We start from the raw sequence: 120,696 nt of genomic DNA, 5'->3' as shown, positions 1-120,696 counted from the left end.
TGGTGGACATGCAAATAATTCCGTCTTGTCATCCCAAATTTTGCGAGTGTCTAAAGACGGATGTTGTGACAAAGAAATCGATTTATTTTTTGTAATTTTGATGTCTTCTGTGACAGCAACAAATCCAAAAACAGACGGGTATTTCCAAAAGGTTACGAGAGGAACCGGGGACAGTAATTTTTTTCTCCCTTCTATTTCCGACAGTTCTAAAGAAACAGATTGAGCCCTAAATGTAAGCTGTGTGTTTGACAGGAACTTGTGTCTGCTGACTGTTTATTTGCATTTACTTCATTTCCTTTGAGAAATAGTATAAAAGGAGCTCCAACAACTCTGCCACAGTCCACTTAAATCCAATTCTAATTTTTCATTTGGGAGGGGGATGCATCTACAATGCTTTATTGACTTTGACACAGAGCTTTAGTCATGGAAATATCCATGCTCTGCAGTCTATTAAATTATATCTGTGCCAGAGAGAATCTTTGAGGAGTGTGAGGAGTGAGGGATTGGATTTTTTTTTAATACCATTCTTCCCTTGAAGACTTCCATCTGTGCTAACATTACATGTCTGTCAGGTACAGAAGTTTGAGCTGAAATGAACGATAACGGCTAAGCCATGGGGAAACGATTAAAATGCAGTCTGAACTAAAGCAGCAAGCTGTTACGGTTTGAGGTGGAGCAAAAGGTCCAGGATTGTGTTGCCTAGTGGATAAATGTTTATGGGTTTTTTTTTTTTTTTGGAGGTCAACAGGATTGTCCTATGAGGAAAATACTAGAAATAAATATGCCCAGACACAGTTCCCTTGCATATTTAAAAAATAATTTTTTATTTTTTTTTACTTTTTTTTTTATTGCCACTTTCAAATTTTATGGTAGAGAATTATTTTCTTTTTGTTTTTAAATCAGAATCTTCTTGATGTTTACAAGCAGTTGCATCTCATCCATATTGGCACTATATGCAACATATTAACCACTTAATAGATATTAATGCCTGTAAAGTTTCTTTATACATTTTGAATGCTGTTAAATTTTGAATTTAGTTTTTTAGTTTTAAATACTAATGAAGTACTAAGAGAAGCTCATTGGGGCAGAAATCATGCTGCCCCATACGCAGAGGAGGTTTACATGTTACAAGCTAATTTACACATTTTCAGTAGCCACTAAGCCCCTTCTTGAACCCCAACAATTGAGTTGTATAGCAAATAATCATAATTTGTCTCACTTGTGTCTCTATTTTACAGTGTTTGAAGGAATTTAGGCTTTGAGATAGAATTGGGTTATTAACAATGGAAGGTCCTCACAAGAATAATAATACAAATGCACTCTCATATTGTTCCAGTTATATCCCTGCTTTCAGCTAGAGTTCGAAGGAAGGCTTTGGATTTACTGTCAACTCTGATAAAGCAATTAATGAAAATGAGTGAGTGATTAAATGAATGAATGCATTGGATTGTGGAAGTGTGCCAGCAAATGTGAACTGAACATGCACTAAATTTTCTATCCATTTCTTTAATAATTATCTTAGAGACTTCAGTTACAACGAGATCAAATTGTTCCTTCCAATTTTACCTACATTCTCGGAAATGCTGCAGTTTATTTGGGTCTGTCATGCATAATTGGCAAGTTTTTTTTTTTTTACGAGTTACAGTTGCTCCAAAACCTATACGAGTAATGGCAAGTGGATAAGAGTCTCCTAGCAATCTTTACATTAGAGGCCCTGTAGTAGATTAAAGGCATGCATTCTGTTTGAGTTAAAAGCCACACTTTTGATGTCCTTGCATTGCTGGATCAGTCGTAAATTTTTGTTTATTTGAATATTTTTTTCACAATGTATAGCACAATCAACAGCAGTTATCCACATAAAACTTTTGCAATTAAATAGCAAAATAAAATTAAAGTTCAAAATAAAAAACTGGGATTATGCCATGGTATTTCATATTCCCATAAGGTCAAGCTTAATTTCAAGTGAACTTCATTGTTTTTTCGCCATATGTGGAGACATACAAAGGAACAAAATGTCGTGCCTCACAGGACTACGGTGCACATATGCAATCTGTGGTCCTGTGAGGAAACTGCACCTTCATGTTTCATATTAAATGGCTGTCTGCACCTGAATCACACTGCCTGTTAATTAACAATTGTATGGAGATTTATTTTGTGCCACTGTCTTTCCATTGTTGTCATTGTTGTTCATTGCCTGTCATGATCAAGGTTGTGGTTATTGTTTCTTTGTCTCCTTGCCTTGTGTTTTGTGTGTTTTGTATTCCCACCTTTGCACTGTAAATACATTTGCACATGTTTCTACTTTCATATTTACCAGATAACAAAGCCTGGGACAACAATCTTAAAAAGATGTAGTGTTTCATTATAAAAATATCCAAGTTTTTGTAACCATAATCTGTAGGAAAACAGGAATCCAAACAGGAATGCAATATGAATTGGGACGCTGGCTCATCACAAGGCAATAATTTGCAATGCAACATGAAGAATCAACATATAGAAAATAATCAAAGCTTAGAAACCAGAGAGGTGGGAGACATCCTTTTTTTTTTTTTTTTTTTTATAATTTCTTTTGTTCAAAATGGGTACAGATTTTGAAGCCAAAAAACAAAATAAAAAAACCCAAGCTCAACTAAATATCTAATAGTGGTATCTAAAATCTTCTTAATCTTCTTCTTCATTCGGCTGCTCCCATTAGGAGTTGCCACAGCAAATCACCCGTTTAATACCACCCTGTCCTCTACATCTGCCTCTTTCACACCAACTACCTGCATGTCTTCCCTCACCACATCAATGAACCTCCTCTTGTTCTTCCTCTTTTCCTCCTTCCTGGTGGCTCCATCCTCAGCATTCTTCTACCAATATAACTCATGTCCCTCCTCTGCACATGTCCAACCCATCTCAATCTCACCTCCCTCACCTTGTCACCAAAACATCCTACATGGGCTGTCCCTCTAATAAACTCATTTCTAATCTTGTCCATCCTGGTCACTCCCAACGAAAACCTTAACATCTTCAGCTCTGCTACCTCCAGCTCCACTTCCTGTCTTTTACTCAATGCCACTGTCTCTAATCCATACAACATTGCAGGTCTCACCACAGTCCTATAAACTTTCCTTTTCACTCTTGCAGATACCCTACTATCACAAATCACTCCTGCCACTCTTCTCCACCCTGCCTGCACTCTTTTCTTTACTTCCCTAACACACTCCATTATTTTGCACTGTTTAACCCAGGTACCTGCACTTCTCCACCTTCTCCACCTCTTCTCCCTGTAACCGCACCACTCCACTGCCCTCCCTCTCATTCACACACATGTACTCTGTCTTACCCCTACTGACTTTCATTCCCCTTCTCTCCAGCGCATATCTTCACCTCTCAAGGCTCTTCTCAACCTGTTTACTACTCTCACCACAAATCACAATATCATCCGCAAACATCATAGTCCAGGGAGACTCCTGTCTGACCTCGTCTGTCAACCTGTCCATCACCACTGCAAACAGGAAAGGGCTCAGGGCCGATCCATGATGCAGTCCAACCTCCACCTTGAACCAGTCCGTCTTTCCTACTGCACACTTCACTGCTGTCACACTGTCCTCATGCATGTCCTGCACCACCCTCACATACTTCTCTGACACACCTGACTTCCTCATACAATACCACAACTCCTCTCTCGGCACCCTGTCATACGCCTCCGCTAAATCCACAAACACACAATGCAATTCCTTCTGTCCTTCTCTATACTTCTCTATCGACATTCTCAAAGCAAATAAGGCATCTGTGGTGCCCTTCCTCGGCATGAAACCATACTGTTGCTTACAGATGGTCACCTCTTTTCTCAGCCTGGCTTCCACTACTCTTTCCTATATTTTCATGGTGTGACTGATCAACTTAATTCCCCTGTAGTTACTGCAGGTCTGCACATCTCCCTTATGCTTAAAGATCGGTACCAGCACACTCCTTCTCCGATCCTCAGGCATCCTCTCCCCTTCCAGAATCCTGTTAAACAATCTGGTTAAAAACTCCACTGCCATCTCTCTTAAACATCTCCATGCTTCTACAGGTATGTCATTTGTTCCAACCGACTTTCCACTCTTCATCCTCTCAATCGCTGCTCTCACTTCCTCCTTTGTATCCCATCCACATCCTGCTTCACCAACTCCACATCATCCAACCTTCTCTCTCTCTGATTTTCCTCATTCATCACCACCTTCTCAACACACTCTCCTCACTAGTCAACACATTTCCATCTCCATCCTTTAATGCTCTAACTTGCAGCACATCCTTCCCAGCTCGGTCTCTCTGCCTGGCCAATCGGTACAAATCCTTTTCTCCTTCCTTAGTGTCCAACCTCTTATACAGCTCCTCACATGCCTTTTCCTTGGCCTTGGCCACGTCTCTCTTTACCTGCTGCTGCATCTCCTTGTACTCCTGCCTACTTTTCTCATCACTCTGTCGATCCCACTTCTGTTTTGCCAACCTCTTTCCCCTTATGCTCTCCTGCACTTCCTTATTCCACCACCACGTCTCTTTATCTTCCTTTCTATTTCCAGATGTCACACCAAATACTTTTTTATCTGCCACCCTCATCACTTCTGCAGTAGTTTCCCAATCATCCAACAAATCATCCTATCTGACCTCTTCCCTGAAACTCACACTACACTCTTCCTCCTCCACCATCTATTTCTTCTTCCAGTCCTCACTCTCCTCCTCTTCTTCTTCACCTCCAAAACCATCCTACAGACCACCATCCGATGCTGTCTAGCTACACTGTCCCCTGCCAACACCTTACAGTCTCCAATCTCCTTCAGGTTGCATCTCCTGCATAGCACATAGTCCACCTGTGTGCACCTTCCTCCACTCTTATACGTCACCCAATGATCCTCCTTCTTCTTAAAATAAGTGTTCACCACTGCCATTTCAATCCTTTTAGCAAAATCTACCACCATCTGCCCTTCCACATTCCTCTCCTTAAAACCATACCTACCCATCACCTCCTCATCACCTCTGTTCCCTTCACCTACATGCCCATTAAAGTCTGCCCCAATCACCAGTCGTTCTTTCCTAGGTACACCATCTACCACTTCATCTAATTCACTCCAGAATCTTTCCTTCTCCTCCATCTCACAGCCAACTTGTGGAGCATAGGCACTGATGACATTTATCATCATCCCTTCAACTTCCACCTTCACGATCATCACCCTATCAGAAACTCTCTTCACCTCCACTACACTCTTACTGTACTCTTCCTTCAGAATCACCCCTACACTATTTCTCTTTCCATCCACACCATGATAGAACAGTTTAAACCCACCTCCAATCTTTCTGGCCTTACTTCTTTCCACTTGGTCTCCTGAACACACAACATATCTACCTTTCTCCTCTCCATCATGTCAGCTCCCTCTCTCCCTTTACCAGTAATAGTGCCAACATTTAAAGTACCAACCCGAACCTCCACTCTCCTCCACTTCTTTTCCTGCTGTCTCTGTAGACTTCTTCCTCCTTTCCTTCTCTCCTTCGGCCAACAGTAGCACAATTTCCACCGGTACCCTGTCGGCTAACGATACCTGTGGCGGTTGTTGTTAACCCGGGCCTCGACCGATCTGGTATAAAATTCTTATTTGTGATCCGCATATTCGATTTGGCACATGTTTTATGCTGGATGCTCTTCCTAACGCAACCCTCCCCATTTATCCGAGCTTGGGACCGGCACTAAGAGTGCACTGGCTTGTGCATCCATAATGGCTGGGTTTAATAGTGGTATCTAAAATAAAGTACTTAAAATTATACAAATCTTTTCCCTGAAGAAATAAATCCAAGGCCAGTCGAATATACTTATAAGTAAAAAGAGATATAAATGTCATTCATTCAGACAAACATTAATTTATTCATGTAATACTAACAGTAATGGATTATAAATTATGCTCCTAATGACATCTCTGGTGATTTCTAAATTATTTAAGAGGCATACAAAACCATTTCCCCAGTAGCACAATACATGAAACACAGGGCCTCCCTATGTTTTTTTTTTAGCCTTTTATTGAAGAATAACAAGGGTTTTAAAATACAAACAGTGACAAAAGTAATTGAGCGTTTTATTAACTGAGCCTTATTCTATTTAGAGACTTGGCCACTTTTCTCTTTAACTAACAAAGCTAATGACTTTGCACATGAACATATTCTTTCTTTTCAAGATTACAGGGTGGGAGTGGGATTTCAGCACATAAGGCTCAACAATGCTACTTCCATTTTCACTGTGATTTCCACAGATATGATATGAATTTAATCTGCCACAGCGGCCAAAAGACTTTCTATCATTACTATTGTTTTTGTTATGAGTTCATCAGAGAATATATTCCTCTATACAGCAGCAAGATCTTGCTTGTGTGTGTGTGTGTGTGTGTGTGTGTGTGTGTGTGTGTGTGTGTGTGTGTGTGTGTGTGTGTGCGTGTGCGTGTGGGTGAGTGTGGAAGTGATATTCACAACACACAGAATTGGGGGAAAATGCTGGTTTTCAGAAACAGCTGATCTCCAGGGATTTTTACTCACAATTGAAGTAGAGTAGTGTTTTAGAAATACAAAAACTTGCCAGCATTTCTGTAGCTGGAAACACATCGTGGATGAAAGAGGCCAGAGGCAAATGGCCAAGCTATGAGGATGGCTCAGTATCTAAAATAATCACTCTTTACAACCGTATTGAGCTGAAAAGCATCTCAAAATACACAAGTTAAAACATGAGGTGGATGGGCTACAATAGCAGAAGAAAACACTGTGTTCCAGTTCTGTCAGCCAACAATAGAAATCTGAGGCTACAGTAACACAGCAATAACTGGATATTTAAAAATGGGAGCTTTTACAACCTTAACTATACAGTTCTGTAAACCTGTGCCCATTTTTTTTTATCACTATCCTGATCAATATTATATGGAAGCACATTTCTGACACTGAATTAAAAATAAAAAAAAAAGGTTATTGCAATTTTCTCTCAGAATTGAGAGTTTCTTTCGAGTTTCTTTTGAGAACTCATAAAAAAGTCAGAATTGTGAGATATAAAGATAGAATTCTGACATTTTACTCACAATCACAATATCTTATTTGTGACACTTTCTGGCAAAGCACATGGTAGGCTTCAATATCTATTATAACATACACAAATCATAAAGAGTTAATACGGCATTACCTTGCCAGGAAAATAGCATACAAAACTGTTTACAATAAATAGGTAACTTTTAATAAATTCTGTATGAATCATATTTATTTTCCTATGGTGCTTTGCCAGAAAGTGTCACAAATGAGTTATAAACTCGCAATTGCGATAAAAACTTTCGTATTTTATGTTCATAGTTTTTCTCGCGAGTTTGTATCGCACAATTCTGACTTTATATCTCGCAATTCTGACTTCTTTTCCCGCAATTCTGACTTTATATCTCGCAATTCTGACTTTTTTATGAGTTCTCAAAAGAAACTCAAAAGAAACTCAGAAATTAGTAAGTTTTAAAATAAAAAAAAAAATTGCAATAACCTTTTTTTATTTTTAATTCAGTGTCAGAAATAACATATAATAACGATCAGGATAGTAATAAAATCACACGATTGTGAGTTTATATCCCAACCTTTGTCAAAAGCTATCCTAGAAGATCACATTTCTGACCAAAACCCTCAATTTGCCACTCTTGTATGGTACTCTGAGTAAATTTCACTTTAAACAGAGGATTTCACTGCAATCAAATAACAATATGTTTAGACATTTAATAAGTGTAAGGGTTAAGTGGTTATGCAATGCAGGAATGTTTATCAGTAATTATATATAGTGTCTAGCTAGTAGTTTTAAACAGAAACCAGAACAATGTTTCATGATTATTTTTACAATAGCTGGTATCCACAGAATTGTGATTAAACTAAGAAAAGCATTCATAAAACTACTATCTAATCAATACAATAAATAGACTGTAATATTAGCCCTTTTTTCCCCTAGAAATGTCCTCTTCTAATTTCAATTCAGTTATGGCCCTCCAGGGTTACACAAAAATGCTGCAGTGGCCTCTTTTAAAGACCTCTAGGAGGCCATAACTGTGTTCAGGGCCCTTGAGAAGAGGTTGGATTGAAGGGATCCTCACAGTGACCAAGAACTCCTTGGACTCTTTGTTGCTTTTCCTCTTGTTGAAGCTGAATGAAGGCAGTTGTATGAGGTCAGGAAAGATTTTGAGAAACTGTGGCATGTCATCTAAACAAGATGCCAGAGTGGATTTGTCCACATACTGCCATTCTCGTAAGAGTTTGTCTAGCCAGATAGACAAATCATTAATTGTCTTGATGTCACAACATGCCAACTTAGTGGTGAGTGCAGCAAATGTCCAGAATGCCCATAGTTTACTCTTCAGCAAAATGAGGATTTAATAATGATAATAATAATAATAATAATAATAATAATAATTATTATTATTATTATTATTATTATTATTATTATTATTATTATCACTATATTAAAATAATATTTATAATAAATAAGAAAAATGTTCACAAAATATAAAGTAGATTATAACTTGAGAAACCGTTCTTTTTTAGAAAGAGATTCATGACTCATTCCTGAAACAGAGCCCATGACAAGACTTTTTTCATGTTTTTATCCAAGACTTGAGAAAGAGCAGAACATTAAAAGACTAATATAAGACATATTGTAATATAAACATTAAATTCTTCACTAAAGTTTATAATACTTGTCTTCTCTGTTCTAGTCATGTGAGCAATTGAGGAAAATATTTTGTTCTTTGATACTCAACCAATATTGGGATTTGATACATCAGATTTTAAATGTGCCTTATCAAGTCCCTTATTTTATGCTGATTAAAAAAACTTTTTTTTTCTTGAAAAAAAAAGGGAAAATACCGATAGATTTTTTAAATCAATATTATGTATTTTGCCTCTCTGAGAGTCATTCATATTATTGCACAGCTAACACAAGCAATCCAGCGCTAACTTTGTGAGAATATTCAGCTCAATTCACCACAAATGTTTGGTGAAAGACAGCCTGTGGCAAACCCTGCCGTGCTTATTTTCCCTGTCTGGTTGTCATCTCTTTGACAAAGCTGGATTTTTTTTTTCAGGGTCAAACCTGCAACAGAAGTGAAAAGTTCAAATATTAGACTTTCCTATGTGGCTGGGGCCCTGTGACAGCTTACGAATGCCAATGCTAACAGAGCAGGCCTGTGGCAGGGGGCACCTCTGTCTTGTCTGTGGCGAGTTGCTGGGTTGGCGTTATAGTATGCACAGATGGACCACCGACATACTTGATGATGATAGATATCAAATCTAATAACCCTTCACTATATTATGTACTGACAATTACAGAACTATTATGGTGTTATCATGATTGCATAGCTTCTTTCCCAGTTAAAAGAATGCCATATGCCGTCAGATTTCTGAACCTCCCATGTGACTTGGCTCAAAACGAATTCGACTCAGCTTCAGTAACTGTACTGGTGAATCACTGATGTTATGACTCATGTAATTTGTATTTATAAAGCAAGGAAAGGTGGTTCCTCATTGTAAAAGTCTTGATGAATCACTGTTATGCAAGAGCAGAGACCAATTCATTGATTATACAGGGAAAAAAACACAACAGGGCACACACCTCTAAGAAAAACATCTGCTCTTGCATAGTGTGATACTGCTTGACAGATTGGCGCACCATTATGACAAATTCCACTGTCTTTTTTTCTCTTATAACACAATAGTTGTTAAAGAATACAAATCCTACATGCACATTTGATGTTGTGACATAAAAACAATGTTCTCATGCTATATGTTATAAAGTGGCATTAATATGACAAAAAAATTGTTTGCCATTTTACAACTGATCCCAAAGTCCACCAACCTGGAGAGTTCCCCATGTCCAAAAATATCAAGTTACTTCAGCATTGACACTGAAAACTCCTATAATTCACCATGTTCTCACAGAAATCATAACAATTTACACACCGTTCTGGACACTGTGCCAAATGTTAAAACCGATTGTGTATTAAAAATGAGTGCATTAATTTTGTGATTTACTTTGCAGCTAGAACTGATTTCAATAATAATCAATAATTCAACTGCTATATTCCCTAATCCCAAATAAGGCCTAGTGTTGGTCACTCAGCAGTCTGATAATGGTTATTGTATGAAACATCAATAAATGCTGATAAGTCTTTGCATTAGAAGTGAACAGCTTTCATTGAAATTCAATGCTTTTTCCTCTTTAAAAAACATGGGTGGATTACATGTGGCTTTTTTATCCAAGTGATTTCTTTGCAAGATTTTGAATAAAAGCAATGAGACACTAGCAGGCTATTTAACTAAGTAAGCAAATAGAAATAGACTCATTGAGTTAAATAGGCAATAATGCTACTTTGGTACAGACTAAGACTTAGTTTACAAACTAAGACATCCGTCGTATCGACAAGAAACGGGGACTTCAACAAGATATAGCTTTCCTTCCCCTTCATGCCCCCTTGCTTGTATCGTTTTCTCAACACAAAAAGTTGGCAGGTGAAGCAAGATTGTGAACGCCCTCTACTGGCCTTTGTGTGTCACTTTGACTTAATTACATTAGAATAGAATTTAATTACATTAGAATAGCAAATCCCTGAACGCATTAACATGTACCAGCAGCGGCTTTTTACACTGTCTTTTCTGTTCAGACATGCACAGGTGTTGAGGATGCCTTGTTATTTGACCCATAAATAAGGATTAATGTTTTATGCATTAAAGGCCTCACTGTCTGTGACCGTTTGCTATATTATACTAATGCAATTTGCAACACGCAAATTGAAAAGGCTCTGCTTCATCCAGATCTGCATGACCTATTTTTTCACATTTTTTATGTAAATTTCACCAATCCTGTAAGCCTGTTTTTATAATTATATTAAAACAGACTATCACAGGAGAACATATGCAGCCAAAATACAGGCAGTTTTATCCCAAATTAAAATTAATTTTAAACATTATTATCATTATCGCTGCTGAATATTGTCATATTTTTTTTTATATGCAACTGATATTTTGTCTCTATATTAATAAACTAAGCATAGATTAAGTGAAATTTATTTGTGTAGCAAATCCCTTACAGAAAGTGAGCACAGCCATTCTTGACAGCAAAAAATGAATTTGTTCTCTGATTTTGTAAAAGTACATAATTAACAACTGCTACTAAATTTAATGGATGCAAACATCAACCATCAGGTCACCTTGTTGGTTTTCTACACTATATGAACAAAAGTTTATGGACATCTGAAAATAAGATTCATTTTTGTTTTTTGTACATCCTGTTCTACATTTATTCCCCATTTGCTGTTATAATAATCTCCAATCTTCTGGGATGATGTTTCACTAGATTTTAGTGTGTGCTTTTGGAGATTTGTGCTTCATTCAAAAGTGTTAGTAAAATCAATTGCTGCTGTAGAGTGAGGAGACCTACGGAGCAGCCACTGTTCCAATTCATCCCAATGGTGTTCAATAGGGTTGAAGTCAGAGCTCTTGAGCAGGTCCAAAGTCTTGCACTTCAACCCATGCAAACCATATCTTAATGGAGCACGCTTTGTGCACAGGGGCATGCTAGAAGAGGTTTGGGTCTTCTAGCTCAAGTGAAGTTGAAATTTAATGATAAATTTCAATTATGTGCCTCCAATTTTGTGATACAGTTTACCATATATAACCAAAAAAAAAAAAAAAAAAATCAGGTGTCCCAATACTTTTGCCCTTTTGCTGGAATGTGTGCAGGTCTGCTTAAAGTGAAGTGGTTATTTAGGAATAAATTCATCTTCAGTAACTGTCTTGGTACAGGGGTGCAGATCTGAATCAGTGGTCAATCCTGGCAACACTGTACCAGACGTGGAAGAATATATCACAGAGCACCAGGTATGCACACATATTCACATCTAGGGGTAATTTGACATAGTCAGACCACCTAACTGCATGTCTTTGGATAGTGAGTGGAAACTGGAGGACCCACAGGAAACCCACATGCACACAAGTCGAGCACAGACAGAAACTGAGAACTGTTTTACTCTTTGAGCTTTGAGATGTGGCATTGCCTGCTGAGCCGGCATGCTGCCCAAATCTAATAAACTATAATCACTATAATAAAAGTTCAAAAGAAACAACTAATGAATACCTCTTTATTGCACCTACATTGTATTACAAGAGTAAAAACCATCTTAAGAGTATACACCATGTCCAGAAAAATTGTAAATGTTGTATTGCCCCATTTTGTGGTGTAGATGCCCCCTATAACACCCCCCCCACACACACACACACAGACACACACACAAGTTCACATCCACCCACATACACACAGATCCAACAAGAGCAAAAATATTACTAGGAAATTGTGAAATAGGGGGAAAAATTGTCAGCTCACACCAAATAATTTTAATCATGACATTTGTTGAAAGTAGTAACCTATTTTATTATTATTTTTTTTAAATACGTGGAGTAAAGCGTGGCTTGTGTCCAGTGGAATTCCATTTAAGTAGGTCACTTTCTCCTCTTTACCTTATTCCACTTCACTGTTTCCTTTGGCCTGCATGAAGCAGAAGGAAAATACATGACCCTAGTCTCCCTTTGCCATTTGTAGAGCACCAAAATGAGTTCCTGGGTGGCTAAAAAGCATGTCCTGTTACCACATCAGAGGAAAAGCGGCTCTGGTTTTGGTCTTCTTCCAAACGTGCCACAAAAATAGCGTTCTCGCAGACTCCCCAGGGTCTCATCAGTCAGAGCAGAGCAGTTTCAATTAAAACAGTCTCATTTAACTGTGTAGCTTTTTTGTGTAATATAAATACTTTCTAGCAAAGGCTTTTTTTGAGTAACACCATTTGTGAGTTGTCGAGTAGAGTGAGTTGTGAGTAGAACTCTTCTATGACTAATCAAGAGGATTTGTCAAGGATCAAGCAGACAACGACATGCTCATTCTGTCGCGCCATGTTGCTCCTCTCGCTCTCACTGTGTTCCACTGCTCGCTGAAGATTTCCCTAATGCTGTACAACTTTTCTCCTATAGTTGACGTCTGCAGACAAACCCATTCAGCCCCTGGGTGGATGGGTCACGCCACCAGCAAGATGCACCATTGTGATTTTGGCATGCCTTTGGTTGCTACTGTTGGCCTTGTTTCTTTGTTCTGAGAGAATGGTTTGAGCATAGCAAATGAGAAACATGACATTTATCCGCCTAATTTGCCTCCATAATTGCCCGTACTGAAGTCAGCAAGGTCAAGGGGTTTACAAATTGCCAATGAGGTGTGGCCTGGCTTTGTACTCAACAAGACAGGAATGAAAGAAATGCACATGTTCTATCCACAAAATTCTTGTTTAAAACAAATAACATTTATAACATGCGAAAAATCATTTATCAGTTTTAGCCAATTTTCCTTCTTTTAAAATTCTGAAAGCATTCATGGTCTTGAATTTTTTTTTTTTATTTCAAAAAAATTTAATTAAATTAGAAAAAGTAGCATCCCACCAACTATAAAATGCACTGAGTTGTTCTTAATGTCAACATCGTCACAGATGCGTCATGCTTTTGTCGGCCGTTTTACAGCTGTGTTAAATGCCTCTTAAGTAAAAAGTTGAGGGGGGGTTGCATTTGGAAGGAATCGCAGACAAGAAACAAAGGAGGTGCTGACAATCAGTTTTACCCCTCCATAAAAACCTTCAAGCTCACTCTGACCTGAATTGAGACAGATTCTCAGGACCCCCAAGTGCCCTCTTTAGAATCAACATTAACAATGCTGCTGGAATTTCATGCATTTCATGGAGTTTCAGCAAAACAACGAAACGGTTCAGAGAGCAACCTGAGACAAGATTCAGAAGATCGTCCAGTCCTGTTCAAATTAGCGTACTGTGTTTACTGCAAAGGCCTGGAATTGAGTATTTGTGTGACAGTAGTCCCAGGAGATAGAAGACAGTATTTATACATCAACAGACCAAAATTCATTAAAAACTAAAACCAAATGAAACAACATATGTTAACAATATTTTTAAACATGACTACTCATCTCTGGGGTTTTGCTCGAATCATATGGCATCTGAGACTAATAATGCTAGCAGCTGTGATTTTTATGGTATAATTCGACATATCTTTAAATTATATTGTGTTGCAATTGTGTAAATGTGCAAACACCGTTCACATTTCTGTTATTACTGCTGTTATTTGATTTAGGATCTCCTTGATTGAGGTAGGGATCAAGTAGGGACTCAGGTGTAAGTGTATATAAGAAATTAGATGACAGCCAATAATTCTCTAGGGTTTGTTTTAGATCATGGATTTGCCTGTTCTTGATCTCTTCAAGAAAAACCCAATAAAATGTCTTAGTAAGTTGCTGGGTCAACACAAACTGCCACAAATGACCTTGGTATAGATTGTGCAAGACTCTGGAACTGAACTAGAGTGTTGAAAGGGCACTTTTCCAAAAGAATTTTTTGCTCGAGTTGTGTTTTCTATAAAGGTGATGTAGAGTGGTGTCTAACATGTGAAGCAAAAATAAGTGATTCTTTTTTTTTCCCTCTGTAAAATCAGTCCTCAAAGTCTGATTATGTTCAAACCCTGCACTGACATTCTCTGCCAACTTATATGATGCAGTAATGCATCAGAATCACAGTTATTGTTATTCTCAAAAAGCTGCACTCAGATGTCACTTTAGTCACTGTTCTTTTATACATTCTTTTATATTTTTCTCTTGAAATTTTTTTATGAATATCACAGAGCCTGGAAGGATCACATGATTTTAGCTGTTTTATATATATATATATATATATATATATATATATATATATATATATATATATATATATATATATATATATATATATATATTCATTCAAAAAGTAACTCAGTTAATTTGTTGATTACTTCCCCCAAAAAGTAATGCGTTACTGTTAAAAGTAACTTTTTAAGTAACTTTTTAAAAAAACGTTCTTTAATGTTCACATTAATGCCCTTTTATGCGTTATGGTCTACACAAACACAAAACTGACTTTAACACAAAGTAATTTTTAAACACTATTTTATTTAAGTCAGACCTGCACAAACTGAATATATCACAAGGATTTCTAAATAAATAATAATAATAATAATAAAACAAGCTGAATAATATATTCAGAATCAAAAACTAAATTGGCTTCTGGTTACACCGGGTTAGCTTCTAGCTTATAGCTTTGTCGAGGTGTGGAGTTTCTGGAGGTGCTGCTATCGCAGTAGATACGACCTTCGAACCAGAAAGACACAGCTTACATTAAACTAAAAAGTTTTTGTCTTTATACTCAACTAAAGTGAAATAATGAGCATATTTGAGAAACTCGTCTTGCTCTCGCCTCGACTCGCCATTACTGCTGCACAGACCTGAATAAACGGATAAATCTTGAATAAATCTTGTTTACAGTGGTTTATCCTCCAATCCTACAATGCGTTGCTGCTGTAAGCAGGTTAGACTGTAGGCTACACTTTAGCTGAAATTCATTCATTTTATAAAAGTAACGGGTAACGCACCATACGGTAACGGTAACGGAGTTACATTATTTAAAAAAGTAACGCGTTACAGTATTATTTGCTGTCAAAAGTAACTAATACTTCGTTACAGTAACGCGTTACTGCCATTATAGCTCAGATGATTCACACAGAATTAGTTTTATATTAATGTGCAGATATTATTGTTTTCTATATTAGCAAAACTTCCTGTCTATCTGTCCTTTTACAGTGCATCTGGAAAGTATTCACAGCGTTTCACTTCTTCCACATTTTGTTATGTTATAGCCTTATTCCAAAAGGGATTAAATTCATTATTTTCTTTGAAATTATACAAACAATACCCCATAATGACAACATCAAGAAGTTTGTTTGAAATCTTCGCAAATTTATACAAAAAGAAATACAAAAAAAGAAATGAACCCCATGTACATATTATTCACATTTTCAGGAAAATTATTCACATTTTGAGGAAAATAATGAATTTAATCTTTTTTTTTCCAATAAAGCTGTAACATAACAAAAGGTAAAAAAAAGTGAAGCACTGTAAATACTTCCCTGATGCACTGTATGTCCAAGAGACAGAGAAATTACAACTACATATATCTGGCATCAGTTAAATACATCTCACCTAAGTAGAAGTACAGATACTACTATTTTAAAATACTCTGGTAAAAGTTGAAGTACTGACTACACTGTTAAATTTAAGTTAAAGTAAAGAAGGTTGGGCTCTGACATGTACTTAAGTAAAAAGTAGCCTTGACTACTACCTGTTTTAGTGTCACGCTGGTAACCCGACGTCACATCATATTAATATTAGGGCTGTAAATCGATTAAAATATTTATTCACGATTAATCGCACATTTTTATCTGTTCTAAATGTACCTAAAATACTTTCCAATTTTTTAATACTCTAATCAACATGGGCAGGGACAAATATTGATGCTTAATGCAAATGTACGTTTATTATTCATGAAACCAATCTTAACATAAAGCATGAAGACAAAATATTCTTGCAAATGTTTTAAAGTAATTATGGTGTTTTAAATTACGTAAATGATCAGGACGGTTAATGAGGTGATACCGGAAAAACTGTACCACTTATACCTTTCATAAGGATAACATAACCACCGAATATTTGTATTCGACGTAAATTTGTTTATACAAAAGTAGACTTTTCGAGCTTTTGTACAGGTTGTTTTATTTGTGTCTGTGAAGAGAGATGACAGAGAGGGCAGAAAGTGCACCCTGTCTGTTTTCTTTATTTTACAAAAGAACAGCATTTTGTTGTTATTATGAGTGTGTACAAACAAAGATTTACAGATTCAAATTATATATTGCTCTCATCTGTACGATCAAAAAATGTAATAATAATAATAATGATAATTTATTTTAATTTCTGCGTTATGAGAAAAAATACCACAAAACGCATCGACGCGTTTGCTGGTTAATTGTAAGATGTATGAGTCATGGCCGATTTTGGTGCTGATTTGACACTTGGCGCGTCAGTAAAACAAATGTTTACTGATCAAAAATGATTTTTGCGGTGGAGTTCATCTATTTAATATATCTGAGGAAAGAAAGAAAGAACGTCGTAAATGTACACGTGTTGTGCTGAAGGTTTTAAATTCGCCTCTTTTATATTTGTTCATTTATATTTTTAATAAAAATGGTCAAACAGAAATGCACAGTGCATCAATCACGCATTAATAAAACCAGCGTGGTTAAAATTAATTTACATTTTGACAGCCATAATGAATATATTAATACAAAACAAATTGTCTCTGAATATATGAAGACTGAACATCCACCATATAGAACACAAGCAGAGAAAAGATGATGATGATCAGGTGATCAGGAATGTCTCTGTTCTCAGTCATCATCGCCGACTCCCTCTGTCTCATCCATGTCTTGCATTGTAAGTGTCATAAACAATTCTACGTCAATGGTGAGTGAGAGCCAGGAAATGATACACCAGTGAATTGAAAAAGCTGCACAATGACAGGAAATAGGTAGATGGGCTGAAAAAAACGGTACGCAATGAGTAGCAGAAATATTGACATTTCACCAAATAGATTCAAACTAAATTAAAAAGTCTGGTTTGAAAATGTAAGAAGTAGAAAGTACAGATATTTGTGTAAAAATGTAATGAGTAAAAGTCAAAAGTTGGCAAAAAAATAAATAGTAAAGTACTGATACCAGAAAAATCTACTTAAGTACAGTAACAAAGTATTTCTACTTACTTTCATCCTCTGGTTAAATATCATGTGAATGAACTTGTCTAGCAGATGCACAATGTGAACTGTAAATATATAAATAATAAATAATAATAATAACTGTAAATAATATAATTGTATAAATATATTCAAATAAATCAATAAATAAATGTTTTTTTATATAAAGCAAAAACATAAAAAAACCTCCTTGTGGGCTAATTGCTTTGGTATAAGAGCAACAAAACACTAAACTATTCAGGAATATAATCTACTTTTAATTATTTTACTATTATATTACTATTTATTTACACAATCAGTTTGCTATTGGAAAATATCCAGTCATTCAACTGCTTGTTTTGATCATAGAGATGAAGATGCTTTTTACTTTTTTTTTTTATGTCATGTCAAGAGTGATAAATGAATCCAATAAATTACTTTTGCAGATCATTAATGAATAAATCAGTTCCATCTCTATTAGGTCTAGCTCCACTCACACTTCAAATCAAATCAAATCAAATCAAATTTTATTCGTCACATACACATACATACAGAGTACGACATGCAGTGAAATGCTTTTTACGTCTGTCCGGCATTTAAGCATAAAAAGGAATAGAATTAAGGATACAAATAAATAAATAAATAAATAAATATATAAATAAATAAAAGATAGAATTAAGGGTAAAAAAGATAAATAAAAAGTATAAATGATATAAAATATATGAAAACATCAAGTTTACATCAAGAAGTGAAGTTTTTATTATTATTATTATAATTTTTTTATGTTTAAAAGTAGCCAGACCTTGTCATTTATCTAGTTGCACCTCTTGCTCTCTGCCATTTACATTTTTTTTTAAATATGAATCCAATCAAGTGATTTGTTTTGGCAAAGAACATGGAGGAATGCATCTGTTCATCGGTGAGGAATGTATCTGTAAATCGTATTTTATGTGCATGTCTTCTTAACAAATAGAAAATGACCTGCTTTAGTTAAGAGAATATTTTATTTATGAGTATTGTGGAGATTTTATTCACATCTGGCGTTTCCACGCATAATTTTTTTATGCTTTATCCCAAAATATTTACAAAAATGATGTAAACAGGATATAAACGTAGCTAGCGTTAGCATGCACAGAGAGCATTCTAGGAAAGGCTAGTCTTTCAAATGCTGTGAATAGCTTTTACCTCAGGTGATTAGACAGAGACCGATGTGGATGTGACTCTTAATCTAAGGCCCTGTCTACAACTGGTATTCACATCCATCTCAAGTGATTCGATCACAAGAGGACAGCTAAGACACATAGCCGTTTACTCCTGGCATTATAATGAATGTGTCCCCTGTGATCACTTCCACTGGAGGAAACGTGTCACGCACAGTCACCATGACAGCCTTTTTATGTGCATTTCGCAGGCTATTTCAAAGGTTTTGCTCGCACTTGAATGAGAGATAAGATAAAGAAAGAAGCAATGAGGCAGCTGCTTTCATTTCTGGTATTTTAGTCACAAGACCTTGGAGAATGCTATGGACATGCACATTAGAAGTAAAGCAGAGAGTTATTAGAAGGTCACTGTGAATTTCGAACAGTTTTTACATATTACATAGTTTCCGGCTAAAGCAATGATGCAGTTCATCAAACACTCTTTGGTTCGCTGTCCAGGACATTTTGAGAACAGTGTTCACACTACATATGTGACGTACCCACATGCTTCCCAGACCACCTTTGAATGCAGTGCGCATGATCAGATAATGATCTCATATTGTCTTTCGGACTCATTTGACCCTGTACACACGTGTACTTAGTGCTGTTCAATTGTAAATAAATCACATAGGATCCACATGAGATCAGCACATGGACCAAGTGATAATTGATTTCATATTGTAAACTTGGATAGTGTTGTTTTTACATCAGTATAATTAGCTAAAATGTAAGAAGAGTTAAGCAAGGTGTCTATCAATGGAACTGTAATTACACTGTTTTTTAATGCAAACATTTTATTATTAGAAGCATCCAAGGTGATATATACAGTACAGTGTATATATATATATATATATATATATATATATATATATATATATATATATATATATATATATACATGCAAGATGTGTATAAGGCATGCAAATATATGTAAGACGTGTAAATTGTATCTACACTCGTGCCCAAATAGTATGCAGATAAATAATACAAAAATACAAAAATAAATAAATAAGATATGCCTTGAATCTACAGTTATTTACAGGTATTTCAATTCAATTCCATTTTTTAAAATCCTGTTTTCAACAATGGATGTTAGAATTATAATAGTTATAAATATATATAGAGATAATACACTGGAGGAAGAACTGCATTATGATTACAGGCAGTAAAAAATGTAAAATATGAGACTTTAGTGTCCTAGTGGTGTAGAGTACAGTTGAGTAGGGTGACAGTTGTGGCGTGAATGGACTTGTACCTGTATATGACATTACTTCAGGGTGGGTTACACACAGAAGAAATTAGTTTTTTATCCTTACTATAGTATTCATTTAGAAAAATTTCCAAATCTGTGTGTGAAAGGTGTTTTGTTCAGGTCGCCGATCAGGTACAAATGACTTTAAGGCACAAAAGTGATAGCTTGACTATAGCATTAGCAGAAATAAGGTCTCTGACCAGGAACTCTGAGTCTTCACTGTTCACTTTGGCAAAAGTGCTACCATGTGTTCTCCATGTTCCTCCTCCTCCTCCTCCTCCCAGCGCGCGCTTCACTACTAAAGGACAGAGTGTGACGTAACGACTTGGGCTGCTCTGGAGTTTATTAGCCAGGTCGCGCGAGCCGCCCCCCTCCCTCTCTCTCTCTCTCTATCTCTCTCACACACACACACACACACACACACACACTGTTGCATACACGCGCGCGCGCCTACACACACATATACACACACGCACACACACGAGCACACTCAAACACACACACAAACTCACGCGCGCGCGCGACTCTGTCCGGCCAGCACACGGCTCGGACTCGCAGCTCACGGGCTTTTTTTATTTCTAAAAAAGTAACAAAACAAAAAAACAAAAAAAAAAAACGAAACAGACACCAATCCGAGTGCTGCAAACTTTTTTCCTGCCGCAACCATTCCAACTTTTTAAATCTCGTTGTATTTGTTATATAATAAATATTGTGGCCAAGTGGTAGTCTACAGTTGTTTTATTTTTTTAGTATTTTTTTTTGCTTTCATTTTTTTTCTTTTGGAAACTTTTTTTTCTACAGACTGAAAAACTGAAAGGGAAAAAGACCCACTCGTGATGGACGCGCTGTCATTTAGGTTACTCGTTCTAGTGGCTTTGACCTCAGTCACTTTGGTAAGTCAAAACTTTACAGTTTTCTGGTTGGAGAAAGAAAAAGGGGAACGTTTGATGAAAAGAAAACGGTTTGAGAACTCGTGTGAACGGCCTGAAGCGCGTTTATAGCCTGACAGCAGCCAGCGTGTAGTTTAGCGGACGAATCGGTAATATCGTGTAAACGATAATATCGCCGGTACTTAAAATACTATAATGTCATATTCCTGATTGCTGATCGATATAAAAAAAAATTAAGCAGACATAAATGCGGTCCTGTGGACACTGGTCAGCCAGGATAGTGGTGAATTTCAATTTTCATGTCCTTCAGATAGACAGATAGACAGATAGATAGATAGATAGATAGATAGATAGATAGATAGATAGATAGATAGATAGATAGATAGATAGATAGATAGACAGACAGACAGAAAGTCATTCATTTATTCACTCATTCATTCATTCATTCATTCATTCATTCATTCATTCATTCATTTATCCCAATGAGAAATGTACAATTACAAATAGTCATTATCTGTCGACTTTCTCACTGTGGTCTTCTATTCAAGTCTTAACCATTATTTTATGTTATATACACTTTTCACGTGAAAATGTACACGTTCCAAATGTTTACATTAAAAGTCTAAAGCCATAATACATTTTCAGTGTGAAGTACACTATAGGTACATTTGTAGGTGAAGGGTTCACATTACAAGGTACTAAAGGTGTACATGTGAGTATAATGCAGAAGAGAAAAGGGAAAGGAAACCCTTCTGGTTTAAGGTAGACAGTCAGAGTGTATAGTCGGTAAAAAAATGTTAAACCTAAACTACTCTAAAGAATGTAAATCTTGCCTTCAAATGCATTTCGATCTCTTTAAAACTTTTCCTTTTTTGTTTCAGGCTGGCGAAATGAATAAAGAAGGTAAGTCACAGCGCTTTGATCACTACGATTTAGAAACCTGCACATGCTTTAGTTTGGTCTTTAAGTAATTATGTGAACAGCAACACTGTTGTTGAGAAGTTTAAGCAGCATATAGTTAATCACTCTCAGGAAACTCCTGAGAAAAAAATGGTGGAGTGTAAATGGGTTTATTTGGTTCTATGAGAGCAGGCCGCTGAGAACGAGAACATTTGTGAAAAGAATATAATTTCTAAATGCAATACATTTAAACACTTAAACATTAAGTTTGTAATTTCTAAGATGTATTTATATGAAAGAATAGTATGATATCAGGCAGTTTGGTTTTATCTTTGTAAACTGTGTAAAAGTTAAATGATAACTAAGATTACGTGTCATTAGAACAGCTTAGTAACACAAACTTGGGTTTTATTGGTGGTGGTATATATATATATATATATATATATATATATATATATATATATATATATATATATATATATATATATATATATATATATATATATATATATATATATTATATTTATATACAACATTAACATGTTAGATGTGATACTTCATCTGTATATCATATTTATAGTACATACATATCTGTAAATTACTGTTTATATTCCTATAATACATTTTATTTAATTTATATAAATTATGTAAACACTATATATCCTGCACATGCTGCTATTGCACTTGGTTTGACCCAAACTGCATTTCGTTGCCTTGTACTTGTACATGTATATTGACAATAACGTTGAATCGAATCGAATCGAATCGAATCTAATCTAATCTAATCTTATTGAATTTAATTAAAGCCGCCACATAAGCCGCCACATAAAAAAAAATGGGAGAGTAGCTGAAAGATTAGTTTTTATAATATAAGTGGACTAAAATCAGACATTTAAAGGCATTTAGAAGTCTAAAAAAGGTCCTGCAGGTTAAAACTTAGTCTACTTCATTCAGTTCAGACATGCAAATTCATTATCAAGACAATAAAACTCCTTGACCCAATGCAGCTCAGGTGGGACTCTAGTACATTTTCTAGTACATTTCTCATTAGACATGTTTGTACTAAACAGTAAACAAGACTGCTTTTGTATAAAAACAATAATACATTCACTATTGTAAATATTGAGCACGTTAGTAAACATTACAGGCCTTTTTTGGGTTTATCTGGGAAAGTTGAGTAGGTTGCACACTACCTAATCCTCACACAGAGAGGGACAGAGTTAAAGAGCTAAACAATTCAGTGAGCTTTATAGGCAAGCTATCACTCGTATACCACTCAGATAGATTTTTTATAGACTTTAAAATGCCATTAAATACACCATTTTAAACAATGCTCCATGGAGCTTACTGACCCATATATAGTTTTGGAAATAGACAGCAAGTACAGATGAGCGTGGATTAATAAATAAAAGGTGGCTCTGTTATGCTATGGAAACTTTACCTGGGGTGGTTCTGGCTCACTTGTTTCTTTTATTAGAAATAAATTATTTTTATATATTATTATGCCTTTTTTCTAATAATAAAACTTTTCTATCCTGATGGGAGTGGTCTCTTCCAAGATGGCCCCTCTCTATCAATAGTGCTCACAGAATGGTTAGATGAGTAGGTCAATGATGGAAATGTGCCAGATCTGTGTCCAACTAAGCACCTGCAGAAGATGTGTTTGACCATGCTGAACACTAAGCAGGAGATGAAGCACTATCCGCTTCCTTCCGATTAGCCTAACTGGATTATTAATGAAGCATTCTTCGAAGCACTTTGGTTCCCACTTGGAAGTTTGTGCTCCGTGTGCCAATACCACTAGTACTAATGCCGAGTGTGGAAAAAAAGATAGATCTGATAATAAATGGTAGACAGGGGCTTTGCTATGTATGAGATGAACAGCAAATATTTGTTTTATATCACGATTTAAAAAAAATTAACTTGAAGAATCTTTTAGAGAATACGCATCCAGTGTTGTGTTAGAGATTTGCAGGATTGATGTTGAGGTGTGTTGAAGGGGTTTTGGTGGCTCATTGTGACTTTACACAGTTTAGAATGGGGTTTCATTCATTTGTCTTTTAAATGTCCCACTATAGATTTACTCAGAATTTGACAGCTTTTTTTTTTCTTTGCAAACGTTCCTAAAACCAGACGATGCAGGGAGGCAAAGCATGCAATTAGGTCAAACTTGCACCATGTGCTCGACAATAACATCTGCTTTTATATCCCACATTGCTAAAGGCAAATTAAAAGGCACTCCAACAGTAGGTATTTTTTTGTAGTTTTTTTTTTTTTCTTTTTTTACCTATTTCAGATGCTTACCTGTATTCGAGCCATTGTTTATACATGTGGCAGACCAAGTGTGGTGGAAAATTACTTTGGAATTAGACTGTTTGAGAGCATTAAACATCCTTTGCCTATTAAGTTAACCACAAATGCGTGTCCGATGGAGTACTGCCATATAAATGAAACAGCCAAGCAGTTCAGATAAATTATATAATTACAGACAGCGTTATAGTTATCTTATGTATGTGTTTTTTTCTCTGTTAGAAGGAAATAGGGCCTAGTTAGAGTAATTCCTAAAATGTTTGAGAGTTTTCTCTCTTTAGATTGTAGCCGAATTCAATTTCAGAATTGAAGAGCCGTAAACAAGCGGCAGCCTTTTAATGAATAATGATTTCTGTAGAATGTCCACCTACTGACCTAATGCTTTCTTTCCCTCTCTATGGCATTTCATTAGACTCCTTGAAGAGCCGACTGAAGGAGTATGGTCTGGTCACGCCTATCAGCACTGACTCAGGTGGCCATTTCTTATCGCACCTCCTGTCAGCAAATCACAAGCAGCGTGTCAAGCGCAATGTACCCCATGCCACTGAGCCAGCAGGTGAGAAACTCTTCTTCAACGTCACTGCTTTTGGCAAGGAGTTTCACCTGCGGCTCTGGCCCAACAGAAGGCTAGTGGCACCTGGCGCCATGGTAGAGTGGCATGATGAGATTTTGGTGCCTGGCAATGGCACAGAGAATGACACCCATACAAATAGGATTCTGAGGAGAGAGTTGCTTAAGACGGACTGCAATTTTATTGGGGACATCACCGACATACCTGGAGCATCGGTTGCTATTAACAACTGTGATGGTTTGGTAAGTTTTGACCCAGAGCTATTACTTATATATTATTTGTATATTCATACAGTATAGTCTGCTTATATCTTTATTATTTAATGTGATATAATTTAAAGATAAAATTAAAAGCCAAAACATCCAGATAATTTAAATGCTTAAATGCTGATGTTCTAGTTTCCTACAGTTTCACAAACAATAAGAAGAGTGCGAACAAAAGAAGAAAGAAAGCTCTCAAGAAATATGTTTTTCATTATTGCAAGAGTAGCAAATTTTCTGGCAGGAATAACGCACGAGTCTTTATTTGCAAGCTTGAACATTTGCTAATTCAAGACTATTCATGACATTGATTTATTTATTTTCCTAAGAGTTTTACTCTAGCTCCAGAATATTTCGCAGCGATTACAGAAAACCACACTTTGAGATAAATAATTCCTGTGATAATGCAGTTTATGCGTTTTCGATTTGGTTGTGGATTGCAGAGCTCACGCTCAGTAAGGAGGCTACCTCACTGTTAGACACCCTCTACTACACAAAATATGCTGTCTGCAGACTTAAATTCCACTTTACGCAACATATATCCTCCTTGTAATCTTTATTTTCGCCGCATATGGGGGCAGCATGGTGTTCCACTCACTCAGGCATGCCCAAGGCCTCAAGAGCTTAAACATTATAATTTTTACTGTCTTAGTGACACTAATGATTAACATAGTGGAAAGGCGATCACTGTGCATCTTTGGTTCAACTACATCTGTGGTTGTAGATTATGCGATAATACAATGATGGAAACTCAAATGTTGCCAGCTCCAAAGTGACATTACCCTTTGCTTCTTGTAGGCTGTCAATTACAACCATAATTGTGGAAGATGTATTAAATATAATGATGCTGACATCCAAATCCTAGAAAGAATAGCTCTTTCACTCCACTGTAGTTGAAGTTTAAGTCAAAGCTTACAGAAATTTCCTTGATGTTAATAAAGTACACAGGGCTCCCATTGTGCAGCACTTCATGCCCAGCAACCCCCCATAACAGACACTGGTGCCTTGGGCGGGTGTCCAAATTGATAGCAGAGTTGACTAAACCTCAGGCCATCCAGAATGCTGACAAATGATCTGCTGCTTCCAATCCTCAGGGGTTCAACTAACACCGGGGCAACAGCTCCTTTGCAAAAGTCAAAGGGGCTTTTAGAGGAAAGGAAAAACATGTGTTTATTAGAAACCTTATTTATGTAAGATCAATAATGATCTTTTATTGATCTTTTTTTTTTTTTTTACTATTTTCATAAAATTCCTTGCCATAAATCATAGGTGGTGTGTGATCATCTAATAAGTTCTGGCTCCCTTTATAAAGATTATTCCAATGAATTATTGGTTAATTAGCTTAACCTTATGGTGAAAATATGTGGGAAAGCTTTACCTAAAGAAAATTTGGAACATGGCAAAATCTCAAGCAAAATCTCTAACATGGTATTAAAATTCTCAGACAATTTCGCACACAATCAATTGGATATTTATTAAAATGAGAAAGAATATAATGAAGGAGCTGTACTTTCTTTCTGTGTCCTTTTGAATTCTGCCTTATTTAAGAAAAAAATACTGGTGTATATAAAAAGGTGTAAAAGCCTTTAATTAACGATTTTATGCAATTCTAACTGAAAAGGCAGCATATCGTTGTAGATTTAAGTATTGTTTTTAGTGTATCTTTATCTCTTTATGTTGTTCATAAAATGATGCATCAAATATGTGTTCTTTCTGGCTTCTTGAGAGCAGCATAGCAATAATAAAACATGTGTTTCTTATTGAGTATCTTTAACAGCAAGGGTTTTCTATGACCTTACCAGAATTGATCAGCTTTAAGAAAAGCCACAGCCATCCCTGAGCCTCAAGATGTAATTATCAGAAATGTAACCATACTAGAAAATCCTCTAAAGCCCAAATAGTCTGTTAATGTTTTACCACCCCAAGCACATCCTAAGAAACTGGATCGAACAGTGAACATTGTCGGACAGCCTTTGATGTTAAGTGGCCCTCTATTTTTACTAGGTGTGTGTTTCAATGGTCTTAATTAGAGCTGCTGCAGGTCTGGAAGTCTTTATGCGTAGTCTCGGTTCTAGGGCCTGTGAAGTCTGTGGGAGCATGGTGGAATGACCTGATCCCCTGTGGAGGAAAGGCAGAAGGAGGAGTGGACTTGCTCACATGAGATAAGCATGACTTTGGCCTGTGAACATTCCTTCCAACAAGGGAGGAAAGATGAATCTTTAGAATGATCACGTTTGGCAATGCTATGCAAGTTCACGGTACTGTAGATAACCCTGGTAGTCGATATGCACAAATGTCTGACGAATGAATGCAAGAATCAAACTTTTAGACACTAAAACTTTTGTCTAGTAATAAATCAACATGTCTAGACTGTGGTACATTATGGTGAAAAGTATGTGGATTCCTAAGCATATAACCTATAAAGTTGTTACCAGCTGTTGTCACAAAGTCTAAAAAGCATCTTTTTGGGACGGATTGGAACAGCAACAAAAATACCAGGCATTCTTGCTCCCCAGCATCTTGCATACTTACCTCTAAATAGAGATAAATACCAGATAACCATGGTTAATTTTTTTTGTGTGAAAACTTTCATAGAAAAGTGTAGCCTGTTGTAGCAGTAAATTGGGAGCAACTCAAAATCAATTTCCATGTTTTTTTTGATGGGATGTTTAATATTCTTGTGTACTAGTCCAAGACACAAATGAAATTCAGTCACCCTGATTTATTTGAAAAAGACATTACAAAAACAGTGAAAAACTAAAAAGCATCATAGACGGTGCCAGTTATACTTTAATTGGCATGTTCGTGATTTCTATGGAAATGGTCATGCTTATATTACTCAGTCTTGCGCAGAATATCTAATATGAATACTGGTCTTTTGGCAGAGCTTCACACAGGCTGCTGGCCTCATGCCACAATTCTTGTCCTCACACACAATTTTGCTTTACTAATGAGTGGAGCCAAAGCTCTTTAGCACAATGTCTTTTTACATGTCTGCAGCATTTGGTGTGTTTCAGATCCATGCACCAATGGAACAAGCCCTTTGAACTCTTTTTTGCTTCTTAGCCCGGTTCATACCTAGCATTCCTCTCAAGGTGGACAAAGAATACTGTGTTAAAAATCATTACTGATTTAATATCTTTTTTTTTTTTTTTTTGGAGTGCATCTGCCGGTTCATGAAGTTATTATTTCGAAAATTTTACCTTGCTCAGGTGGATTGTGAATGGAGAACACTGCTAGTTACTCTGACATGTTATGCTAAACAGCTTGCAAAATCCTCATAGGTGTGCTACTACAGCTTATGTCAAACTACACAACTTTTAAAGTAAGTTTTCCTTGCTGCCTGACTGTTCATTTAATGATGTGTGTCCAGGATGCTGTCAAGTGCATGAGTCATTGAAGTGTGTTTTTTGTAATAACACACTTAAATTTGTGCCTTTTGAACTTGATTCAATGGACAATACATTGCAAATGAAATGATTGAGTTTGAATGCAGAGGAGTAATATCTGTCTGCATGAAGCTAAAAAAAAAACAACTGATAAGAAAATCTACGATTTCAATGAGGCTTCATTAAGACTGAGCAGTGGGCATAGAATTCTGTGGATAAAATTCATAGACTCCTACTGTCTATATCTTTGCTGCATGGCACTACTGATGATTGGCTGTGATTTGATGGCCTTACTGACCTACATTATCTTTAACCAGAAAATGCTGCCTCAACTACAATTTTCATTGTTATATTACAATATACATAATATTCACCTAGTATGAGGAGTGCTGGTTGTAAGATTCAAAAGGCAGTCTCTAAAGGGTGGAAAAAGGAAATTAGGACTTTTGATTGAAAGGTCATGAGATCAAATCCTAGCACCCAGAAGCAGCAAAGCCCTTAATCTTAAAAGTGCTCAGTTTTATAAATTAAATAATCGTAGGTCGCTCAGAATAAAGGTGTCTGCTTTCAGTGACTGGATTTTCAAATATTCTTTGTATTCATTTGCCTGCTTTAGTTTCTTGAATGAGCAACATACAGTACACAAGGTATCTAAGAATTTAATTTTGCTTTCTTGTGTGCAGTTTCAATGCAATAGAATGTTGACATTATAGACCAACTGATAACGTGTGGTTGGGGCTGTAATGCCAAATAGACCCCGGAGTTTAGGAACCCTGACTTTCGTTTCATTTTGTTTTTGACAAATTTTAAATCTGTTGGTCTGAAACGTTTGTTTTCGCCGGATTCTAATTATGTTTTCTATCTTTATGAGATAAGCTAATATGAAGCTCAATAAGATTTTAATAGCTTAAATCAACTAGTAAAGCCCCCATGCTCAGTGATTACCATGGGAAGAGAAGTTTATACAAATAAGCAGGTTTTCTGTCTAGTGTGTCAAATTATGATTATGGAAGTATTTTCATATTTGATGGCCTATCCACCTATTTGTCAAATTCTTAGTTGTTTTTCATAATTTTTTGTAAGTTTTATATGGTGGCATTATAGTTGATAATACATTACACCACTCAGCACTGTATATGGCACTGACCCATCAGTTTTAAACACTTCCAAGCTCTAGTTCTAAGCTGTGTGGTACACCTTATTTTACACTTTGATAAAGTGCTGTACCTGAGGTTATGGAACATTGGGTAGTGTGTATATATATATATATATATATATATATATATATATATATATATATATATATATATATATATATATATATATATATATATATATATATATTTATTTCTTTTCTTTTTGTTTTTTTTCCACCTGTCTCGCATCTACAACTCGTACCAGTGTATGAACTTTATGAACTTTTTAGGTTTTATGTAAAGGTGTTCCAAAGTGAACTCGAAAAACCCAGCCATCTGGAACGAACACATTTTCCCCTGCAAATTTTGGCTCAGTTCAATGGCTCTTTTCAAGGACTAAAGCAGGTAAAGTTTTGGATCATAGGAGATTGTATTCGTACCTGTAGCAAAAAAGAATATCTGATCTGAATTAGTTTTGGATGTATGCCACAGTGAATGTTACCTGTTATCTCACTCAAGGGATGAGTGCTCTTCGAGTTCCTCAGTGTGAATTTATAACAGTGAGAATCGATTCACTCTTTGTATTTTCTAAAAGGCAGCTGCACTTTGATCCAGCGCTTCAAAATGCTCTATAGAGAATTATGATATTACAGTACTAGGTTACTGATTTCTTTTCTAAATTTCACATATTTGAACATTTCCATCCTTTGGCTTAGGGTCAGCTTCCTACCTCACATCTGATAGGATATTTTGTGTTTCTTTAAGCTCACATATACAGAATGTTGAGATGTAGCAAAAAGGTTTTCTTTAAAGGAACGAACTGGAGCCAGTTACTTCCCCCATCCAAGCACGACCGGGCACAAAAGTCGTATTCACTAATAGTTACTGATGTAGCCTGTTGATTCAGCCAAGAAGCTTGCGTGTTGCAGAAGCCTGACCTCTGAGCTGTTTTGGTATATGGTTTGAGGTCCAGGAAAGGAGATGCCTGAGGATATGCGGTGGCAAGCTACTTCTTTAATTTAGCTTCAGCATAAACCAAGCAGAAGTAGGTCTAGCCGTGTACTTTGGCCATCTTTATTGATATATTTTTGTTTCAACAGAAATGACCTTTCCAAACTTTAGAAGAGCCCACATTTTCTGTTGTCATTGCCCTGGACATTGGGGCCCATTCACCCAATGAGTCAGTTTTATTTTCAGTTAACCAGTGAGGGTCAGACACCTCTCAGAGCGCTGGGTAAATGTTTGCTCTTTTTTTTTTCCCTTGACAACACAAAAAGACATGAATGCGCCAGACTTGATTTGATGTTGTCTTTTCAAATGGGAATTAAATGAAGTTACAGTTAAAGTTTACACTGCTATTTGGTTGTTTAGTTAAAGTATGTTTTCTGGCCAATGATATGTTTTTGGTGTTGAACACTAGGAATGTGGAAGATTCTCAATAACCCTTTTAAAACAATGCGCCTGCAACATGTAGTTAAATGCATGAATGATGGGATCTTAAGTATTTTACTACAACTTGCTTATTATGAAATAAAATTCCCACCTTTTTTGTAGAGAGAAACAACTTCTTTCTCTCTCCGTGGGGTTGGACATCTTTTTGAAAGAAATTAGTCCGTAATTTTTTTATTTCTTTTGCTTAAAGTTCCTTTTTAAGGAAGGATGAAAAGGGCAGGTAATGATGACGAAGGTTTGCACACTTTTCTAAACTAAATACGCCTTTAAACGCGGCGGGTGAAAGGTAGCAGTGTCTTAGGCTGAATCCACGCTTTTTTTCCGAAGGTGGTAGCGTCTTTTTTTAAAATTGCGTTCATACCGGCTCCTTAAAAGTTTAGACTGGAGGGCTGTCTTAGAAAACTGGACCCCTTCAGCTGAATCCCATATGTTTGTCTTGGCTACAGTTGGCTGTCTGCTTGGCTAGCCCTGATGCTGGGGATATTAAACTGATGGAACACAGGACTCTTGATCTCTTTTTTTAAAGACTGCTATTTAGGCAATGCAAAGTTTTGTTAAGCCACCTGCTTTTGTCTGCTACATGAGCCAAACACCTTTTTATGCCACCTGAGTTGACAACAGGGATATCCACCTGGTGGAATGCATCTGTCAGTGGATTTATTCCTGATAAGATCCATTTTAGTTGGATTAGGAAGTGCTCAACACTATGCATGGTTTATCAATTAATTGCAATGCTTGTATTACAGTCATTTCTGCAGCATGTGCACTCACTAAGCAGTATATGGTATGCTAGGCATGTGTGTCTTGCTCTGCGCTCATCCCTGTTTTAAAGTGGTTGCAAATGCTAAGCAGATTGCATATAGTATCTTTGCGGTCTTGTAGATATGACTGGAAGCTGCCTTTTTATATTATAATGGTAGGTGGATGTAAAATCCAGAAGGGAGTCGAGTATTAAGCAGCAAGTCGACTCATTTTACCTGACATGACCAGGCTGAAAATGGTTCGGTTATCAATAACGGGTTGCATGAAAGGAACAATCACTTTCTTATCTTGTTCTTTTAGCAGCTCTTTTCCAAAATCACATGACAAATTCATCCTTAGCCCTCTACTAATCAAACTATTAGACATACCTGCTGAGAGAATAATAAGAACAATTTAGAACAAGAATATTCGAGGCAGTTACACTCCCAACATCACAGTTATGCAGCGACCAAGAAAAGTGCATACCAAGTAGTCTTGATTCATCTTTGCAAACCATTAGCACGAGCTTTATGACGGAGTATCCCCGAGGAGGTATTCCCAAGTAGGCCAAGCTCATCACGGCATCTCTTAAATGAAATCTACTTATCTGTCGAATTCATTTAAAAGGATACACAAAATATAATTCAGTCTAACGCGCTGAAACGTGCGACTGGTAGTGTATAAGCTTCTGAAAGCATTAATCTAATTTGGACGTCTTTCGGGTTAAAAATAAACCAGACATTAATTACACTGTTTGCTTTTCCAAAACCACGCGAACAGTAGCTGCAGACACTCTGGTCAAATCAGTGTGTTATTACATAAATGGTGAAAATGTCTGTCTTGGATCTTATTGGCGGAATGTCTCCTGGATAGACTGCCATAGTGAAAGACAAATTACTTATAATGTCTTTTATAACATTTATTATAAATGAGACAACATTTAAAGATTATTCTTACAGCCTGGACAATCCCAAACTGAACTGGCCTTGTTCTCCTAAAAATCATAATATATACCCAAGCACAAGACAGTTTAGATACACATTTTCATGTTCACCGGTACACAACCCTACAAGTACAACTCTATAATATTACGGTCATAATATATATATATATATATATATATATATATATATATATATATATATATATATATATATATAGATATATATTACATGTACATATAATGTACATAATGTATTATATATACTATGGTAGCATAAAGTATGTGCCTTGAATTGTAATACGTGCCAGTGGGAAGTTCTAAATCTCTACATAGACATCAGCAGAGGAATATCTCGCTTACTGACCGTCCTTTCATACAAATACCTGATAACAAATTTGAAAACAACAAAACAAAACTTGTTTTCTTTTGCATGTCCACAGCCAAAAAAAATTAACATTTACTTCATATTGTTGTACTCGGATAATAAACTGTGATACTACTTTATTTTGACTTATTTTATATTGTATGCATTTATATTCAGAGCAAGCAGAAGTTACCATCCCAATAATATAAAGCTAATAACTGATGCTTAATATTTATTCTTATATTTGTTTCATACTAATGCCAAGATAGTAATTATTTAATACTTTTTTTTTTATTTCACATGCTAATGGCATTTTTGCAGTGAAAGGGTTGGATTGAGGATTTCAGATAATTGAATACTGCTTTGAAATTTATTTGTCTCTGAATATTTTTGTATATAGAGTTTGGAATTTTTGCTGGAATATACAGTAACAAGTAATAAGTTACAAACGGTATACAAATATACAACTCCAGGTGAGACTTTATTGTCACCTACATCCTTCAGTATTTTGGTATGGATTTAACTTAGTGCTATACAAGCTCCAAACTTTTGCATGGGGTCATTTATCTATGACCTTTATATAATTTGCAGAATATCATAAGTAGGTGTAAGAGAAAGCCACAAGCCTGTTGCTTTTTTGTCGCGCTTTAGGAATTGAGTACATGGATATCTGCGGCACAGAAAAAGCTTTTAAATGTCAAGGCTAAAGGTAGCTCATGTCTGCCATGTTATGAAATGCATTGTCCTGCTGTTAAAGCCAGTATTTTCAGCTTTAGATTGACTGTTTCACTTTTGTTTCAAGAATTTGCTGATATTTACTGGAATTCATTCTTTCACCTACCCAGGGAATGATTCAGATGCCAATGTCACACAACCCTTAAGCTTAATTAATCCACTCGAGAGTGTTCTCTCTATTTTAATTATTTTTTTGTATCAAAAAATACCGTAGGTGATTGAAACCAAAGAATAAAGATTTTAATTCCACAGGCTACAGGACTTATGTTCAAAATGCCTGTTGCTTATGCAGATTAGTGAAATGATGGTTTTTTTTTTGTAACTTTCTTTTCCGAAGCCATTTTCAGCTTTGGCACGTTTGACAGATGATAGATTGATAGATGCCCCTAATGTAAGTATTTTGTTAGCAAAATGCAAAGCAGCTTACTCAGAGAAAAGAAGTATATACTTCCTCTTAATCCTTACAATGTACAGTACAATCAGTGTTTTAGAGTAAACAGGCTTTTTTTCTTTCTAATGCTGTGCCCAGCCATGTTGACTTGACTACACTCTGTAAACAGGGAAGGAACTTCGATCTGAAAAGAAGACCTCAAGTTGATCTTCCTTAGTTATAGTTGTATTTCATATCATTAGAGATGTGGACCCGATTTACTCTGTCACACTGTAACACGACAAGCTACATCAAATAGTCATAACAGTTTTATTCTTTATTTTTATTTTTACTCTGTATTTTTCATTTTTTAACTGCATTATGGAAAAACTACAAATTGAATTATAATTGGTCCTAAAAATTTATTTGTTTATCTAACAAAATTGCAAGCTTTAATCTAGATATCGTTTTGCACACACAAGATTTAACTTTTGTGCTGAAGTCACACACAACGTGTGTCCACAGCGTGACTAAAAATTTTCTTGTTTTTCCAAGTTGCACTTGCACTGACTTCCACAGCGCCCCTTGCACCCAATTTTTTTTTTAAAATACAATACAAACAGGTCTAGTGGTTAAGATGCAGCGCTCCCACCGCTGCGACCCGGGTTCGATTCCCGGTCAGGGAACCATCCCCAGCCACTCTTAGTGCCGGTCCCAAGCCCGGATAAATTGGGGAGGGTTGCGTTAGGAAGGGCATCCAGCGTAAAACATGTGCCAAATCAAACGTGCGGAGGATCCGCTGTGGCGACCCCTAACGGGAGAAGCCGAAAAGAAACTTACTTACTTTTTACAAACAGTAAAAATTCTGTGCTGGAAACACTTAGAGATCTTTTTTTTGCCTTTCAAATTCATGCCTTTTTCTGCATTGTAGGCATGAATTAGATGAATTAGAATCACTTTCAGATGCCCAGTTCTTGAACTGCCTGACTTCCAGTGAGTCAATTAAGGTCTAACGTGTTTTTTTTTAAATTAAATTCTCAAACTCTGTGACTAGAAGCGTGTTGAAATTTTTGGATATGACACAGTTATTATTTAGAATTTTAGTAAAAAAATAAATAATAAATAACATTAAAAAATACCGTTCATTAATATGCACAAATAGCTAAAAAAAATCTAATTTAAAAATAGAAATAAAATTGCTGCAGAGCTTCTTTTCACTGATGAATCAATAAAATATGCCCAACTGTTGCATCCATGATTTTGAAGAACACACATGTTAGCACTAAGAAGGCCAAGCCTCTGATGAGGAGAAAGCTGGAATCTGAAGAAGAGAGAGAGTGAGAGAGAGAGCGAGAGAGAGAGAGAGAGAGTCAGAGTCTTCTAGCACATTCCAGAGCACAGCTCTGAGAGGCTGGACTGTGTACATGAGTACATGAGGCCGGTTGTGGGGTTTGAGGCTCTGGCTAAAAGAGCTGCTTTAAAAGTGCAAAGAGGTCAGTGCATGCACACACACATTCTTACACACACACTTTGACACATACATACTTACTTTCCAGGCTGGAAACACACCCAATGACATTGAGATACTCACCTGAGGGGAACATTTGCATGACCATACTGTCCTTTCAATATTAGCATTATGATGCAAGCATGTTGACACGAATGAACAAAAATAGAATCAGTAATAATTTTATTACCACTGCAAAAAGAGCCATTGGAAACAGTCTATTATCTGTAACATTTGTGTGTAAAAAAATGAAACATTAATAATAATCTCATATATACACATATTTGGGAGTGTCTACAGAAAGGCTGACCATATGGTGGAAAAGTGAGAAAAGCTGGAAAGAAAGAGAGAGAGAGAGAGAGAGAGAGAGAGAGAGAGAGAGAGAGAGAGAGAGAAGAAAAAATAATTCTCACACTTCTCACTTTCACAAACACGTGAAAACAGTTCTGAGTAAAAATAAAATAAAAAAAAAGAAAACTGTCCCTTTCTAAAACTTTAATACACCCTGATAAATGCTACTGACCATATTATTGCTTATAAAGTTCAACTCTGCTTCAATGGGAAAGGGTTTAACTGCACCTCATTTTTTCAAAGATTAATGTAAGTTGTTGGAGTAAAAGTTTCCATTGTTTAAACTTGAACTTGCTCATCAGGAGTGAGAGTTATCTGTCCAAACCTCTGTATGCAGTGCATCCCTGTAGCAAAGCTGAATGCCATGTTTATGTTTTTGTTCCCTAAAGGCTGGCATGATCCGTGCGGACTCTGATGAATACTTCATTGAGCCCCTGGAGCGTGGCACGCAGAAGTATGAGGAAAATGGGCGAGTGCACGTAGTGTATAGAAGATCCGCTCTTCTGCAAACGCCTTCGGACATCTCAGTGGACTACGAACCTCCTGGTGGGTGCCCACAATTTTATCAAATACATGCTTTTTTGTTTGTTTGTTTGTTTATTTTCTCAAAGAAAAAAAGGTAAAGGACATTTACATTTATGGCATTTGGCAGACGCTCTTATCCAGACCGATTTACAATTGATCTCATTCATACAACCGAGCAGCTATGGGGTTAAGGGCCTTGCTCAGGGGCCCAGGGATGGCAGCTTGTTGTGGCTGGGATTTGAACTCACGACATTCAGATCCAAAGTCCAATGCCTTAAACATTAAGCTACCACCTCCCACAATGGGGGATCATCTTGTGTTTTATTTTGCAACAAGTTTTTTAGCCTTGATTTTCGAATAAGGTTTTTTCGTTTTTTGTTTTCACAAAAGGACTGGTGAGCTCTATATATCATTACATATGTTTAGATTTTGCCACTGGCTCTCAGAGCTTTTGGAATTGATGGCTGAGTTTCAGCTCATACTCACAATCAGGTGCAATCAAAATGTGCGATACCCCCTGGTACGCCAACTTCTTGGGTCATATCAATCTGAAGCCTTTTGTGCTTAAGACTTATTGCCAAGCAAACTATTTTATCGAATTCTCGCACTTCATTCCATCACGCAAATGGTTCCACTGCACTACTTCAGGCTCCTTTATTAGCAGTCTAAAAGCATTATATTTTGAGTGCATGAAGGAATTGTTATATTGAACGCGGAATTTGGACTTGCGTGGAATGCAGAAAACATGACTATAACATGAAAAACTAGCTATAAATTAGGAATCATTCTATAAACTGTTTAAAAAAATATTCAGTGTTTGCAGGCCAACGCTTTATAGCTAAAAGAATCTTTGGTTTGACTGTATACAGAATAATCTGGACTCTAGTACTATTGAGTATAGTATTTAAAGTATTTCTGTGAAAAGGTTTATGATTCTAGTGAACATGTGGGAAGCTCACTCTCCACCCCTTTACATTCACTAAGGGGTGAACGCTTGTCTGCTGGTTGGGGTTGCTATAGCAAAGAGGTGGAGTGCCATTGTGCCATTATTAGAAGCATCCAGGAATGGGAAATGATTACCCACTCTGTTCTGGTTGCTTGGAAATTCTGTTCCTTTTATTTTTTTTACAGTCTGACAACAGGGGTCTTTCTCTCGGCTTTGCCAACGTTGTGCACTCCCACTGTCATCAACCGTCATAGGATATACTTTAAGGTCCACCAGCCCTGAGCAGTTCATCCATTTTTTATGTGAATTTTGTAAAAAAAAAAAAAAAAACAGCCGTTTTTCCCCTACATTTAGTTCCTAATTAAAGTCAAAGTCAAACAAAGGAATTAAACTCCATCTTGTAGTTAATAAGTAATGATTCAATACACTCCAGTTTACTACTGATCCAATAAGTTTCAGTTCATCACTGATACGGTCTAGTTCAATCCCGATTCACTGTAAATCAGCGTTAAAATTCTTCACCAACAAGCGATTCTTCACAGCAGACCGCCTTCACAGATTTTGCAAAAGACACCATTTCTGGTAACTTGCATTTTTTGACATCCCTAGTGCTTTGTAGTTATTTGTGATCAATAGTTCATTGACAGATAGTTCTATTGAAACAAGACACTGCCTACTGTACGTTCTACAGCAACTGCAGCAAGATCTCTCTTGAACAACTCAAGCCTGTTTAAAAGTGGTATAGAATATGTCCATTGAGTATTTTGCAACACTGATCTGGCTTTGGCCCGGGGAACATGTCGGCTGAGTACAGTAAGTCAGTAGACTTTAAAAAAAGGAAACTTTTAGATGTGCGTTGTTCGAAAGCTTGCCATGGAGGTTAAGCCATTGCCTTTTTTTGACCTCATGCTGTTTAAAGAAGCCCCCCCCAAACATGCTAACAAAGGAAGGAATGCCATAAGCACCAGTTAGCCAATTTCTCATTTGCATAATGTAAACTAAATTTTTTTGGCATTTGTGTTATCCATAATTAAAATGTTTTTTCTTCACAGAATATATTTCATGAAATGAAAGGTTAAAATGTAATATTTTAGAGGATGTCAAAATTATTTTCTGTGCATTAGGATGAATGCGTTAGTCTACTTCACTTCCCACGTCATTAACAGCAGCATTTTTATTTACGTCTGCAGACTGTAGACACTGTGTGAGACTCGGTAATGCATCTGCTGAATGGGTAGTGAATGAGTGCGCTTATGTGTTATGACCTTCGCTGTATATTTCAAAAAGTAGTGGTGGGTCAGTGATTAAGGTGTTGAGCGAGCGATCTGAAAATCGTGAGTTCAGATCCCAGCACCTCTAGATACTGGGGCGTGATCCCTGTACTGATGTACCAATTGTATGTTGCTTGGGATAGAAATAAGTCTGTCAAATGAGTAAGGTGTATATTCATGCACAGAAATGCCCTTCTGGAGAGTAAGGTTGCTGAGTTAAACTATAAATCTAGAGCTTTTTATATGATTTTCTGAACTGTGTGCATAAACAATATATATTTACCATTTATTTACTAATAATATGCACCAGGGTTTTCTTAGTAATGGCAATCATTCTTCCTGCATGAGATATCTGTCTGTGATGCGACGCTCTGTTATAATGAGTTTCTGCATAATACTCACATATCATAACGTCATAATGATGGCATTAAGAGATAAATTGATTTACGTAGGACACCACTGAAGGAGTATTTGAGAAACGCATAGTCCGCCACTGCTATCTGGATTAATATGGACGTACGCTCAGCCCCTCTCTCAGATACTTCAATAAACCCATTGCAGGGCAAATGAATAATAATCAAACAAACACTGCTCTTGTCTGAATCTGGTTTGGCATTTTCTTCATCCACAAAACCCCTCAGAGATCAAGAGCGAATATTATCAGCAGTGTAACAGTTCCCGTTTGGTATAAATTGCAGCCTTATAGTGGAATAAGTGCCTCATCTTGTCTCAACATGCCTGGTCTGTTCACAGTTCACTGGACATGCCTTAAGTAGACGTGCTTAACAAGAAGAAGCAACAATTACCAAGAATGACAGCATAGAATCAGCTACACAGCACTGGAAATTGCACATTTAACATGCTGCAGTCACCAAAGGCTTTTAGCAGGGGTCAATTTAAGATGTTAGATTAACAGCGAGCATAAGGAATAGTGCGGATAGTTCAAGAAACCCTTGAGAATTCCTGTCCGGTGTATCCAGCAAAGCATACAGCTGTAGTGATCGAGCGGATTTGTTCTCAGCCACAAAGTGCCCTCGGAAGGGAAGATCTGGATTTGGCCCAGAAAAAAAATAAAGTGATTTATATTTGTCACACATCTGTGTTAGACTGAGCCAGGGCTGCCGAGCTGGGAGGAATTTGGTGAGCTAACAGAGTTGAAGAAGCAGAGAACTATACAAATTGTTGACAAGTGAAGAAAATCTAAACAGATTTATACCAAATGAATCCTATTTATTATGGTGAACATCTTTCGAAATAGCAGGTTCATCGGGGCACCCTGGGGAGTTATAATGAACTGTGGACAAAGAGGACTTAAGACTGTGACTGACATTAAGCTACTTATCTGTGCACACATTACACCTGCACTTTTATCTGGCTTCACAGCTGAAATAGGCTCAAACAGCCGCATGCAGAGCAGATTCTCACGGCAGCTCCTCAGCTTTTAAATTCAGTTCATTTTCATTTGCATTTTACAACTGATATCGGCACATGGCAGCCGGTAGGTCGGTTATTAGTTTGTAAAAAAAAAAAAAAAAAAAAAAGTGTGTACGGTTATTGCAATTATTGGATAATTGTTTATCCCTGATAAGTTCCCTGGTGGTCTAGTGGTTAGGATGCGGCGCTCTCAACGCTGTGGAACCAACCCCAGCCATTAGGGTTGCACAAGTCTTAGTGCTGGTCCCAAGCCCGGATAAATGAGGAGGGTTGCGTTAGGAAGCGCATCCAGCATAAAAACATGTGCCAAATCAAACATGCGGATGGTCCGCTGTGGCGACCCCTAACGGGAGAAGCCGAAAGAAAGTGTATCCCTGATAAGCGAGCTAGTAGCGACTGTGGCAAGGAAAAACTCCCTGAGAAGACATGAGGTAGAAACCTTAAAAGGGACCAGATTTAAAAGGGAACCAGTCCTCATCTAGGATTAACCGAATGTCTATTCATTGCAGTTCTATTGTTGAGCTGTGCGGTAATAAGTGCTTAAATGCAGAACGGTTCATGCAACCCATGGTCCTTAGAACTTGTAGTAGACTGGGGATATTCATTACAGTCCAAATGTATCAACAAGTTCTTGAGTCTGAATCTGTAATCCTAAGAATCTGAAAGGTCGTGTGTTGTAGCTGTTGTAGGGGTTATTAAAAAATTGCTGTGTCGATGGAAAGTTGGTGTTTAGCCATAGCATTGCAACATCGAGCCTGATTTATTGAAATGGAGAGGTCCATATTTATTCATAAATCATTCACACAATAAGTATTTGATCATGTAAATCCATAACTTTGTTTGTTTCCATTCTGTAAATTCTCAGAATTGTATATTGTATAAGCATTGTATACTTTTGATAGTATAATTAGACAAACTCAGTTTGAGGTCTTACCTCAACTTATTGATGCAAATTGATGTTGTTGTGCACTGTCTAGCTTGTTTATTTGAATTGCACATACAAATGTAGTGACAATTTTGTACAGCCCGAGAGTTTCATATCATTGACACAAAATAAAGCGGTTCAGAAAAACTCTTATAAATTATTAGAGAAAGCAAGCGCTTTTTCGGTGAAATAAGTAATTGCACTCTTTATGCGGTAGTACTAAGTATTATGCACTTTATGTGGCGAGGACACTTACTAGTCCTTTGCTCTGTGTTTTTTCTGTTATGTAGCTTTATGTTGTTTTATGAGGCACCAGGGTTCTGGAGGAATCATTTTACTGTGTACTGCGTCAGCTATATATGGTTGAAATGACAATAAAAGCTTCTTGACTTGAATAAGCACAAAGAGGTAGGGGACATGCTGAGGTAGGGGACATGCTGTGGTAGGGGACATGCTGAAATGGCCTTGCTGAAATGGCCTTAAGATTTATCACACACCACTTATGAAGGACTTTTTCAGCAAATTTGTGCTGTTAAGGTGGCCAGATTGACTTTTTTACTTTAATTTGTTCCACATAAAGCATTTTCCGAGCAGACATTTATTAAAAGATTGATCAATGAGGCCCATTGCATATTTGTTACTTTTTGAAAGTTATAACTATTTCAGGAACAATGCCGTCAGAAGATTTTATTAGAGTCTAGATCTTATTATGGCTAAATTTGGCTAAATGTCAAACTTAGATTTAATTCACATCAGAAAGCCACAATGGGCGTAAAGCAAAGGTCAAGGGTTAGGGACATCCCGAGGAATGCTACAGCCCTGGAATCCACTTAGTGCCAAGTGAACAACTCAGGACAATCAGGCTTTTTGGAACATTAGGGATCAACCAAGTAATGGCCCGCTCTTAGAAAGTGAACCATTGTGATGGCAAGGGACTTGATTGTGAATAATGGCATCACCTTCAGTCTTTACTATCCCTCATTACCATATTGGAAGCAGCCTCTGACACATGAATCACATTAATGCATGCGAGCCAGAAAGATATGAACGTCTGCTTTTGTTCCATCCAAAAAAAAAGAAGGAAAAAGGTAAGAAAGCAGCACTGGTTTATGAGCGTCATAAAACATTCATCAGCTTGTGCTTCAGTGTTTATTGAAGCGTTCTCAGAGATCCTTCTAAACAAAACAAAAAAAAGAAAGACAGGCTGCTGTCAAGTTCAGTTAATGTTTGTGGTAAATAAGAACCATTCTATCTGCGTTTGATAACGAAAAAAGCTACCAATGACGTGAAAATTGAAAGCTTTCTTGAAGGCCATACAGAAATCTTTGGCAGATTTGTTTAGTTCTTATTGTCGAGAAAGTGGTCCATGTCCTTCTTAATTATTAAGTGTGACATGATGGATTGTATTCTTACTGCGAGTGGACCGTTGGTGGTGATAGCCCCAAAATGACCTGCATCTTGGATGTGTGTTTTGCAGCATCTTCAAAGACAGCCATAAACCAATGTGCTGTTTAACATCATAGGCAAAGACTATTTTTTTTTTTTATACTCTTAAACACGACCTGTGTGGATTATGGAGTCTGTTGAGACAGTGATGTCCCAGCAGTCTGGCTGCCATTATGCTTTTTCAAACACCATGTGTTATGACCTCATGTGTATCCTCAAGTTGGGGAAATAAAGGCCTTCTTTTCTGTCATATCAAAGCCTAGTTTTGTGTTGAAATGTTAATGCCTATAAGTTATTTTAGATTAAGTATGTGCGTATGTGCTGCATATACTCTTTACAGGTCATGAAGACAGATGGTGCCTTGTCCATTTCGATAAACAGCCCAAGATTTTGGTGACACAATATCTGCCTGCTTGTGGTGCTGCAGGAGGAAGACCACGAGGTTGATGCACATATTCTCCGTCTTTTAATTGGAAACATTAGTCAGGCTAGCTTTAGCCAAGCATATGTGCACTGTCTGAATAACAGAGAGTGATTCCAAAGTATGCACTCCTTCTATTTTTTCTGGTTTGTACATAAACCGAAGGCATCAACAAGGGGAAAATTTTGTGCAATGCCTGATATATTGGCACTCATCTAGCCAGAGTGTGTGCTTATGCTCTTAAATTAATATAGTGTGAATCATCAATCATGGATTACACAGTCACTGTGCTTGCCATACTCTCCTTCAAAAATGAGGTGTAATAATTGCCTGATAAATACTTTCCATGGAATATAGTAACCTCTCGAGTCTCTTGCCTAAAAAATAGAGACAACCTGAGTGTTTGACATCACTTCAGTGTATCAGGGCAGGCCAGTTAAGCTATAAGCATTTGTTCCATTGGATCACCTCACAGCCATGCCATCTGGCAGTGAAGCAGGAAGTGCTTTATTACCATCCCACAATGCTTTTCTTCTTTTTCTCTGTTGGTAAATGGACTGCCACTAAAAGATCTGTTGGTCATAAAAAAGAGGCATTTCTAAAATTCCTTGTTACTGTGAATATTGTTGTACTATTGATTATTTAAGTCCTGATACTGTCACTTTCTACTTTACTCCCAGCACGGGTACAACTGCTTATTCATGCAATTATGTGCAATCAGCCAACCAGCAAATTGAGTGCTTCAGTGCATGTTTATATCAAAAGAGAGAAAAAGCACAGATCAGAATTGGATTATGTCTTGCTTTTTAATATTAGATATAGTGCTATATTATCTATGGAGTTTCTGTGAGTCTATTCACTTTTAGTATACTGTCTAGACTTTAAGAATTGGAATTCAATTTGTAAGTATTTCAATTTGGTGCAAGATTTTTTGCTCCCCACTGTTGTAAATAGTGATTATTTGCATGATCATAGTCTTCCTGTAAACTCAAGCCAGCCTGGCCATTCTTCACTGACCTTTCTCATCAATGAAGCCTTTCTGCTCCCAAAATTGATATTCGCCGGATGCACTGCTTTGTATTGACATTAGCGACTGTGAATATGTCAGGGGATCAGCAGTTTAAATAAACCAACATGGTACATAGAGCTATGTCTTAGTGAACATGTTTGATATTTAAAAACTAAAGCACATCACATTTGAATGCATGAATGCACTTCATTGCGCTGCTACTGCATGACTGGACGATTGGATGTACAGCTGTTTCTAATAAAATGGACAGTGCATATTGACATTGATACACTGATGACATATCTTTGTATGTTGTTTTACTGCTTGGATTAGCAATGCTTATGTCAGTACTAGAACATTTTTAGAGCATGAGAATCAGTTTTTTTCTTGCTGATGTGGGAGCTTTAATCTGAAGGTTGAAAGGCTATTGGTGCAGTCTGAAGCAGACAATAATTTCAGGGCATTTGTATGCGGTTTAGATTAGTGGTTTGTATGGTTTAATATAATAGTTGCCAGCATCTTGCAGGATGTGTCCCTGGTTTTCCCAGGCACCGGGATTTCCTCTGCATTTCCTTTAGATGAAGATCTCAACGTCGAATGTGAAGAAATTTCACATCCTCTCTGGATATCAGAACCAGATTTTTCTTAATGTCAAATATCCTAAAGCATTTTTGTTTTGGTTTTTTTCTGGAGTTTGTGGTGATTTTTTATTTTTTATTTTTTTTTTTTTAGTACAGGCTTTTTAAAAAAAACAAAAAAATAACACCTGGTTTGCTTTAGACAAAGCTCAATATTAAGGCTTTGCTGCATTTCCATCAATACAGCCACATCTGTTTTTGTTTTGAGAAGTTGAGGGTCTAGAGAATACCAAGCCTGTGTGTGTGTGTGTGTGTGTGTGTGTGTGTGTGTGTGTGTGTGTGTGTGTGTGTGTGTGTGTGTGTGTGTGTGTGTGTGTGGGAGCGGATATAGCTGGCTGGTTACGGGGTATTACCAACCGTGTGAGCCCTGCAATACCTCAGGGGCAACAAAAAAGAAACCAATGGCCCAAGCTGCAATGTTTTCATCTGTGTTGCTGTCTAGAAATGAGGCAGTCTGTCACCCTCTAGACTCAATAGAACTCACTCACATGATTTTTTTGGGCAGCAAAAATTGCGAAAATCAATTTTCTAAACTTTCCACTGCAGGCCCCAGTGCCTTGTTATTGTGCCGTATACATTAATTATACCTGCTTGTGCTTTTGACTGTCAGTTTGGCTTCAGACAGCTAAATCTAATGACTCCACTTTATAACACATAAACAAAACTGCAGAGGAAAAAGCAGGGTTTACCTTTCTCATATTTCACCTCCACAAACTCATGCTGTCTGGTTTCATGGAGAATCAGCTGTCAGGTTGCTGAAAGCTTGAGTGACATTTGGAAAAAAGACACCAAGTGTCCTGTCAGCACCTGTAAAGGAACTGAGTGGGACAGGTCAGGTGCCCTCAACTGTCAGTATAATTCACAGCACTATTTCAGATATAATTCATCTACATAGCATCCTGTATTTTCTTAATGTTCTTTTGTTTTAAATTTATTATTATTTTTTATATATATATATATATATATATATATATATATATATATATATATATATATATATATATATAAATATAAATATATATATATATATATATATATATATATATATATATATATATATATATATATATATATATATATATATATAAAATATCTGACTTGATGAAAATCTGACTTGATGAAAATAAAAGTTTTATTCCTAATTAACATATTTTTACACTGGAAATTGAAAACAAATCCGACCGTTTAATTAAATGTAAAAACCAAAACAAAACAAAAAAACAAACTCGCATTTGCATCTTATTTTGTCAGCAAAAAAGCATAGAGTCTTGCCTATGCCTAATACTTTAGGAAGATATGAGAATGTAGAGATCACTCCTGAGTTAGTCCAGAGTCTTAGGTTGTCTCTCATGGATTCTCCGCTTCACTTCACACCACTGGTTTTCAGAAGGGGCCTGTCAGACCTTTGCGATTGCCATATCTGAAGATTGATCCTGTGGTAATTGAACCTGTTTTGTGTGGATTTGAATGCCTGTTTTTAGATCATCGTCCTACTGAAAGAAGGATGTAAAATAAATGACACATTGGTAAAAATGGGTAAAGGTCAAGGTTAATTTTATTAACCTCAAACTGAAGATAATAGAGAAATCGAACCTTTAAATAAAGCTAATCAAATATTGAAAAAAATAATAATAATTTTGGGTAACCACATGAAACTTTACCTATTATAAGTATAGTAGTATAGTACGTCTATATAATTCTTGCACACAGTGAGTCAAGTTGACTGATTAATAAATTAATTTGTAAATTTACAGTTTATAACACTACAGTCACTGATGTGCACCTGCCAACCAGCGAATAAATAAATACATAAACAAGCACAGGCATGTCCCTATGACATTGTCCTTGTGGACAAACAGACATCTTTTTCCATAAAAAAATGCAACTATGGCCCCTTGCATTAAAAAAAACAAAACACAAACACAAAACACTTTCTGAATAATGCATAAAGGTTGATTGAACAGCATTAGTGGCTGTTGCCTCAAGGGTGAAGCATTTGACTCTGGCATAAGAAAATATCAGAGCGCGATTAAGCTTTGCGCAATTGGATTTAAAAATACTGACCCTGAGATAATTTGTAGGTCTTTGTGTTGAAACTGGGGTTTGTTGTAAAAAAAAAAAAAAAATGCCACTAAGCTCCGATTGTCTCCCCTGATACCTCTGATATAAAGAGGCAGATCTTTCAGCACATTGTTTAAATACCAGGGTTAAGTGCCATGGGTTTAACTAGATAAGTAGATATAAAATAAGTCTATAAATTATTCTTAAGTGGGTGCTTTCATTTGTTGTAACAGAGGATTCTTGAAAAGATTTGCAAACATACAGAGTTTTGGAGCTCAGCATGTGTGGCTGGGCCTAGTTAATCAGCAACAAGTTAGCAAAAATTTTGATCATATTGAATAAGTGAATTCAGCAGAACCCCACATTGTTTCACTCCAACCTGTGGAGATTACAGTCTGCCAGCTCAGCTCGTTACATTTACAATGATGCTTATAAAGTGTTCCAGCAGTGACTCCTGCTTCAGCTTTTATTTCCCAAGGCCATGTCTAGAGTCAAGAGTGCCACGTAAACTGCCTCATTCAGCATCTTTTATCTCCTGCTTTATGTTGTTAGCATGCTGTTCAATCTTAATTGCTGATTCTAGTAGACAGGAAAAAGAACCAGGTTTTGCCTTCAAAGAGAGGCTTGTTAATCCGAGGTTTTATGTGCGGGAAGCCGATCACCCCCAGTTTCCAAAGGTAAATTAAAAAGCATGAACAACATTAAATCCAGTCCTACACCGTTTAACTTTCTAACATGTAGATTATTATATATAGTGTATACATTCATGGAAATTGCTACAACATGCTGCTGTGCAGTTTAAGCAGCAAACTTTACTTTAAGCTTCATGGTGATGCAAAATTTAAATATCATTATCACTATGATCAATAATGACTAAAAATTGGAGTGTTGAAGAATTATGCCCTGGTGCCATCTGCACAGCAAAGTCAAACATCCCTAGCGCATGTGTGGGAGCATATCGTTTTGATGCACCAGTGAAATCCAACTATTTCCAGCACGTGCGTGGTATATTTCTAACCCCGGGCACTCTGCCCATGCCAGCTGCATTCGATATTCATTTTTAGAAGCCAGCGTTGTCTGGCTGGGCGTCTTTTTCGTCTGTGCACTATCTTTACTCCTCTGTTGCGCCAGCCGAGAAACCCCTTAGGGGAACAAGTTGCTGAACCGGAGCGGGCCAGGTTGCCTGAGGGGGGACGCGTGCACAAAACACACACAGGCTGTGAGTGTGTGTGTGTGGGGGGGGGTGTCGTGTTTCTTTGAAGTGGAACCTTAGAAACGATGTTTACTCTTTTGGGAGGCAGTCAGCGCAAGAATGCTTATGTAATGATGGGACGCACGAGCAGACAAATGCGTTTCACAATCCCCACACTGTAGAGTTCAAACCTAAACCATGTTTTCCTTAGTGCCCACGCTCATGAAGGATAGTGATCTTTAGACTGGTGACTTATGTAAAGCACTCACAAGACTTATACTTGTCATTCTTGGATACGATCCACTTACTTGTATTCCAAGGAGAGGTCATTAATCAGAGTGGGACATTTGCAACATGTTATATGCTAGATTTAGTTTTTGTGACTCATTATTGAGATCATTTTTGAATACTTCTGTTTTACAGAGCCAGAGCTGAACGTCCCGCGGGCTGTAGACAACATCGGCAAACAATTGCACAACACATCCAGGAGACGCAGGCATGCCGGAGACGATGATTACAACATCGAGGTGCTTCTCGGTGTTGACGACTCTGTGGTGCGCTTTCATGGAAAGGAGCATGTACAGAACTACTTGCTCACCCTCATGAACATTGTGAGTATTGTCAAGTATGAAAGGCTTACAGTTTAATAACTCCAGTCCCTCCAGTCCCTTCTTCTACAAACACACACACCCACACGTATAAATAAATAATTGCACTCCATAGACTGTAGACAATAATCTCAAACCCAAGATTAAAGACTCTTCCAAATGTGTAGAAGGTGAGCTACGATAAGTGCTATTTTCCTCCTGATGTGATTTTAGAGTGCTCCTGTTTATAGATTGGATATGTAAAATTCTTGCTTCTCAACCCTGAGGCTTGGTTTGGTTGATTTATGGTATTAAATGTATGGTGTCTATTTCCCAGGCTATTACATGTAGGCATTTTTATTGAAGCAGCAATTCGGCAGCATAACAGAGGACTTGTATTTTCCCCAAAACAAAATAAACCCCTCCATTCATGGAAGTCTGGAAGACTCTTTAAAAATGATGTATAAATTTGCAGTTTCAAGCTTTGTGGTTTTGCCTCCCTCTATGTGAACCATCTTTTTTATTTGCATAGATTCCTGGAAAATAAGCTGATATTGTTAGTGAAGATAATAGACTTTGTTCTTCTTGTATGAAAATGCCTTCTTCCAGTAGATGTCCCTGGTGTACTTTGCACACGTCTGTCTTTAAAACCCAGCGTATCGTGGCGTTTAATGAGCTGTCCACTAACGAGTCGCTAATCGCATGCCAGCATGTCCACTACCCTCACTGTGCCACATCCATATTTTCTAGCACTTATCCTACTATACATTGTTATTCCAATCACAAAGCATAAAAAAATATCCTGTTTGTGTTGTTTATGGCAATAGGGTTCTCCTGCCAACCTCTCCAAACTCTTTGTCATGCAGAGTGGAAACAGATCACTGTCAGGGTTGGATGGTTATAGAAAAAAGAAGCATTTTTAATTGCCTTTCAGAATTTTAATAGTTTTTTAATAAGCCGCAATTAGAACTGATCCTTGTTGTTTGTTATGTATTGCCACCTGAAGCACTCTTTTGAATTGGCTGAACACTCCAACTTCCAACAACCTCTTCCTCCACTTTCAATCCACCTTTCTAACAACATTACTGTTAAAAGTACACACACACACACACACACACACACACACACACACGCATGATGTATTTCAATTACATGTAAGTGCTCTATTTGATTTAGTCACAGAAATTCATACTTAAACTTAGCATTTCTTTAAGCTTCAACATCACGTTCAGTTAACGTGAATAAATTAATTAAACGTTATGTAAACTGATGAACTGTAATGTAAGCTTGCAATACATAGAAATTACTCTTTTTAATAACTTATTACTTACTTTATATAACTATCTTACATTTCCTTAATTCTATTAAATAAATGGTCAATAACATAGCATTTTCGAACATTTATTTTTTGTACTAAATTTCTTCTGGAGTAAAAAAAAAAAAAAAATAAAAAAGCAGCAGGACATAATGCAGTACTTACATTAAAGCAATTGTTGAAAAACCTGTGTGCCAACATGTAACAGGGATCAACAAGGAACCAAATCTAACATTAAACATAATGTGACAAAACTGTAACATTGAAATATGAAACATTATTTTCACATTAACATTGAGATGTCATTGCATGGCACAGTAATCAATTTGCACTTTCTCCTATACTGGAACTGGCATTTGACTGACTGTCACAAATGTTGGAATAATGTCACTCACATATCTCAAAACTCACACATCTAAAAGTAAAAAAAAAAAAAAAAAAAAAAAACAAGACCAACGCTTTTACAAAGAAAATGCAAAAATGTGGAATGATGTAACACAGATGACGTTTTGTTTTGTAATTAGATGAGATTTTTTTGTAACAAAGTTGCAGCTTGAAAATTCGTGTTTTACACAAAGTCTTTAAATGTAGCTTATGTTCATATAAAGTCTATATATATCGATATAAATATGATGCATACACTCAACCATGTATATCTTACAATGAAGTTACACATATTTGTTAATAGATTTGTTTTAATGAGAAACCCTATAAACGTTTACATTTAATGAACAGTCATGTGTTTGATTGAGAGTTAGCATATTAGCAAAGTAAAAGTTTACATTAAGGGGACAAAGCTCTTAAAAAAATCATAAATATGTAATCTGTAAAACATCAAAACCAAGATATTTATTAAATCAAGACGAAGTCAATCATAAAATGTTTAATTGTAAATCCTTTATAAAATGTTATACAAAAATGATAAAATTAATAAAAGATATATCAAATATCTTACCTTGTAAAATCCACACATTTTTTCATCCCAATCCTCCGTGTCGCTGAGTCAGTATTGCCGGAAGTACAATGACTTGCTGCCATTATGTTTCTTTTTCTTTCACACAAATGTAAGGCGCAACAAGTGCAGCGTATTTAATTTTACCAGGTTGGTTTCAGATTTATTCCATATATTTTATGAAAGAGTAATATTTGAAATATATAAATAGCATATTTACACAGGTGTGCCTTAGGCTGGCCACAATAAAAGGCCACTCTAAAATGTGCAGTTTAACTGTATTGGGGGGTGGGGTCCGAAAACCAGTCAGTATCTTGTGTGACCACCATTTGCAGTTGCATTTTAGCCTGTTCAGTGAAAACCGGGATTCATCCGTGAAGAGAACACCTCTCCAAAGTGCCATCGATTGTGACCATTTGCCCACCCAATTCGGTTACGAAGACAAACTGCAGTCAGGTCGAGACCCGGATGAAACATCTGTGGCGTTGTGCTGTGTGATAAAACTGCACATTTTAGAGTGGCCTTTTATTGTGGCCAGCCTGAGGCACACCTGTGCAATAATCATGCTGTCTAATCATCTTGAGCTGCCACACCTGTGAGGTGGATTGATTCTCTAAGCAATGGAGAAGCACTCACTAACACAGATTTACACAGATTTGTGAACAATATAAAAAAAATAAAATAGGCCTTTTGTGTACATAGAAAAGATCTTAGATCTTTAAATTCAGCTCAGGAAAATTGGGGGGAAAACAAAAGTGTTGCGTTTTAAATTTTGTTCAGTATATATATATAAACAGCAAATACTCCCAGAATAATTGTAATGTTTAAGAAAATGTTCATTACAATGACACAACAGAATAAACATAAAAATAAGCGGTTTTCTCAAATGTATTTAATACTAAAAAAGCAAGCAAAAAATGGGTATAATCCTGAGGTATTTCTTTTCCGGCACTCTGCTATTTTGCAGTTTAATGACAAGCACAAAGAAGAGCCTAAATAAGTTAATTCCCCTGCATTTACATTTATGCATTTGAAATTACGGAGTAACACATGAGCTCTCAGGATGGATTTGGACTTTACTTATTGCCAACAGTCAGCTACAATAACAGGTTGCATTTGATCACCATCACCGCACGCCTTAACATCGTTTAGCTGTAATAAATGGACATTCGATGCCCCCCAGATGAGGCTGGGTTCCCCGTTTGAGTCTGGTTGTCAGAGCTCGGGTGACTATATGAGTGAGGACTCAAATGCAGGATGCCACAGGAGAAATGTAAAAACAGGATTTAATATAAAAAGTGGAGCAAAGGGGCAAAGGCAAAAACACAATCCAAAAACAGTCCAGGGTCAAGGCACAGGCAAACAGGGCAATACAGGGAAGACAAAAACAAAAACACTCCAAAAAATCCAAAACCTGCAAACAGAACAATACAGGGCAGAGCAAAACACAAACCAAAAAAACAGTCCAGAGTCCAAACCAGGTAACTAGGGAGGCAGAGCAGAACAGGGATCAGGAACAGGGTCAGAAACAGGGTCAGAAACAGGGTCAGAAACCAGGGCAGGCAGGGTGACAAGAGTAATCTTAGGGGCTAGGGAGCCGTTAGGATAATCTGGCTAAAGTCTTGGTTGTCCTTAAATACCGGATGGCGCGGGAAAAACTTCAAGATGGCCGCCGACCCGGAAGTGCTCGCCGCGGAACCGGATAGGCGTGCAGTGTGCCTCGGAGATCTTGACACTGGTTCCTCTTAAGGTTTTTTTTAATGCCATCTCAGGGAGGTTTTCCTTACCTCGCTCATTGTGGAAAAACCTACACTTCTAATGAACAATCTTATTCATTCTTTCTTACCACATTATCTGTGAAAATCTGGTTTAAGACAATTTGCATTGTTAAAAGCGATATACAAATAGAAATTAATTGAATTTGGCAGACCTTCATATAACAGCAGACATGCCTAATATAAGCATAAGACTAAAATCTCAAATTACTTTCTAGGAGTGTATTAATGTTGAATAATCCCATGAGCAAATTCTACATTAACATCTGTATGACACCAGTTTCACATAGTAACTAATTCCATAACACATCAGGTATCTCATATATTGTGTTGTACTTTAATGTATCATGAATGCTGTTACACAATATATTAAAGTATATGTATCCTGATCATAAACTTTAGGATAGTAAGTTAAAAAAGCTTGTTTTTCATAGGTTTTTACATATATTTAATTATATACAGTATGTTTTAAACATCCAGTAGCCAAATGGTGTTTACACTCATTTTTTTGCAGCAGAGATTTGTTACGTTTATATAGATTTTTGGTAACACAAAGGCTGCAAAATAGTGTCAGGCAGTGATCTTTCCTGTTAGGTCATGCTTAATTGGTTTCTGCTATCCCACACCTCCTTAATCATCTCAGAAAGAGGAGGTGGTGTTAGGGCTTTTTAATGATCTGAGCTATTGTGTGATCAGTTCAGTTTCCTAGAAATGTTACAGTTTCCTAGAGACTCCTACTGATTTGGAAGTCAGACTTGTTTTTGTTTTTTTGTCTTTTCTGACAAGATGTCGATTACTTGTTGTTGCTGATGAAAGTAATTTCCAAGAAGTGTATATACTAGTATATATTTTATTATTTATGAGAAACTATCATGTGGCAGCAGTGCAGTGTATGAAACTCATACAGACCCAGGTGAAGAATTTTCATTCTTATTGATACTATATCAACTTTAAAAAAGCATAAAAATGTGAACTCAGTGGCTTTGACCATGATTATTGGTTGTGTGTTGTAAACTGATAATTATTTTATTATTTCTACATATAACATTACTTTTGAGTTGCATAGAATAGTGTGAAAATATCCAGTGCTGCTATACCAACTCAAATATCCACTATTTACAACCACAGTGAGCAGACAAGCATCTTAAAAATCACAACTCATTAATCCTTGAGGTGGAAAAGCTTCAGCAGCCGAGCACCACATTACGTTCTACTTCTGTCAGCCAAGAATAGGAATCTGATCTTCAGTGTGTGCAAAAACTGGAATCGGAAAAAGGTCACCTCGGGCCTCGTTCGTAAACGGTACACACGCTCAATAATGCGTCTGGAATGTACCTACACAACCTCCCACCTCGAAACTCTGATTTAGAAAGAAATACTTTGAGCATATTTGTACGGAAACTGTGACTCATGAGTAGGTCCTTGCATAACATTTTAAAAGAGTGGGAATTGATAACACCCTGCAAATATTTGTAGAATTGCAGCCAAATGTGCAAATCGCTACACTCACGTTAAAAAACATGATAGAATATTTATTTGTCACATATACATTACAGCATGGTGAAATTTGTTCTTCACATATCCCAGCTTGCTGACCCATGATACAGCACCCCTGGAGCATAGAGTGTTAAGGACCTTGCTAAAGAGCCCAAGAGTGGCTGCTTGGCGATACCGGGGCTTGAACTCCTCACTTTCCGATCAGTAACCCAGCACCTTAACCACCAGCTACCACTCCTATGATATACAATTAGGCTGTATCAGAATAATTGCATATAGACCAATTTTATTTTTATTCTTGAGTTTGCCAAAGAACAAGGCAAAGCATGACATCACTGATGACTAATGATCTGATTTCAATGAAGTGTTATCCAATCAGAACTATGTGCTACGTTATGACCGAAGTTTTAACAACTTCATAACAACATCCCAGCGATTTATAAGTATGCCAGCTATACTACTTTAAACTGTCCAGCTTGCACATCAGATTTTCTTTACATGGAGGGTATAAAGGCCAACATCAAAGGTAAAGTTTAAAGCATCGCTTTCCTCAATGCAATCAGAGCAAGTGATTGTGCTCTTGTCGCTATACGGGTGCACAGTCAGGATGTGTTTGGCAGCCAAAAGCAATTTCGTCATCTCTACCCACCAGATGAGCGTAATCTTCCCGCCATGAGAATGCAAGAGGACAGAGAGCTTTAAACATGAATAGCTTGACTACTCGATTTACAGACACAATCCCTTTTATTTATTTATTTTTTGTCCCAAGTTTTTTTGCAGAGAGAATTCCTTTGTCTCTAAACACAATTTTTTTTTTTCCCCCAAAATCCTTTTTTTTTGTTTTTTTTTTTGTTTTTTTCCTTTTTGATCATCTATGGATATTTGTGATCATTTAAAAATATATTAAAAAAGTGATTTATAAGGCAGAATGGCTATAGATCATCTTGTTTTTCTGCGCATGCCATTTACTAACACGCTCACTGTGGAATCTATGCAAAGTTTTAAAAACAAGGCCCTTGCTCTAATGAATTTTGCAGATGGTAAGGTCAGAATGAATCCATGAACTCATCCTGTCTTGGGTCAACAGTTCAGGGTGGTGGTGGTGCTGGAGGTGTAATAATGAGGGGAATGTTTTCTTGGCAGACATTGGTTTCTTTGATACCAAGCAAGCATTGTTTGAATGCCACAGCCTGTGTAAGTTTTGTTTCTGACCATCTCTTTATAGCCACAAATTACTTTCTACTTCTAACATAGAAAATGTGCCAAGTCACAAAGTCATCTCACACTTCCATGAAAATGGTAATGAGTTCAGTGAACTTCAGGGACCTCCAGACTCACTAGATACGAATCCTTTGGGATAGTTTGGAACAGGAGATCCACAGCATGAATGTGCTGCTGACAAAATCTGGTCCAATTATATGATACTCTAATATAGCCATGGACCATAAAACTGTTTTCGAGACATTCTGAAAGCCACAAGGTGAAGAATTGAGGCTTGTCTGGGCAAAAGGTCATAGAGGTTCTAATAAAGTGGCTTCGGTCTTGTTTTGCCATCTAAAAGATTCAGGCTATAAAACATTGCAGCAAGACCTCTGTGAAAAGCAGCATTCAGCAGGTATATTGTCTTCCTTTGCATGTCTTTTCATTGTATTTCTCAATATTTTAAGTTCTTATCTCTGAGTTTGTCATTAAGGAAACCTGTAGCTCAGATATTAGTACAGTGTAAAAAATGTTCTGTGCTAGATATGAATTCCTAAGAGATCTTTAGTTTTCTCTCCTTTCTGTTAATCATTGCACTATATTTTTTTATACATGTACAATTGAATTTTTGGGCTCTTGTTTTTGATGCGTTTAAAATAATAGCTTATAAGAATTGTGTTTTAATCAGTATTCTGTGCAATGCTGTTCCATGTCACTGTGTAACGGTAAGGCCGGTGTCACATGCACTGTATAGGTGTAATGAAATGGCATATACATGATATTATAAATATACTAAAAAACGACAAAGGCGAAAGATTTTTATCTGAATGGGTTTGATAAATCTGTGTTTCTCAATAAGGCTTGTGTGCAGGAGTTTAATTAGAGCAGAAATGGGATAGACATCTGCTGTCAAACAAGACTACAGCACACCCAGACTGCTTAGCCACCTGGCTATTTAGTAAACACTGAATAATTCTGTGTGTGTATGGATGATCTGGGGGATTTCAGACACAGAGTCTGGCACACATGGCTGCACTTTAATTGTTTAGTGGATTATAAAGTTTGCTCAATAATATAGTGAACATTAGGAACAAAATGGATTTACACGCCCCCAATTGACGCATCATTTAATCTATTTGTGAAGATGCTCTGGGGTTTAATTGAAATGTAACCATATATCTGACAAAAAGTCATTTGATGGTTTAGCTATACAGATATATCACTAGAGTTTGGCTTGTTTTGTCACTTAAAATGTTTACCATATTCTGTGCCTTAGGATAAAAATGAATACTAAACATTATGCCTTTCATAGTTTATAATCGTATATTCTATAAGTCGTTCTCTATATCAGGGGCTGAATAATTTAACAAAATTGTGAGACTTTTGGCTGGGATTATGGAATAGGCATCAAGGGCCTTTGAGACTCTGTGCCTCCCCACTCTGAGCCACACAGCAGCCTCTAAGCTATGTGAGGAAGGAAAAACAGCTGTGTTTAAAGGACCTCTGTATTACCGGCACAACACTGGGGCCCTTTCATCATTCGTCTTGTAGCCACACCTATTAACGCCATCATATTACTCCCCTCACCTCCTACTTGTACTCTTCACCTTATAAGAGCACTGTGAATTAAAATTTGTTTAGCATTCATGCAACTGCTGCTTTGTAGAGACGCTTGCTGGTACTGCGTTATGTAAAAGGATAATGCCACCCCAGTGTAGTTAATTGTAAATCTTTTTTTTTTTTTTTTTTATAACTGCTTCTATGGATAAAAGGGAGACTGTTCTAACTAGCTTTCCATAAGCTTTCACTCATTAACAACACTGAAGGTTAAAGCTAAACATGTCCTTTAAAGCAGAACAGCGCTGGATCTAAAATTAGGTCACGCTATGACAAAATAGCGCCGGGAAATATAGGATTCCTACGATGTCACATCTGCTCGTAGTTAAAAAGGAAATATTTAGTTAGATGCATTAGCCTGCATGGTAGCAGCAATTGTGTTGAATAATCTTTCTAAAGAGGGAGATCAAATGTAGGCTGTAAATGAGCTGCCTACACAAGTGTGACTTTCTATAAACTGATCATTGCATGCAGTTGTTAAAAATGAGAAAAATTCTAATTGTGATTTATTTGTCTTTTGAAAAGAAAATGACCAGAACACATGTATAGACAATTTAGAGTAAAAGCACTCTTTTACATAGTCTGTGTATTCTAAAACTGGAATCTTTTTCTCAACAGGTATGATGAAATTTGGATCGACACATAAAGAAATCAGTTTTGGGCGATTAACATATTACAGCACCCGAACAGCCACGCTGATTTTTTTTTCAGCCACCATGTTATCTCTCTTCACCATCACACACTTGCTATTTTTAAAAAAAAGCACACAGTGATCCTTGTTAGCAGCACATCACGCACGAGAAGTAATCTTTAATTTACCCTCCGCTCATTAGTAGTTACTCAGTAAATGCCGACATACATCCCGTTTATGCAAGGTCCTTTGTTAATTTTACCTGCCAGATGAATCAGAGACAAGCACAGACAAAATACAGAAGCTTTTTGTAATATTTATTAGTAAAACTACCATTTACAACTGTATATACATAAAAAAAAAAGTAGACAAAAATGACCAAACTTAACATCCACCGAACCCTTTACACTGTTACACAAAAAAAAAAATCATCTGTAACCCTGAGCAGGTTAAAACGCTTGCAGAAGAATAAGTGTGATATAACATTGTTTATTATACATTTTTATCACCCAGACCTGAATATCAGTTTCAGTTTCAGCCTTCCAATACATAGTACGTTAGTGTGCAAAATAAATATTCCTATCCACTTCTTGTACTTGCATTTTTGAATACTGTTTTTTGCTTGTGCTCCATTCCAGCACTTTTTTTTTCGTCAGCTTTACCCATGCCTGCCTACGCCATCGGCAGGACTAATAATAGTTACGTTTACAGCTCATAGAAATTCAGCTTCCTAAAAGAAATCTACCTGTATGACTCACATTATTTTCTCATCTACCATGATGGGTGTTGATTGCAACGTTTTTTTGACACCGAAAAATGTGTGACAGACTTCACACACATCAAGAAAAAGCTTTAAAATCATTGTGCAGTTGTAATTGAGGCTAAATAAAGCTGGATAACATTACAACATAACCTACTGAGAAGATATGAGTGAGTCACACTTTCAATATGTTGGCAAATCACACGAAAGCGATGTGTGACCAACTCTAATGTTAACGTTATTTGGATTGTTAATTGTTTTTAAATGGCAAAAAACATTTTATCTACAGTATGTTTCAAACATCTGGAAAAGTGTAATGTTTTGGAAAGTGGTAGCTCAGTGGTTAAGATGCTGGGATTCTGACTGGAAGATTATGAGTTCAAAGCCCAAGCTGCCACTACTAGGCACTTAAGCGAGTCTCTTAACCACCAACTACTCACTTGTATAAACGAGATGATTGTAAGTCGTTCTGGATATGTGTGCCTGTCAAATGCAGTAAATGTAAAACCAGTTACATAAATCTTTTTCTATTTTTACATATGCTCTGTAGACTCAATATCATAAAGATTTTATTTGTGCGCATTAAATAAATAGCTCACAGATATTTAGTTGGAACCAGCATAAAAAACAAAAACAAAAAACAGCTGGCAGGTTTAGTTGTTTAATTATTTACATTAAAACAATCCAGTTCAGATTTTAGGAGTCATGAGTCAGCTCCTAAATTTACTTTGACATTTTACATTTGTGGCATTTGGCAGATGGACTTATGCAGAGTGCCATACAAGAGTGCTTTAAAATCTCCACCAATATATACATAATAATCCTAGATTATTAGAACTCAGACTAAAAATACCATCAGTCTTAAACTGTGAGTGCTGTGAGAGACATATAGTTTCTTCATCCATCATGTAGAGTGCCTGCTTCCAGCATGCAGGTGCATGGAACCATTGCGTTGCCAAACCTGCTGCTTTGGTGCTTCTGGCATGCAGCATTATAAAATGTTCCTGGGTTTTCTTGGATGTTTTGGGATGGAAAACATAGTCAGCTGCATTTGTTCTCACTAAAGTTTATATTTCAGGAACACTGAGTGTAGCTTTAGAAGTCAAACGGAATAACCTCGTTGCTCCATGGAAATAAAAAAGTATACGAAGCGTGTTGTCTTTCCACCAAATATAATTAGAAGGTGTCTTTATTGCGCTACAAATTGAAGCAATATTCTGCAAACACTCGGCTGCAAATTAAATATCAGTGTCAGTCCTGAGGACACATGATTGAACTGAACATGTGATTCTCAAGCCCTGCCTGAGCTGGTTGAAGTTTAAAGCACGTATAATGATATAAATGCTTTAAGCTTGGGGTTTACTAAGTCTGTGTTTTCTCAAAGCAAATATGCAATGCCCATTGGGCTTCATACACCACTTCTATAAATATTTGATTTATATTTGATTAAATTGCCTGCTGAACAGGTATGCAGGGATTTTGTAAAAAAAAAAGCCAGGCTTTTTCCATGGTCATGTAACACTAATATCTTTGTCCAGTTACTATATTGTTTTATTCAAAGATCCTGGCCTTCTTATGCTGGAGGATAATAATTTGGTTGCTAAATACAATGCACAGGGTTAGCAATTTGATTAGTATTTGGAGGAAGTCATCTATGCTCTGTTTTGTTCTGTATATTTATCTGAATCACATATGTTGTTGCAGGTGAATGAGATATACCACGATGAGTCACTGGGTGTGCACATCAATGTAGTTCTTGTGAGGATGATCATGCTCGGCTATGCAAAGGTAGGACTCTCCAAACTTAACCAAGTCTGCATACAATGTGAAAAACACAAACACAAATATCGACCTGAGTTTTTCTGTATGAAACAGTAAGTAATGCTTTGTTTTGGCACCTCTAAATAAATAGAGACACTAATTTTGCCTTCAAATCTTCCCCTCAGTCTATAAGCCTTATCGAACGTGGGAACCCATCCCGGAGCTTGGAGAATGTGTGCCGGTGGGCCTTCGTGCAACAGAAAGAGGATCCCGATCACTCCGAGCACCACGACCATGCCATCTTCCTCACACGCCAGGGCTTCGGCCCTACAGGCATGCAGGGTAGGAAATCTCCCTCGCAGACCTACTTCACTTCATCATCTCTACATTTCACACCTCAACGATTCACACTTGGATGTTTACCTTTACATAAATTTACACCTTTTCACATTTTCAGCTGAAGTAGCATTCAGAACACATATGAACCGAGATTCACTTGAAGATAGAGATGCATAAAAAATGTCCAAAAAATGTTAATATTACCTGCACATTAGGCTATTTATTTACTTTTCTATGTAGGTACAGATAAAACTATTTAATACTTGTTGGAAAGCGTGAAATGTTATAATAACTTCAAGTCTATTTCTATATTGTCTCAAAGCAGCTTTTCAAAATGTAAGAATTATAAAACAAGAATTTTAACAATTGGACTATGTGTATCATCCCTGATGAACATGCCTGGGGTGACTGTGGGATGGAAAAACTCCCTTATATTGCATGAGGAAGAAACCTTGTGAGGAACCAGACTCTCAGTGTGACGCCTGTGGGGAACCCATCCAATAGTGTGAAACCGCAATACAAACACCAGAGAGTGAGAAATATCATGAGCACCAGAGTGTGTGATTATAAGTGATGTCCTTTCTACATTCTAATACAGTCAAAATATACCTCACAAATAAATAGCAGCATATATATATATATATATATATATATAGAGAGAGAGAGAGAGAGAGAGAGAGAGAGAGAGAGATATATAGAGAGATATATAGAGAGATATATAGAGATATATAGATATATACAGTACAGACCAATAGTTTGGACACACCTTCTCATTCAAAGAGTTTTCTTTATTTTCATGACTATGAAAATTGTAGATTCACACTGAAGGCATCAAAACTATGAATTAACACGTGGAATTATATATGGAATTATATACATAACAAAAAAGTGTGAAACAACTGAAAATATGTCATATTGTAGGTTCTTCAAAGTAGCCACCTTTTGCTTAGATCACTGCTTTGCACACTCTTGGCATTCTCTTGATGCCTACTTTGAAGAACCTACAATATGACATATTTTCAGTTCACTTTTTTGTTATGAATATAATTCCACATGTGTTACTTCATAGTTTTGATGCCTTCAGTGTGACTCTACAATTTTCAAAGTCATGAAAATAAAGACAAATAAAGACACACAAGTTGTGTCCAAACTTTTGGTCTGTACTGTATATATATATATATATATATATATATATATATATATATATATATATATATATATATATATATATATATATATATATATATATATATATATATATACAGTATATAAAACCAGAGAGCATGGAGCATGTGGCAGTACAATATGTTTATCAGTAGTTCTCAACACCAAGGCTGTATGCAGTATAACAGATTGCTGTGTTTGGCCTTCAGAAATCTGGTTTTTCAATTAGCAATTTTCCACAGCAGGTGTTGTTTTATTGCATTCGGTAATTTGTAACCATTACATTTTACTTATGCTGAGTACCTTATCATCTTATCAAGTCAAGTCAAGAAGCTTTTATTGTCATTTCAACCATACTGTATATAGCTGACACAGTACAACGTGAAGTAAAACAACATTCCTCCTGAACCCTTGTGCTACATACAACAACAATCACACAAAACACCGGGCTAAGGACTAGTGTCCTCACCACATAAAGTGCATCTTGTGCAACCTGGTGCAGACACATACACAAAACACAAAATACAAAATAGCACTGCCAGTAAACCTGTTGTATATTGCACATTGCGGTGTGTAAAAGACGTAAAGTGAACATTGTAAGTAACAAAAAATGTAAACAAAATGTTGTGCAAAAGAGCAATAGCAGCAATCCCAAAAAAAAGATGTGCAAAAATGGCATGTAAACAGTTTATTGTAATGAAGTAATGTAATATGAGTGGTACTAAAGACATAGTTGTGTGAAGTGAGTACGAGTGTGTGTTGAGTCCGGGTTGTACCGATCAGTCACACAGTTGTGTGTGTGTGTGTGTGTGTGTGTGTGTGTGTGTGTGTGTGTGAGTTTCAGTTCAGTTCTGTGTTGAGTAGCCTGTTCTGTTACACAGTCTGGTTGTGACAGCACGAATGCTTCGGAACCGCTTTCCTGATGGCAGGACGGTAAAGAGTGTGTGTGATGGGTGTGTGTGGTCGTCCACAATGCTGTTGACTTTGTGGATGCAGCATGTGGTGTAAATGTCCATGATAGAGGGGAGAAAGACTCCGATGATCAGCTGTCCTCACTATCCTCTGTAATGCTCTCAATGGTCCCTCTGTAGAACGTGTTCAGGATGGGGGAGGGAGATGGGCTTTTCTCAGACTTCTCAGGAAGTAGAGACGCTGCTGGGCTTTTTTGGTGATGGAGCTGGTCTTGAGTGACCAGGTGAGGTTATCCGCCAAATGAACACCAAGGAATTTGGTGCTCTTGACGATCTCAATGAAGGATCCATCGATGATCAGTGGAGAATGGTCGCTCTGTGCTCTCCTGAAGTCAACAACCATCTCGTTCGTTTTGTCGACGTTCGGAGACAGGTTGTTCGCTCCACACCAGGCTGTTAACAGTTGCACCTCCTCTCTGTATGCTGACTAGACAAGTATTTTGCTTGTTACTGTATAGCAATGAACATCAAAGTCCTCAGTCATGTTAGCATTTCAGTCTTTAGCTTTTACCCATTTTTTTTCTTTCAACTGTTTGAGACCGTTACGTGATTTCCAGCTTTCCTTTTGTGCATGTAAACAGTTTAGAATGATCCATTTTCAAAATGAAAAAATAAACAAATAAAGAGAAGAAGCAGTAGTACACCAAAAATCAGGCAAATGGTACAGGGAAAGTATAATAATATACTTAATTGCCATGGAGACACCTAACCACTTACGATCCTGATATAATGTCGGCCAAACTGTGAGAAGCATCAATTTGTTTTGAATCTCTTTGTACTGTATGCTGTAGCACTATGATTTGTCTTCACTGGAGCTAATGGGCCCAAACCTATCTAATCAAGGCAGTGCCCCTGTGGACAATGTGAGGTCTATGAAGACATGGGTTGTCAATCATTGTCAACAATGTCTCTAGGTTACGTATGTAACCCTAGTTCCCTGAGAGAACGAGACGCTGCGTCCGAACGCTTTGGGAACTCGACTGCGTTGTCCATGCTCTGAGTAATGAGTCCAATCAGTCAAAATTAAAGACAGGCTGTCACCGGCACACAGCCAGGGAGTATAAAGTGCACATGGAGAGAAGAGTGCTTCAGCTTTTGTAACCGTGAAGGAAAGGATGAAGGGGCATAGGAGCTGTGGCACAGGAGACTCCAGAGGACCAAGCCTTAGAGGCTGCCACACTCCGGGTCAGGTGATCTCTGAACCTGAATCGAGTGTGGAGACCACAGGACCCATAAGAAGACACGATAGAGTCAATAACCCACCTGCTGAGCATCTGCTTATGAACAGGAAGGCCTCTCCTCGGAGAACCATAGCAGATGAAAGTTACATAAAATGTACGTAACAGTCCAAATCAGACCTTGCACAGCCGGTTCAACCTTTCCTGTTCTGGGGTCAGGAATGGAGGAGGGTTGAATTCCTGGAGCCTGACAGGTCGTGGGATGACTGAGGGCACCTTTGGGAAGTTTCCACTCTAGGGGGCAGAAAGGCAATGGTCATGCCTGGAGTAAACTCCAAGAAAGAGGGGGGCACAGAGAGGGCCTGTAAATCACCTACTCTCCTCAAAAAGCAGACGGCCAGAAAGAAAGCGGTCTTGATGGACAAGTGCCTCCAAGTAGTCTCAGTCAAGGTTTAAAGGGGGGCTCGGATAGAGCCTCCAACACTATAGCCAGGTCCCAACCAGGCACTCTGGGACGCAGCAGAGACCTCAGCCTCCGGGTGCCACAGAGACAACGTGTCAGGAATGGGTCTCTGCCCAGTGAATGTAAGGACACGGGGTGTTTGCGAACTGCAACTGCAGAAAGTCCAGCACTGAACCAATCGTGCAGTGGACTGGGTACAATCCGAGAGCACCATGCAGTGAACAGATGCCATCTCGCAGCATACGACCTCCTCGTGGAGGGAGCTCTGGATTGAAGAAAGGTCTCTACCACCTCGTTGGAGAGACCCCCGCAGGGATACCAGGAGGAGACAGAGCAAATTCTCTTCAAAACTCCCGAAAGCAGCGTGACGGGGGAAAGGCATCAAGATGCAGTTTCAGCCACAGTTGTGCCACAGCATCCAGTCCCAACGGGGCTGGTGGATATAGGGAGAACCATAGGGCTTTTGCCGAAATCTCAAAAAAACGCTCCACCAACTGGTGGAGTCGCCACTCTACGGGCTTGGACCCCTGTCTCGACAGGGTGTCTGCTACCTCATTAAAGCAGCCGGGGATATAAGCTGCTCTGAAAGAGAGTAGGCCCCTGGGCCTACAGGAGGATCTGGCACGCCAGTCTGTACAGGGGCGCGAACGCAGACCCCCTGGTGGTTGATATACGAGGTGTTGTCCGAGCGGACCAAGACGTGATGGCCTCTGAGGTCCGGGAGGAAGTGTTTTAAAGCCAGAAGCACCGCCAGTATTTCTAGGCAATTGATGTTCCACCTCATATGGACACTGTCCCATAGACCTTGTGCAGAACGGCCACTCGTGACCGCTCCCCATCCCGTAAGGGACGCATTCGTCATAAGCACAATGTGACGACCGGGAACTCCCAACATGGCGCCTTGGAGTAGGAACCTGGGATCTCTCCACACATCTAAAACACATAGGCATCGCTGTGTGACCCAGATTGTGCGGCGAGAACCCCTGGGCTCTGAGCCACCATTGAAGGGGTCTCGTGTACACTAGACACTAGACACTACTGCCAGGACAGGGAGAAGCACACGGCTAAAACGTGTGCTTGGTTTTCTCAGATGCCTTCATTCTTTTGACAAAACAGTCAGACAAACATAAAATTTTACACAGAGCGCTTCATGAACGAATAGAAGCTGAAGCAGTCTTCTTTCCAGGTGCACTTTATACTTTATACCTGGTCGTGATGTCACCCTGCCGATGACAGCCTGTCTTCAATTTTAACTGATTAGACTCATTACTTAGAGCGTTCCCAAAGCGTTCCGATGCAGCTTGAGTTCCTGAAAGGAAACTAATATTTCACATATCTTTACTGAAGAAGAGAAGACATATTTCAACAGGAGACATATCTTTTTGCAAGATCATATTTTATCCACATACTTTTGGAGATTAGACACAAAGAAAGCGGAGGCATCGACAATCATAGAGTAGAGGTCACATCTGACAATTGCCTTGTTATTTTTTTTTTACACTTTTGTTTTGTGCACATTTAGAAAAAGTGTCTGATTAATGATACCTTTATATTAGGCTTTTGTCTGCCTTTGTTATTTAAATGGATTTGGATTATTTTTTGGTGGTTACACACTGTATATCCAATGGTCCCTGCTGGTTTAAGGACCCCACGCTCATAATCTGTAGGACAGGTTTGATTCCCAGGCAGAGACCCAGACCATTTAATGGGGGGTACACAATATGTGGGTTTTGTCAGGAAAGACACGCTGGATGTGCCAAAATAACAACGTACTGCATGACCAATTGGAAGCCATTCGCTGTTTGAGGAAATGTTTAATAGAAAAACACAAAAGAAAGCCAGCAATAAACAAGTTTATCTTTTTAACAAAAGCTGATTATAGAGCTGGTCAATATGGCCAAAAGATTTCCCCAAAAGACCTTTTTTTAAAGAATGAGGTCTTGATGTGCAATCTCAAACAGTGCATACCCATCAGTCTCTCCCACAGCACTGATTATGTGCCTCGCCACTATTTTTTGTGGAATTGTTATTTTATCTGCTCCTCGTCCTACTTTAGATATCCGGAAATGCTGTGGCCTTTACTGGTAAGAATATAATCAAGAGCAGATGACTCACTTTGTCTTCTCTTTGCCTCTCCAGCTTCTCTTTATTCATCTTTTTTTCTGTAGCTCGCTGCTGTTGTTTACATGAGATTCCCTCAAGTGGGTGTGCGCAATTGAGCGTGGTGTGCTGGCTTCGTGCCAACCCTTCGTGCTATTTTAGAAGTTAGACAGGAAGTTTTTAAAGTTATCCATGTAATCGAGAAAAGAGTTGATGCAAATTTAGATAGTTTCATCACCCAGCACTAGCTGATGATACATTATATAAACAAAGGTTTGTGTAAGATTTCCATTTAACGTTTAGTCCAATTTGCTGTTAAAATAATGTTCACTCTTTTGGGAAGAAAGACTTTGGATTGTAGTTGTGAAGATTTGTACTCATTCAGCCACAAGGGCATTATTCAGTCAGGTACTGTTTTTGGGTAAGGAGGAATGTGGTGCAGCCAGCGTTCCATTTCATCCAAAAGGGTTGAGGTTAGAGCTCTATCACAGGCCACTCAATATCTTCTACTCCAAACAATGCAAACCATATCTTCATTAGCTTCCTTTGTGCACATGGGCATTGTTATGCTTGAACAGGTTTGGGTCTCTTAGTTCAAGTAAAGCAAAAATGTAATGCTACATCCAAAGACATCCTATAAAATTGTGTGCCTCCAACCACATATGACTGGAAAGAACAGGGGCCTCAATCCATATAGTGTATGTTTACACTTTTATCATTTTAAATAATCGAAATATTTAGAAAAGTCATTGTTGATAGGTGCAGAAGAATTATAATTTTTTTTGCTTACATGGTTGTGTCAATTGCATTGAAACAATCCTTGCAAGTACTTTAATGTAACCATGAGATTGGTATAGTTGATTTATTTGACTCAAAACATCCCATGAAGATTTAAAGGACTTAACTTTGACATCACATATTAGGCAGTAATTATTTGCTCCGCTACACTTGTACAGTTGAATTATATAGTCAATTTGTGTTCAGTGCTTTCTGCACTGATTGCTGTATTGTAAAGCCGCCACCCTGCAACAAATCGTGTTTCAGTTATTGTTTCATGGTATATTAAACTGGTAAGCTTACAATGATGAAACGCTCCCACTGTGACATGACTCAAAATATACTCATCACCGAGCCAGCAAAGAGCTAAATGTCTGATATTTAGCTCTAAATTGCGGGAGTGATGAGCCAATTGAAAAATAAATTGGTACTTTTTTTGGGCTACGCTTTCAAAATCAAATTTTCTGCTTTTTATTTTTGGAAAGATTCCTTATAAAAATACTCACTGATTTCAGAATACATTTTTATTTGATGAAGCAATTTTTGAATTTACAGCTGCAAATGTTATTTATTTATTGTTTTTGAATATTTTGTAAAATAACAGGACTTTAAATACTGTTCAAGGCTAAGATTTTACAGTAATGATTGGGTGATTTTCTATGCCAAACAAACACTCATTTACTTGTATTGAGGTTTAGACACATTCAAATTTTATCTTGTATTAAAATAATTTAATTATTATTAATATAAATTATTATTATTAAATTATTATTTAACCCGGGTCGCAGCGCTCCCACCGCTGCGACCCGGGTTCGATTCCCGGTCAGGGAACCATCCCCAGCCACTCTTAGTGCCGGTCCCAAGCCCGGATAAATTGGGGAGGGTTGCGTTAGGAAGGGCATCCAGCGTAAAACATGTGCCAAATCAAACGTGCGGAGGATCCGCTGTGGCGACCCCTAACGGGAGAAGCCGAAAAGAAACTTTATTAAAATAATTAAATTATTGTAACTTAACTGATAATGTTTTTGCCAGTGTAAATAATATGTCTGAGACATAGCTAAAAAATAACAGCAGTGTGTACTTCCTATCTGGATATTCCTATAATAACATAGCATAACACATCAAACTTTCAATTTACCTAAACTAGAAGACCCAAACCTGTTTTAGCATGAAAATGCCTCTGTATACAAAGCGAGCTCCACGAAGATATGGTTTACATGGTTTAGAGTTGAAAATCTTTAGTGTCCTTCTATAAAAATCTGCCTATGAAATACCTTTGGTATGAATTGGAAACCTGACTGCACCCCAGGCCTCCTCACCCTACACTAGTACCTGATTTTACTAACACCCTTGTTGAAGAAAATTTTGTGAAAGATTTTTTTAGAAGAATGGAGGTTATTATAACAGCAAATTGGTAAATATGGAAACAGATTTTTCCATAAAGCACACAAGAATATTATGGTCAGATGTCTGCAAACTTTTAACCATATAAAGTATGTGTTCCAGAAAAGATGTTGCAGACTTTAATTAAATGTGTAAATAAAGAATATTAAAAAGGAGCTAGACCCTGTCATAAACTCTGACCAAACATGCTTCTTCTTAATTTATGTTTAGGAGTTGACACTCGAACCATGCCTTAGTAATGAAATTGAAGTACATTGAAGTAAACAGGTTCGCTGTATTTTTCCCAGAGAAACATAACTAAAGCCTGCTCTTGACATACACTTTGAGCCTCAGTTTGACATAAAAACCCTCATCAATCAAAGCCTATTTATAAAATGAGCTGGAGCAGCAGTTGAATCCAAATTTGCTATGATTTGTAAGCATTAACTCTTGTTCATGTTTCTTTCCTCTCATCCCAGGTTATGCCCCTGTCACTGGGATGTGCCATCCAGTTCGCAGCTGCACCCTCAACCATGAGGACGGCTTCTCTTCCGCATTCGTAGTGGCCCATGAGACTGGACACGTGTAGGTTATACTGATTATTAGTATGAATGTGATTATCTACAGCACTTGTCCTACTGGCTTATGCCTACACTGAATCACAGCCTTTATAACATTACCATTATTATTAGTGTTAAACACTACTCAAAAACTGTTTTTTATTTATTTTTTTGCTCTGCTAAAGTGGACTAAATGCCACAAGCAAGTTGGGTTGTTGGATTTAAAGACAATAGTTATAATTAATAAAAAAATATATATATGTTGGCTGCCATTTTAAATTCTTGGTAATATTTTGTACATGTCTGTAGTAATAGTTTTGAAGTAGAAAATAGAATTTTATGTAAAACCAATAAAAGTTTATCTGTTATATCCAGTGCAGTTACACTAAAATAGAAGTATTCATGAAGCCTCCCTTGACCAATCAAATTATTGACTTGGAAATAGCTGTTGTATAATGATTATCATTATGCTGCTGGGGCATTAAAGGTGCTTATGCATACAGTAGGGGGTTCCAAACTTCTGAAAGATCAACACTAGTAGAGCGAGCAAAGCTTTGAACACCAGCTGATGATATAAATCGCATAGTATATTTAAGGTTGCAAATTGGAAACTTTGCTGGAACAGGTGTTGCAATCTACTGTCCTAAACTCTAAGCCACAGCAAGTTGACAACCTAAGCTAAACACACCTACGACACCATTTTGGACTATAAACCATCTATAGCAAACCGCCTCGTTTATACAGTGAGCTGTGATATACTTTGTCTTATTTGAGGATACAACATTGATTTATACTCGCCTCAGAACAATACCAGTCTCTTTAATTATGATACTTTAGACATTTTAGATATTTATGCAAAGGTGTTTTGCAAACCTGCTTTAAAATCCCAGCCGAATAATAATGTCTGTCAGATTACTTTTCTGTATGACGCATTAAAGCCTTTGTGCATACAAGCTTCTCTAATTTTCTTACTACCCACACAGATTAATCACTGTCACCCGTATCGTTTTATCCATTTCTCCAAACTACATGCACTTTATTAGAACTTTATCTTTTTTTATCCTATTTTTCTTTGGGTTGTATGTTTGTTGGCTGGTTTTGTTCTTTATCTCTATCTTATTTCTCTCTCTAGCGTTCATTTTTTTTTTAGTTTTTCGCTTTCATTTTCAATGCACGCAAGACAAAGGCAGATCAATTCCCCAGACACCTACCTGCATTCATCCCCTGAAACTGGTTTTAGCAGAGCTAAAATGGACGATTATGCAATTCTCACAAGAAGAAAATAAACACTTGTTGTTTGTATAAACCAAACACAGAGGGTTCAATAGCAATCCATACTTTTGCATTTTATACCCATTTTAAATAAGGTCTTTTTTTTTTCTTTTCTTGTGCTAATCCACATTCCAACCCTAAACATTTGGGACACAGAGTTTAGTTATTGTTTTGGATGTCATGAATAGATTTTCAGACGTTATTTGCTCTGACAAAAAGAAACAGAAATGAAAAAAAAAAAGGAATTTATATACAGTGAGGAAAATAAGTATTTGTACACCCTGCTATTTTGCAAGTTTCCCCACTTAGAAATCATGGAGGGGTCTGAAATTGTCATCGTAGGTGCATGTCCACTGTGAGAGACATAATCTAAAAAAAAAAAAAAATCCAGAAATCACAATGTATGATTTTTTAACTATTTATTTTTATGATACAGCTGCAAATAAGTATTTGAACACCTGAGAAAGTCAATGTTAATATTTGGTACAGTAGCCTTTGTTTGCAATTACAGAGGTCAAACTATTCCTGTAGTTTTTCACCAGGTTTGCACACACTGCAGCAGGGATTTTGGCCCACTCCTCCACATAGATCTTCTCTAGATCAGTCAGGTTTCTGGCCTGTCGCTAAGAAACACAGAGTTTGAGCTCCCTCCAAAGATTCTTTATTGGGTTTAGGTCTGGAGACTGGCTAGGCCACGCCAGAACCTTGATATGCTTCTTACAAAGCCACCCCTTGGTTATCCTGGCTGTGTGCTTCGGGTCATTGTCATGTTGGAAGAACCAGCCTCGACCCATCTTCAATGCTCTAACTGAGGGAAGGAGGTTGTTCCCCAAAATCTCGCAATACATGGCCCCGGTCATCCTCTCCTTAATACAGTGCAGTCGCCCTGTCCCATGTGCAGAAAAACACCCCAAAGCATGATGATACCACCCCCATGCTTCACAGTAGGGATGGTGTTCTTGGGATGGTACTCATCATTCTTCTTCCTCCAAACACGTTTAGTGGAATTATGACCCAAAAGTTCTATTTTGGTCTCATCTGACCACATGACCTTCTCCCATGACTCCTCTGGATCATCCAAATGGTCATTGGCAAACTTAAGACGTGCCTGGACATGTGCTGGTTTAAGCAGGGGAACCTTCCGTGCCATGCATGATTTCAAACCATGACGTCTTAGTGTATTACCAACAGTAACCTTGGAAACGGTGGTCCCAGCTCTTTTCAAGTCATTGACCAGCTCCTCCCGTGTAGTTCTGGGCTGATTTCTTACCTTCCTTAGGATCATTGAGACCCCACGAGGTGAGATCTTGCATGGAGCCCCAGTCCAAGGGAGATTGACAGTCATGTTTAGCTTCTTCCATTTTCTAATGATTGCTCCAACAGTTGACCTTTTTTCACCAAGCTGCTTGGCAATTTCCCCGTAGCCCTTTCCAGCCTTGTGGAGGTGTACAATTTTGTCTCTAGTGTCTTTGGACAGCTCTTTGGTCTTGGCCATGTTAGTAATTGGATTCTTACTGATTGTATGGGGTGGGCAGGTGTCTTTATGCAGCTAACGACCTCAAACAGGTGCATCTAATTTAGAATAATAAATGTAGTGGAGGTGGACATTTTAAAGGCAGACTAACAGGTCTTTGAGGGTCAGAATTCTAGCTGATAGACAGGTGTTCAAATACTTATTTGCAGCTGTATCATACAAATAAATTGTTTAAAAATCATATATTGTGGTTTCTGGATTATTTTTTTTTTTATTATGTCTCTCACAGTGGACATGCACCTACAATGACAATTTCAGACCCCTCCATGATTTCTAAGTGGGAGAACTTGCAAAATAGCAGGGTGTTCAAATACTTATTTTCCCCACTGTATATATATATATATATATATATATATATATATATATATATATATATATACACACACACACACACACACACACACACACACACACACACACACACACACACACATTTATTCACAAACCTGTAACCAAAATCACAGATTGTAATTTGTCTCTTACTATGCTGTCTTTAGGCTGGGAATGGAACATGATGGACAGGGCAATCGTTGTGGTGATGAGACAGCAATGGGGAGTGTCATGGCTCCTCTGGTGCAAGCCGCTTTTCATCGCTATCACTGGTCCATGTGCAGTGGACAAGAGCTGAAGAGATACATTCAGTGAGTTATCAGCTGCCCTATCTTTCATTTCTTCCTTTATCTCTTGTTATCTGTAATCATGAAATGCATATATAGAGTCACATGCATTTATTAGTATTGTGAAACATAAAAGGTCTGTTTTAAATAATAACAATTCAGTGTACAGATAAGAATCACTGGAGCTCTTTGACCATCATTATTAGCAACTAATTAAAACAATATTTCCAGTAAATCAGTTGCACTTGAAACCATGCAGTACCATCATTGCTGCTTGTTGTGTTTGTGCTCTGTATTTCAGTTTGTGACCTCTCATTAGAAACAATCATTCAGTTGGAAATTCTTACTAATTATCAGTACATCATTTTAAACACTGAATTTGGTAATACCCTCTCATTAAAGCCTTTGAGCAATATACATGTGTCATGGAAATCAGATAATATTGTTGTTGTACTTCTCTCATTATGAGGAATTTAAACCCATAAATAGCTGACTGCAATCTGCAAGAGGAAACTGTACCTCAGGAAAAACCTAAGGAATTATCACTTGCTTGAAGTTTTTGCTTCAGCATTGATTTTTTATTTTTTTATGGGAAAGATTGCTTAAGATTGCATCAAGACACTGTCTGAATGTTCTTTAATGTCAAAAGACCCTACCTTTTTAACATTCACTGTGGGATTTTTTAAGACTAATGAAGGAACATAACCATAAAAGAGCCTTCTTCTTAGTAAAAAAAAAAAAAAAAAAAGGACATGGATAAAAGAGCACCACGGCACTTCTCATTATAAAATAAGTGAAACTATGCTTTTCTACTGTAGTTCCGGTTTTAACATAATTTATAGATTTTAAATTAATCTGTTTTAAGATTTATGCTGTAGCGTGACAGGGCTGGGATTAAAACTCACAACTATTCAAACTGGTGGCCAATGTTTTAACTACTGTGCACCCATCTCACCATTTCCCCATTGTTAACATATACACAGAGATGTCTATGGCAGACACTTCACAGAAGCTAAAGCTAAAAAAAAAAAAAAAAACTAAAATACACTATTTAGGGGTTACATTGCAAAAAAAGAGGGTTATTTAGGGGTTAAATTGCACATTTATATTGTGAAGTGTACCAGCAGTAGAATACGACTCTTCTGGGATGTGACCACCTCAATAGACAATACAGTGATGTTGATGCAAGATAATGAAAATAAATGGTAAAAAAAAATAAAATTAACAACGACAATATTTATTGATACATATTTGAGTTATTTTGACAACAGAAGTTGATTAAATTTGAAGTTCGAATGAAAAATTGTAAGACATGAGCATGTGCAGTACTATTCAACCCCCAGCTTCAGTACCTTGTGGAGCGCCCTTTAGTTTTTATAACTTCCAACAAGCGTTTTCGATAAGTGCTGACAAGCTTCTTACACCGCTTGATCTTTGCCCATTCTTCACGTGCAAAAGCCTCTAACTCAGTGATGTTTGACGGCTTCCATGCTGCAACTGCCTTCTTCAAATCCCACCAAAGATTTTCATTTTTTTCATCATCTTCTCCCGCTTATCCGTAATTCGGGTCGCGGGGGCAGCAGTCCAAGCAGATTCCCCAGACACTTCTCCGTGTCCAGGGATCGGGCTGTCAAGGCCCCCGCCTTCGACTGATGCCCAATCCTCTCAGCACCGGTCCCTTACGGTCCCTCCTGCAGGTGGTGAGCCCACGGGAAGGCGGCCCCACGTCGCTCCGACGTCACAGTCCTTGATTTATTTTTCTCGTAAGGGTCCCCAAAGATTTTCAATTGGATTTAAATCTGGTGACTGAGAAGGCCACTCCAGGACACTCCAGCATCTTTTACCCAACCAAGCTTTGGTTGATTTGAAGGTGTGCTTGGGATCATTGTCTTGCTGGAAAATCCAATGATCACCCAGGTTTAATTTGTCAACAGAAGGCATCATGTTCTTCTTCAAAATGACCTGGTATTTCTGGGAATCCATGATGCCAGGTACACGATCAAGATTGCCAGTTCCTGCTGCAGAAAAACAGCCCCACATTATTGACCCACCTCCGTGCTTGACTGTGGGGATGGTATTCTTCTGGTCATAAGCCTGACCTTTTGCACGCCAGACATACCGCTGGTCTATATGTCCAAAAAGTTCCAGTTTGGTTTCATCAGTCCATAGAACTGTCCCCCAGAACTCTGTAGGTTTTTCTTAGCTATCCTGACTAAGTTGCTAAGGGCCCTTGATGAAATTGTGAGCTTTCTTCCATGGCCCTGGCAAGTTTGCAGCTGTTCCATAAGTTTTAAACTTCCTTATAATGCTCCCAATTGTGTCTCTTGGTATGTTAAATCTTTTGGAAATATTCTTATACCCAAGGCCCCTCAGATGTGATGAAATAATCTCCTCTCTCAGCTTTTGTGGAAGCTCCTTTGTCTTTCCCATGATTGCAACTCAACTTGAACACCTTCATGGTCGGGGTTTATATATGCATCACAGCTGAAGCAAATGAAGGATCGTTATAGAGTTCCCAAAGGCTTATTGATGTTTCAGCTCCACTTCAGGCCATTAAAACTGTCAGAAAGCTTTAAAAACAATAATAATATATAGGGGTTGAATAATTGTGACATGGCGATCTTAACAAAATATACTGTTGCACAAATACTACATCATAAATTTTCTGTGTTGATTAAATGTATCACTAAACTCATTAAGAAGCCATCATATAAATTTATTATTATTTTTTTCTTTTATTGTAATAATTTCAATGAACAGGACAATTAATGAAAAACATTACACATTCCAAGCAATGATTATTTTTTAAATGTTTCAGCAAACACCGTTTTATTGGTGTTTTGGGAAAATAGCTATGGAGAGCTTACTTTCATTATGTAGTGAAAAAGAAAACTTCCAAAGCTGTTTATTTGTTGATTTAACATACCGTTTTATGAATTATGACACATCTGGCAGCTTCCTTCAGTGAGACACAGCTTTAATAGACCCTGGAAATTGAGGTCATCTTTTTAGTGACTCACTCAAGCACTCTTTTGTCAATTTATTAAATGGTTCTGGCACATCTTTTTTTGAATATACATTTTGGAATAATTGTATCTATTGCTTCACAATTAGGCTAATCCCTCATGAAAAACAAGGATGATTGAACTATCGAAATTCTTTATCTTTGCTTATTACAAATGAAGTATGTAATTTAACATCATTTCAAAAAGTATGAAAATTAACATCATTGTCTGCAGAATAAATGCTCCCAACCAATAAAACATGTCAGTGTATAATGTTTTTTTCTTTTCTTGCTAAACAAATGAATTTCTTTCATGGGGCACATGTGGCCCAATTATTGCTGATTTGATTGATGTCATTACAATGTGAAGCAAAAGTTTTTATCAACTCATTTCAAATGGCTAATTGCTTGCTGATAATGACAAACACCCAATGCCTGTCTGAAATATTCAGGTAGCAGTGCAATGCCCACTGGGGAGGAATTAAAAGCACCCAAAACTCTATGCACATAAGAAAACTACTGAATAAAATGTAGATGAAATCCTAAGATTCTCAATTAATAGTTTATGTAAAACCATGTTAAAAAGCACGAAAATACACTTTTCTCTCTGAGTCGCCTTATTTTACTTACTCTTGTCTTTAAGAGCTACTGTTTTCTTTCGTTTAAGTTTTTATCTCTGAATTGATAGGTCATTAAAAACGATTAACATAAAAAATGTTTCGAATTGTGACTTATTATTGGTTCCTCACAGTTCCTATGACTGCTTACTGGATGATCCATTCAAGCATGACTGGCCACAACTCCCCGAACTTCCTGGCATCAATTATTCGATGGATGAGCAGTGTCGATTTGACTTTGGAGTTGGATACAAAATATGCACATCAGTAAGTGTAGATAAAGCGAGCTTCCTACCTCTAGGCATGTTTGCTAAAACACAGTTTGTTTAGAGTTACTTGTCCTATTGTTCTATTGTTCTGCGTCTCTTCTGGTGCAATCATTTGAGCCTCTAGTTCACATACTAGTGTGTGAAATTTGGCTTAATGAACAATGTTGTCTGTGCTATCATGTTATCATATTCACAGTGTCAGTGATGATGACTGATTGTTTGATCAGCTTGTTATTTCCAAATTGCACTGGAATTGAGAAATCCATTAGTCATTTTCTGTGGAATATAATTGACAATTAATTTTCCGTTCCTCTCACATGTATTACATTGCACTCCTTCTCTCCTGTTAGTTCCGTACATTTGACCCTTGCAAACAGCTGTGGTGCAGCCATCCAGACAACCCTTATTTCTGCAAGACTAAAAAGGGTCCACCACTGGACGGCACCGAATGTGCACCCGGCAAGGTAAATCCAACATGCCGTTGTAATATTGATTTTATTTGTTTTTGCTTCCTTAATCAACAATTTTCTTTTCTCTAGTGGTGCTACAAAGGTCACTGCATGTGGAAAAATGCCAACCAGGTTAAGCAGGATGGAGCTTGGGGTTTGTGGACCAAGTATGGTTCATGCTCTCGCTCCTGTGGCACAGGCGTACGCTTCAGGACACGTCAGTGCAACAACCCAGCGTACGTTTCCTTTCACAGAACAATAATATTTCCACATCTGTACAGATTTTTTTCAGCTACAGAACTATTAGCACCCCACCCTTTTAAGATAGCTGGCAAAATAATTATATAAATATATATATAGAAATGGCCAAAGGAACAGTGTTCTTGTTTTGAACCCATTGGAAACCTTTTCCACATGAGCCCATATGAATATCCAAGAGTCCACATGAGCAAACCTGAGAATATTTGGCATAGAGCAGTGCTCACTCTTCAAGTGCCTTTGATTTTTTTTTTTCTTTGATATTTTCTCCTGCCAATATTTGCTTGATATGTACTTCTCAAGAAAATATTATATGTTACACATGTTTAAAATTTCCAGCAGTCCCACATGTTATTTATATATTATCTATTATATATTTCAATGCAACCCTTAGTACACATATTGTATTATCATTTCTGTATGCTAATGTTTATTCACTTTTGGACAGGTATCACTAATTCTGCTTTTGTCTTCTTATTGGTATGATTTTTATGGAAATAAAAACAGACAATTGGGCCCTTAACATAATCAGTCCAAATGTTTTTGTAAAATATCATTATAATTGTGATAAAAGTGTTAATGTTTCTTATCCTTTTTTTGATTCTGTAAAACAGTCCATCTAATGGTGGTCAGGACTGCCCAGGGGTCAACTATGAGTTCCAGCTGTGCAACACAGATGATTGCCCCAAACACTTTGAGGACTTCAGAGCGCAGCAGTGTCAGCTCCGCAACTCCCACTTTGAGTACCAGAACACCAAACACCACTGGCTCCCATATGAGCATCCAGATTGTAAGTGTACATGCCAAGTTACAGTTTGTATTGTGTATCCTGGACTATAGTAGATACTCTATTATTCTGTACCTTTCTTTATAGTAAAAATCACACTTAAGCCCAGGTTTGTAATTATGCATATTATCTAATGGATTATTATTTGTAAAAACCCTGTGGAAAAATGATAAAGGGGAAATTTCATTTTACTTTTTATCCTGTAATTCATCAGGACAGCTGGGAAGTCCATATTTATCCCTTCTTTCGAAGCTATTTGTACATGGGATTATATTTTTTTTGTTTGCTATTACTGTGCAAATATTTACACAAATTCTCATATTTTGCAGTGATGGGAAAAAACTGTTACTATCACAATTTTGAGATTGGGAAGTTTTTTGTGGACTTCCCAAGTGAAAACAGAGAGCTTGATGTACTACATTGTTTGTTGCTGTTTTAGGAATTGTTAGGACACATTTTATGTAGGAAATTGGCATAGAAACCTAATCATGCAGGTAATGCACTGTGCACGTAGCAGCACACTAAATGCACTATTATCTTTCATACATATGAATTAGTGGAAGGATTGGACAAAAGAGGGATGTGAATATAAACAGAGAAATAGGAAGTGGGGTTGATTACCTGTTAATCTTATTGTTTTAAATGTTGGGCATTTACCAGTGGTTATGTGAAATTGTGTGCAAATTAGGTGTTAATTAATGGTGGGTCATTAGCACGTTCTGCTGGGTGGGCTTATTATTATAGGTTATTATATCGGCCAGACGATTAATTGGGCCGATTTTTACCATTCTTTTTTAATTAATCGGCATCGGCTAATTATGCTGCAAATTAGGTCGATTATTCAGGCAGGCGCATCTGAGCCAACAAACCGTACATGCACATTCTGCGCTTGCATAAGAAAACACAACTCTTTCCTACCAGCAGGTGGCAGTAGCCTGTATTCGACTTTCAAACAGGAAAAACGGAAAAGCTAAAACTGTTACTATTAAAAACAGGCAGCGGTTAAACCTATTGGGATCATTACTACCGGATCCGTGTAGCTTTTTTCAATCATTTCGCTAAGCAAGAGCAAGAATGACAACAAGCGGGTCCTGTTTTTTTTTTTTTTTCATGTACTTTTTGCTAAGCTATTTAGCAAATCAGAGACTCTTTCTTACCAACAAGCTCGGCAGCTGATTCGACATACAGAATCAGCTGAGAAACAGTTGACGGCGTCCGACATAAACCAACTGTGCAAAAAAACCCGAAGCCGACCAAAACTCAAAATGCCCAATGCACGAATTTCCCTGACGGCTGACCATCAGCTTGTTGCTTTAAGTTCGTATCATTCGTTTTTAATCCAGCCTTATATATTTCATTGGTTAAATATGATGCTGCTTTTGGAGAGAGAATGAGAATAACATTTGGAGAGAATGAGAGTAACTTTTTGGACTGCACTGATTTGAGAAGCTTGTGTTGTTCAATAAATGTTTCATTTAAGCAATTTTCTGTATAACATCTTAAATATTTTAAGAAATCAGCATCATATATTAAGAAACCTACATCAGGGTCAGATTCTGTAAATTATGCACTTTATTAGACTTCTCTGTGAACCTCACTTGACTGAGCTGCTGCAATACCACTAGTAACTCTTGCTCTTTGTTTTTTCAAAGATGCTTCGATGCTTCGCCTTTTGTCTATTTCATATTCTGCCCTGAAAGTGTGACAAAGAAGCATGACTCAATGCCTGTTGTACAATTTAGACCTTGCTGTGACCAAACAGCATCACAGAGCAGATAATAAAAGTGTATTTTTACAGCCGCCGAGATTCACATTTCTTTTAAGATTATGCTATAGTGTGTGCAAGGCTCTGTAAATGCTTCTCAATGATTCTCAGGTCACAAACAGTTTTTGACATTAATAATTTGTCCGTCATCCAGCTCCGTCATGGCCTTGTAGAACAAACAGCTAGTAGAACAAACAGCTTACAATCCTACCCTGAAATACAGGTGGTTGGGGTATGAAATTTATGAGATGACATAAAATGCTAAAATAACTCCTCAGGTTTTACAGGATCATGCTACAAAAACACTGAAACATAATCTGCTTTGTGTCTGTTTTAAGGACAGCTTTAACTGTGGTAAGCATGGAAATAAGTAAAATACTAGAATTACTGTCACGGAAGGTGTGCGTCACACACGCCAGTGAGGGCACAGATTTAAACAGCAACAAAAGAAAGAAGCAAACACTTAAATGGTTATACTTAGTGTCTTTAATTCACTTCTTTAATTGCTGATAAGATAATAATAGGAAAAAGGACAGATGTGACAAAGCAGGAACCTTTAATTAGCTACCCACAGGGGGCCACAATTTGATGACGACGGTACTGGTACATGGCAAGGAATCAAGCTCACTGGAAATCACCACCAGCTCTAAAGGAAACCGTCCTGGGAATCTAGAGCAAAAAAATTAGCTGTGTTTTAATACTCCATTGGGCTGCTTTTAACGTGCAAACCCTGGCCATCATTTCTTTGTTATCTCCACAGTGATCAAGCACAGGGTAATAAAAAATAAATAAAAAATCAACCAAAAAGACTCCTTGCAGGTGTGCAGTGCATTCTGTGAGTTATGCACCTGCAAAAACTGTGGGATCACTTCCCTGAAGTAAATATTGACATCATTTGTGAAGTAAAATTGCTATAAATCCTGTCTGTGCAAATAACAGATGGAGGCAATATCCCAGGAAATCAAATATCATTTTTATTTCATGATTACAAAGGTGACCTATTTAATATTTCTATTTAATATTGTTTGCTCAACAAGAAAAAGACCTTAACATTCTATCACTCTCATGATGTACAGTGAGGAAAATAAGTATTTGAACACCCTGCTATTTTGCAAGTTCTCCCACTTAGAAATCATGGAAGGGTCTGAAATTGTCATCGTAGGTGCATGTCCACTGTGAGAGACATAATCTAAAAAAAAAAATCCAGGAATCACAATATATGATTTTTAAACTATTTATTTGTATGATGCAGCTGCAAATAAGTATTTGAACACCTGTCTATCAGCTAGAATTTGACCCTCAAAGACCTGTTAGTCTGCCTTTAAAATGTCCACCTCCACTACATTTATTATCCTAAATTAGATGCACCTGTTTGAGGTCGTTAGCTGCATAAAGACACCTGTCCACTCCATACAATCAGTAAGAATCCAACTACTAACATGGCCAAGACCAAAGAGCTGTCCAAAGACACTGGAGACAAAATTGTACACCTCCACAAGGCTGGAAAGGGCTACAGGGAAATTGCCAAGCAGCTTGGTGAAAAAAGGTCCACTGTTGGAGCAATCATTAGAAAATGGAAGAAGCTAAACATGACTGTCAATCTCCCTCGGACTGGGGCTCCAAGCAAGATCTCACCTCGTGGGGTCTCAATGATCCTAAGGAAGGTGAAAAATCAGCCCAGAACTACACGGGAGGAGCTGGTCAATGACCTGAAAAGAGCTGGGACCACCGTTTCCAAGGTTACTGTTGGTCATACACTAAGACGTCATGGTTTGAAATCATGCATGGCACAAAAGGTTCCCCTGCTTAAACCAGCACATGTCCAGGCACGTCTTAAGTTTGCCAATGACCATTTGGATGATCCAGAGGAGTCATGGGAGAAAGTCATGTGGTCAGATGAGACCAAAATAGAACGTTTGGGTCATAATTCTACTAAACGTGTTTGGAGGAAGAAGAATGATGAGTACCATCCCAAGAACACCATCCCTACTGTGAAGCATGGGGGTGGTAGCATCATGCTTTGGGGATGTTTTTCTGCACATGGGACAGGGCGACTGCACTGTAATAAGGAGAGGATGACCGGGGCCATGTATTGCGAGATTTTGGGGAACAACCTAGGGTTAGAGCATTGAAGATGGGTCGAGGCTGGGTCTTTCAACATGACAATGACCCGAAGCACACAGCCAGGATAACCAAGAAGTGGCTCTGTAAGAAGCATATCAAGGTTCTGGCGTGGCCTAGCCAGTCTCCAGACCTAAACCCAATAGAGAATCTTTGGAGGGAGCTCAAACTCCGTGTTTCTCAGCGACAGGCCAGAAACCTGACTGATCTAGAGAAGATCTGTGTGGAGGAGTGGGCCAAAATCCCTCCTGCAGTGAGTGCAAACCTGGTGAAAAACTACAGGAAACGTTCGACCTCTGTAATTGCAAACACAGGCTACTGTACCAAATATTAACATTGACTTTCTGAGGGTGTTCAAATACTTATTTGCAGCTGTATCATACAAATAAATAGTTAAAAAATCATACATTGTGATTTCTGGATTTTTTTTTTTTTTAGATTATGTCTCTTACAGTGGACATGCACCTATGATGACAATTTCAGACCCCTCCATGATTTCTAAGTAGGAGAACTTGCAAAATAGCAGGGTGTTCAAATACTTATTTTCCTCACTGTATATCAGCAAACACTTCCTAATGCATTCAATTTGACACCACAGCTATTTAAATCATCATCATGTTATACATGAAAGCAAAAAATGACCCCAGGTTTTTAGCGCATTTATTTGCGCATTTCCTTGCATTTTTGTGTATTTCTGTGCTTTTTCGTGTATTTTTTCAGTACATTACGGGTTTCATGGGGATTTGAAATTAAAATTGTGTGTTTTTGTAGACAACTGTTTTGAACTGTTTTGACCGTCCTTTTCTCATGATGTTCAGCTTTTCTTGAAATGTCCATTTTGTATATGGCCTTGTAAGCCATATACAAGCCTCTGTCAGCCATTGTGGAATGAAAAAACTGCTATAGATGCGTCTGGGAGCTCTAAATAGTGCCCTCTCTGACTTTCCAGTCAAAGGATGTAATTCTATGCTTTTTAGGGGCCTCAGAGCAAACAAATCACAATCTGACAGGTTAAAACAACAGCTTCAAGCAACTTGGATTTGAAGCTACCATCACTATGTGACGGCTGAAATCTGATTGAATAGAAAATCCAATGTAAAAATTACACTCGGTGGCGCTGCTCCTTGAAGCAGCAGTGCACCCGAGAGAAAACATTTGGCAATTAAGAGAATAGTCTATTGGGAATAATTAAATATATATTCATGGACAAAAATATATTAAAACACAGGTCGATTCAGCGATTCAGCAGAGAATGATGGTCTACCATTGCTAAAACTTTTAATTTGGTCATCTTAATTATCAACCACAAAATGGTTAAGCAGTGCCTTGTACTTTTCTCCAGCCAGCAAGAGATGTCACCTGTACTGCCAGTCGAAGGAGACGAGCGACGTGGCATATATGAAGCAGCTGGTGCACGATGGCACACGGTGCTCCTACAAGGATCCCTACAGCATCTGTGTGCGAGGGGAATGTGTGGTAAGCTTCTGACCGCCTTGCTCTTAAACTTACCATCATAATCTGCAGCAGTGTAGCTTCAGTTTAGAGGCAAACACCAAAAATGACAAAAAAAATTAACGTGAGGCAGTTTACAAATGAGTACTGCTGTAAAGAATAGGCTGATTGAAGTGCAGGTGGTTCAAGCATTTTTTTATTAGACAGTGTACTTGTAGGCTTTTAATCAATGAGAGGCTTTAAAGCAAGTGTCACATGTTAATGTGTGATCTGTTTCTTTGCTCGCATCTTTCTGTCTTTCAGAAAGTGGGCTGTGATAAAGAAATAGGTTCCAACAAGGAGGAAGATAAGTGTGGAGTGTGTGGGGGCGACAACTCCCATTGCAGGACCGTGAAAGGAACCTTTACCCGAACCCCCAAAAAAGCAGGTATTAAGTTTTACTTCTTATTCATGATTTCCCCTGCGTGCACAGTCCCTTGTTCTAGTAATTTGTCCTACATTTTGCGCCAAATTCATCACAAAGTGTGTCACACTTCTATTATATTTAAAAGCTTAATTTGTAACATTTTTTACATATACATAATAATAACAGATTTTCTTAAAATATGGAGAATCTGGGGAAATGAGCAATTTATATATATATATATATATATATATATATATATATATATATATATATATATATATATATATATATATATATATATATATATATTAGGGGTATCAAATAATTAAAATATTTAATTGCGATAAATCGTATGATTGTCATGAGTTAACTTGTGATCGAGCCCAACTTAATCTCTTTTGAAAAGTATTAATTTAAGGTACATTTAGAACAGATAAAAATCTGTTCTAAATGTACCTTAAATTAATACTTTTTAATTTTTAATACTCTAATCAACATGAGCATGGACAAATATGGATGCTGTATGCAATGTATGTTTATTATTAGTGAAACCAAACTTAACATAGAGCATGAATACAAAATTTTCTTGTAAATGTTTTAAAGTAATTATGGTGTTTTAAATTACATAAATCATCAGTACACCAAATGGAACTTTTTAATGTTTCCACTCGGACGGATTTATTTGCCGGTGCGATGTGTACATTGGCGGATTTTGGTGCTTGATTTGAGATTTGGTGCATCATTAAACGAAATGTTTAGTGATTAAAAATAATTTATTGTTAGAGTATATATATTTTTATATCTGACTAAAGAAAGGACGTTATGAATAAATGTGTGTTGCATTGAATGTTAGATTAGTTGAATAGATATATTCATTAGATATATTTATTAATATTTTTCATAAAAATGGTTAAACTGAAATTAATGCATTACTTAATTTATGCTGCATAAACCACGCACTAATAAAATTAGTGGCGTTTAAAATGAATTTGCACTAACGTGTTATTAACACAATAATTTGGACAGCCCTATTTTAGTATTTCTTAAACCATTTATTCAATACTATAGAAATTAAACTTGGATACTGTATATTTTAGAGAAGTCAATATGCAGCTTGTATATAAAATATATATATATATACATATATATATATATATATATATATATATATATATATATATATATATATATATATATATATATATATATATATATATATATATATATATATTTCAATTTCTATTGTTTCCCTAAGAACAAAATAAAATGGTTGCTAAAATGTGTATACATAGGCTTTAACTTTGGGAAGTTTATATTGGGTTCTTTTCTATCAATTTTCTTTAGAATTTATATTTTAGTAAAAAAAAAATAATGTTGTTTCCTTGAATAACTGCTATTTCACAGATACATGTCTGGCAAATACATAATCTTTGTCTAATTATTAAGTGATTTAAAACATTTATTCTCTGGTTTCTCTGTAACATGAAAGAGTTTTATGCATTGTTTAAAAATTACAAGAGAAGTCATTGGAAACTTATTATTCCACCTCATAATGGATTCTTTTCTTATATTATTATTTTCTTATAACAGCACAGTCTATTTAATTGTGTTTTATTTCTAACCTGTTCAATCAAGTGTTTCCAACTTTTGAAATAATGTCTTGATGTTGTAATGATGTTGCTTCTGTGACAGTTAATTACAAATTGCATGCGAAGGCTTGTCTTATTTGACACAATGCTGTATGTCATAGCATGTTTATTTGATTCAAGAGCATGACTTCTGACTAATGAATGATGTGTCTATGATATTAACAGGTAATTAAAGACATCTTGTATGATAATTCAATGTGATATGGCATGGTTGACTGCATGAATGTTTTAATGTGAATGTCTACTCACTTTCTTAACAGGAAAAAAATTAAGCAAGAGATGCCAAAAAGATATGCCTTTTTTGGAAAACAAATTCTGCAAGTATTCTGTGTTCCCTAATCTTCTGCTTTCGCCCATTGTAATGCTTTATTTGCCATTGACTTACTGGGGTAAATGAGGAAATGGTATGCTTATTCAATGCAGTTTCTGTGTGTGCATATTAAATACAGCTAGCATTTTCATGTTTTAGAGTCAATTGCAGCTAAGACATTTTCAGTGCTTTGAAAATGACCCCACAAGCCCCCAAGATTAGAAATGACATGTTATACTGATCTTTTACAAGTTTTTTTTTTTTTTTACCTAGAGTACAATTTTACATTTTGATTCCATTTTATATCTCACCATTGCTGCTGCAGCTTAAAGATCAGCCTACATCGCTTACCATATAAGATCCCTTTATAAGACCCAATATGTTGCTATTGATTTTAAAGCAACATCTGAAGTCAATGGCAAAAGAGTGCAGTACAACACAGAGGTAACAGGTGTATTTTTCCTCAAGGGAAGACAAGAGGAATCTTCTTGCTGCCCAAGAGTGCACGACATGTGTATCTGAATGAAAGTGAAGACTCTAGAAATGTTATTGGTGAGTGGCACAAAGCTTTGAAGAGAAATGGACATCTAAACTCAGGAAAGGTGCTTCAGTGTATAATAGTACAAGTGACCAAAGGTTTTACCTCCTTCTTCTGTTTGACATTCGTCCAACCAATTATAAATCTTTTGGAATAGCTAATTGGATTCTCTTTCATATCCCATATTGATGCACTTTGTAAGTGAGGCACAAATGAAAGATTTGAATAGAAAAGACGGATGTATAGCATGGATGGCAAACCTATAGTCACCTTCTATAGTAGGCTTTGCTGTGAGGGACACAACACGAGCTGTGGTTGTATAGGGCTCTGAACTGTCCCTTCTAGAGCCTAACAGCAAGCAGTACTCCTTCTAACAAATCGATGTCCATCTCTTCAAAGAGAAAAAAAACGTACATGTTCAACTCTGCTCACTAATTGCTTCTACTATCTTTTTCTTCCGAACATCTTTTCTCTGTTGCCGCGTCACTCTGATGCAAAGGTTACCTAAAGATGTTCCTCATCCCCCCTGGGGCTAGACATGTGATCATCCAAGAACATGAGGCTTCCCCTCACATTCTTGGTAAGTGATAGCTTCCTCAAATCTTTTTGCAAATAAAGCGCATGCTTACCTTTTCTCTTCTTTTGCCATGGGCCCAAGAGAGCATGACTGGCACCCATATTCTTTATTAGCTATCAATCATGAGTATATTTTGTCTTTCTAAATAAAAAGTTGAATGGCCAGTGGCAAACCTTTTAAATTCTCCCTAGTTTAACTTATGTGTGCATTCAGTCTAGGGTTTGCAATTATCCTATCTTAAGTTTAATTAGCTAAGAAGACAATTTAATTGTAGGACTTTTACTCAAGTAAAAAGGAAATTATATTTTCATTGCATTCATTTCATTGCATTTATAACTTTTAATCCAATCATTATTTTTAATAAAGAAAAGATTGCTATGAAATTGTTCATTTCACTTACCTGTTCTACTTATTTCAGCAAACCTCAACAAATGTTTGCTTTTAAGGAATGTAAGAAATGTATTTATTGCTTCAATTGATTTATTCATAAATGAATTCATCCTTAATTTATTCATTTTCTCCCTCGGTACACGGAATTGTCAGGTATTTTATCGCTTAAGAAATTTCTTGAAGCTGCACACAAAACGCAAATGAATCCATATTGCTAGACTGTCGTAAAAACGTTATCCTTAACAGGAACTGGCAGCAATTTCACTGCTCTCCAAGTGCGAGGCAGAGACTAAACAAACTTGCAGTCCGACACTTAATATAGTGATGAGGAAACTCAGATTTTAACTATATTCTGCACGTAAAGCAAGGATTGTATTTAGTACACACGTGCACCGTACGTCCTGAAAGTCTTGTACCCGAAACAGTTTGGTACAAATGGGTGTACCATGACACCCCTAATGTGTAGTTTAATATAGTGTTCATGGCAGTGACATTTAATAAATGTCACTAATGGTGATTAATTGACATGCTTCTCTGCCAGTAGTCTCCATTGTCATTCACTTTTTCCTCTGGCTCTCAGTATATTATCTCTCACTGTTACTTAATAACTGTGTTATTTTATTTTCACTTCTGCCATGCAATTCAGTAGTGCTGTTAAATTCTAATGCCAACTTTATGTTTATGTGATTTTTTTGTAGAGTATATTGCGTGTAACAGCCTCTTCACAGATTGTCTACACATATTTATATGTAATCATGTATGTCTTACATCTGTCTCTCCATCTCTCACAATCTTTCAGTCAACACAACACAAGTTCTTGCAAATGTTTGAGGTTTTGTAACTAGTTGTTGGTTGCAGCGGTGAAGAACCAGGCCACAGGACACTACATCCTGAATGGTAAGGGAGAAGAGGTGAGGTCACGGAGCTTCATAGACCTCGGAGTGGAGTGGGATTATGTAATCGAAGAAGATGCTGAGACTCTGCACACAGAAGGACCGTTACATGACGCAGTCATTGTTCTGGTAATTGGATTTTTAAGACGTATTGAAATATTTTATTAAACGATTTGATTACTGTTTGATTTCCATTGAGTTTGGGATGCATTATGTGGCAACCATCTGAGATTTGTGGTTCAAGAGCTACTTACCACTGGAGAATCAATAATGTCGTTAGTGTTATATGTCAGGAATGAGTAGCTGAATGTGTGTAGGATTTATATGAAATGATATAGGAAATATTTTGATGGATCCAATCAGCATTCAGTTCACAGCAAGTTCAAATGACTGACATAGCTTTCTTTATATTGGAAATAAATGTAAGGGTAGTTCTAGCATACAGATAAAAAGGCCTTGACATCCCCATTGACGAAACTAGCATAGAATTAAATCTAATTTTAATTAAATTAATCAGGAGTTTATTATTCCTATACACGGTGCATTAATATGCATGCCCACTCAGACCCTGCCCAGGATAAATCACATTTATCAAATAATGAATATTCAATGGACTTTGATATAGATTGCTCAGAAACAGTTTACCTCGAGGGAATATATCCTGAACCCATCTTAAAGCTTTCATAAGAAAGAAAAGAATCAACCCTAATTGGAAACAAGGGATGCAGTTCCAAAGCATGTGGCATTCAAAAGACCATGGATTCTTGGTTTCTTTGAATCTTCCTGCTAAGGATGTTTAAAATGGGGGTTCTGTATAGGAAGGGTTGCTGAACAACAAGTGTCATCATATCTTTTCTTGATCTGGCAACACATCAGCTGTGTAGATTTAGATGCAAGTTGGCTTGGTTTTTTTTTATTGAAGTTTCTTGGCAAACATTAGCTGGTTTTTGATTAGATTTATTCTAGAAGCTTTGTGTTTTTGTCTTTGTATAGCCTTTGGTGAGAAGTGTAAAGCTGTGTTTTACTTTGAATTACAATATTTAGGAGATGTATTATGGACAGTGAATCACTTGTTTGGAAAACTCGGTGTAAATTTAAGCTACTACGTGATCAGTTAATTTATAATGTGTATAAAGATCAAAGCACATTTGAGGGCTGTAGCTGCAGACTACAATTTGTTTTAGTATGAAATAAGCTGTTTTACTTAACATTACAGAGAAACTAAAACAGTTTTTCTGGAGACGCTGATATTTGTACTTACTAATTTTTTGTACGCACAACGAAGGAGCTATCATTGTGTTTTTTTGTTCTGTCTAAAATGAAGTCTCTAATGTTATTTTACTGACATATAAGCATTTATCTGTAACATCTTTATGGAATAGTAATGCTTTGTTAGGTTTTACTACTGACTGAATTAAGTAGTATAATGCATAAAATAAATATCCATTACAAAATTTGTACTAATAAAAATAGGGTGCTGAAGCTTTTGTATTTAATAATCTCTTTAAAAAAACATGCATAATATATGTTTATTGTTTGCAGCAGTCTTTTATAGGCAGCACATGTGCACAACTAGTGATTACGTTGGGCTTAATCATTTAATTGCCAGGATAGGGATATACAGGTCAATTGTATATAAATATATTAAAGACAGAAAACAAAAAAATCCAGCTGCTGTGATGTGAGGCATGTCTGACAGTAGAGCATTTAAACTGTCTGGAATAACAGGATTCTTCCATTGTGCAGCATTGAGGCTCTTTCCAGTGCCTCAGACAATATGTAATTATTCCTGCTTTCAAATCAATGCAGTAGACATGATGACATGGCAAGTTCTCCTTTCCACTGATTGTTACTAAGTTAAGGCATTTGTGTGAGCGGATTTCCATTAACTGCAAACCACTTTGGGTTGTCACTATAGGCACATTCGTCTTATGATGTTATGACTATATATACCTGTACTGCACAAAGCTCTTATAATACATTATTAATTTGTACCATTATTTTATTATACGGAATTAATACAGATATTGTACACGAAATGACTTCATCAGAGTAGTGTGTAGATTATTTGCCTACTGCTACTTGCATATTTTATTCACTTTTTTTTGTACATTCTTTTACAAACATGGACATACTGTCATACATCAGTGCAAAGTAGAATAAAAGTTTCTAAAAAATAAAATCTATCTATCTATCTATCTATCTATCTATCTATCTATCTATCTATCTATCTATCTATCTATCTATCTATCTATCTATCTATCTATCTATCTATCTATCTATCAGATTGTTCCAAAAGACAATGAGACAAGATCATCATTGATGTATAAATACATCATCCACGAGGACTCTGTCCCAGTAAACAACAACAATGTGATTCAGGAGGACACATATGAGTGGGCTTTAAAGAGTTGGTCCCAGTGCTCGCGACCTTGTGCTGGAGGTAATAACTTGCCCACATATTTTTCTTACAACTAGTTATTTGTACAGTTTCTTTTACACTGAACTCTGCTTTGGCAGAAAATCTGCCAAATTCTGCCAGTAGCTATTCTTATATTATGCTTTCTTGTCATAAGGATTCCAGTACACAAAATATGGATGTCGTAAAAAGGGGGACAATAAGATGGTACACAGGAGCTACTGTGACATTAGTAAGAAGCCCAAACCCATCCGGAGAATGTGCAATCTCCAAGACTGCACACAACCACAGTAAGTAGATCTTATTTCTAGTTAGACCATATATATATATATATATATATATATATATATATATATATATATATATATATATATATATTTTTTTTTTTTTTTCTTTACAGTAAGCTATTTAACATTACATATCTTAGCACTCTGTCATAGTTGCACTCTAATTATCCAGTGATATTTGGCTACATATGAGTGTGTGGATGTCTTCAAGCTTGAAAAGGACACTTTAAATTATGCTTAAAACTTTCCCTTAATAGTCTTATTCTCTGAGCTATGCAAAAACAAACATAAATAGGATCAACTTGAAGGGATAAAACAAAGAAAACCATGTAAGTGTTCTTATCATCACAACTTAATTTTTTTGCGATCTTGTTGTAAACATTGTTTACATGTGATTGGCACGTCAGCATGTTCTAGAGGCAGCCGCATCGCAGTATCATGGATAACAGCTTTTGTCGAGTTAAGATCTCGAGAAAATTTAGTTGCGAGAAAACAAAGAAAAAATATAAGAATGCATCACCTCTTAGGACTTCCGTACTGCATAGACCCTACCATTACATAATTTTCCTTAAGTTGGAATAAATAAAGAGATCGATCTATCTATCTTTAAATGATGATGGAACAAATACCAAGGATATGTGAATACAGTAGTTGATTGCAAATCAGATAAATGACGATCCACACTTATAGACTGCACTGTGTTTTATATTTATGTTTCATATACCTGAATCAGGTCAATGTTTTAAAGATTTATTCCCCATAGTCCTATGTTTCTCTGTGGTCTCTGTGACATAATTAGCCCACCCACTAACTGCCTAACTCCTTACTTCTTCCTTACTCTACTGCTCTTTTCTTTTCAGCAGGTAGCCTGAGTTTATAGCATGAAATGTCAGGGTGCTCTAATTACCTTAATTTCCTTTTCCTTCCCTTTAAAAAGTGCTCTTTATGAAAGTGTGTTCTGACCTTGAAAACTGTAACCTTATATCTTATTTTTTTTATATAGTAGAAACTACTGTAACTCTCAGCAAGTCCACGTCTTCTGTCATCTATTGTAAATATCCTGAGCACTTTGACATGCAGTCTCATTTAATGAAAAGTCTGACATTAGACTCGGTCTAGGGGTGAGATTGTGTGCTACTTTGTATTAAGATAGATGTCATGGCTTTCAGTTTGGCTCCAGTTATTCAAATAGCTGCTTCCCTCCGAATATAAATGTCATTTTAAATGCAACATTTTTTCTGTGTGTATCTTTTGGCTTTGAAAAGTATTCAGAGCTCTTCAGTTGTTTGTATATTTTGAGATGGTAAGCGCCGTAGGGATGCAGTGAGTATGGCCTGTTGACGTAGCATCTCGTTCCCTCAGGGAACTAGGGTTACATACGTAACATAGCGCAGTCCCTTTCAGGAGCTGTTTTAAAACGCTTTGGGAACAAGTGTCGAATCACGCCATACTGACCAGTCCCTGCCTAGTGTGTCTGAGCACAACCAGCATACAGAACAGAGGAGCTGTGGCTCTAATTTCGAGGTCATAGAATCTGACAAAGGTCTAAGGGGTGGACCAGCCCCCAGCATTGCAAATGTCCTGGAGAGAAACGAGCCTTGACTCCGAAGGGAGTGGGAAGACCAGAGGACTCATAACATGAAGAAATGGCATCCACAATCTATCTCCTGAGCGTCTGATTATTGGCCGGAAAACCTTTCCTATGATAGCAGACAAACAGCTGCTCCGACTTTCTCCACGGACTCGTCTTGTGGAGATGTGTCCAGTGCTTGTGCAGTCAATTTAGCTTTTTCTGGTCAGGGGCTAGGAAAGGAGGAAGGCAGAATGCCTGCAGCCACAGGCACCTTAGGCACATACCCAGGTTTAGGGTAGAGAACAATGCTGGCCATGCCAGGGGCAAACTCCAGGAAAAGCGGGGCCACGAAAGGCTGCAGGTCCCCGACCCTCTTAAGGGAGGAAATTTCCAGAGGCGGTTTTTACTGACAAATACCTAAGGGCAACCTCAACCAAGGGCTCAAAGGGGGGCTCAGATAGAGCCGCTAGCACAACGGCCGAGTCCCAAACAGGTGTTTCCCCAGCGACTGCCTCTCAGGCGGGGTACAATAACCGGATATGTAAAATAGCGGACACCTAAACCTTCAGGGTTGACAGGGCCAATCCTGTGGCAAACCTGAAGCTCTGATCGAGCTAATATCAACCAGTCGTTGATATAGTTTAGTATGCGGATTCCCTGAAGCCATAGCGGGGCTAGAGCCGCATTCATGCACTTTGTGAAGGTGTGGCGAGAGAGTGCTAGGCCGAACAGGAGGACCCAATATTGGTAAGCTTCGGTCCCAAAAGCAAACCTCATGGAACCTCCCGTGAGCGGGAAGGATGGCTATGTGGAAATAGGCGTCCTTTAGATCTGTCGTGACAAACCAGTCCTCGGACTTGATCTGAGACACGACCTCCTTGAGAGTAAGCATCCTGAACCTGAGCCTCAGGAGTGAGCGGTTCAAAGAGCGCAGATGTAGGATCGTCCGCAATCCGCCATCCTTCTTCGGAACAATGAAGTACTGGCTGTATAAGCCTGACTCTCTGACTAAGGAAGGAACCTTTTGAGGCTGGTCTCTGACCCGCCTGCGAGCCCCGCCACCTTCTGCGCCGCTTTGAGAGCGGTATCTCGAAAGTGCTTGCATTTAAACAATGACTTGCCTATTGGCTGGATTTCACACGTATTTCAGAGCGTGGACAACGTGAGGCATTCCCAAAACGTTTCGATGCAACTTGAGTTCCCGAAAGGGAACTAAATTTGTAGAATGTTGTTGCAATTTACATTTGAAATTGCGGTTTTGATAATTAAACAGATATTCATAAACTTACAAATGCATTTTGTGGATTTAGACATCTGCATTTTTTAATAGACTACTGAACTTTACTTTAAATTTAGGTATTTATTTCAGTTGATCGTACAGCAGCCATCATTTCAGAATTTTAACAATTGGATGTCTCAATCATTTGTTTCCTGACAAAGCAGAGGATTAGGCATGCACAGCCAATATGTATATGGAATTTAGTCTGTCTATACTGTGTGTACCTACATGTAACACATTTTTTTTCACATACTGTTTTAATGATTTAACAGTAGAATTTTAACTGGCATGTCAGATCAACTGTCATCAATCTTATAGCTAGGAAACAGACAGATACAAAAGAATAAATATATGCACTCTTATTTGGTTGGTTTTGACACACAAAACTAATTAAATGAGCATCTATAACTCCAACCACCGCGATTGTGTAAGGTTGTGCCTTTTAAGAACTATAATCAATTTCTTCTTGGACTCCGACATATAATGACAGACGTCCATGCTGTTTTCTTCATTCCCTCACTCCAGTAGATTGCTCTTAGTGACAAAGTGTGAAAGTTCTATGAAATCCAAGCTCTAATTTGCCTTTTTTTGGAGGAACAGCAGGAAATGACTCCTGTAGTGATTGCAAGTCAGTTTATAGCCCAAGGGCTAATATAAATTACATTTAATACTCTTTTGTTGAAAAGTAGAAAAAAGTTCCAACATTTACTGCTGCTTTTGGTATTATGAAATACAACAAAATATTGCCTCAGACTTTCTATCACATGAAATGCTATTTAGAGCAATTTCTTTCTGTGGTAATTTTCAGTCTGATGCAATTTTTGAACAGCAATTATAATTGTATCAACCACAGATACATTATTGTTAAAAATGCAGTCGTCTATCTCATGTTTTTAGTTTCTTAAAAATATCACATTTTTCAGATTTGTGTAAGTAAATAAATCAAGCTATGTCTTAAGCAAATGGAAAAGGTTACTGTTAGCTAAGAAAAAGCAGAAAGGGTTTAAAGTCTTATACCCTTCAGTCAATGGAACTTTCTGTACATTCAGAGAAACAGAATAAGTTTATACACCTTGTGTGTCCAAGTTTTGATTCATAGTTTTGATGCCTTCAGTGTGACTCTACAATTTTCAAAGTCATAAAAATAAAGAAAACTCTTTGAATGAGCAGGTGTGTCCAAACTTTTGGTCTGTACTGTATATATAATATATATAAACTTTTGGTCTGTACTGTATATATAATATATATAAACTTTTGGTCTGTACTGTATATATAATATATATATATATATATATATATATATATATATATATATATATATATATATATATATATATATATATATAACACATGTGGAATTATATACATAACAAAAAATGAACTGAAAATATGTCATATTGTAGGTTCCCCTTCAGGAACTCGAGCTGCGTCGAAACGCTATGGGGCGTCTCGTTCCTTCGGGGAACTAGGGTTACGGTCGTAACCTAGAGACGTTCTTCAAAGTAGGCATCAAGAGAATGCCAAGAGTGTGCAAAGCAGTAATCTAAGAAAAAGGTGGCTACTTTGAAGAACCTACAATATGACATATTTTTAGTTGTTTCACACTTTTTTGTTATGTATATAATTCCATGTAATATTAAGATTTTTTTCTATATATACTATGAATGTGTACTCTTTAAAAAGTCAGCTGCATAACTTATTTATTTTTTCTTAATTAATTGAAATAAAGAAATTAGTTGCCATTTTGCTATTTATCCTGGCTCCTGTATGTCACTAATAGGTTTTATTATAACACAGTATAACACACACAGTATTATAAATAATGTACCTGGTCAACCAGTCTTGACTATGGCTGCATCTCGCCAGAGAACCTGTTGCTAGAATAGTTTATAAAATAGTAGAAAAGTGTTAGGAAATTGACTGTTCGCAAATACCACCATTACAAACCTCATTTTTGTGCCTTTTTTTTTTTTTTTACAGGTGGATAACTGAAGAATGGGAGCACTGCACCAAGACATGTGGAAGCCTGGGATACCAGATCCGCACTGTGCGTTGTGTTCAGTTTCTGCATGAGGGCACAAATCGTTCCATCCACAGCAAGTACTGCAGCGGAGAGAAACCTGAGACCAGACGTCCCTGCAACAGAGTGCCCTGTCCTGCCAGCTGGAGGATTGGAGCCTGGTCTGAGGTCAGATTTTTTATTTCTAACAAAATGTTTTTTTTTGTTGTTTTTTTGTTTTTTAAGCACACACAATTCTTTGTTTTACTTCAGTGATTTTAGCTAATATATAGTACACTGCTTGGGTACACGCACTTTAGTTATGATAAACAAGCTAAAAGCCCAGGCACACAATTATTGGCTTTCATCTGTTTATTAGGGTCGTAGTTAGTAGTAAGTAGTTAGTTCAAGGAAACGTATAACGATGAAAGATTTTGTAAACATTTCTGGTAAGTGTGCATAGGTGTTTAGACACAATTTATGAACCAGACTTATTTTGTTGCTTTTTTAGTAAAAACTGTTTAGTTTTGAATAAGCTAGCAGTGTATTTTTTTTACCCGAAAAGCATTGAAATAATTGTGGCATGTTTTAAAGAAGCCTGTAAAAAGAAATGCTGCTGAAATGCTTTAATTCAATTCCATAGAGGAAATAAATAGATTTCTCGTGAGCATTAATTTTCTGTTTAGCTTTGTCTTGTTTAAACCGGATCAATTGTGTTTACTCTTCTTCTACCTGTATCAAAACCTAGTTACAAATCAAAAAATATTTTGTCTTTACAACAACTGTTTTTTTGTTTTTTGTTTAAGAGATCTACTTACATTTATATGCATGAAAACCTTGGAATCCAGTAATCATTTTGACAGCAAGATTGACATCAAGCCTTAAAGGGGTGCCAGAAGAATTATTTTGGTTTCAGCTCCGCGAGAGTTCATATTCCCATTTAGATTTTTTTATTAATGTATCTGCCGATGAGAATCCTGCTCAACAATGTAATACTACAAGCTAGTTATTTTCTTTTGAGGACATTACGTCATCTATTCTGCTCTGACATTAGATTCTGTTAAAAAAAAAAAAAACAGCTTTTACCCCTCGTTTTTACCCCTTTTACACTTAAAGGGTAAGAGAGAATTTCTCTTCTCAGCACTTTACTTCACTAACCCTGGGAACTAACAAGGGAGGATGCAACCATTCAAGACTTCACCATCTTAGAGGAGTACACATCATCAGTGACTAATTACATGAGCAAGTGTATCGATGTACAGAAAGAGAGAGGTTAATGTGAATAAAACAAAAGAGATGGTGATTGAATTCAGAAGGACAACCTTAAGGTTAAGGCAAGATTTTAAAGCAAACAGTGAGGACGGTTTTATCAACGATGTCACTCTTCCCTCTATCATGGACATTTGCACAACCTTGATTCCCCTTCTACCAATAATAAAAAAAAAAAAAACGTTCCAAAGCATTTGGGCACTCACATCCAGACTGTGTAAAAGGTTCTTTACACAAGTCATTCAACTACTTAGTACAAAGGAACTGGGGTGTGACACACACACACACACACACACACACACACACACACACACACACTGTTTGCACAAAATTTCATTTAAACAGAATTGTTGCTAAACCTACAATGTTTACATGTGCAGAATTTATCATTATAAGAACATAACATTTGCACTATTTTACATCTGCAGTGCTGCATTGTCTCCATGTTCACTGTCCCACTGTCTTGTATTTTTGGGTTGTTCCTACTTGATTGAACATTCCCTGTGCCTTCCCCAGTACATACTTTCGCACATCTCACTTCTGATAGCAGTTACATGTTGCAGATACTCTCAAACATGGCCAAACATATACCCTAATTTCCAATACATTTTACAAAGATTTTTATTTTGAACATAAATAAGCCGCACCTGTCTATAAGCCTACATTGAAACTAATGAACTTTACACAGGCTTTAACGAAATACAGTGTCTGTTACACGGCTTGTATCTAAACAGTAGCCTACCAAGAAAGTCATTGTTCACTGTCTTCCTCCTTCCTTTCACAACTATTTCTCTCGGGAGTTTTTCTTTTGGCATCGTCGTGCGTTTAAAAATCACCATCGGTGAATCTTTTCTCCCGATGCCGTGCAGCTCAGAACACAGGTGAAGTGCGTTTTTTGCCCGGTTGTTTTTAGCGTGACGAATGATTCGTATTTCCTGTAGACAGTCCGAGTGAGCGGCAGGTCAAACGTCAGAGGAACCTCATCCATATTTATGATGTGGTGCGGCCCGATTCAGTGGGAGTGCATCTGATTTATTTTAAAGAATTTCATTGGTTCATCTGAACACGTTCGGCAATTTTATTAGTCTAATGTTATGGGGTTCAGTTTTTTGGCATGAAGCTTGTGAACCCGGGAAAAACCCTTCCCCAGTGTTACTTACACCAACCATAACACACATTTATGTTATATTTAATTGCAGAATTTCTATGAGTAAACTTTGTTAGATATCTTTCACCAATGTATCGTGGTTTGTGGTTCTGGTTTTAGTGCTCGGCGACCTGTGGCGAGGGAGTGGCACAGCGTCAGGTCACATGCCGCATCGGCGATCAGTGTGCAGGTGAGAAACCGGAGACACAGAAGCCGTGCCGCCCAGGACCCTGCAATGGTAAGCCAAATCATAACATATCAATAACAGTGCAAGAGATGGAGGTGTAGGTTGAATATGTAGATGTATGGATAGAAGGATAAACAGAAGGTTGTATACATTATACACAAGTGCAACTAAAACTACCATAAGAACACAAATAGAAATAAAATTTTTTTTTAATGGTTGCAGTTTCATACAGTCATTTTTGCTGTTGCTAAAGTGGTTATAGAAGATTATTATGACACTAAACGGTTGTGCATGTCAAAAATAGACAGGTGATTTTTTAAATTTAGTCTACAATGCATAGTAGCAAAGGGATTTATTCCAAAGTTAAGGCCAGTTTTTAAATGAAGGCTTATTTATACTAGGAGTTTCAACAACATTCACCAGCTCCCATCAGAGAAGAGTTCAATAATACAAAACTGCTATTGTGTAGTATGAATAAAGGTGTATGCTATCAATTTTCCATTTACACCCAAAGCAATACAGGCTTCACCCTGGCAGACTGGTAGCAGTGTTGTGCCACAAGGGATAATGCTTTGAAGGTTAAAGAGGATTGCCTTTTAAAAAATCTGTTTTTAATTCTTTTTTTATTCTACAGTGCTATGTGTGAAATGGGAGAACACATATTTTCTCACACACAGAGAACAATTTAACGTCTCCACTCAGGGGAGCTTTTATCCCAATTATTGTTCTGTCACATCCAGTTATTAATAGTCCTGCTATTGAGCATATACCTTTAATGATAGGTGCATCACTGCAAATTTCCTTTTCTTTACCAACATTTTTCATCTATACAAATTTTCGGAGAAATCTTAGTCAATGGTAAGGCTGTTTAAGAACATTGACTGTAGAAAGATTTATATACAGAAATTAATTTTTATATCTATTTATAAATGCAATCTCTCCATTACGAACACTGTTACAGGACTTTTTGTCACACTCAGTTCTTTCCAAACTTCAAACACAGTTTAATGTACTTAACAAGACGTTAAAAACATTTTAATTTAATGAATTTTATAGTCACAAAAAATTCTATTAAACTTTTGAGAAAGTTATTTAACAGCTAGTAATCAACTAATTTACCAAGTTGAATCAGTAATCGGTTAGATTAGATTAGACACTGGAGGTTTGACCACTGTCATTGGTGAATCTAAACTTTACTAAAATAGCAAAGTGAAGTGGTGTAAATTAGGTTTTAGAAGCAAATTATAACACAATCAAAATAAATGTATTCAACTTGAAAATAGTAAAAAAAAACATTTCTTAGGCTCTGAAAAGCATCTTGAATCTTTCCAAAAATGGCTGGCCTAGCGAATTTTTTAACTTATCTGAGTGCTGTCAACTCATTCGCAAAGCAAACAGACCTAGACGAATATTTAAGGGGCTGCAGGCCTCACTTACCTCAGATAAGTTCTTGATAACTTGATGATACCAAATTCTTATACAGATAGTCCCTAAATTTTCATGGTTTGACTTTTCGTTCTTAAAATGATAGAAACGTTGCAACACAATCGCAACAATATTTTCATTTTTATGTGGCTTTCGTGGCAATGCGATACGATACTCTGGGATGCTGCCAGGATGTGCGCATCTGCCGCCTTGTAAGATGCCTTCTCTCACCAGCAGTCAGCAGAGTTCAGTTGTCTCTGTGCTCGAGCGCGTATTTTTGTTTTTGGTGTTTCAGTGTTCTGTGGGCTGATAAGTTGAAGGTGGACCTTGTGGAAGACATTTTACAGAGGCATGGGTTTTGCTCTCTACAAGAAATTTCAAAGGGAAAATGTGTACTCATCGGTCTGTGAACTGAACCTCTAAGTGCAATAGGTTTTGGGCAGCAAGACAACAATATGAAAAAGGCGGAAAGGAAATATAATGCATAATGTTTTCATGATTTAAATTTCCTCATGTATTAAATTTAGTATAACAATGTAACACCATTTTGGGTGACAAATATGCAAAGGTAGCAGAATGGCCAGTGTGTTTTAAATACTTACTACTTATTTCCTCTTCTCTTTACTCTTTACTACTGTTTAATGTCTAATATTTGCTGTAGTTTTGCAGTAATGTGCCTGTAGCCTCACTTAAGCATTTCATTGTCACTGACATCTGTACAATTGACAAATAAAACTTAAATTGCAAACAAATAAAAAAAAAATTAACAATCATATTATTAGTACCTATATGTACAAAAATAGTCATAAGTACATTTCTGACACTTCTTTTTGTTTAAAAAAGCTTTAAGAACTGAATTAATATATTTAATATTAACCAAATAAGAAAAAAAAAATATATATATATATATATATATATATATATATATTATAACCAACTTAAATATTGTATTTATGTCACAGATGAGCCGTGTAAAGGAGACAAATCAATATTCTGCCAGATGGAGGTCCTTACTCGCTACTGTTCGATCCCAGGCTACAGTAAACTGTGCTGTGAATCATGCAGCAAGCGCAGCAGCACTCTCTCTTCTCTCCTGACTGAAGCTGCCGAGGTCGAGGAGGAGGTGCGATTTGGCTCAGCTTCACAGATACTCGAGACCCTCTCATCCTCAGTCAATCAAACCCTTAACCACCCGCATCAAACACCCAACCATCCCAGCAGCTTGGCCAAGCAAACCGCCAACGGTGCAGTTCTCAAACCGAACACTGAGAGCAAAAGTGCAAAACGTCAGGTACAGGCCACTAAACCCAGCACTAGAAATCTGCCAGCCCTGACAGTCTACAAGCAGCGCAACGACAACCTCGTTAGTGCTACATCACAGCACACGGATAGCCTCCTAGACATTTCCAAGGTGGAAAGATGAAGGCAAATATTACCCCCATTTTTTTTTTTTTACGTTCCTGGACTTTTGTAGATATAAATAGCTTTATTCTTTGTCTTCATTTAAATCATTCCAATGGGAGGTTTAGGGAAGTAAAGTGCTGGTTCACTTTTTGGTTTCTAGGTCATTACTCCAAGTGGTTATTCAGAATAACACTAGACATTTTTTAGTTTGTTGGTTTTTCGGAGGGGTGAGGCACCAAAGATGTTTCAGATCTGGTCAGATGTCCTTTTTCAGCAACCTCCAAGGTTTTGCACATTTAGCTCATGAGATGCCAGTGATCAGAAATGCTTGTAGTTTTTGTCAGTATTTCAGAATCAAGCACAAAGGTTTTGTTTAATGAATATTTATGAATGTTCCTGTAAATACTGTATGTGTCATAGTCAGTATTATTTTTTACTAAAACATGGTGCAGATTTTTTTAATGTAAGATTGAAGCATATGGGTAAAACGACAGTGACTCTCTGTCAAAACATCTCATCTAATATAAAGCCATTACATGCCAAACCTATCAAAAATTCTATTTAATCATGTTCCTATGTGTATAAGCACATCAGTGAGTAATGTCACAGCTATGTCTTAACAACCATTTTCTGGAATTTCCTTTCTGTTGTTGTTGGTTTTTTTGTTTCGTTTTTTTTATCTCGTACTGTATTCTATTCTAAAGCGAAACTTGTATTTCACCAGCAAGAGAGCTAAATGTAGAGACATGTGTATATGTCAAAACTCAATGGGGCCACAACGCAGGAGTCTGTCATGTGCCAGCGCAGTGCAAATGGGTGTGAAAGGCTATATTTCGAGGGTATCGAGGTAGAATTAAGGAGGTGCGCTTTTGCCTGCAATGTCAAGGAATAAATGTTTATTTTTCAAGGGTAATGTCTCAACCACAATGCATCTGACTGCAATAGCAAGGAACTCCAGTGTACGTGTCACTGGGGTTCAAACGTATAAACTCCATTCACACATGCTTGCCTGTGTGCTACTGTATAGCTATTGTATATAGAATGAAGAACTTTAGAGTATTTATTGACTTCCTTGTCTGTTTATTTTTTATGTCCAGCACCTCATTTCAAGAGCCTTTAAGAGCCAAAAATTTGAGTTAAGTTTGGCCACATTTCTCCAGGTTTCATTAAAATATTCGCACCACAATAACTAAAACGAACACAAGGAAAACCAGATTTAAACAGTTGTGAGAATGCTCTAGTCCAGCAGTTTTAGAATAGCATTTAGCAAGAAAAGGCCTAGCACAATTGGCAGCTGCTTCCAAATAGTTATCGGAATTTCCAGACGAATCTGTTCTTACAGTCAATTAGTAGATTTGAGTCATGAAAAGGTTACATCTAAACAAAGACAAACATGGAAAATGTTGGTGTTGTAGATTTGAGTTTTATAGAAACAAACATAGTAACGTTCCTGAAACTTTTTATTTTTTAAATATTCTCAATGTAATTTCATTGAATTGCTGCCTTCGACAACTTTGCTGCTAATGCTATGCAAAGCTTTTTTTAGAAGCCCAAGTAGTTTAGAATTTTTAGAGATTTTTCTTTTTTTGACAATCCCTGAAGCTCAGACAGATTTGCTGTATATGAAAAAGATCTATATATGCCCAGTCTTACCTTTGCATGTATGCCATATTTAATGCTCTGACCAGCATTTCAGTTTTTTACATCTTACTATCATCTGTTTACTTTGTCTGTTTTCATGGAAGTGTACACTACTGATGCTGTTTGTTGTAATGGGGAGCACATAGCAATAAAGAACTTAAATATTCATCTTTCGCTGTCATCTCTTACTATGTTTCAATTTCTGTTTTTCACTTGTTTTATTTTAGAGTGCTTGTATTTTATATTGCATTGCTGATGCATGCAAAGAAGGATATCAATTTAAACAGAAAATGTCTGCATTGAAAAATTTGATTACAGACAACACACATTACTCAATTACTGTCACTATTTATAAATGTTCCTTACTTCTCTAACATACAATACAGTACAGTACACATTAAGACGAGTCTTTTTTGGTATTTAATATTGCACTCCTATTGCTGATAACATTTTAGCTATTAATATATGAAGTGATGAACGTATTTATCGAACGTCTGAAAATCCAAACGTCTCATCAGAAAATCCATTACTTATCTGCCTAACCTCCCGTCCCTATTAATTGTCCCAAGAACTTTCAAATGATTAGTTGTGACTCCCAACCGCTTTTCTTAAAAGCACCATATAATTGCATTTACATTGCAAATCAGAAGTGGCACATGGGTGGAAAGTTGAGATTTAATGAATTCTGAGAACTGATCTACAGTGAAAATAAACCTGTTAACCTGTTAAATTGCAGGTTTTTATGATATTAAAATTAAACAAGATTATGCAAGATTTTATAATTGTCATAAAACAATCAAAAATAGAAATAAAAATGTGTCCATAAAAAAATAAAATTAAATTATATATATATATATATATATATATATATATATATATATATATATATATATACAGTGAGGAAAATAAGTATTTGAACACCCTGCTATTTTGCAAGTTCTCCCACTTAGAAATCATGGAGGGGTCTGAAATTGTCATCGTAGGTGCATGTCCACTGTGAGAGACATAATCTAAAAAAAAAAGTCCAGAAATCACAATGCATGATTTTTTTTACTATTTATTTGTATGATACAGCTGCAAATAAGTATTTGAACACCTGAGAAAGTCAGTGTTAATATTTGGTACAGTAGCCTTTGTTTGCAATTACAGAGGTCAAACTATTCCTGTAGTTTTTCACCAGGTTTGCACACACTGCAGGAGGGATTTTGGCCCACTCCTCCACACAGATCTTCTCTAGATCAGTCAGGTTTCTGGCCTGTCGCTGAGAAACACGGAGTTTGAGCTCCCTCCAAAGATTCTCTATTGGGTTTAGGTCTGGAAACTGGCTAGGCCATGCCAGAACCTTGATATGCTTCTTACAGAGCCACTCCTTGGTTATCCTGGCTGTGTGCTTCGGGTCATTGTCATGTTGGAAGACCCAGCCTCGACCCATCTTCAATGCTCTAACTGAGGGAAGAAGGTTGTTCCCCAAAATCTCGCAATACATGGCCCCGGTCATCCTCTCCTTAATACAGTGCAGTCGCCCTGTCCCATGTGCAGAAAAACATCCCCAAAGCATGATGCTACCACCCCCATGCTTCACAGTAGGGATGGTCTTCTTGGGATGGTACTCATCATTCTTCTTCCTCCAAACACGTTTAGTGGAATTATGACCCAAAAGTTCTATTTTGGTCTCATCTGACCACATGACTTTCTCCCATGACTCCTCTGGATCATCCAAATGGTCATTGGCAAACTTAAGACGTGCCTGGACATGTGCTGGTTTAAGCAGGGGAACCTTCCGTGCCATGCATGATTTCAAACCATGACGTCTTAGTGTATTACCAACAGTAACCTTGGAAACGGTGGTCCCAGCTCTTTTCAGGTCATTGACCAGCTCCTCCCGTGTAGTTCTGGGCTGATTTCTCACCTTCCTTAGGATCATTGAGACCCCACCAGGTGAGATCTTGCATGGAGCCCCAGTCCAAGGGAGATTGACAGTCATGTTTAGCTTCTTCCAATGGTTGCTCCAACAGTGGACTTTTTTCACCAAGCTGCTTGGCAATTTCCCCGTAGCCCTTTCCAGCCTTGTGGAGGTGTACAATTTTGTCTCTAGTGTCTTTGGACAGCTCTTTTCTTCTTGGCCATGTTAGTAGTTGGATTCTTACTGATTGTATGGGGTGGACAGGTGTCTTTATGCAGCTAACAACCTCAAACAGGTGCATCTAATTTAGGATAATAAATGTAGTGGCAGTGGACATTTTAAAGGCAGACTAACAGGTCTTTGAGGGTCAGAATTCTAGCTGATAGACAGGTGTTCAAATACTTATTTGCAGCTGTATCATACAAATAAATAGTTTAAAAATCATATATTGTGATTTCTGGATTTTTTTTTTTCAGATTATGTCTCTCACAGTGGACATGCACCTACGATGACAATTTCAGACCCCTCCATGATTTCTAAGTGGGAGAACTTGCAAAATAGCAGGGTGTTCAAATACTTATTTTCCCCACTGTATGTATATATATATATATATATATATATATATATATATATATATATATATATATATATATATATATATATATGTGGACACAAAGAAAAAAATCATCAAATACAACAGTAACCTGGTTCCATTTTTATTTATTATTTATATGTAATTAAAACAGATTTTGCATTTAATAGAAAAGCTGTCTTTTTAGCGCATCTTTATTTGGCAATTCTACTGTTCTTTTTAAAAAGATCTACAGTCATAAAATAAGGAATATTTTTTTGATTTTTTGAAGGAAGAGTACAGTAAGAATGTAGCGGAGGTGAAGAGAGTTTCTAAAATGGTGATGAACGTGAAGCTGGAAGTTGAAGGGGTGATGATAAATGTCATCAGTGCTTATGCTCCACAAGTTGGTTGTGAGATGGAGGAGAAGGAAAACGCGAGTTAGATGAAATGGTAGATGGTGTACCTATGAATGAAAGATTGATGATTGGGGCAGACTTTAATGGGCATGTACGTGAAGGGAACAGAGGTGATGGGTAGGTATGGCCTTAAGGAGAGGAATGTGGAAGGGCAGATGGTGGTAGATTTTGCTAAAAGGATGAAAATGGCAGTGGTGAACACTTATTTAAAAAAAGGAGGATCATAGGGTGACGTATCAGAGTGGAGGAAGGTGTACACAGGTGGACTATTTTGTTTGCAGGAGATGCAACCTGAAGAAGATTGGAGGCTGTAAGGTGTTTGGCAGGGGACAGTGTAGTTAGACAGCATCGGATGTTGGTCTGTAGAATGGTTTTTGAGGTGAAGAAGAAAAGGATGAAAGTGAGGACTGAAAGAAGAATAAGATGGGGGAAACTGAAGGAGGAAGACTGTAGTGTAAGGTTCAGGGAAGAGGTCAGACTTAGGCGGTGGTGAAGAGGTGCTGGATGATTGGGTAACTACTGCAGAAGTGATATAGGAGGCAGCAGGTAAAGAGGGATGTGGCTAAAGCAAAGAAAAAAAGCATATGAGGAGCTGTATGAGAGGTTGAACACTAATGAAGGAGAAAAGGATTTGTACCGATTGGCCAGGCAGAGGGACCAAGCTGGGAAGGATGTGCTGCAAGTTAGAGCAATAAAGGATGGAGATGGAAATTTGTTGACTAGTAAGAAGAGTGTGTTGAGAAGATGGAGGGAGTATTTTGAGCAACTGATGAACAAGAAAAATGAGACAGAGAGAAGGTTGGATGATGTGGATTTGGTGAAGCAGGAAGTGGATAGGATTAGTAAGGAGCTGCGATTAAGAGGATGAAGAGTGGAAAGTCGCTTGGACCAGATAACATACTGGTAGAAGCATGGAGATGGAGACCACCTAATGGGAGCAGACGAAAGGAGAAGACTCGTTCAGTTGCTGCTTGTTTTTTTTTTGGCCTTTTTGTCTTCAGTATGTGAAACCATTGGGTTAAGGTCAGATGCCTGAATCTGCCATTTAAAAACATTGCTTAAATGTTGCTTTTCAAGTTTTGAGTCATTATCCCTCTTTGTACTGTGAAGCATAATTCTGTCAGTATTGCAGAAGGTATAACTCTATACATTTCAGAATTCATTCTACTTCCATTAGCAGTCAACACCAGTGATTCGGTTCCACTGGCAGCTGTAAAACTTGCTAGAGCACATGTTAAACAAGTGGCACCATGTTTGACAGATTATGTGGTGTCCTTTGCATCATGAGGCCTTCCTTTTCTCCTACATACTCGTATCATCTTATAATTCTGGTACAAGTCAATCTTTAATTCATTATTCATCAAAGATCCTTGTGGCTGAGTGGGAAAGATGTTTTCATGTTTTCTCGCAAATCTAATCCTCGAAATCGAATCAGTTTCTTAAGTGTTTTGCACTCAAGGTAAGTGTTTTGCATTCGAGGTAAACCCTTGCATTCATAAATTCATCACTTGATTGTATACAATGATACCCACACCTTCTTAAGCTTGTTCTTGATTTGGCTATATGTGCATGAAGGGGACTTCAAATCTTTATTTAAACAAAAAACCCAGATTGTAGGCCATTCCTAATGGTACTGCTATATCTCTGTCTGTTGGCCATGAAACTGCTTGTTTGCTTCATTTTGAATCAAGTGTGGTGGTGTACAGTGGTGTACACAAAATTGACATGAAAATTGTCTTACTGTCCTTATACTTAATACTTATACTTACATAAATACTTATGGTCTTGGCTGTATCTAAGTAAAAGAGAATCCTAACAGTCTTCAAGTCATTGTGAAAGGATTTTGATCTGAGCTCTGACTGTGACATTGATCTTCTGAAACCATTCTTTTGTTGACATGGATTTGTGAATATAGACTGTTGCTGTGCTGGAAAATAAAAATTTTCTTCCTCTCTAGCTGTCTAACAGAGGCCTGCAGCTTTTGAACCAAAATAGATTGGTATTCAATCATGAATAGCTCCAAATACTCTATATTGACAGGACCTTTAGTGTGAGCTGAAGAGAATTAGCTCCATACTAGGATGCGAACATCATTCTTTACTGTGAGTATAATGTTTTGTGTTATCTTTGTCTAGATTTTTGTGCTACACAAATCTTTTAAAAGTATATTCATTACATCATAGCACAGTTGGTCACATGATTCTGGTACAATTTAGCCAGGCTTGGAGTTTTATTTTAATCTAGACATCGTACCCCACAGCCCAGATATGTAATAAATTTCCACGGTACATTTGATGTTCAATCCTACAAAAACAGGAGGCGCCTGAGGAGCCTGATTTGGGGTTTAGAATTTAGAATCACTTATCTGATGACTAATTATAATTTGAGCATAATTGTAGCATGTGCTAAATCTGTGCATGTGCAACCTCTTTTTTTTTTTTCTTTTACCTCTGAAAAAAATAACATTTAAAAATGTATATTGCATATCATTGCATATTTTAAGTTTGAAAAAGATCTGACTCTCTATTCTATTTTCAATTTTTACCTCAGTTAAACCTGTGATTTTAAACAGGGATATTTAGACTTATGATATCTACTGTAGCAACCTGTCAATGTGAATGAATAGATAGAGGGAAGAAACAGAAACAGCAGCTGGATGTCTCGATGCAGTAAATCAGCTTGCTGACTGAAGAGTCATGATAAGAATGACAATGCCATCCTGATAATGTTGATAATTATATGTGAATATTTAATTAAGCTTAAAATAAAAAAATATCTGTAAACTTTTCAACTTGGAGTCCATTAAGAGCGTTCTGACGGGTAGCATCACTTCCTGGTTCGGGAACAGCACCATGCAGGACAGACGAGCCCTCCAGAGGGTGGTGCCTTCAGCTGAACGTACCATCCACACTGAGCTCCCTAACCTGCAGGACATTTACAGCACGCGGTGCCGGACCAGAGCCAGGAAGATTATAAAGGACCTCAGCCATCCCAACAATGGACTCTTTGTCTGTTGCGCTCGGGGAAACGCTTCCGCTCCCTGAAAGCGAACACAGAGAGAATGAGGAGGAGCTTCTTCCCGCAGGCTATTAGGAGTTTAAATCCGGAAACACCCAGGATCTAAAAACTGGCCCTCTTTCTCCATCATCACACTTCTTCTCTATACATATCTCACCTTTCGCACCACGACACTTTAATCTCTGGACTTGCACAGCACAGTGCACTTTATATTTAATTACATTTTTATACCACACCATACTGCACACGGACACTTTACGGACCTTTACACCACACCATACCGCACACGAACACTTTATGGACAACCCACCACAAATATTGTCTACTGCTTACTGTTCACTCACTCTGTTACACATTGTTTACTGTTCACATTGTTTTACTGTTACTGTTCACTGGTTACTGCCATTTTTTTGTATATTTACATTTATAGATCTTTGTATATCTTTTATATCTTTATATTCTATATTTTATTTTATTATTTTATATAGTTCTTTTATACCTCATATTATTTATCTGCCTTCTTTCTTTTTCCCCCATCCTATTCCCTCATGCCGGACCGTCGTATAAAGCATTTCACTGCATGTCGTACCCTGTATGTATGTGTATGTGATGAATAAAATTTGATTTGATTTTGATTTGATTTTGATTTGATAAGTACAAATTTTATGTGCAAATGCAAAAAACCCACAAAGTTTTAAGACTTTCTGTTGGTGTCTGTTGTCGATTAGTGCAACTTTTGCCAAGTAATAAAGAAATGTTTTGAACTAAAGCTGTCTGATTTTTAAGTTGATCAGTCACACCATGAAATTATAGGAAAGAGTAGTGAAAGCCAGGCTGAGAGAAGAGGTGACTGTGAGCAACAGTATGGTTTTATGCCAAGAAAGATCACCACAGATGCATTATTTGCTTTTAGAATATCAATGAAGTGTAGAGAAGGTCAGAAGGAGTTGCATTGTGTGTTTGTGAATTTAGAGAAAGCGTACAACAGAGTGCCAAGAGAGGAGTTGTGGTACTGTATGAGGAAGTCAGGTGTGTCAAAGAAGTATTTGAGAGTGGTGCAGGACATGTATGAGGACAGTGTGACAGCAGTAAAGTGCAGTAGGAACGACAGACTGGTTCAAGGTGGAGGTTGGACTGCAACAAGGATCGGCTCTGAGCCCTTTCCTGTTTGCTTTGGTGATGGACAGGTTGACAGACGAGGTCAGACAGGAGTCTCCATGGACTATGATGTTTGTGAATGATATTATTTGTGGTGAGAGTAGGGAGCAGGTTAAGATGAGCCTGGAGAGGTGGAGGAACGCGCTGGAAAGAAGGGGAATAAAAGTCAGTAGAAGTAAGACAGAGTACATGTGTGTGAATGAGAGGGAGGACAGTGGAGTGGTGTGGTTGCAGGGAGAAGAGGTGGAGTTCAGGTACCTGGGGGGTCAACAGTGCAAAGTAATGGAGTGTGTGTTAGAGAAGTGAAGAAAAGAGTGCAACAGGGTGGAGTGGGTGTAGAAGAGTGTCATGAGTGATTTGTGATATAGAGTAAAAGGGAAATATATAAGAATGTGGTGAGACCAGCAATGTAGTATGGTTTAGAGACAGTGGCATTGAGAAAAAGACAGGAGGTGGAGCTGGAGGTAGCAGAGCTGAAGATGTTGAGGTTTTCGTTGGGAGTGAAGAGGATGGACAGGATTAGAAATGAGTTTATTAGAGGGACAGCGCATGTAGGACGTTTTGGTTGAGGAAGGCGAGATTGAGATGGTTTGAACATGTGCAGAGGAGGGACATTGGGTATATTGGTAGGAGAATGCTTAGAATGGAGCCACCAGGAAGTAGGAAATGAGGGAGACCGAGGAGGCAGTTTATGGATGTGGTGAGGGAAGACATGCAGGTAGTTGGTGTGAAAGAGGCAGATGTAGAGGACAGTGGGGTATGAAGACGGATGAGCCGCTGTGGCGACCCCTAATGTGAGAAGCCGAAAGAAGAAGAAGAGAAAGAAGACTTTTGGGATGATTTTGGGCAGGTGATGAGCAGTGCCTGATTTCCTCCAGACATAACATTATAACATTACATAACATTTAGAATTAAATTCAAACAGTTCAATCTTGGTTTTATCAGATAAATTATTTTTCTCTACACTCTGAGAGCCTGTCTATCTATCTATCTGTCTGTCTGTCTGTCTGTCTGTCTGTCTGTTAGATCAGTCAGTATTTTTTCCCCCCCATCCTATTGGCCGGACCTCATGCCGGACCATCGTAAAAAGTATTTCACTGCAGGTCGTACCCTGTATGTATGTGTATGTGTATGTGATAAATAAAATTTGATTTGATTTGATTTGATTATCTGTAAACAAAGCATCCTGATAATATTACAAGGGTAAGCTTCTATTTTCAATGCATACTTGTTACAAATGATGCAATACATCTAAAATGAAATGTCTCACTTTGTATACTTTGAGTGTCCAATTTACCATGTGTAATTTGAACATCCATGTAGAGACATCTTTTATTTTCCATTCATTCAAATGTACTGAGAATGACATTTTTTTATAATAATTTAGCAGTGAAGCATAACACCACTGCAGTTAATTATCACTGTTATTGACATAAGTAGAAATGGATTTAAATTTCAGCAGCATTCTAAAAGAAATAACCATGTTGCTTGGCTTTTAGATGCTGTTAGCAAGTACAAGTTGATATTAGGATCTCTGCATGATGCCATTAAAGCCGTGCCATGTATGTAATCATTTTCTGGCAGCAGAAGGTACACTGTCAAAGCTGTAAGTACTTTTAGAAAAGCTGAAAATAAGTAACTTTTTTAAAGTGTTATGAGTATGAGCATTTACATAGATTTCTTCCTAAATAACACTGGCCACTTGGGTGCCTGTTCAGTCCCTTTTCATCTCAAGGCTGGACCACTGTAACGATTCTCTGGCAGGTCTACTCCTGAAAGACATTTGTCCTCAGCGACTGATCCAGAATGCAGCCGCACAACTTGTTTTCAACTTTCCTTCCACACCACCCATTGTTATGCTCCTTTCACTAGCTTCCTGTAGCTGCCTTCATCAGATGTATGGTTGCAGATGGTTGCTTAGAGAGTCAAAAATGGACTAGAACCCACCTACCTCTTAGCACTTATTTGACCTTGCACTGCACCATGCTCCCTCTGACACTCCTGCACTGCATGACTGGTTCCATCATCTCTCAGGGAACAAGGTTACAAACATGCTCGTCTTCATTCTGACACCTAGGTAGTGAAATGAACTTCCGCTTGATGTCCAAACAGCTGTCAATCTCTAGCTATTTTTCAAATGAAGGTTAAAGACGAATTTTCTTCCAGCGATTCTTAAATTAGCACTTCTTAAAAACTTACTTTCAAGCTATCTTTTTTCCCCGGTAGAGTTTTAGACTGATGGTATTCTTAGACTGTGTCCTACTGAACCAGCATTAAATTATATTTGTTGATGGAGACTTGAAGTTAGTCAATAAATCTTATTTTCATACATCCAAGATAAATTATTAATCCTAGAATTAAAAGTAAAAGGCTGAAATAACGCACAATGTTCATGTGACTCAGAAGAGCTTTTTATAACAATACTACAAACATCCAGCAATTAACAAAATGCCAAATCATTTAAATTGTACCTTTCTCAGAATAACCCTGGCACTCTTAAAATCTGTATATATAAAATGGAACCCGGTTATGTCGCCTGCCTAAGGGACGCCAAAAAGCGTCAAGATAACCAATGATCGAGACAAACGAAAACCAATATGGCGGCAATATATTAACGTGCTTAACATTTCTTTATGTACATGATGTGCGTTATTAAATGAGAATGTGCATGCATGTGTTTTTGGAGGTTTTTTTACACAACGGCGTTGCCGCGATTTGTTTGATTGGTCATGCGGCTTGAGATAACCTATAAGGAGGCGGAAGCCGAAGTAAGCGCAAACAAAGTTTATTAAGAATACTCAGATAATCCACCAATACTTGTAGCGAAGCAGTAATATCCAGTGGTGCGCTCCGGGAGCGCGGTCCACGAAGTTCTGTGAAAGCAGAGACAGTTCGTGTAGAGAATCCACGGATCCGCGCTATGGAAAGCGCAGCGCTGGGCAGCAGCGGATAAACGTGGTGCAGACAGCGTGAACATGGAAAACAGCAGGATCGGGGTAATCTGGGGTGCCGTTAAGAGAATGCGAAGTCCGAGAAGAAGGGTACGTAGCGGGATACGTATACGCGATTACACAGACCGACATGAACCAACACATACGATCATCCACAAACAATAACGGACCGCGAGTGTGTGGAGGTGAGGGGCTTAAATAGGAGATGGGATAAGTGAGTGAATAAGAGTCAGGTGTGTGTGTTCAGCATGACTGCGACGAGCTCGCCTGCACGGGAAAAAAAGCAGGGTGCTTCAGGGAATGCCGCCGCCGAAGGGGGCGTGGCAGGGGGATTCCTGACATAACCGACGATAAGTGGCAAATTTGCCCCCCTTGTGCTCAAGATATTAAACATAAAAGACATAAAAAAAATCGGCATATCCGATTAAAAAATGCTAAGACGAAGCGAGAATTTGGCGGTTCCACTTCAAAAACGTCGACTTATTAGGGTTGGCGAGTTAACCGAGGTCGAGATAAGCGGGTTCGACTGTATTAATATTTTTGCATTGTTTTTAAGACACTTTGACTGCTTGAATCTAGTTGAACTATCTAAATGTTCTTATCGTTTTACTTGTTTTAAGATAGTAAAAATCTTTTGTCTCATTTAAAAATTTCTTACCACGTAGAACTCTCACCCCATTGACAGCTAATTTTGACTGATTTCATTTTTATTTTCTTAATTAGTTTTACTTTCCGTGGGCTCACCACCTGCAGGAGGGGCCGTAAGGGACGGTGCTGTGAGGATTGGGCAGCAGTCGGAGGCCTGCTTAGACTGCTGCCCCCGCGACCCGAATTACGGATAAGCGGGAGAAAATGAATGAATGAATGAATAATTAGTTTTATTTGTTATTTTTGCACATTTAAAAAAAAAAAAGTGAACCTTAAAATGTCAATAGTATTACATACAGAATATACACCAATTATGAATAACATTATTACTTCATTATTCACTTCACCTGTCAGTGGTCATAAATTTGTGTAAATAATTTAGAAATCTGTTCTATTTTAGCTTTAGATTAAGTGACTCATCCACTGTGCATGCGCTGTTACTATAAAAACTATATCACATATTAATGAGTGCAGTCATTCATATTACAAATCGAACCACTGTTAGAGCTGCTATAGGAAATTCTATTCTATTCTATTCTATTCTATTCTATTCTATTCTATTTTTTATAGTTTATAATTTAGTATAATTTTATATTTTCTGGTGGTGTATAAATAGTTATAAGGAACAATTACTAACAATTGTTTTTTATGTTCTATATTAGTTTTAACAGTAATGCCTCATTAGAGCAGTAGTATAAATAGTTACACATTCCTCCTGGTCAATTATAAGAGTGCCATTATATTTACATTTATGCTTTTAGCAGAAGCCTTTGTCCAGAGCCATTAAGTACTTCTTCTAAAGGACTAATCCAGCTTTCTGATAATTACGGTTATTTATCCATTGGAAATAAAATCTGACCCACCGGACTGACCTAAAGTGGAACCTGTTAATATCACCGAAACGCCAAAACAAATGCATCCCTTGGGGCTGCTAAGTGAAAAGATTAACAGACACGCAAAGAAAGTGCAGCTCATGATGCAAAATATGTGAGCTGTCATCATGTATTTTTGATAATAATGTATTATTAAAATGAATGGAGCCTTATTCTGCCTATTTGCTTATAAAGTGCATATTTAGGTTTTTTTAAATGCAATAAATGATAACAAGATAAAGTCAATATTACTTCAATAAAAGGGGAAATATTCCATATACGTCCCTATTCTGCTAGACAAAAATTTAATTTTTACCCCATTTTACTGTATAGCGTAGACAAAGATATTCATTATGCCAAATATTGGATCTGTGTGTTACTCTTAGTAAATTACTGGAGAAATTAGTAAAAGGCCTGAGTGATTTAGTCAGTGTCCAGTATTTTTCAATAAAATTATAATCTTAAACTTACTTAAGTAAGCATTTTAAAATAGTGAGAAAAACTTTATTATAACAAATTATTATTTGATAATGTAGCCTAGCTAATGACATTACTTGTTTTAAACAAGTGGCTATTGCCAAGGAATGATTACAAGAAAATCTGGACCATTTAACCTTTTTTTTGTTTGTTTTTTTGTTTTGTTTTTTTTCTCCTTTTTTTGTGTTGACCTTAGTTAAAGTTTATTTCATATGCCCATTTAAGTAAATTTATACTAAAGTACTGATAATATGTTTTGTATACATTAAAAGGTTAGAAATTATATTTGTTTCTAGTGCTTTTTATTTATTCTGAAAGGTGGAGGGAAGGAGGGAAGGAGGCCTCCAATATATATTTTGACTTGATCTTCAAATCTCTAGAACCGGCCCCGCAATCAGTTAAATTCAATTCAAGTGATTGTGACAGTCCATTGTTAAAAATGCAATACAAATCAAATTGAGCTTCTTTACATAAATAAATAGATAAAAAATATAAAATAATGAATGTTTTGCTGATTCATTGTTGTAGATTTAAAAATTTTATTAGAATGCCCCCCCTCCAAAAAAAAATCTAAATGGAAACCTTATGTTATTTGGACATAACACCTAAGTAAACTGACAATTTTCTTTTTCAGTTTTTAGGCAAAGGTTTGTTTTTTATTTTACATTCCAGGCTTACTTCTTAGATCATAATATCTGATTTTGTAGCACAGTGTACATGTGCAGAACAATTATAATGTTATAGTTTTACTTAACTTTCTTTTCGGCTTCTCCCGTTAGGGGTCGCCACAGCGGATCCGCCGCACGTTCGATTTGGCACGTTTTACGCTGGACGCCCTTCCTAACGCAACCCTCCCCAATTTATCCAGGCTTGGGACCGGCACTAAGAGTGGCTGGGGATGGTTCCCTGACCGGGAATCGAACCCGGGTCGCAGCAGTGGGAGCGCTGCATCTTAACCACTAGACCACCATAGTTTTACTTATTGGTTAAAAAAAAGAAACTGTCAAAATTCTAATTTGGCATTTATATAGGCATTCCAGGGCCTGAACTGGAACCTCTGCAACTAAATCCTGGTCTTTTTGACTGGGAGACCTCAGTAAGTCTGGATTGGGAAAAGCACCTACAGCGCCACCACACTGAGCACCGGGGCCCCTCAGGGCTGTGTGCTCAGCCCACTGTTGTTTACTCTGCACACTCACGACTTTGTAGCAATGCACAGCTCAAACCACATCTTAAAATTTGCTGATGACACGAACGTGGTGGGTCCCATCAGCAAGAACGATTAGTCAGCATAGCGAAAGGAAGTGCAACAGCTAAAAACCTGGTGTTAGCTTCACAGTACCTGCAGCACTCATGCAGCCCCAGACCATGATGCTACCACCACCATGCCTGACTGTAGGCAAGACACAATTTGTTCCAATGGTTCCAGTTATTCATGCTTTTGGACAGGTTGTCTTCAGCAAACTGTTTAAGGCCTTCTTGTGAGCTAGATTCATAAGAGGATTACTTCTGGGACGATGGTTATGCAAACCTGACTTCTGGTGTGTGGCATATGGTCTGAGCACCTTTCGCTTCTGCAACCTCTAAAGTAATGCAGGTGTAACCGTATGCTTCTGTGGTCTGCGTTGTATAGAAAATGGCGAAAAACGACAGGAGAGTGCCAGATTTAGTCTGCATAGAGAATGTTTTTTATATAGACAGGTTGTCACAACAGCTTCAGCTCACACACCAGTAACACTTTTCCGGTTGGGAGAGAGAAGGAAAAGACCGCTAAAAGAGCGATCAGCAGTGCAGATATGGCTACCTGGACTGAACCACTTTGTTGTTAGGGGGGGGGGGGGTGTCTGTTTTTTGAAGCAGCTTCTGCACCTGATGCACGGTATGATGACTCAACTTTGATGGACCCTTGTTAGGCCTGCTCTGAGTGGAATATGTCTTAAAAAAAAAACTCTGTATGACCCTGGCCACTGTACTGTAACTCAGTTTCACTGTGTTACTGACCAGTTTAATAACTGAGGCAATCTTTGTGGAGAGCAACAATTCTAATTCTCAAATCCTAAGAGAGTTCTTTGCCATGAGGTGCCATGTTGAACATCCAGTGGTCAGTATGAGAGAATTGTACTCAAAGCACCACATTTTAACTGCTCTAGTACAAGATAAAAAATTTGTATTGTCCTGTCAAGTAAACAAAAACATAAACATGATGAATAGTACATGTGGCCTTGTATGGTTAAACCACATACAGCTGTTATCACTTAGGGTGTATTCACTTTTGTTGCCAGTTACTTAGACAATAATCGCTGTATGTTGAGTTATTTTCAGAGGACAGTAGATCTGTACTGCTCTACAAGCTGCATATTGACTACTATAAAATATATCCAAGTTTCATTTCTATAGTATTGTCCCTTAAGAACATATACTACAATGGTTGCTGAAATACGAGTGGTGTACTCATTTGTGTGAGATACTGTATATATTGTTGGAATGACAATAAAATATTCTTGAATTTACTTGACTGAGAGAAATGTATACATAGTAAAATTAAACCCAGTTAACCTTTCGGGTTCATAATATATATATATTTACATTTAAAAGTTTTCTGAATAGTAATATAAGCTTAATTAAAATGTTTATTGAACCATTTAAAATTAATTACATAAAATCTACTAATAAATTTATTTATTTTTTCTATCATTTGTAACATTTAGCCATACTATGCCAAAGTATGGTTGCAATTGTTATTTCAATTATTCTTTTAATTAACACTAGGCACTATAACTATTAAATAGGCACTACAAGTATTAAAATCATTGCCTTACACTTGATTACATACAGTACTTCTTCATAAAGCACCATTGAGAATGGGTTCTACTGATCTAATCAGAACTGAGCATTATCCTAACCACCAGATCAGATATAGTAAAGTGATTTCCTTAAGGGTATTTTGATTAAATGATGCTACAGGAATAAAGCCATTTGCAAAAAAATAAAAATAAAAACTTTTATCTAATTAAGTTGGATCTTAAAGTTCAGTTGAGATGTGTCTCAAAGACAAATCACGTTTTTCAAATTTGTTGTCAAGTGTAATTGACAATAGATTTAATGAAAGTAGCCTTAAATTTAAATTAAAAGCTTTGGTCCAGCTTCCTTAGACCAAACCTTCAGAGTTTCTGGTCTGTTTTCAATGTGCACTGGGTTTTTCAGGTGTCAACAAATGGCATAAGGAGAAGCCTGAGTAAGATAAACATAAAGAAGGCTGCAGAAACTGATGCAATATCTGACTCTGCTCTCTGTGGAATAACCATGTCAAAGGCCAAAGCTACTGCTAGATTGTTCAAGCCCACTCATGTACTCTCTGTTCACCATTGACTAGGGCTGCATGATTTGGAAAAAAATGTCATGTTGCAAATATTGTGGTCAATATTGTGATATGCGATTGCGATATAATAAATGGGATCATGAGTCCTATTGATTGGTTATCAAGGAAATTGCACACAGATTAGTGATAATGCTGAAATGAATACTTTTTCATATAATAAATTAAATCCTCAAAGGTACAGCTGAAGTAAATAAAACGATAAATAAAAACATATACTGTATATTTTTACAAAAATAAGATCTTAAAAAAAAATCTTAGCGAAACAAATAGGACCCTACATGAATTCAGGCAAATTTTCAATAATTTTTATTAAATGTGTTTAACCTTTTTTTTTTTATGGAATATTGCCCAGGGTTCCAAAGGTCTAGAAACAGCCCTGTTTTCAAAGGATGTAACAGACACTGGAGAGGGAGGGAAGGATATATATATATATATATATATATATATATATATATATATATATATATATATATATATATATAGAGAGAGAGAGAGAGAGAGAGAGAGAGAGAGAGAGAGAGAGAGAGAGAGAGAGAGAGAGAGAGAGAGATAGAGAGAGATACTGGGCAGCGACGCAGCTTTTGCAGATTTTTTGGCTTCCAGTTCAGTGTCGATCTGCTCGGCATCCATCTACACCTGGAGTCCATGCTGCATACTGTGGTACCTGGCCTTCGATGGGGACTTATTCGAGCTCCAAACCTCTACACTACTACCGCAACTGTGCACCTACATCATCTGGAGCAGTTCAGAATCAATATTTGTCTAATAACATGACATAAAAATGTAAATAAAATACAACCTAATTACCAGAGATGCAGACTCATAATTTGCATTCTGACAGTTAATAATTTCTGACAGTTTCTTCTTCTTGGACCATAAATCCCTCTTCCAGTCCACACAAACATGTGAATTACTGCCAACTCATGCAAAAGTTTAGTTTCCATTTCAGGTCACTGAATTCCAGCAATACAACCCTCACCCACCAGTATTTCCTACAGACCTTCATCAAGCTTCTGCTTTTCAAAGGATGGAGAGGTGGTTTTTAGATGCTCCATAGATATCAGCCACCCAAAAGCACTGTTTCCTGCACACATCTTTTTCTCATATCTTCCAGCAGTATTATGTCAACAAATTCACACTGTTTGTTGCTTGTTTAAGAGCAACACTTTACATGCTGACAGGACAGGACATGTGTGCACTGGGGTTAGATAACGTCTCATGTAACGGTTCACTGCATCTTTCAATTGGAATGATTTCAATCGGAATGACAAAAAAATGTGAACGTGTACACGTAAACGTGGCTACTGTTTACATGAGACGTTATCTAATCCGATATTGCATGTATTGATTTGGTCACCTTGCTTAAGATAGATGGCATGTTTTGATTGTAAATGTTTAATTATATAACTAGTGTTTGTTCACTATTACACTACTGCACATTTGACACTGGTGTCACTTGGTTTTGTAATGTGAGCCCACAATTTTGATGTAGCCATGACTGATTGTCTGACACAAGCACACACGTGTGGTGGATATCACGTTTGTTAAACGTTGGCCATGTGATGACCATTTAGGAACGGAAAATGACAAGCAGCAGCTTCAAATTCACCATTAACACAGAAGTATACAAAGATAAAACAATGCAAATATCGATAACAGAACCATTTGTCCTGAAACTTAGCCTATTGTATTGATACAAATACATACCGGTCAAAAAAATACAAATTCCCTTTACCCATTCATACTGACCAGTTGACTATACAACTTATTACATGTACAGAGAACCAATGTAACCTATATGCAAAATGTATCTAAACGAAAATTACAATAAAATAAATCATATTTCAATCAATTTTAGATTTGCCAGGATTTTTTTTTCTTACTAAAGTTGGCAGTTTCTTGAAAGTGCTCCAATTATAATGCAATAAATATGTCCGTTTTTATTGTACCTCCCTACTGTAATGCAGGTTTCTGATAAGAAATTCTACTAATGCATTTGTAGGAAACCAAACAGAAAAAGTCTTCAAATGAAAAGGGGTGTTGTGCAAATGAAGTGATATCTTTTGGTCTGTTGATCTTGACAGATCTGGACTCTTTTTTTTTTTTTCTTTTGCTCAGTTTCAGCTGCCAGCAGTCTAATGGTGCATATTAACTATTTATATAGCATCTACTCCAGCAAGACATCTAAAGCTTTCTTTTATGGTTTATCACATGGTGGTTTGTTGTATTCATGCAATTAAACTGATACCCCCACTGATACCTGCGTTACTATTACTACCAGGAAGAAACAGTGTGTAAATGAGGACAGCTTTGCACAATGCTACTGTAATTATTTCACATTCAAAAAGTGACAATGGGTCATTTAAATCCCCGAAAAAGATATTGACATTCTCCAGCTGGTGGTCAAAGAGCAGCAGTGGGCGCTTCAATAATCATGGCAGACAAATAAATGGCTTTTAGTCATTAACAGTCTTTGTCAGTTAAATCCTGATCTTGATTTAAATGCAAAGTGGGTGTGATCTAACCCATAAAGCTTTTTATTTTTACATCCCAAAAACACTTCAAAACACTGCAATAAATTATACTCACTCTACAATTTTTGCCCAACAAAAGAAAATATAGATATATGAGTAAACATATCTAATACATATTATTGTAAAATATAAATGTTTGTATTATTTAGATTTTCTTAATCATTGAATTATTTGTGTTTCTTTCTCAGACAAATTATTTGTTATGGCATGTACAACTCACATAACACCACAGCTTCAAACATGGCCACCACAAAA

The 120,696-nt window shown here is 37.2% G+C and overlaps 1 protein-coding gene across 2 annotated transcripts; it reads left to right on the top strand.

Annotated features, from left to right (window-relative positions):
- The first annotated feature begins 20,564 nt into the window (after window positions 1-20,564).
- Window positions 20,565-102,677, top strand: adamts3 (ADAM metallopeptidase with thrombospondin type 1 motif, 3). 2 transcript variants are annotated; one of them, XM_083526805.1, is made up of 23 exons: window positions 20,565-21,049; window positions 21,928-21,949; window positions 24,669-25,069; window positions 36,465-36,621; window positions 48,367-48,554; window positions 59,982-60,065; window positions 60,224-60,380; window positions 68,893-68,998; window positions 72,277-72,420; window positions 76,152-76,284; window positions 76,637-76,750; window positions 76,826-76,971; window positions 77,608-77,783; window positions 83,009-83,142; window positions 83,422-83,545; window positions 85,952-86,035; window positions 86,521-86,601; window positions 87,847-88,010; window positions 90,168-90,324; window positions 90,458-90,590; window positions 95,420-95,627; window positions 97,975-98,092; window positions 100,429-102,677. In XM_083526805.1, exons 1-23 carry the CDS (start codon window positions 20,993-20,995, stop codon window positions 100,887-100,889), a joined length of 3,549 nt encoding a protein of 1,182 aa, XP_083382931.1. In that variant the 5' UTR covers window positions 20,565-20,992; the 3' UTR covers window positions 100,890-102,677. The 2 variants fall into 2 exon arrangements, with proteins under 2 accessions (XP_083382931.1, XP_083382932.1); XM_083526806.1 differs by lacking the exon at window positions 85,952-86,035 and having other exon boundaries at window positions 20,567-21,049.
- Window positions 102,678-120,696: the final 18,019 nt, after the last annotated feature.

This window comes from Silurus aristotelis (genome assembly GCF_946808225.1).
Source record: "Silurus aristotelis genome assembly, chromosome: 23".
Lineage (NCBI taxonomy): Eukaryota > Metazoa > Chordata > Actinopteri > Siluriformes > Siluridae > Silurus > Silurus aristotelis.
This window is presented reverse-complemented; position numbering and strand designations above follow the sequence as displayed.

Bases quoted from the DNA above. Each gene is read 5' to 3' on its own strand.
- adamts3 (XM_083526805.1), top strand. From the start codon at position 20,993: ATGGACGCGCTGTCATTTAGGTTACTCGTTCTAGTGGCTTTGACCTCA. The intron at 90,325-90,457 runs GTAATAACTTGC...TCTTGTCATAAG, and splicing joins CTCGCGACCTTGTGCTGGAG to GATTCCAGTACACAAAATAT. The intron at 90,591-95,419 runs GTAAGTAGATCT...TTTTTTTTACAG, and splicing joins CAAGACTGCACACAACCACA to GTGGATAACTGAAGAATGGG.